This window comes from Dendrobium catenatum, unplaced genomic scaffold (genome assembly GCF_001605985.2).
Source record: "Dendrobium catenatum unplaced genomic scaffold, ASM160598v2 fragScaff_scaffold_243, whole genome shotgun sequence".
In the NCBI taxonomy this organism is placed as follows: Eukaryota; Viridiplantae; Streptophyta; class Magnoliopsida; order Asparagales; family Orchidaceae; genus Dendrobium; species Dendrobium catenatum.
The window spans coordinates 1,640,452-1,784,630 of NW_021318705.1; the positions used below are offsets into that span (position 1 = coordinate 1,640,452).

A 144,179-nucleotide genomic window follows, 5' to 3' on the forward strand; every position below is an offset into this window, starting at 1 on the left:
AGAAAGTATGGGACATGGTTTATTGAGGGAGAATAATATATGTTTTTTTTTTTTGGGTAATGGAAATAAGGTGATAGTTAACCATCTAACATGGCGAGGTTGCAAGAGACATGGAATTAGATAGCTAAGAAATGAGAGATATGATTGAGATGTAGATAGAGAAACTAGGTTGCAAGCCAAAGATTAAGATCTTGATACACAATGACTTGCGAGATAAGGTACAGAAATTTGTGAAGAAATGAAATTTAATTATGGTGGAAAAATAAATATCTCATCGTGCTTCCAAATTTAACCATGCTTATTACATGATATAGAATTACTATTCATACTATAGTTAGCAACGGTGAACTAAATTAATTTAATAATTCAATGCATCTAAATATTAATCTTCTATATACTGATATTTATTAACACTGATCATCCTGGACGATCCAAATTTCGTCCTGGTACGATGGGTTCTCTGGACAAATTTCGTACAGACGAAATCCAAATTCGTCCCGGGCGACTTGCTCTCTGGACAGATTTCGTACAGACGGATCGTCCCGACTGCTCCAGGTTCGTACAGACGAAAATGGCAGATTTCTTCACAAATTTCTTCAGTTCGTCCAGTACTAAATCCAGTTCGTACAGACGAACTGCACTAAAAAAATCAGCTTTTTGAAGGGTTTTACAGGTTCTCTGGCTTCTCGAAGAATGGATCATCAGCGAGAATACGCTCGACCGCGGGAGTGTGCCGATAGTCTGGGCGGTGCTCGCATTCCCAGTAGAATTTCTCAAGCATCTGTGAAGACATACCAGGCTTGTCCTTATTGGAAGTATCAACGTCGGTAATTCCTTCAGTAGAGGAGGAGGTAGGATTAGGATTTTCATGATTATCTGCTTTCTGGATAGCGAGGTTTCTGCTACTGATGCAGGAGAAACTGGGAGGTAATGCGAGCAATGAAACCGAACAGGAAGATGATGCGAACTTGCGAGCTCCCGTCGTCGTCGCAACTTCAGATCGGACAGACAAAGGGTCGTCGCGTCGAAGGAGCGAAGTCTAACAAGAAGGAAGAAGCCGAAGAAGCCACTCGTGCAATCTTACACCTCCTTCGAAGCAATGAAGCCGAAGTTCGCTGTCGAACAGCAACGACGCGTCGTCGAGCGTATTTAAAATCCGCTCAAAATGAGCGTGTTTCTAATTCACGCAAAACAGTCCTATAATACACCACTTTCGAGGATTTTCTTTTCTTCCGCTCAAAATTAACCAAACAACCAAATTTAATAAATACATATATTTGTTTTACTTTACACTCCTAATTCAGGCAACCAAACAGCCCCTACACCTTTCTTAATTGTTTATATTTTTATTTTGAGAGATTTACATACATGCCATAAATTCTTATATATTTTTATATCTAACATATAAATATTTATGTTTATTTATACATAAAAATATGACTAATATTACTTTATTCAAAGTAAAATCTATATATTTTTATGTATATTTTTTATGTGATTTATAAACTAAGCTGATATATAAATTAATAAAAAATAGGTGTTTTATATGTAAGTACTTAAGAATTTTATGATTGATATATAAATCATTTGTTTATTTTATATGATCTTTGTGTTTTATATTAGTGTTGTTGCATCCTAGAATATTAGGCCTATATAGGTCTGACGTAGGACTGACATCAATGGTTGGGTAGATGGTCAGTTGCAACACCTCAAACTCTTAACTATCAAGTATTATCCACTTTGATCTAAGGGCCTAACATTTTTATTATGTTTGTATAACGTCCCAAGAGGTCACCCATCCCAAGATTTTTCCATGATGAGCATGTTTAACTACAAAATTTCTTAATAAAATTTCAACTTGTAACAACCAAACTCTAAACTATCTGATTTTTATATGTTTTGGCTTACTATAAGATTCTAGAGGTGGTCCCTACAAGTTCAAGTGGTGATTCCCACCATGTAGCACTTTGTCTCATATAGAGTTTAAGAGGTGACTCCCGTAGCATAACACTTTGTCTTGTAGGGCACTTAGTTTTCATCTTCTAACTAGTGTATTACTCTGATACCATTTGGTATCCTGTTGGTGTAACTTCCTAGGAGGTACCCTATGATTTCTCTAAGAGGGGTATGTTTAACTACGGAATTTCTTAATAAAATTCTAATCATTACACTAAAATGCACCTCGATTTTTAAGCATTTAGCTTCTTTTATTAAAAGTTTTTCACACTAGCAGTGGTAGTTGGACGTCAATGGTTCGTCGGCGATGGTGCCGGGGTAGAGCTCTGAGATTCTTTAAGACTAATAACTCTCTTGAGTCTCTAGTCCACAGTCCTAGCCTCCTTAAAGGTTAAGCCTCCTTTAATGTGGGAAGTAAGGGTTTATTTATAGATTTTTAAGAATGGCATGCTCCGTAAATATGTAAAAGATCAATTATAAATTCATAGTGCTCCATTGGATGGCTCATATTGATTCCTTCAATCATAGAGCGTTCATGCAATATTTAAGTACATTAATGATGTCCAAGTTAAGCGATCTTAGGCTCATTGAACTCATCTCGTCGAGCTTCTTGATTCGACTATAAGCATTCTATATTTGGATATCATTTAGTCATCCAATTAATATTTTAAAGCTTTAAGCCCTTGATTTTTTAGCCCATTTTGGGCTCGAAATTGGACACATTCTGGTATTGTTGGGTTTGCCTTACCGATGTGTTTGATTTTACTAAAAGTTTATTGAAATTGGTGTTTGGATTATCCCAAATTTATTTTTTGAAGTTTTCAACTAAGACATTCCTCGAGATTCATACTAGATCAAGGCGATTTTTTGTTGCACATTTGTTGCCCACCTATTTTTTAATGTCGAAAATATGTGTCTAAGCATTCTTTAAAGTTTTGATATAAAATAATAATTTTAGAATAATTATGAGGCATGATCGCTCCCTGAAGGTCCCCTCGGTGCTACAAACTAAGTAAAAGATCCTAAATTATAATTTAAGCATTTCATGAAGTCGTTATGTCAATTGGAGCAAAAAATATTTAAAAATTTTTCTTTAGAACTTTAAAATTTGCTTGGAATTGACTATGGAGGTTTTGTTTCACCCTAAAAGTACCAAATTTGAGTTTAAAACATCCAAAAATAGTCACGAAGACCCCAAAAACATTTGAATCAAACAGTTGAATCTAAAAATTCGGTACAGATGCAACGTAGCGGTTGAATGGGCCGACTGCCGCACACCGCCGATCGACAACGATTGTGCCCCAAAATTGCATGTATAGTGCCCCAATTGTTTGGATTTTATTTTCCCTAATTATTTCCTTTTAAAAAATTAATTAAAATTGGGAAAAAAAATCAAAATGTTTACAAATTTTTTTGGGGAAATAAATGAATATATATTTTTCTGCATATATGTTTTAAATTTTAATATAATATTTTTCATTTTTTAAATTTATTTAAAAAGAAGTATTCTAATTTTGTAATTTAATAAATCCAAAAAGTCTAAAAAACTAGAAAAATCAAAGAAAAATATTTTCAATAATTAATTCCCCCTCTTAGATTTATAAATAACCCTTGAGGGGTGGTAGAAGAGGCACAATTCTTCCAAGCGGTTCAAATTTTTCTTGTAAATTGAGAGAAAAACGATCAAATAAAAATTTAGAGGTCGTCGACACAAGAAATACTATGGTCCTCTGTTGTAGACTCCAATCTTCTTTTACAAAATGATCTTCTTTTACCAAAGGGGTAAAGACTATCCTATGAGGGTCATAAGACCGTCAATAGCAATAAAGGCCTGATCCTTCAACACATACTCTAGTTTTCCTCCAAAAAAGGGGCAAAACTATAATGTAGGAGTCACAAGACTATCAATAGCGATAAAGGTCTGATCCTCCGACTTAAGCTCCAGTCCTCTCTAAAAAAGGGTTGAAGACTATCCTGTAAAAGTTGCTAGATAGTTAGTAATGATAAAGGCCTGATCCTAGGACGTAGGCTCTAGTTTTCCTCTAAAAAAAGGGTGAAGATTGTCTTGTAGGAGTCATCAATAGTGATAAAGCCTCAATCCTCTAATGTAGACTCCAGACTTCCTATGACAAAGATCGTTAATAGTGATAAAGGCTCAGTCCTCCGATGTAAGCTTTAATCTTCTTCTATTCTAGGTTATTTGGCAAAATACTACTTGATTGTGTTAACCTATATAAAAGAGATCGATAGGAGGAATCCAAATAGAATGTTTGAGTAACCCAAGATTATTTACTAAAATATTACTTTTGATGCCATTAACATGTATGAAAGAGATTAAAAAAAATCCACTGATAATATTACCTATCTGAGATTGTATGTCATAGTATTACTCGATGGCGTCAACCTATGTGTGGGAGATATAGAGGAATTTATAAGGGATATTTGACCTATCCAAGATTGTTTGTCATAATATTATTTGATGATGTTAATATATATAAAAGAGGTCGAGGGAATACACTAAGAATGTTTGACTTATTCGGTTTGTTTATCAAAGTACTACTCAATGATATTAACATGTATGTAAGAGGTCGAGATAAATCCACTGAGGATGTTTAACCTATCTGATGTTATTTTTCAAAGCATTGCTTGATGGAATTAACCTATGCAAAAGAACTCGAGGGAATTCATAAATGATGTTTAACTTATTCAAGGTTGTTTATTAGAGTGTTGCTCTATGACATTAATCTATATAAAAGATTATACTTTGATTCGAAGAAGGCGAATGCCGCGTGTATCCCAAATTAAAGGTGAAGATTGGTCTGTCATTATATCATTACTATCTTTTTGAGGTCGAGACTATGAACTTGCCTAAGAAATATAAGTTTAATTGGAGACTGTGTAGAGTTTGCAATTCACTTTAAATTTTCTTACATTTGTTATAATATTTATAAAAGATGGTTACCAACAATATTATCTTAGATGTCAAAAATATTGGAGGAACTTGCTTGACCATATTCGTATTTGAGATTGCAGCTAAGGTGGCCCCTCAGTCCAAATCCTCTTTCTATAAAATTGATGTTGTAATGATTGATAATTGATTGAGATAAAATAATGCATGTTTTCTATTACAGTGAGGTTGCTCTCAATATTAAATTACTTCTTTTGTGCTTGATAATAGATCATGGTGAAGAGACTACCTTGATTTAGTCGTGCTTAGGATGTTGACTCGAACAAGCTTTTAAGGTTACAACAAAGGTTATCCCCCAGCCAAGGATTGTTTCCCACAAATGATGCAAAACTATTACGTCCTAGAACAATAATTCACGGTAGTTGAGAGATATAAAATTTAGCATCCTAGCTTTAAAAGAAGATCTAGCACACAAACAGATGAGAGAGAGGTGCAAGAGTCATAAGAAGCACCAAAAAATTTATGTGATGAACCCTATAAAGGAAAACAATCATGGGGGGCATGAACCAACTAAAATGATTATACTAGTAGTTGCAGTTGATTACAAATGACACTCTTCATCGAGGGAATGCCTTAGCTCAATGTATCAAATATACATCATATAGAGTACATTATAAAATGGAATTTGGAAGAATCCAATGATATGAGAGTTATTTTTAAAAGAATGGTACCTTGCTTGTTTGGGTTGTAGGACAGATAGTTGGGCGACGGAGGTTGGGGGAGCTGTAGTCAAGTAACTAAGGTAGAGGGGACTATTGTCATATGATATACATAAAGATCATATTCATGCGATAATGGTTAGATGGACCATAGTTGAGCGATTGTGGTTGGAGAGACCGTAGTTGTCGGACGATGAAGGTTGGAATGGTCGTAATCGTGTGACGATGGTCAGAGGGATTGTAGTTAACTGATAACAAAGGTCAGAAAAGTCTGTAGTTGGCGGGTGATAGATGCTGAAAAGATTGTCGGACGAAGGTGGATGGTAGTACCGTGGTTAGCAGGCGACAGAGATCAAAGGGCCCATAATTGGCTGGTGACGGTGGTTAGAGGGAGAGCCAGCAATGGATGTTGAATGTAGGTCCGATGGCGAGGGTTGGGCGGAGGTATAGCAGTGGCGATCGGGCATCGAGAGTTCGTCAGTGGTGGTGATGAGGTAGATGTCCTAGATTTTTCAAGACTCAAAGCTCTGTTGATCCTAGCCTCCTCAAAGTCCAAGCCCCTTTCATGTGAAAAGTGATGGTCTATTAATAGATATTTTAGAGTGGCATGCTCCATAAGTATGGAGAATATCAAGACAAATTCCGAGTGCTGGACGACCCATATCGATTCCTTCCATCATAGAGCATTCATGTAGCATTAAGTGCCTTAATGATATCCAAGTTAAGCAATCTTGGGATCATTGGATTTGTCTCTTCAAGTTGCTTGATTCGACTAAAAGTAAACAATATGTGGATATCATTTGGTCATCCAAATAATTATCCAAAGTTTCCTAATATACTTTAAGCCCTTGATTTGAGCCCACTTGAGCTCAGATTTGACCATTTTTGATACTTTTTTTTTGTTTGTGTTACTGAGACGTTCAATTTTATTATAAGTTCACTAAAATTGGTATTCAAATTATCTTGAATTTAATTCTGGAAGTTGCCAACTACGTTATGCCTCCAGATTCATGCTGGATTAAGATGATTTTTTATGACGTATCAAGTATTAATTATGATTTGTGCTATAAAAAATTATTGAATTTCATTAATTTTTATAAGTATTAATTAAATATCAAACATATAAAAAAAACTAGGAAACATGTAAAAATTAAATTAAAAACCTAATTCCACACATATTTTCCCCCTCAAATAATAAGAAATACTCAAAATATTACTAATAATTTGAGTACTTAATTTAAATTGTGCTATCAAGTAATGATAATTGCCCAATAATTTTTTCTATGCGTGTGATTTATTGTCATGAAAATTTTAAATTATGTTTAAAGATGTTGAATAAAATGTGCAATTTTGATTCAATATTTTGAAGATAAATTACTGCATAAAAAAACCTTTTAAACTATATAACCATCTCATGCGTGTCTAGTCAGCTCTATATATGAAATTAGTATTATCATTTAATAAAATGTTTTAAAAATTAATATAGTAAAATTTGGATTGGATTAGCATGTTTGACCCAAAGTTTCCCCATGAAGATGGGGGCCCTGACCTTCCCCACGTGGACCGTACGGCACTTCCATTGAAATTTGTTTCGTTTCGGGGTCCACAGCTTTCACGGTGGAGATGGATTCACGAAGGCAAGAGACAGCTAATAATTGCAAACGCCGCAATGTCTTGCGGAAATAAAATTGGATTAGAAGAGCCTTTTATATATAAATAATTAATAATAAAATATTTAAATACACATTAAAGTTTGAGAAATGCGAAAATAAATATTAATGTTAAACAATTTCTCTTCTATTAATCTATGCGATAATATATTTTAAAATATTTTTGCATAAATACTAATCTTAATTAGTAACGACAATATTTTTTTCAACTTATTAATTGACTTTGTTGGATTTAGAGAGAAATTTTATTCAAAATAAATTAACTGTTACTCAACAAAAAATTGACTTGAGTAAAGAGTTAAATTTTTTATGCATCATCATAAAATTCACTCTAACAAATATTTAATTATATATTTTTTTTAAACTTTCAAAATTAACTAAGGATCATTCAAACTTAGATTTCAGTAAATTTATAACTGAACCGAAACTATTGATAAGACGACTCATCTACACAAAAAATTATTCAATCTGACTCTAACTAAACTTTCAAAATTAACTAAGGATCATTCAAACTTAGATTTCAGTAAATTTATAACTGAACCGAAACTATTGATAAGACGACTCATCTACACAAAAAATTATTCAATCTGACTCTAACTGTGCCCAAGCGCTTGAGATGCAGTTAAATTTTTATCTGACATTATTTAGATGATCAAATAATCTTCAATTCTTGCATATTTGTAGTCAGATCAAATATCTCAATAAGACAGAGCTAATGAGACTAATATCACTTAATTCCTACATCACTAAGGCACTCAAATTTCAATAAAATATCATATCATCAATGGAATAAAAAATTAATAACCTAGAAATATGTAAAAATGATTTTTAAATAAAAATTTGAAAATTTTGGAACATTTGAGCTAGAGCAATGTGGCGCTTTTCTTGTCAGTGCAGTGGTGCCTATAAATTGTAGTCTCAGCACTAGGCTTTTTAGAATTTTTGAAAATAATTTGGCACATTGACGCTAAGCTGGCACCGTGGCACAGTGCTATTTTACATGCAAAACAGCGGTGTTGGAGAATAGGAGCTATTATAATAACACTAATTAAGCCTCCCCCTCCCCCATTCTCGTTGGCTTGCTCTGTCCGCCATTTTTATTATGAGATTTCTTTCAATCATAGTAGGTAACCTGATTCCTACTCTGATTTTCAAAGTTTTTGAGTTTGATTAATTTAATCTTCTCAAATTAATAGAAATATATTTTCTCATGATTTATTGCATTTTTAACGTATTATTTTTTGTATATGATAAATATGGATTGTATGAGCATTTTCACTGTAATATTATTGAATTTCACTATGTGAATCAATAATTTTAAATTTATGAAATAAATAAATAGTGTTTAGATTTCCTCCATTTCATAGATTAATACATTTTATACATGATATTGACTTACACTGTATAGAGAAAATGATATCACGAATATGAAATAAATGTGACATTTATATGTAAATAAAATGGCTGGCTTTTAACATAATAATTAATACGACTGGGCTCTTAAATCATAATAACATGTGCAGGAGGATGAGCCAACGGGTTTTTCCTAAAACTATTATTTCATGCTAGGGAAGGGGTCATAATCATGTGGAATGAGGCTGTCAGGATTATCAGGTTTCTCTTTTGATTTCTATTTTTTGCTTTATTTTTTTATAGTCAAGAGTTTAATGAGATAAATGAATATTATAAGTTATCTCCTTACTATTGTAAATCATATTTTGATAAATGAATATACTTAAGGATTTTGTTGTATATGATTTATAGATTTGCTTCTGCTGAACTAATCTATATTGATAATTTTATACAAGTCCTCGTAGATTAAATAGGAGATAAAAGATATAATTCTTTTGATTTAGATTATGGAGTGTCACATAATACGTAATGTTCAATGGAGTATTCTAAATTAATTTTGGCATATTATAGAGAATGTCATTCTTAAAAAAAATTATAAATAAACCACAATTTTTCATTTTAAGTGGAGTGAAAGCTTGAACTTTAACTTCAATTTAGAGAGACATTTGTCGTTGGATTGCCGCAATCGGATCATCATCATTTAACAACCACTGTCTAATTATTGTCATTTAACCATTATAATGTGAATATCATCGCCACACCATCATCATTTGACTATCGCTGTCTCCTAACTGTGATCTCAAGACCACCATTGCATTATAATCTCCAAACTATCACAATCTTACTATAACATCCTAAGTAGATATAATAACTCATATTTTAACTCAGTCAACTAACTTTTTAAGAGTCATTATAAGTCTATTTTGTAAATCGTCTTTGCCATAATATAGATATTATTATGTTTTAATTTTAATAAATTTCTTCTAATTTTAGGGGTTATGTAGAAAATTGATACATGCCAGTATAAGTAAAGTTTTAGGATCGTTAAGTACTCATTTTGAAAACTGATTTCATTGAAATTTTCTTTAGATATGTTTAACTAATTTAGAATTTTTTTTAAAATTTATAGTCCCAAATTTGGAGATATAAAAGAATTTATATAAATTTTATCCTAAAAAATGAATAATTGATATAATTATCAATATACCCTATAGGTATTTTATTATAAAAATGTAAAACAACTTTATAGATTTTATTCAAAAAGCCATTATTTCATTCCTTTTTAGTTTTCACTAAGCCACAGAAGGGAAAAGAGTGATTGTGGGAAAAAGTGAGGAGAGATAAAATAGAACTTATGATTTGAATGTCGTAGAGCGATTTTTTCCAGGCAATTCTTTTGAAAAAGATTATTCATCTCATGATAGGCTATCATTATCGTACATTTGATTTCAATAACTTTGTGTATTTTATATTTTATAAATTTTAATTTGATTAGAATGTACACAAACTTCGATATTTTGATTTTTAACAAACTTTTACTGCATAACATTAGGTGTGATAAATGTTGTCAATATGAATATTTTGATTGAACATATTAAATTTTTACTATTTGTATATTTTGAGAGAAATATCTTAATTTGAGTCATTTGGATAACTTTAAAAATTTGAGAAATATTAGTTTTTTTATATACGTATATGACATATATATTAGTTATAATATAGCTACTGTGGATACATATATATGTAACATTATATATATATTTTTTTTATAAATTTCACTAATGTTAGTTTATATGTAACTTTAACATGCATTAAGATGATATAGTTAACTGAGCATGGAGTGTATTATTAGATATTTATTATATTATATATATGATGTGAAATTTGTGCATGTAAGAAATGCTAGCTAGGTAGAAATGATTGACTAGTTCAGGTTAGTCAGAGACCCATTATTCTATAAAGGAGGGTAGTCCAACAGGCTTTTATTTAAAATTAAAATAAAGTTTGTGGTATAATCCAAAATGAAATGAAAAGGTCTGTGTAATTTCTCCCAATTTGATGGTGGATTTCTTGATAAGGCGTGGCTTTGTGATTTTTTCTATTTTTTGAATTTTCTCTAGAGTTCTTTCTCAACTATTTTTATCTTATTTGTTTTGATTTGTTCACTCCTAAGACTATGCTCTTACTTTCAACCTTTAAATTGAGTAGGGACAAATTGCAATAGAGTACAAAATTAATGACAAATTTATTTCAATTTAATTATTGTGTAATATTAAATTATCATTCTTAACGCAATTATGCTAATAAAGTATTCATTTAAGTTAACATCAACTAAATAGAGTGGTAATTTAGTAATTATCAAAAGGATAAGAGTAATTATAAAGAGTTGCATAACATACTGTAAATTTGATGTAATATCAAAATAAAAATCTCAAATTTAAATCATATTAGCAAGAAATATTATTTAGATATTATATTAAATATTTTGATGGTATCTATAAATTTTATTAGAGAATTGACATATTTTCGAAAGAAAAAAAAAAGATAAATATTTAAATTATATTTTTATAAGTGAGTTAAAAAATTCGAAAAAAGGTCACAGATTTTTTTTACTGATTTGTCTCACTAAATAATATTATAAATTTATAATATGGCTTTTGATGTAATTTTATTTTCTTTTGAGTTTTTGTGTAATTACAGAAAAAATTACCTTTAAAAATTTGGAGGAGCCATTTTTCTTTCATTGAAAAACCGACGCTGACGACTATTTAAAAAATCCTTCGGCGATTTCTCCAACTAAATTCATTTTCCATCCTGCAGAAGAGCGAGCGAGCGAGGGAGAGAGAGAGAGAGACTCCGGAGAAGAAAGAGTGGAGATAGCGAGTAGGTTTAGGGGTTGTTGAGTATGATGATGCCCGGTGGGAATGGGGATGCCCTCGGCGGCAGGATGGCTGTTATGCCACTGCAGCTGAAAACGGTTGCGGCGGAGATGTCGGCGATGACCGGCCGGGCAGGAAACGAAGGGGGAGGCGTAGGGGGGCAGAGAACGAAGGAAGATAAGGTGTCCCAGTCGCAGTGGGGGCAGCAGGAGACGAGGGAACTGATAGCAATTCGTGCAGATTTTGAGCAGGATTTCACGGTGGTGCGGCGGAATAAGACTTTGTGGGAGGCGGTTTCTTTGCGGATGAGGGATAAGGGCTACCAACGGAGCCCGGATCAATGCAAGTGCAAGTGGAAGAACCTCATCAATCGATACAAGGTTGACTTTCCCTCTTTCTTTTTCTTCATATGTGAATGATGATTGCTTCTTTTTTGGTTAGAGAACAGAAATCGCCGCGGCTACACGTTATGGAATGAGTTTTTTTTTTTTGGCTTGGATCAAGCATATGATTCAGTAACCTTTTCTGATTAGTTATTATGATTTTAGTTAGAGCTTAATGGGAATCATATGTTCGATTGGAATATCTGAGTTTTGGCATGGTCGTGAAAGGTTCAATGTCGATAGTTTCGATAATTTCATCAGGATTTCAGTGTCAATTTCTTGGCTATATGTTTAAGGCACGAAAAATTATCTAATTGAGGTTCAATTTAAAATACACATGAACTTTAGTGAGATCTTAGTGGTAGAATTCAAGTAGAATATTGATTAATGCTGAAGACTCAAACCCTGTGAGTTTCAAGTCAAACAACTTTGTTTTTCGTGAAAATTCAATTCATCAAATCTCTCAAAGTTTCATCCAAAACTTTAAACCAACTAAAACGGTAAATATTAACTAGTTCATTTAGACGTCAACCAAAATCAATCCAAAATTACTAAAATCATTTTGAAACTATAAAAACTAGAAGTCATGGTGGCACCTTTTGCTGAAAATGTTGACAAACTTCACACCATAAAGCCCTAAAAAGATGCTACCACAAGTTCATAAACATATGCTATCACAAAATTTTAAATATAGGTTTCTATAAAAATTGCCACAAAATTTTAAAGGATGCTATAAAAGTCTTCAATGATGATTAATTATTAAGGTTAAGGGATAAACTCTTCCTTATATAAACTCTTGTAATCTTCACTTATAAATCTTCCCACAAATATTTCAAGCTTGTAATAACTTATGCATATATGAAAGAAGTTCATAGTATTTTTTTTCTCTAAATTATAATGAGTTTGCTGCCTACCATGAATATTGGCTAATTATTGAACCACATTAAACTCTTTTGTGCTCTCGTGTGAATTTTATTTTTTTCCCTTCTTGAACTTTGGAGCTTCTGCACAACAACTTTGTATCAGTAGCTTAATTAGAGAGTCATTTTTGTAACATGGTTTGCCTCCTGCACACATACATTAAAGTGAGAGGTCAAAATTGCCCCGAGATTGTTGGCTTCATAGATTGTGATGCTTAAGCTTTGGTCTGGAGCGAGCATTATTCAATAATATTCTCGATTAGTTACGCCAATTATAGTTTGTTTAATGAGTTTACGCATAGGTTTGATTGGATTATTTGAAAACCATGGGGGTTGCATAAAGCCCATTGGTTGAGTTATTGAGGGAAGTTCTATAGTTTACACAAACTCTTTTATATTTACATTCAACAAAGATTGTCGACCCCGAGAGAGGTCACTTTGATGCTTAAAACAACATTTTTGTTAGTTGAAGGAGCTCGTAGGTTCATAGGAAGAATTCTATGCAGAAAAGCTTATCCTTGTGAGTTTTTTGTATGACTAAAACTGTGTTATCTATGCGGCAAAAGTCATTCATGAGAACTCGGTTGATTTTTGGAAGAGTTGGAGAAGCTGTGGATGCACCTTTGATGCTCGCCAAATAGCCACTAGGGGATGGTGCAGTATGGGCAAGCTACAATGTTTACCCTCCGTTCTAGTTGTTGTTGGTTCTGTGTCATCCTAGCTCCTAGATGTTTGTTGGAAATGATGATCTTGATTAGCATTCATGATTTATGCTGCTGCTTATCATGCTATGGTGAGCATAACTTGTCAATGTTGGCTATTGATGCAAATATTGAGAAAGAAAAAACAAATGTTATAGTTTTTAAGGAATGAACATATAAAAGCTGGGCAGTTCGGGCAGAACTGGTTTGGAAATAGGCATGTTCGGAGGAGTGCTCGGGCACTTGGTGTTTTGGAAGGTGGATGGGGTTATCTGTTAGCCACACCCTTTGCTTGGAGATTATGGAAAGCTCAACCTCATTTTTGGCATATTTATTGAGAGGACAGTGGCAAGTCGGCCTTACGACAAAAGTTGGGCAGTCTGAGCTCCCATAGATGACGTAGAACAGCAGTCATTAGTCCTCATTAGGGGGACGGTCCTATCCAAATGTTAAAGAAGATAACTTATAGAGATAGATGAACGTTTAGCTTTACTAAATGTTGGTGTCCTGGTCTGGGAATCCCACTGATTGGTCTTAATGAGTTTGACAGATCACGGCTATTTTTAGGCATCTAGCAGTAACTATTAGTCGAAGAATACAATAATATGCTAATGAACTTTATTAAGCCAGGAGCAAAGATTTGTGAAACAAATTTACAGATTGATATTTCACAAGTTTTAACATTTGTTTGTTGAATGGTTCTTTAATTCATGTTTAGTGTCAATTATGTGTAAACTTGTTCGTTTCCAAGGTTAGGACATGTAATTAACTTTATGGAATGCAGGTATTGGGTCTTTTTTCTTAAAGTCTATGCTTCCGTATGCAGAAGAGTCCCTTTGGTTGTTTTCAAGAAGTTGGTGTGGGAATTTTTGGGTCAGTAGGAATTAATGTAGTCAATGGAAATGATGGTAAGAGAAGCTTGTAAGATAGAATAGGAGTCTCCTTCAAGTCTTGAAAGACTATTCTAAAGTTTAGGTGATTCATCACCACACATTAATCATGGCATATATCTGTATGGGTTTGTTTTGAACGACAATTTATTCTCGTTTCTTTCTGAGTCTTCATCTTTCCACTTTCTTAATTTCTTTACGGTACTGAGTCTGCAAAGCAATTTCCTTTAGATAGGTTGACCGGCAAAACATTTGCTGTAGATGGAAGGGGTAGATACATGAATTTTTAACGCTTGGCAGCCTATCTTGAAACCTACGGAAGCTGAATTTTTTGTGAAAACATTGCTTTTTTGCATTCCATTTCTGAATTGAGATGGTTATAAATTTATCATAGGAGTTGATACGTCATCTTGAAATTATCTTGATCGGGCACGAATCTCGAGGCAAAAAGCTAGCCGGAAACTTCAAAAATTAAATCCGGGATCACATGAACTCTGGTTTTTCCCCCTTTTTAGAGGTTTTCCACATAAAAACTTTGGTGTCTCTTATGAATGCTACACCCTCTCATTTATCTGTTTGTGTGCTGGATCTTCGTACAATGCTAAGACGTTAAACTAAATATTTCTCTACCGTCGCGAATACTCCAGGACGCAACAGGAGTAATTTGCAAAGGGTCATTCCATATCAAGTTTATCTTGTATGGAGGGTTCATCTTTTGGGTTCAATTGCTGGAAGATGGAAAATTGGTCTGACAGTGCAATCTGTAGAAGGTTTGCGTGATGCTGCAGGGGATCACTTCAATTTAGGAGCTCTTTGATTGGAAGCATTAGGAGTGTATGGCTTTATACAAGAAATTGCTTAAGTAAACATTTTGAGTGATTTGAAAAACTCCGCACTCCCTATTTTTCAGTTTATCTTTCGAAACTTAGTTATCGGATTTCTTGCTTCTAATGAAAGTATTTTTTTTCCTAGGATAACTAATCAGGTCATTGATTCCATAGTTTTATTAACGTTTTTTTTTTCATATTTTTTTTACGATGAAGCATCTATACTAACAGAAATTCAAGCACATGCAAATTCAATGCTTATAGCTTCCACCTTAGAAGTGCTTTTCATCACCGTGTCCTTATTTATCTTTTTGCCGCATCCCAATTATTCGGATGAAATCCTTTCCATTCCAGGCTATCAGTAAATTCAGTCTTCTCAAGTTATGGGTGTTCCCACTGAAAAAATGCTTATTTTTCCCATCTGTTTTCTGTTCTTGAAAATTTGCAGTGCTACGGGCAACATTCATTAGTCTAAATGTTGTAATTACTAAGAATCAATCTTCAAGTTTTTTAGCTGAAAACAATCTTCATTTTACCCATTGCCGAAGGTAGAACATTGATTGATTGGATTATTTAAATGTTTAGATTTTCCGCCATTGTCAGGTAGAACATTGAGAACCATTAAACATTTGGGTGAGAAAACTATCAGAGTTTGTTCTAAACTAAAGGCTAATGACTAAGGTTCTGAATTTTGTCAGAGTACAGAGACTGGTGAAGCTGAAAATGGTAGACATTGCCCGTTCTTCGAAGAAATACACTCTGTGTTAACAGAACATCCTAGTATGCAGCGTCTTCTCTTGGAATCAGAAGCGGGAACTCCCAGATCAAAGAAGAACCCAAAGAGACTTATCAGTGAGAGATTATATGATGAGCTTTCAGATGACGACGATGATGAAGATGAAGAGAGTGATCAAGAACGGCCCAGTCAAGGCAAAAAGAGGAAGGCGGAGAAGAGTGTTCAGCATCAGCAGCAAAGCAGAGCTGCTGCTGCTGCTGCCGATAAGTCAAGAGCAGCCAATTCTGTTCATGAGCTACTGCAGGACTTCATGCAGAAACAGCAGCAGATAGAGTCCCATTGGTGGGAGATGATGGAGCGAAGAGCTTTCGAGAGACAGAGATTTGAGCAAGAATGGAGGCAGTCAATGGAGAAGCTGGAGAGGGAGAGATTGATGCTCGAAAGGGCATGGAGGGAGAGGGAGGAGCAGAGGAGAGTGAGGGAAGAGTGTAGAGCTGAGAAGAGAGATGCTCTGTTGACTGCACTCTTAAATAAGCTTATTCAGAATGATCTATGAGAAGAGTGTGATGCTCTGAAGCCTCCAGATGGGGATCAATTCCACAATCCAGGCCTCTGCAGGACTATAGGTATAGTTTCAATTATATCATAGAATATAGAAAATATTTAATCACAGTTTCTTTTTTAAAATTTTTTTTGGAATTCTTCAACTTGTCTTAAGAGTTGCAGAAAGTTGTTTTATAGTCGGCGTGCCATTTCGATATGTATTTAGGAGCAGAGGATATAATTAATGTGTTATCAGAAATACTAACTTCACTGATAAATCTGTTATAACTTATAAATAATATAATTGCTTGCTTGTTTTTCTGTAGTGTTATATCTCATAATCTTATCATGTGGAATTTTTTATTTTGTATAGAAAGCATCTTGAGCTGATTATAGACAATGTTGTAGATTGATTTAAAGTATTATAGTAATTTAATTAACAAAATTTTAATGAAATATTCAACAATTAGGAGTAAATTAACTGATTAATGATAAAGTATTTTGATTCAAGTGTTTAGAAATGGAGGAGATCTTAAAATGATACATAAACTGAATATCCCATCAATCTGTTTCTTTCTAGTCTAGGCTGATGTTTTGATCTGTTGATTAAGAGTTTTGGTTATCAATCAAGAGATCTTGAGTTTGAAGCTTGTGTATTTGATATGCTTATGAGATTTTGCCTTAATTGGCTAAAATATCTCCCCCCTCCCCCCCAAAAAAAGAGTCAGGGGCAATGTCATTATATCTATACTTTGTAAATGTTGGTATTGCATATGTATACAAAAGTCAACAATTAAAATATAATGTTGGAAGATCATGTTCATGGAGCTACCCTAATTTAGGGCTATCAATTTCAAGTCACGGGTCAGGTTTGGGTCGAACCCGAAATTGACCTGACACTATTTCAAATCGTAAGAACGAGCATAGTTACAATCAACTTATAAGTGTTGGCCTCACAAGTTGTTCAGATAAAAAAAATAATGTGGGCCAAAAGGTACTCATTCTCCCTCTCTCGAAGATTGAGGAGAGTCCGAGTTGACTTGAAGGGGCGCTTGGAAGCGACACATTTGATGTTGAGTTGTTGTCAAAGCCAGATATTACGTTGAGAGATGGCTCATAAACCACCTATGATCATCATCTTTGAGCATTGTTGTGAACGTCAGACACCATAAGCTCTTTGTGGTCAAAATCAAAGTCATAATATCACTAAGATGGGTGGGGGAAGATTCCACTAAGAATAAATGTGTTACACTTCACATCTCTCATATAGTAACCTCAATGGTTATAATCTAACGTAGTTTTGAAAAGGCTTGAGTTGTCTTGCTACGTGGTGTGGGCGAAGGTCTCATGATGGAATATTTATGAGCTGGGCCAACTTAAGGTGGTTCAAAGGTGGATATCAATGTGGGGGAGCCAATGACAATGTAGTGAGCCATGTGATACATTATGGAGAAATTAGGTGTTAAGTAATGGAGAGATTATTCCGTGTGGGCCCCAGACGTAACTTACCGTCCATAGGCGAATTAGGTGCAACCAAGTCTTACAGTACCGAGCAGTATCGAGCCACGATACCGAGTAGGGGATGAAGTGACGCATTTTCATTGAGCTCTGGACGGCATTCAGTATCCGCGCATAATAATTCACGTAAGTGTGACCAGCATTAGATGGTTTTCTAGGCGAAACGGGGCAATCCAAAATGCCTCTTCCCATTCAATTAACAAAGAAACGTAACTGGTTAACACTCCATATTGCTCGATTCATAAGGAATACTCCACCATCATCTTTTCTTTTTCGCATCTTTATTATCCAAATATAGTATTAATAGTACATCATATATTTCTTTCTGCTTTATCTTTTTTAGTATGAAAAGATATGCCATAGGAAAAGGAGTATACATGCACTTCTCTGTAACAAAAAAAGTTTTTTTTTTTGGGGGAAATTTGGGGCAAAAGCCCATCTATTACTATAAAAAGATTACAAGTAAGAGAAGAAAAACCAACATAAGAACAACAAAACTCCATCATATATTTCTTTCTGCTTTATCTTTTTTAGTATGAAAAGATATGCCATAGGAAAAGGAGTATACATGCACTTCTCTGTAACAAAAAAAGTTAGTTGATTATTATCCCTTTTGATGCTACTACTGTTTTTTGTTTTTTCTTTTTGGGATATTTAGCCCAATTAAGGCTTCATTTAGGGAGCGATTATATTGTGCGGACACTGAACAGGAGAACCATCCTGTTTTGAGCTCGATACCGAGCACAATACATTATTTGGGGCGACGTGGTGCATTTTTTATTAGTCTCCGAATGAATCCAAACCCGCAGGTAATAATTTTTCTCATTTGGGACGGCTTGCTTACTGCTTCTTAAAGCAGTTTTTTAGAATAAAAATTTTTAATTTTTAAACTAAAAAACTGTATTAAGAAGCAATAAAAAAGCCATCCCAAACAAAGCCTAAGTCAGACTCAACACATACATCGTATATACAAGACTCAAATTCAAGATCTCTTGATTGATAGCCTAAGCTCCCAATCAACAGACCAAGATGAGCTGTGTGATATTATTACTTTTAGTTTTATACCATGCCTGAATGGTTCTGCTGAAGGATAAGAACTGTGTTAAAACAAAAAAAATAGTCTCTAATGTAGTTTTTTCATTACTTTCCGGTTTATCTCATTGATGGCTAATAACAAATCACTATAATTTCAAATTAAGACTGGTGAATATATTATAATTGTACAAGACCTTATATATGAATTTTCATTAAAAAAATTTTATTTTCACTGTAGATTGTTGAACTTCTCTTTATTTGTACGCGTGCAGGATGTTCATACAAGCTAAGAAATATTCTTAAGATATTAAACTTTAGGTTTGAACAAGACCGGAGTTTTTCTTGTTGGAATTCCCTTAGAAAAGTAAACGATGGTTTCCTCTGGGTATGAATAATTGCCCCGTCCTTTGTGTCAATGCCGAACGTCATCTATAGACAAATCAGAATGCGCCACGTCATTCCTTCGCTTGGGATAGCGGCTTGGTATTGCTCGCACCGCTCGGTACTCGGCTTGATACCGCTGACGTGACTGCACCTGATTCATCTTTGGACATAGAGCTACGTCTGGCATCCGCACATAATAATCTTTCCCTGCATGATGGGAACCAAACTGAACGCCTTCTGTTTGACTTGAAAATTTGCTGTTAAAGGTCAAAATCTGTAAATGACTCGAGATGACAAGTACAAACTAAGCGCTTTCATTTCGCAAATATGATTATTATTCAAATTTCGTGCAAGAAAAAGAAATAAATAAAATAAAAAAATACATACACTAATTTTCTTATAAAGTTCAGGAAGAAGATATCCCATAATATTGGATTTCATTTCCTGTAACAATAATAGTTCCTTATAAAATATAATTGCCCAACAAATGAGCCATCTTGTAGCATATAAAACTAAGTTAAACGTGCAATAAGAGAATACTTCTATTAAATAGTCTAGCAAAATATCAACGGGCGTTGGATTTTGGGTTGCAAAACCTGCCAGAAAAAAAAAAAGGTAAAAGAAATTATAAGCACATTAATAGATTTGCAAAACCAGAGAAAACTTAAAAAAGAAGAGGAAATATACAAACCCAACTATATATTAATTTAATATAATGAGCTGAAGTGCACCTTCTGAATACATTTTTGGCTAGATAGATTCTCTCTCTTTTTTTCTTAATCTCAATTTGCTCTTAATATTTTTAAATTATTTATTTATTTTTATGATATTGGTAAATCATTTAGAATTTTTATATGCCCAAATTCTCTTAATCTATTTTATATGACCTCTTCTTCAATAAATGTCATTTCTTTAATCTCTTGTTAGTTTTGTACACTTTCATCATAGGCTTTGTTTGTGATGATTTTTTTATTGCTTCTTAAAATAAATTTTTAGTACAAAATTTATAATTTTTTACTTAAAAGCTGCTTTAAGAAGCAGTATGAAAGCCAACCCAAATGAAGCCTAATATTCATATAGCATGGCTGGCTTTATTATAATTTATAAAACATTTAAGTCTCTATTACACTCTTATTGCCTAGAATTACTAAACCACTTATCCATTTAAAACATTCAACCATTACTCTAAAAGAATTTAGATATCACAAATTATCAATCAATCCAATCACTCACTTCTATAATCTAAAACAAGCAATGGTACCCTACCCATTAGGCATAATTGATAATGAGATGATCATGAATATCCAAACATTTCAGAAAGAATTTAGAAACAAATAATATCAAGGAGAAATCAGGCCTTTCTGGTAATCTAGTTTAGCGGTGGTGGTATTCACCAATTGAACCTGCGGTAGCGCAGGCACATATTGGATCATGATATATTTTGTAGCTTAGAATGGCACAAATGCAAATCATATTTCAGAACTCTTAAATAAGTTCTTTCCAGTTGGTATCAGCTAAGCTAATAAAAAGCCTATTGGAAAAAGCGACCCCAAATCATTATTGCGTTCATTATACTCTCAGAACAGGACCATATGTAGTTCAACATTAGAAAGCAGCGGTAACTATAATTGCTTTGGGGGTAATAACATTTGAAATGGTAAAATGCCTATCAACCAAAAAAAAAAACTTGTTTTGCAGCAGAGAGAGAATAACAGAGAGGTTTAATGGAAATGGAATGAACGTATAATTGCTTTAAAATATTCATGAGCAAGCATAAAATTATGCCTCGTAAGAAAAAAAAAAAATCGGGCTACTTTCTTCCTTGATTTCGAGACCTCATTTCTTGTATGAAGCAAATGATAATAGTCATAAAATAGGAGCAAATTTTTTCTCTTCTCACATGTTTTTTAACACAAAAGTCAAATCTAAGAAAAAACTATTGTCTTCTCTAAAAATCTCCTCTAAAATAAATTAAATCTACATGAAGCTGTAACATCTGTTTGTCGTGCTTTCAAACTAGATATCTGATTCAATTGTTAGAGCACCCTGACTACTGTCAAGGATTAAGCAAAATAAAAAGGTAGAACACCAAACCTAGTAAGCATAAATATTGAAAAAAGAAAAAGAAAAAAAGTATAAAACAGTCAGAGTAGATCCATATCAGCAAAGAACTATTTACCTTATGCCCAGGGATTCAGCTACGACGCTCCATTCGATTTCCGAGTCTGGGAGCAGTGTTCAGTACATTTATGAAAGGGATTTGATGCATTTGGACATGATGGATTCACATCCTTTCTCTCTGCAACTACCAAACCTTTTTTGCTAGACGATCCACCTGAGTCACGATAGCAGCACAATATAAGCATATATATTAAAATACGAAAAAGTAATAAAAACAGTTAAGGCACACACAAACCTGAGTTCCCCCGTTTAACTTGACCTGCGCCTTCACTTCTCTTAGAGCAGTATTCAGCGCACTGATGGAAAGGATTAGATGCATTAGGGCAGCTCGTATTCACCTTTCTATTTTCCGAAATCACCACTTTATCCTTTCTTCCACCTATTTCACCTAAAGAAAGGAAGTAAATAAAAGCACCGCCGCTTAAAACTTTGGAAAGAAACGAAGGGGTTCACCTGTAATAGTCCCTTTTAATGGCGACTTCCCATCGTGTTTTCTCCGTACGCAATTATCGGAACATTGGTGAAACGGATTGGACGCGTTCACACACAACGGATCCACAGTTCTCCGTCTTCCCCCTTCCACCTTCTCGCCGTTCTCCTTGCTACTAAGACCATTAGAAACTGCACCGATTTCAAGAAGAAGAAACATTAGAGCCGAGGACCAATATCGACGGAGAGAAGAGGATAGATGAACCTAAAATCTCTTTATTAGCCGGATTTTTTGATCGAGGAAGAGGTCCATGAGGGCAATACTCAGCGCAGATATGGAAGGGATTTGTAGCATTAGGACAATCTGGGTGCACCCCTCCGTCCCATGCCATACTCTCGCCTTTCTTATGGCTCGAGCAGGGACGGAGATTAGGGTTTTCTGTGAAAGCACCGAGGAGGAAGATATATAGAGATGGACGGTGGGAGGCGAGGAGAAGCAGGCCTAAGCTCAGAAAGAAGAGAAGGGACGAAAGTCGTTCACGTGTCACGAAAAGGTTGTAAAGATTTTGCAAAAATACCAAATTCTTCCGTCCCATTATCAATATTTTTAAAATTTTATAAATAAGAATAATGATATCTCATTTATATATTTAAAATTGTATCACAATACTTAAAAAAATTGTAACTAATAACAAAAATATCACTTACTACCTTTAAAATTACGCACATTTTTTATATTCTATCATGAGTTCTGTGTCGCTGAGTATGGCACAATGCCATTGCTGGCCCTTTTAATATTCTTTTTAGGAGAAATTATTTTATGCAGAGAAATTTTTCGTTCGAACTATGAGTATATAATTTGAACCAAATTGTATACAATAATTATACTCAATGTACACAGTGTGTACATTCACAATATAGACGAGAACTTCTTATCTGGACTCCACATGGAATAATTTCTCCCTTTCTAGATATTGTTTATGAATGATGAGAACGAGAAAGGATGATAGTCAAAATCCATTCGTAATGAGATTTTTCATAACTTCTTTTTCGATGCGATCACCGATCAAGGGTTTCATTAATTTCATTACAAAATGAAAAAAAAAATTTGAGTGCATCTTTAATAGAATAACTAATTCTATATATTTGTTATATTTTTTTATATCTAAATATCATTCTTAAAATATATTATTGATTTAAACATTTTAGTCTAGATATTTTTTATCCATCCGAAATATTTTAACTCTTATATAACTGCTAACTAGTATAAAAGAACAACATCAGTAAAATAAGTCGATAAAAAATAAGTAAAGAATTACAACAAAATAAAAATTTTAATTTATTTTCTCTATTCATTGATTGGAAGAAAGATAATATTTTCAGAAGATAATTATTACGATTACTGAATCTATTACACGATCGAGATATTGTTAAAAATAATAATAATTATCAATTTTCTTTACAAGACCAAAAAGTTATAATTTAAGAAAAGCTTGGGGGTTTTATATAAATTTCCGAGTTGTTTCTATAGGCCGATTCGAGCTTCGTTATCATCGAACAATTAAATGTGTTTAAGAACGTGTATTTCATTATTTTGACGCAGAAGGAAAGGAAGGAAGATGAAGCCAATCTACAGCTTTGACCAAAAGGGTATGGAAGAGGACAAATAAACAGTTGGATTCTGATTAATGTTGTACGCAATTGTAGATGAAAATTTTGCATATAATGTTTTAAATAATTTATAACTATACCTCATCAAAAATCTTCATGATTTAACGTGAAAATTTATGAAATTAATTTCGGATCCTCCGAACTCCGATCTTAGCAAACTTATAGTCAAATTAAACGTCTCGACAAGATGAAACAAACGACGCCAAAATTGGTTCAGGCCCAAATAGGCTCAAATCATGGGCTTGAAGCTTATATTATTAAAGCTTCATATTATTAATTTGATAATAAAATGATATTAAAATATAACATGCTTATAGTCAAATAGAGCGGCTCGACAAGAAGAATCCAACAAACGCATTATCACTTAATTCTGACATTGTTAAGACACTTAAATTGCTAAATAAACACTTTATGATAGAGTAAATCAATATGAGCCAACCAATGGAACGCTCTGGATATGCTCTTGTCTCATATTCACGGGGCCGGGTATGCCCAGAGGCGGAGCCAGAGTGGGGACCCTGGGGGCATGGGCCCCTGAGGGCAACTTCGACAAAGACAAAAGCGCCTCCAAAGTGCATGGAAAAGAGTTGAATCTCGTGGTGGCATGAAAAGCTAAGAGGGGTGAGAAGAAGGGGAAAATGTAGGGGGAGGAGGCGAAGAGGGTGAGAATCTGGTTGTTGAACTTGCAGTAGTTGCTAGTTTTGCTATCTTGTTTCATCTTGGTGTAGATGCCGAGGAAGAATTTCTTGAGAAAAAATCAATGAAAGTAACTCATGCATAACTAAGCATCTTTTTTTCAAAACTTAAAAGAACGGGCAACGAAAGATCTCAAGATAGATAGAAAGCAAACCGAAGATGTCGTGTTCGTAGCCTAATAAGAGTCCACCATTCAAGAGAAGAGGAGCAGTAGAGTAATCCTTGCCTCAATCCTCATAAAAATCAACAAGGATTACGAACCTCTTCACCTAGGAGAAGAGGCCTCATGATTTTTCTCTTTTTGTGTTTTCTACGTAAAAATTTATGGTGTATCTTAACTTTCTCAATTATTCGTTTGTGTGTTGGACATACGTGCATCGCTAAGATAAAAATTTCTGCAGCTCTATTGCCGAGAATCTACCATCCCACAGCATTAATTTTTAGTCAAAAATTAAAACTTGTCAATTGTGCTTAACATTTCAATATTCATAGTGGAGACAAATGGAGGGGTTTATAGTTCAATATTTCATATAGGCCTGATAAAAAAAAAAAATTATAATGTGTGTTTAATAATTATGTATTTAGTAATTAAATCAAAAAATATATATCTTTTTGTCAAAATTCAAATCTCATTGTCATTGATTCGTTGTTATATTATTTAGTCTCATAAAATATTTTATGGTTTTATTTTATTAGGGGGGGTGAAAATAAGTCAAATTTGAGTGAACTAAAATATTGCTCAGTTCGGCCATTATGCAAATAAATTTAAAAATTTATCTTTAATATATATATATATATACACGCGCATTGTTTTTATGATTAAATGTAGTGTGTAGACGAGTCAAGTCAAGCTCAAGTCACCCTTAAGGCCTTAACTTTGCACTTGAGCTTTATTCTACGAGTTCAATTGGTGCAGCGGCTGGAAGAAGCAAACCTGCAAGGAAAATAAGAACACAAGAAGAAGGAGGAAGAAGAACGAAGGAGAAGGGAAGCAATGGAACAGTAATTTGGTATATGATTTTCTGTCTTCTAACGTTCTCAGCTGCAGCTCATAATACCTCTACTCAAAGTGAGGTTAAAACAGTAAAAAGCAAAAGTAACTCTAATTACTGGAAATAAGTAAATGCTATAACAGAAATCTGTTATGAGGTAGTGGGTTTCCTCCCATCACGTGGCCACGTGGATATTCCACATGTGCGCTGCATCAGGTCTCCCCGTCTTCAAAAGAGCTGGTATCCAGCGAAGAACTAACGACGGCGGTATCATCAGGTGGATGGTATTTGAATTTGTCGGAGACATTGAAGGTGTTGGAGGTCTTGAACTCACTCGGTAAATCCACAATATAGGCATTATCATTGATGCGATGAAGAATAGGAAAAGGTCCTATCTTTTTGGGATGTAATTTAGCATAGTTGCCCGACGGGAACCGTTCTTTATGGAAACGAAGCATCACTAGCTCGCCCGGTTGGAAGATTTGCTGCCTTCTATGCTTGTCAGCCTGCTGTTTATAGGTGTCATATGATGATTCCAGTTTCTGCTTTACTTCCTTCAACAACTCAACAGATTGGGTGGCCTGTTTAGTTGCAGATGTGCTATGGCATTTTGGTAAGACTGCAAGATCAAGAAGATGATTAGGCATTTTTGTATACACAATAGCAAAGGGGCAGTGACTTGTGGATCGATTGGGCATCGAATTGTAAGCAAATTCGGCTTGACCGAGAACCTCTTCCCACCGTGAGGGACTTTTCCCAACTAAACAACGGAGCATGTTACCAAGTGTCCTATTGACGACCTCCGTTTGACCATCGGTTTGTGGGTGATAAGCTGAAGACAGTTTAATATCTGTTTTGAATATCTTCCACAGTTCACGCCAGAAATGGCTAATAAACTTCACATCTCGATCGGAAGTAAGACTCCTTGGGATTCCATGTAAACGGACTATCTCTTTGAAGAAGATGCGGGAGATGTTGAGGGCGTCAAACGTCTTTTTACAGGGAACAAAATGAGCCATCTTCGAGAACTGATCGACGACGACCATAATGGCGTCGGAACCGTGCTTAGTGCGAGGCAATCCCAATACGAAATCAAGACTTAAGTCCTCCCATATAGAATCGGGAATGGGTAAAGGTGAATATAGTCCGGTATTTTGTGCCGAGCCTTTATAAACTTGGCAAATGGGGCAACGTTCAATGAAACGTATCACATCTCGGCGAAGATGTGGCCAGTAGAACCGGGACTGTATTTGCTGCAGTGTTTTGTCTCTTCCCACATGAGCTGCCAACCCGCCCGAATGGACTTCCTGGATGATGTGTGGCCTCCACGAGGAATCAGGTATGCAAACGGTATTACCTTTGAAGAGGAATCCGTGCCGAATGCTATAATCGGAAACAGGGTGTCCGCCCATACACTGTTGCCAGATAGTTTTAAAATCGCTGTCTTCTTTATAAAGATCTTGTAAACATTGTAACCCAGTAAGTTCAGTCTGTAATTGTGTGAGGAGGGCAGACCTTCGGCTAAGTGCATCGGCAACGCGATTAAGCTTTCCCGCCTTATGCTTGATTACAAAACTAAATTTTTGTAAAAACACGATCCATCGGGCGTGAAGCCGATTGATAGTCTTTTGACTGTTGATGTATTGTAGTGCTTGATTATCACTACAGAGGACGAAATCTTGATGTAATAAATAGTGTTCCCATTGTTTAAGGGCCCGAACGACGGCGTAGAACTCTTGTTCATATGAAGACCATTTCTGCCTTGCCGAGCTGAGTTTTTCACTAAAGAACTCAATGGGCCGTTCATCTTGAGATAATACTGCTCCTACTCCCGTCGCCGATGCATCAGTATCTACCTGAAATGGTTTGGAGAAGTCCGGCAATGCCAGAACTGGTGCGGTCGTCAAGGCAAGCTTGATAGTTTCAAAGCTAGTTTGTTGAGCTTCTGTCCATAAGAAAGATTTTTGCTTGAGAGCATCAGTAATGGGAGACATAATGATGCTGAATCCTTTGACAAATCGTCTATAGAAATTAGCAAGTCCATGAAAGCTTCGTATGTCAGATATGCTTTGGGGAATCGGCCACTCAGCGATAGCAGAGGTTTTACATGGATCGACATGAACGCCCTCTGCGGAGAGTATAAATCCCAGGAAATGGACTTGACTGACCGCAAATTGACACTTGGTAGTGTTAAGAAATAACTTGCTCTGCCTTAACGCCTCGAAAACTTTTTTGAGATGCTCAACATGGTCGGTAATAGTGGTACTGAACACCAATATATCGTCGAAATACACGACACAACATTTGTCGAGGAACGGTTTTAAGACTTCATTCATAAGTCTCATGAATGTTGAGGGAGCGTTGCATAGCCCGAATGGCATCACTTTCCATTCATATAAACCTTCTTTTGTTTTGAAAGCCGTCTTCTATTCATCACCTTGCCGCACCCTGATTTGATGATATCCGCTCCTAAGGTCTAATTTTGAAAATACAGAAGCACCGGACAGTTTGTCAATTAGATCATTAAATCTTGGCATAGGAAAACGGTATTTTACCATTATTTTGTTAATAGCTCGGCTGTCTATACACATCCGCCATTGGCCATCCTTCTTCGGCACAATAAGAGCTGGGACGGCACACGGGCTCATGCTGGGTTGTATGAGCTGTTTCTGGAGCAGTTCATCAACAATCTCTTGCAGTATTGCATGTTCTTTCGGACTCATACGGTAATGAGGTAAATTTGGCAACGACGCCCCTGGAACAAACTCAATCTGATGCTGGAGCTGACGGAGAGGCGGTAATCCCGTGGGAAGATCGGTTGGCATGACATCTCTATAATCTGTGAGAAGTTCCCGCACCAACGCAGGGATGTTATCAACATTCCCGTTTGCGAACACATTACTGCAGCATTGTTCCGTTACCAACAATCCAATTAACACCTCCCTCTCCGCTTTATTCTGTAATAGTGTAGATCCTGGGGTGATGTACACGACAGATTTGTCACGGGCAGCAGTTGAATTTACGGTTTGGCTTTGAGGTAGCAGCCGGATCTTCCGGTTCTTCCATTCAAAAGTGTAAATATTGGATCGGCAATCATGAGTGGCACCACTATCAAATTGCCATGGTCTCCCTAGAATGAAATGGCAAACATCCATTTCTAATACATCACAGAGCACCTCACATGAATAGTGTTTCCCAATGGTGAAAGTAATGCGGCACATGTCGGAGACTAGAATTTCCATTCCTTTTCGAACCCAGCTGATTTTATAGGGATTGGGATTCTTCGTAGTCTTCAACTGTAAGGCATTAACTGCCACACGGGATATAATGTTCTCGGTGCACCCGTTGTCTATTAGCAATTCACAAATTTTTTCGTTGATAGTGCACCGTGTGCGAAATAGAGAATTTCGCTGTGATTCAGCTGGTAATCTAGGTGCTATCAATAGCTTCTCTAGGACACAAAGCAGAGGTTCACCAACATCTCCTGATAATTCTTCCTCTTCAAATTCGGTGGCTTCCTCAGCAGCAGTAGCTTCAGCTTCTTGTTCCCCGTCAATCAATTGAAGTTGTGGCCTGAAGGACACTCATTGGACCTATGCCCCGGTTGAAAGCAACGAAAACACTTTAGAGTAGTTGGCCTGGTATAGGGATTATCTTTCTTTGCAGGAATGGGGAATTTCGTCGGTGCAGCGGAATTGTTAGCATTGCTCCCGCTGGCTGAGGCCGCGGACTGTGATGCTTTCGGACTCGGGACGGCTGGCCTTCCGCCTTCTGTCCTGGTATCAATTGTTGTTCTACAGTTGCCATAAGATCGAGAATGCCTCTGTAATTGACTTTCGGCTTTCATAGCGAAGTTAACCGCTTGGGATAATGACCATACCGAGTTCAATTCTAATTTATCTTGGAAGATATCACGTAATCCCCCAATGTAACGGGCTACCAATTGATTTTCAGTCTCATGAAGGTTATTCCGAGCGCTAAGCCTGTAGAACTCCTCCGTGTAATCGGCAATTGATCGACTTCCTTGGATGCAATGTTGATATTGTAGGTAGAGCATCTGCTCGTAGTCAGTCGGTAGATAATGACCCCTCAACAATTGTTTCATGCGAGGCCAGTTGCGAACAACTCCTCGCCCTTCGCGTCGCCGAGTTTGCAACACCTGCATCCACCAAGCGCTTGCCCCGCCTCGAAGTCTGCAGGCGACATACTTCACCTGTTTTTCAGGGGGAATCTCCATATAATCAAAAAACGTCTCCACCGCCTGCTCCCAGTCTAAATAGTCTTCGATGTGTAACCTTACATCGAAAAATGGAATGTCCAATTTGACGCGGAAATCACCTGGTCCGCGGTGATGCATTTCCCGTCGATTTCGAATTTCAGTTGGCCTTCCTTGGTCATCTTCAGCTGAATCTGCATTATCATGTGGGAAGTTTTCATCCAACTCTTCTTCCGATCCAGATAAATCGGGAATCACCTGTCGGCCTCTAGGCGGATTCCTGACATTTCTCAAATTGTCTCTGGGTAATCGGAAGGGAATGTTCAGACGGGGATCGGGAACAGGGGTAGGGTAATCAGGCAACAACGGTGGTAATGGTGGTAGTCGATGACGCACTTCCATCGTGAATTTATGGAATGCGTCAATGAGTTCGGTCAGTTGTTTTGCGGTGCTGTGATGAGCAGCCCACAAAGCGTCCAGACTTCGATCTTCGTCGGAAGTCGAGCGTTTACTGCTTTCCGCCATCAATGCCGGACTCGGAATCCCTGCTCTGATACCAAAAATCCTGGTGCAGCGGCTGGAAGAAGCAAACCTGCAAGGAAAATAAGAACACAAGAAGAAGGAGGAAGAAGAACAAAGGAGAAGGGAAGCAATGGAACAGTAATTTGGTATATGATTTTCTGTCTTCTAACGTTCTCAGCTGCAGCTCATAATACCTCTACTCAAAGTGAGGTTAAAACAGTAAAAAGCAAAAGTAATTCTAATTACTGGAAATAAGTAAATGCCATAACAGAAATCTGTTATGAGGTAGTGGGTTTCCTCCCATCACGTGGCCACGTGGATATTCCACATGTGCGCTGCGCTGTTTATTCTACGAGTTCAATCTAGCTTACAAGTCGACTCGTTTATTATGAAAGAGATAATAATAATAATGATTTAATTAATTATTATAATAAAATGGATAAAAAGAATGATAAAGTTTAAGAAAAATAATGAAAAATCATTTAATATATGAAAGTCTGATATAATTCTAAACATTTTTAACAACTTTATGCTTAAAATTATGAATCCTAATATATTTTAAGCATATTTAATATTAATCTTTTGTAAACACGCCAACTCACGAGCTAATGAGTTGAGGCTAGCTCAAACTTGACTCATTAGTTCACCAAGTCCAACTTAAGAGCTATTTATCGAATCGAGTTGGAGTCGACTTGACTCACTACTCTAATTAGTTTTATCAAATTGTAGGATGAGTATGATACTCGAATTAAAGCATGATGAGCTGATGTATAATAATTCGAGAAGAATCTTCTTTGAGGCCAAGATGCAGGAGTTGAGTGCTATGAATGAATGATCCAATTTGGTGGGACACGTGTATGATATGATTAAATCATGACTAGGTTTGAAATTCAATGATGCAATTTAAATTAATAATGCTCAAATCAATATAATATCTCAATTTATGCTGAAGATAATTGTTGATCAAAATGCATTTCACTCAGGAAAAAAAAATGATCATAATAAACTTTAAACTGTGTAATTTAATAATTGATGGATAAGTTATATATGATATAATATCAACATCAATAGAATGGCTATAAAAAATCATCCAAATTAAATTTGGGTCCACGTTTTAATGAGATGATAATGAGATTATGAATCAAATTATTCACACCCTTTATGATTTTCAAAAATGATTTTTTTTGTAACAGTAACATCAATGGCAATTATTAAGGGGCTCTTTGATTGGAGGAAAAAGATATACTGTGTAAAATGAATGCATTACTTTCATACTTTTTGGTATTTGGTTAGACATAATGTAAAGTAAAATCTTAATGTATTAGAAACTTACCGTTATACCTCATTTCACGCATGAACGAAATCCGCAGCGAAAAAGGAATTCACATGGGCACGAGAGAGAAGCCCTCAGTTTGTTTCTTCCTCCATTGTCGCAGTAACCCTTTTGCTTTTCTTCATTGATGTTCGGCTTTGCCTGCTTCGCGTGAGGTAGACTTTTGAATGAATCATTAAAAAGCTCCTTCGCCTCCTTCAATGATGTTTTGTCCTAACCGGATATGCTATTCCGCATCTCTCTGCATGCGGACGAAACCAAAACAAAGCCCCAACTTCTCGACTTCAATGCTTCAGCTCCGACAGGAAGTCATGGCTTGCCGAGTTTTGGAGTAGGTAAGTCACGAATAGGTTTGTTGAGGATGAACGGATGGATGGTAATGCTACTTTAGCTGGAATGGATGACGAAAAAGAAACTGGAAGAAGTTCAAGACTCCTTGCATGAACAACCCGCAAATGCAAACATGCAGGTTTGCGATCCGAACTGAAACATTCCATGTTGATTTTTTTTTTTCTTAGAGCAAATGTGATGGTTTGGACAAAAATTCTAATAAGAATGTGAATGCTAAGGAAGCAAGCAGGTGTGTCCAAATTGAACCATCCAAGACCACATTGCTACAGATTTTTGCACGCAAGTGTTTGTGAGAATGCCCCAGGAGTGTCCCTCCAGCTTAAAACTTTCCTGCTGCCCCTCTAGCAGATGTTATTGGACACACAAATTTTTAAATCTAAAAAAATATACTGATTTTAAATTACTCTGCATACACCCAACCAAACATAAAAAAACATAATGACACTTTGATGTTTTGGCTTCTCTTATATGTGCTTTCATAGAGTTTCTAATTTCTAGTATTCCCTCTCATCTTTTATATTTCATGATCAGAGATTTTGCTTGCATATGGAGACAAAAATGACAAGATAATTCCCCCTCTTGACCTTTTCCCTTCATTATTTAATAAGTATTTTTATAATAAGCCTATGAAGGATGATTTCAATTTAGAGAAACAATTAGTGCAGGCAATAATATCGTATTAATATTGTTTGTACTACGTTTTTGTATATTTATTGCAAAATATATTTTCAAATGCTGGCTTTTTTTATTTATTTTTTTCTTGTACCATTGACAGTTCATAAACATCACTTTATTATTCAAAAACTTTGAATTACTATAATAATTGTTAGATTTATTATTACACTTTTAAAAGAAATAATAACCACGCCTCATTATATGACCTTCATTTTAAAGGCTAATAATCCTAAAGATTATGTTGTCTTCTATAGATTAATCCTAAGATTACATAAATCTTTTTGCTTTCAAAAAGGCTTAAAAGCATAAAACAACTAGTTAAATTGATTTATTAAAATTTAGCAAGATTTTCCGATTGTCATGCCCAACAATTTTAAAGACTTAATGTGAAACCTTTTAAGTAAAATAAAACTAATTCTTAAACATCAAGGCACATTTTGGTATAATGACTAGAATTTTCATAAGAAACTCTGCAGTTAAGTGTGCACATCCTGGAGCAATTCTGGGATGGATGACCTACTGGAAAATTACACCAACATGACAAAACTATGAGGTTCTTAGGCCAACGAGGACAATATCTCTATAGTTAAGAGTTCGGTAAGTTACAAATAAAATCAGAACATTACACCAACCAGAAGATGGGAGTAAGTGTCAAACAAGACAAAGTGCTACGTCATGGGAGACACCTCTTGAATCATGCATGGGACAAAGTGTTACATGACGGGAGCCACCACTTGAGCTTATAGGGGCCACCTGTAGAGTCTTATCTGCCTGGTGGATGATTCTAGGATAAATATGCTGACGAGGACGTAAGTTACTTAAGCGGGGGAGATTGTGAAACCCCTTGAGTAAAAGAAAACTAACTCTTCAACATCGAGGTACCTTTTGGTGTAATGATTGGAATTTCCATAAGAAACTCTGCAATTAAGTGTGCTCATTCCGGAGCAATTATGGGATGGGTGGCCTACTGGGAAGTTACACCAACATGGCAAAACCGTGAGACTCTTAGGCCAAAGTGGATAATATCTCGATAATTAAGAGTTTGAGCTGTTACACTTAACCCTCTTAGAGATTTACTAAATCCAACTTTGTAGCCAGCAAAAATGATACATTTTTTATCCATATAAAATAACTTTTCATTCACAAATTAAAAGAATAAAAAGGTCAATAGACATCAAAGAAGAAAATTAAGGAAAAGAACTGTAACTTTCTATGAGGGCCTATGTTATCAGATGACAGAAGAAATATCCTTACGTGATGAAAAATTCTTCCAGGATGAATAACAGCGTTAGTGGATTTGTCATATAACACCACTAAATGATGTTTAACTCACTATGCGACCTGTTGAGAAAGCTCACGTCAGAAACAAATAACGAAACAATTCAAGAACATACTGAGAGAACAACAAAATAGCAGCTACTTACCACGTCGTTGTTCGAGAGCAATTAAGGCATTCTGTAGGATCTCCCTCGCTTTTCTATCAGGAGTGCAGCCGGCATACTCCATTTGTTTATATATTATTGGCACCTGAATATTACAGCTCATGAGTTGGGATAAAACAAAAGAGATAGTCTATAAGTCCTTTCACATTTCTTTTCCATTTGAATTTGGGCTTGTTTGTGATGTTTTCCTATGCATTTTGCAACATACAACATGCATGATTAAGCCGCACAAAACACCTTAGTGTTCAAGCTGCTTGCAACTGAAGAGAGTGTTATGTGTAGAATCTGATTGTGTTGAATAATCTAATTGTTTTGTTGCCTCGAATCTTAAGTTTCTCGTGCTTGCTAGGGGGTGTGGAGGGTTTACCCCTCCTTGGGCAAGCACCTGAATTTTTTTTATTTTTTTTCGAGCAATTCCTTAGCACTACATACCCGAGCGCCCAACGCTATGTCCTCGGCCTCCCCAGCGTTGAATAACAGAGAGCAGAGCACCGCAACAATATAGATATAATGCCACAGTGGATCAACATAAAGGTTTGAGTGCCGCAAAGCCCCAAACTGGTGTCACAGCGCTGCTAGACGGACTGGACAGTTTTCTTTCTCATTTTTCTAAAGGGTTGCGTCCCTTAGGGTTATTTTACTTGGCTTTCTCTTGTATTTTGTGTGTGTAGACATTGAAAACTATGCATGTGAGAAGATAAGCAAGGAGAGAGTGAGAGAGAGAGGAGAGATTTGTACTTATTTCTCCCAATTTTCATAGTGAATTTCTTGGTGTGGTGTGGCTCCGTGGTTTTTTCCCCCATTTTGAATTTTTTCGCGTTATCCTTTACTTTTCCGATGCTTTTACTTTTATGCTTGTTTCATAATTGTGATGTTTACTCCTCATCTCCCCAACAGAGAGTTAGGAAACACCATAAGTGAAGACAAAGTGAAAAAGACAGAAGACGAGTTGATTGTCTTGTTTGTTCGAAGTGAAGGGTAAGGGCACTTTTATATGGAGAATACATAGGCAACGGAAGAGTAAAAAAAAAAGATCCGCAAACAAAATAAATAATAGCAATTAGCATTCGATGGTAAAGAATTCCATATTTGGATGTCCACACTCCACAGGAATAGCATCTTGCTGTCTTAGCAATGTTCACAGATCCATCAGTTGGCTGCCATTTAATGCTTTCTTAATTGCTAAACCCACAATTATTTGCTTCCACATTAGTGTCCTGAACTTTATCCATCATAATTCCTGCACATGGCAGCCTTCCAGTTCCTTCCTTGCTCAAGGATTTCCATAGAAATGATCGTCTATTCTTAAGCTAAGGCAAAAAAGAAATGGGCATGGCAGTAGGAAAGAACATACATGCTGTGCTAAATAAGGCCTTTGTGTGCAGCATAAATTATATAAATGTGAAAGCTAGTAGACAACAGTTGTTAATTTGCATTTTGGTGTTCTCGACAGAGAAATTCTAGAATTACCAACCCACTAAACATAAATTTAGAAATTATGCCAACCAATCTATGATCTAGTGATTGAGAAGCTTCAGTTCCCCCGTTGTGACTGGGGATTGAGTGTAAAATTGTTGCATGTGAATTGTGATTAAGGCTTCATTTGGAAGAGAGATTATTCTGTGCGGACACCGGACGGGAGAACCGTCCGGTTTACGCTTAGGAACCGAGTAGCACCGAGCAGTATCGCTGCTCGATACTAAGCTTGGTACCATACGTGATGCATTTTATTGGGATCTGGACTCCGCACAGAATAATATTTCCATTTGAGATGGCTTTCTTTTTGCTTCTTAAAGCAGTTTTTTAGCACAATTTTTTTTTTGTACTGAAAAGCAGCTTTGAGAAGTAGAAAGAAAGTCGTCCCAAATGAAGCCTAAATTTGTTCAAAAAATTCCATTAAAAAAAGGAATTTATAAATGAAGACCATTTGATCAAGCTATCCTAAAACTAATTAATCGCCCTTTACACCAGGCCCCACAGTATTTCTAGTAGTAAAGACATTGCCATTTTATAGAAAAACTAATTCGATCGAGTAAATTGTCAAATTACTGACCTGGTCATACTTTCTCGCTCTGATGAAAGCCTTCATGAGTGTGGTGTAGGTTATGACATCTGGACTGATGCCCTTAAGAAAAAAAATAATCATTGTTATATTAATAATTGAAAGAAAATCTGAAAAAAAGAAGCTGAAAGAAGAAAATTATTGAAGCATATATAGCTGTTCATAATTAGTACAAAAATGCATACAGTTTCCTTAATTTGCTCAAAAATAGCAACTGCTTCCTTGTATCTTCCAGTAATACCAAATGCATTTATCAATAAGTTCAACATTATAAGATTTGGCTCAATTCCTTCCTCTTCCATCAACTTAAGTACTTCGATAGTTTGTTCGCATGAACCCTATGGAGAAGAACATTGCATTAAAGACTATAAATCTCGGAAGGATTATACATAACAAAGGGGAAACAGTTTAAATCATGAAAAAAGCCTATCCACAAATGTAGGTAGTGGTGGAACCAGGTAATATTATAGTAAATTGAAAATTTGGTACCTCACCCCTCTCCCTCTCAACAACAACAACAACAACATCAAGCCTTTGTCCCACTAAGTGAGGTTAGCTACATGAATCCTTTTTCTCCACTGTGTAAAGTTAAATGTCAAATTCTTGTTTAATCTAATAAAGAAAGATCATTTCTAATATTTTCTAACCAAGTCTTTTTAAGTCTACATCTACTTTCTTAACATAGGTTAAATCTAATACCTCTACTTTTCTAACCGGGTCATCGGAAGGCCATCGTTTTATGTAACAAAACCATATAAGGCGACTCTCTCTAATTTTATCTTCCACTAAGCTACTCCAACCTTTTCACCCCTCTCCCTCTCAACCAACTAAAAATAAAATGTAAATAATAAATATAATGTAATATCAAAAAAACAAAAAAGATAAAAAATAATACTTTAAAACAATATGTATAAAGGTTATTGCAAAGAGTTTTGAGGTATTGATAACTTTTATGCAATATTGAAGCATCAGACATAATTTAAAATGCCTATTCGTAATAGCTAGATAAAATGAAATTTTGTTTTTAAAACTTTGTAGGTTGTTTTTATTTGCAAATGTTTTATCTGATTATGTTAGTCCAAAAAGTTCTAACTTCTAATTTTGATTTAGAGCAGTTCAATTTTAATTTCACCACCCATGTCTTTAAATCCTAATTTTGTTAAAGGTGCGTAAATTAATCTCCCACACCTATATTAATGGGAGCTCCTTGCATTGATTAAACCCTTTTGAACTAAACAAAGTTAGTCATTTAACTATTGGGATTAACGTTCACAGTTCCACACCATGAACAGGAAAAACTCAAGAGCAAAGCTTTAATAATGGAAATTTGCTAAGACACCCTTTTGAATTAATAATGCTTAGTGTGCGGTGAGGGGAGTGGGTTTGCATAGGAATGAATTGGGAAGCAGTGGGGGCAAAGAACGGCATGTGCATGTGCGTGCATTTGTGTGTGTGAAGTGGGCAAATGTTTTGTGAATTCGCATTAAAAGCGCGAACAACAACATCCATTGATAGTCTGAACAATGAAGAAAAGGAATCTTGTTAAGTGAGATAATATACCTGCTGAGCATAAGCATTTGCTAGTACACAGAAAACACTAGCTGAGAGCTGCAAGCCTTCTGCCTTAAGAGCAGAGATACACTTCCTAGAATCCTGGAAGCTCTTATATTGTCCATATATGTCAACAATGATGGCATAAATAATTCCACTTTTACCAAAACCTCTGCATTTCATGCTCTCAAATATATTTCTTATTTGATCCCACTTGCCTTGCTCTCCTAATCGACTAACAATGTCAAGAAAGATCTTGGGGTCAGGGTATAGTCCCTCTTCTTGCATCTTAGAGAAGAAACCAAGAGCTCGTTTCAAATCTCCAGCCTTACAATGCCATCGAATCAAAGAGTTCCAAGTCATGATGTCAGGCTTCACACCTTGGCTCAACATTTTATCAAACACCTTGAGAGCTTCATCAATCTCGCCATATTTACCAAAAGTATCTATTAAATCATTATAAAACCTTCTATATGGCACAATCCCCTTTTCTTGCATCTCCATGACAAGATTCATTGCCTTCTTCCACATGCCATTATCCCTATATATCCTAACCATTTTGCTATAAACAGAGGAATCCAATCGAAATTTTCTCTTCTTCATCTCTCCAAGAACCCACCAAGTGTCCTCCAACCTGCCACCATGGACATAGGCATCAAGGAGAAGAATGTAAGTCTCTCTGTCCCTCTCAATTCCCCCTTCACTCATCTCCACCAATAACTTATCAGACAGAAGCAACTGTCCCTTCCGCAAGAACCCTTTAAGAAGAAAGTTGTAATCCCTTTGGCTAGGTCGGAGGCCAAGCCACTTCATCTCTTGAAAAATCGCGTCAGCCTCCAGGGTTCTACCATGGCATCCAAGGACATCAATCATGCAGGAATACGAGAGAATACTAGGATACATTCCCTGTGCCTCCATCTGGCCAAGTAGATCAATGGATTTGTCAATGGAGCCACTGGTACAGTGGGCTTGGATCAAATTGTTGTATGATTCCCAGGAAAGTTCCTCTTTTTCTTCATCAAGTTTGGACTTTGAGGTCAAACCAGGTTCTGCGGGTGCTGCAAAGTTGGAAATTTTGCATCGGATTGAGGAAGGTGAAGGGAACCCACTCAATATAGACCTGGGAGGAGAAGAAAGAAGCAGGGGCGGGAATGGTTTGGCGGGCAACGAGATGAGTTTGGCAGCCATTTCCTTTCATTTGAACTCGACCGTTGAACTCTTCTCTGGTTTTGGGGAACTTGTTATCTGCTAATAGTCATAGCCAACGCCAACAAAAATTTAGCTTTAGGAACAAATAACAATCTAGAAAATCCAATCTCCAAGACAAATTTTACCATTGAGAAAATTTTCGCCTTTTATTTAACAGAGGCAAGGGTTTGAAAAGAAATAGCCTTAGGAAGCCCACTCTCCATCAAACTCTGTAGTACCAACCCAGAGGAAGAGTGCCACAAATACCCAACTGAAGAGAGAGATGAGAACGTAAAGGGCAAATTAAGAGGTAGAGAGAGAGAGAGAGAAGCCTGAAAAAACGCAGAGTTGCGAATATGTCAAAATATTTTATTATAATTTATATTGAATTGATTTTTAAAATTATTAAATTGATTTTACAATGATAATATATTTGAATTTATATTTTTTAATATTAAAATAAATATCATTATATTTAAATTTATTATGATACAAATTAAACTTGAATATTCTAACAATTTTCTTAGATATACAATAAATACTGAACCCAAGTCTTCAAAATATGTCAAATTTTAGAGATATCAAATAAAACTCAATAGTTTAATATATAACATTAGGAAATAAATAAAACATGGAATTGATATTTGATAAGTCATCGAAATTCATCTTGATCATACATGAATCTTCATACATATTTGAATTAGAAATTTCTGAAATTAAATTCAAAATCATTTGAACTCCAATTCCAACTAATTTTCATTCAAAAAGAATATCTCGACGAGAGGAATCCAATGATACTAAAAGTGGTTCAATCCGAGTTCGAATGACCCCATATCAAGTACTTGAAAGTGTAATTAAAAACTTTAGGGTATTAGTTAGATGACAAAACTATCTCCAAATCTTACAAGCTCATAGTCAAATTTAGCATACCAAAGAGACAAATTAAACAAGTTTAAGATCATTTAATTTCAACATCATAAAGCACTTAAATGTAGAAAGAATGATTAATGATCGAGAGAATCAATACGAGTCGTTTGATAAATTATTTTATAGTTTATATGCTTATTGGGCACGTCTCTCTAAAAAATATATAAATGGATATGTAATAGCCAGTATTTTGGCTTTGTCAATTTTTTTTTTTGGGAGTCATTATAACTCAAAATTGCAATCCGTCTTCGTCATAGTATTTTGATCGTAGTATTTTACTGCATGATTTTTTTTCATAATTTTTAGACACTAGTGAAAATCCTTATGGAATTTGTACCTGTCGGTACAAGTGAGGATTTGGGGACTTTTATTTGTCCTTTTTACAAACCCATTTAACTAATATTTTTTAAATAAATTGATTTATTTTATAGATATTTTTCTGTAATTTTTAAAGTCATAAAATAATTTATTTGAATTTTAAACTAAAAATAATAATTAAATTAATCATATAATATAAAAAATATTATTTTTAATAAAAATATCTAAAATCATTATTAAACAATTTTAAACCATTTTCTTTCTCCATGAGCATACGGTTAAAACAGAATGGAAAGAGTAAAGTAGGAGGAGAAAGGTAAGAGAGAGAAAAGAGAAAAAAGAAGTTGAGATTTGGAGGTCGCGGAACAATTTTTTTTAGTCTAGCCAATTGAGATATTTGCTCGTCTCACTGTAAGGATTCCATATCTTATTTCTGATTTTAAAGATTTTATATTTTTGACTTTTTATGATCAAAATTGTGTTTTTGTTACTGAAAAAAGTGAATAATTTTATATTGATCAAATTTGTGATTTTTGTGATATGCTGGGCTTTTTAAGCTCATTATATGTGGTTAACTGATTTAAGATCAGGATAGAAGAGCAGGGGTGTGAGGTTGATCAGAATTTTTCAAGTTCTGTTTCTTTTTTTGTTTATGATTTTTGAAAATGAATACATATATGTACATTGATGTTTTGAATTATAGAATATATTTTATTATTTATTATTAATAAATGATATTAACTAGCTTTGGTTGTCGCTTATTTAAATGATAAAAGAATAAATCAGTTAAATGATGCTCCATAGGATCTCTACCCTCTTCATAAGGCAAAAATCTTAAGCTTAGACTTTGGCTTGAGATTCTCATAGGCTCTAAGGATTCCAAAGCTCTACTTGAGCATCATCGACATACAACTATATGACTGTTGTTGTTGTATCAGTTTTAATTACCACCACTCAACTATAGTCCATGGAATTCTATTGCTTGACTAGAATTTGAGAACCTACATTATCCAACTACATTCATTTGACCACCATAGTTGGACTTTGATTTTTTAACCACAGTCACCATGTTATGATCCTCCAACTACAGTTGTTTAACTATGATCCTCTAACAACCATTGCTTGATTACGATCATTCGATAATAGGGTCTAGGCTATGGTCTCTTGACCACCATCACCCAATTACAGTTTGTTGATCATCGTCGCTCAACTACAGGCCGCAAACCAACATCGCTTGACTATAAGTCTCCAATCACTATAACTTGATTACAATCCTCTTATTACTATTATCTAACTACTATCCTCCAATCATCGTCGCCCAATTATGATTTCTCAATCACCAATCGCTCAACTAAAATTCTATGATCATCACCACATGGTTATGGCCTTTCGACCACCATCACTCAAATATGAGCTTTCTACTAATGCCCCCCTCATCACCCAACTATATACTTATGACCACTATTGCTTGACTGAGATCCTTTAACCATTATCGTCTGCTTATGGTCCTACAACCATAATCGATTGACTCTAATCCTATAAGTATTATCACTCGACTACGGTCTACCACCATCATCGTCGAGTACAATCCATCAACTATAGTTGTCTGATTATACTCCTTCAATTGCCATTATTTGACTAAAATCCTCCGAACACCTTTGCTAAGCCAAGGTCCCCCAACAGCCATCTGCAAATCATGTTGCCCCCAACTAAGGTATATCGACAACTAACGTTTAACTACAGTCCACCAAACACCTTTCAAGCATTTACGATCCTCCAACCACTATTGCCCTACTACGATCTTCCGACCATCATTTCCCGCGTCACCCAAATATTATATCTTGATCACATCTCTATTATGATATTCTTACTAACATTGTCCAATTAAGATCTTCCCAACTACTATCGCCCAACTACAATCATTTGACAATTATTGATCCATTAAGATCCTTGATCAAAGTGGCTCAACAACAATCCTTTGACCACATTCGCTCAACTATAATCCCTCGACCTATAATCTTTTGACCATTGTCGCCTAATTACACTAACCATTGTCAACACCATCTTCAATATCAAACATTGGCACTAGGATTTAAACTATGTTTCTTAGTCTTTGATCTCCCCTCCTAAAAAAAGTACAAATAAACATATAGTGACTAACCTCTTGAAGATAACTCCTACACCACTATTTCTTCAACTTCCATAATGTTATTCATTCTATAAAAAATGTGATATACTAAAATCTTCCAACTTTTATTATCCACTAAACCATGAAAAATAATTTAATTCAATCATAATACATCTTTTTGTCACGTCTTTCATTTCATAATGCTTTAGACAAATTATAAATAAAATTTCTTAAAATTTTGATGAGAAATTATTTATTTAATAAAGAGATGAATATTTTAAGAATAACTAAATCATTTTCTTGCTTTATGAGGAGAAGCAATATATAATTATTCCTCTATAATTCAAAAAGCGCCTACTACAAAGCTGAATCAATCCCTAGCAATACTATGATTTAAGTTTTATTTGGAATTATTTTCTTGCTGTTTTTAAAACAACATGTTAGTATAAAAATTTCTTAAAACTAATGAAAAAATTTCTCTCTCTCTCTCTCTACCTCTCATAAATATTTTTTTATAATATTTACACTAGTGAAATTATTTTAATTGAGCCACACCACATTACTTTTGCTTTCATGAATTTTTCATGTAAAAAATTCAGCATCTTTTATAATATTTACACTCGTCTATGATCTATGTGTTTGATGAATGTGAATGTATAAATGCTAACAAAACAAACTATCTAATTTTTTCTACTGTGCATGTAACAATATTATTATTGAATGTAGTGGCATATATACATTACAATATTTCATTTGATGCTCTCAGCATTTGTGTTTAAGTAGCGAGATTGAGCCAAAAACTTGGAATTCTGTTCAAACTTGCAATGAAAACTTCATACTTTGGAAATTAATAAAAATAAACATATACTTAGGCAATTCATACGTATAATTAGAAGATGGCTACACCTCTACAAGTGCTCACATCATATGCTTTGGATGAAACCCCATCTCTTAGAGTGGAGAAAAAAAAGGAAAAGAATAGCTCTCTTATGAGTTTTCAAAAAGTTCTAACCCAAGAGGCATACTCACTGATGCTTAGGCTTTGTTTGGGGTAGCTTTTGATCATTAATTTTTCATTGCTTTTATTGAATTTTTGTGCTTAAAAAATTACTTTTGAAAGCAGTAAGAAAACCGTCCCAAACGAAGCCTTAGTGTACAAGGCATAGGCTTGAAACAAATATGACCACAAAATGCCTTCAATTATCCAGATTTGAAGCATTTAAATATTGTTCTGAAACACTAAATGGATAAATATTCAATAAGAAACAAATAGATCATAGATCTAGCAAAATTTTCATAAGCATATACACCTTAGTTATCATGGTCATCATGGTCAGTACAGCTAAAAGTTCCAACCGAAGAGGCATACTCTATTAATCTTAGCGTAGAAGTCATAGATTTGGGATAGGCTGCTCATAGATAAAAACCAGCCTGTGACATTCTTTCAATTAAATATTCACTAACTCCATGTGAACCACCTTAAATAAAATGAACTACACCTTTAAATATCAAAATTCCTTTTCGAGCAACAATTAAGCATGCTCATATAGAAGCACTTCTGGGATAAGTAATCTCTTAAAACATTACACCAATGGGACAAAATCATGAGGCCATTAGAACAAAGCAGATAATCTCAATATATCAATAGATAAGAATTTGAGTTGTTACATTCCATATGCCAAATCTATTTATAATTAACTTTGTGCCCTTATTCTCTATTATTGGCCTCATGCTTACTTATCTATAACTATTTTCATATCGGACTTCCAACTAACAAAATATGTCATAGATCTATACACTTACCTATAACTATTTTCATGTTTACTTATAAAACCTCACTTTTCATTGTTACATTCAATTTTGTTTTCAAAAAATGAAAGAAGCTACAATGAAAATGCATTCATTCATAGATGATATACTCACTTGGAAGAATATGCATCCACTCCCCATATGGTGGCGATCGCAAGATGCAACCCGGTCAAACCATACATTCTAATTTGGCATCTTGATTGAGTCCAACAAACCAAACCGATTTTGTAAAAAACTTTAAAGTGAAAGGAATGGTTGAGATTAAGACGATTGCAACATGCAATTATCATGTAATCCAAAATAATCCATGTATAAATTTAACTTATACGAAGTTCTTATATACATACTTAAAAACAAAAAGTAAAAACCTCCAAATATCTAACCTAAACATGAATATTTATACTCAATGATGGAAAGACTAGAAAATGCACCATTCTCTCTATTATCATGTATCTATTTTATTAAGTGGTTGTTTGGTTTGTTGACAATTGCTATGTGATGCTATATTTTTTGTTCATGCCACATCTGTCTAAATCTATATGCTACTTAATGTATTATAAAATAACAACAAAAAAAGATCATAGCTATAGTTAAGCTTCTAGATAACATTGCAAATTAAAGTAAGTTAACCAAACACACTATATTTAATAGATAACAGCATTGCCTGAATGCTATTTTCACCTAGATAGTGCTGCTATCTACATAACATATAACCAAACAGACCCTAAGTTCATACAGCCAATCAATATTAATTTCCTTCATAATCACTTTCCCAAGATGTTTTCTACAAAATCATTATTTTTCCTGAAAAAGAAAGATCATCAGGTAAAGAGGAATTAACAGCTACAAAAAATAGAACACAGGGCATAAAAATATACTCTCTATACCAAAACACATCTTCATATAAATAAATCAAGGAGTGAAAGTAACCATTTAAAATTACTTCATTAAATACCCTAAATCAGATCAAACAAGCCGCAGTACCTTCTTCAAATTATGACGTTATGCATCGTGCATATTCAGTCAAAACTTAAATAGAAACATTGAGTAGTTCTGTAAACTCGAACTAAGATCAGAAATTCAAAAGCTCGCAACTTTTACTTTAAAAGGAAAATCTTGATGACGAAGTGAAAAAGCAAATCAAGGCCCAAAAAACCATCTCTATAAAAAAAAAGCTAACTTCAACGGATCCAAGAAATTCTATATCACTTGCTGAATAAATTCAAGGAATCGAATAAAAAACCGATCTTGCAAAAGAAAAACGCATCATTTCCCAGATCAGGATCACCAAATCTTCGCTCTCCGCAGCCGATTCAGTTGATGCAAGGCAGGATCCAGTTCCGATCCCGAAGGATTCTGCCCGGTCCCGACCTGCACCAAGCGAATCAGCTGCGGCGGCGACAGGCGGCCACCAAAAAAGAAAGCCCTTGACTTTGCCGGAATCTCCAGATCTCTGGTCTTCTTACCCTAAACTTAATCGGTGGAAAGGGGATCTCACTCGCTTCACAAGAGAATCGTCTTTCTAGATAGCGACAGTGGATGGTAGGCTATGAAAGGTTAGGTTTAGGCTGTGGACTCCTCACAGCGTAGTTGAGCATTGATTTCAAATTTGTGAAATATTTATTTCGTCCATCAGATAAATAAAAAATAAAAATTTCTTCTTTTGATGGAGTACGCATTGTCATAAAATACAGGCATCAGATAACATATAAAATTATTGTGATGAACAGTAATATTCTGTATTTTATTTCATGTCATATCAATATCTTTTAGATTTTATTTTATGTAAATTTCTTTGAATAAAATACGATTATCCCTATAAAATAAAGAGGGCCATCTTAGCATATGTAGATTATGCAAACATATATGACCTTATTGAGCTTAAAAAGTATTTTATCTGAACTTACTTTGGGGCCAATAGGAGATTATTAGGAATTTATTTAGCTCCATTTATTCACTGTTTTTTTTTTAAATTAATTTTGCAATTGATATTTGAATATCTTATATAACTTTATTAGTATATTGATTTCAGTTATGAAACACCTCACCTTTCAATTCATATTAATCAGAAATGATTATATAACAGTAAAATATTAATGCAATCATATGAAATGCGAGGTAATGAAAATTGGACCAGACAACGAATACGAAGAAGGAGAGGTTCAAGGTTCGACCGGTTCGAACTGGGGTCGAACCGGATAATGTAATAAATAATAATATTATTAAAAATTAATAACATTAATAGAATAATTACGGAAATCTAACTTAAAACTATATAATTCTAAGAATTTGAACTATATAATTTTAATAGATTATCTCTCAATATAATTGATACGGACTCAGAAAATTATCTTGATCGAGCACGAATCTCGAGGCAAAAACTAGTTGGAAACTTCAAAATTTAATTTTGGGAGCTCCCGAACTCCGATTTCAGCAAGCTTATAGTCAAACTGAGCGTCTCGGAAATACGAACCCAACTACACCAAGATCAACCCAATCCGAGCCCAAATGAGTATGAATCAAGGGCTCAAAGCGCTGTAGGAAGGTTCAAACCGCAATTTGAATTACCAAACAGTCTCCGATTTTGACGAGCTTATACTCGAATCTAACGGCTCGACGAGACGAATCCAACGAGCTCAAGATCGCCAAATTCCGACATCATTAAGGCCTTCAAATGCCCAATGAACGGTGCATGATCAAAGGATTCGATATCGGCCGTCCATTTAAAACACTCCCAATTCGCCCCTGATCTCATGCCTATTTGCGGGCTATGCCACTCCAGAAAAATTATAAATAGAGCCCTCATTCTACACCAAAGGGACTCAAGGAAAGAGAGAAGAAGAAGAGGAGAAAGGGGAAAAAGAAAATCCTCACCTCCTCGACCACCGCCAAAGCTCTTTCTGCCGCCTGAAGATGCCGGAACTCTGCCGGATTTTCGGGAAACGCCGGGAATTTGCATAACTTTGTAACTTTGTGAGAAGTTGATTGTAAATTGATCGTTTTGATTTGTAAGACGAATCAACCTTTGTACTTCAAACAAATACTAGTGAAATTTTGCAACTGGGCGATGCCCCGTGATTTTTTCCCTCTTTCGAGTTTTCCACGTAAAAATCTTGGTGTTCATTTCTCTTTTCTGTTTGTGTGCGGAATACTCGTGCAACGCTAAGACGAATATTTTCTAACTCTACTGCCGCGTATATTCTAGCACGCAACAATAATTAAATTAAATTGAAATTATGAATATAGTTTAATTATATTATATTTATGAATATCTAATAATTTAATTATAATTATAATAAATGAGATTCTTATAATATACATTATAACAAATTAAAAATTTTAATATAATATATAAATTTATAATATTAAATTTATAAATGTGTAATAAGAATAATATTTAATATAATATATAAATTTATATGAAGCCGCTGCCAGGAGTTAATAAAACCGGGATTAAAAAAAATTGGCATATAATGAAATAAGTAAAAAAAAAAAATTAGGTTTACGGTAAAGTCCTATTCTCGTTCATTCGCTCTTTCACGCAGGTTGCAGCCGCTTCTTTCAGTCCCGTTCCTTTCGCGTTTCAACGGGCGACCGACGCTGCAGCTCTTTCACACTAATGAACTATCACAAGCTTTACAGAGAGGAGAACAATATATTGTTAATGCTATGTCGTTGGTTCATATATGTAAAAAAAGACTAAAGGATATGAGAGATAACAAGTGGACTGACTTCATCAGTAATGTAACATCATTCTGTCAGCAACAGAAAATCAATGTTCCACATATGGATGACAAGTGGGTTGCTCGTGGTCGGTCACGCCGTAGAGCTCAAGATATAACAAATTTATATCATTTTCGGGTTGAAATTTTTTACACAGTGCTTGATATGCAGCTTCAGGAGTTGAACAATCAATTCACAAAAGTAAATACCGAACTGCTATTGTGCATTGCATGTTTGAATCATAATGATGGATTTCATGCATTCAACAAAGACAAGTTGATTCAAATGACACAATTTTATCCAACTGATTTTAGTCTTGTTGATCGGGTGGTTCTTGAAAATCAATTGGATACTTATATCATGGATATGCGATCTGATGATCAGTTCACCTCATTAAAAGATGTTGGAAGCCTTACTGATAAAATGATCCAAAGTAGAAAGGATATAATATATCCTATTGTTTTTAAACTACTGAAATTAGCATTGGTATTACCTGTTGCTACAGCCGGCGTTGAAAGAGCATTGTCTGCCATGAATATTATAAAAAATTGACTGCGAAATAGGATTGGCGATCAATGGATGAATGATTTATTACTTGGTTATGTTGAAAAAGAAATTTTGGATTCTATTGATAACGAAGTTATCATTCAACTCTTTCAGAATATGAAGAGTAGACATTATAAATTGTAAGTTGTTTACTATCTTGTATTTAATATTATATGTTTTGAGATAATTATTAATAAAAAAATTTTAAAACTGCCTATGCTGGTCCCAAGCCCGGATGAAAAAAGTTGAGGAAAAATTTTACTAAATTAATTTAGGCCCCCCTTTGATAAAATTCATGGCTCCGCCACTGGACCCAACCAACCGTTTATCATCAATCTTTTAGAATTTTAACACTAATATTATTGGTTTGGATGATTAGCAAGCTAATTATTTCCTACTTTAAAATTTTATTGGCAGGAAGTTAAGAATAAGGAGATTATAACTTATTTTAGCCTCAACAACAAAATCTCCCTTAAGAAGCTAGAAATTTTTATTTTGGGAGATACAAATATAGTGATGGACCTAAAAAGATTTGATTACAAAATACTGAATTGACATTTCTTTATTAGATTTAAACGAGAAATTAACTTTTATAACATAACACAACGGAGAAAAAGGATTCAAATAGCCGACCCCACATAGTGGGATAAATGCTTGATGTTATTATTGTTGGATACACAAATTAATCATTTTTAAAATATTTCAAAATTTTTTGAATGATTTTCTTTTGTCATTCGATTTAGTAGTTCATAGAGAAATAATATATTGATCAATCAAGAATATACATATTTATTTTTAATAAATTATTAATATTATATTATATTCATTGTATAAATCTACAATTATCTTATTTCACTTTAAACATTGAGGTATTAGTTTTATAAAAAAGAAATGTATAACATACACATAAATTTATACATCTAAATATATATGTGATTTTTAGTGATGCAAATTTTAGATTTTTTTAACATATTAATTTTGAATAGAATTATCAATTGCAAACTTATGTTATATGCAAAAAGTTCACCAAAGTTTTGGATTTTGATTTTTATAGAATTTAATGATAATTTTAAGTAAAATATAATTAAATTGAGTCCTTAACAGATTATGTGGCCTAATAGATGAGGGCGCAACCTATAAAATCTGAGGTTTTCAATTTGGGGTTATTATATGCGTAAATTGATTTGGGCTTCTCTTTCGGGACAAAATAAAATTGGGCTTAAAATTAATGGGCCTTTGAGTTTTATAAACAAACTTTAAGTTTTGATATAAATGGGCCACTCACTGTAAATCTGCTAGTCTATCGTTTGCTCCCAATCTCTTCAACATATAAATAGTTAAGGAGATTTACATAGACTAATTCCTATATATTTACACAAATAACATAAAAAAATTTGTATTTATTTCTATAATACTCTAGTTTCAAAATATTATCAAAGATATGCATAAAAAATATACATTTCATTTTGATATTTTCTATGTGATTTAAAAATTTAGATATATGAATACCTAAGAAATCAAAGTTACATCAATCATCTAGCCTGATAAGACTCCTACTTGTTCAGACTCCATGGCTCGATCTCAGCTCCTCTGCCTATCCATCCGCCGACGCCAGATCGAGTCGAACCCGCCTGACCTTCATCCCTCAAGCATCTCTAGCCCATTCAGACTCCACAACAGATTGATGTATTGTTGTTCTTTGAAGGATAATATGAAAACAAAAAAATTTAGCTATATGTATCAGATGTGAACAGTAACACAGCTAACTTTAAGCAATGGTTGCTGGTTCAATTAAAATTCAGTTGGAAAAAGAGTCCAATATGGTAAGTATGAAGAGCCACTTTAACTATATACAAAGCATTTTATGCTTGCTTGGTATCATCATTTATTGAACTTTTTATTTGTTCTGAAAAAAGCTGTTCTCAGTTTTAGTACCCTAAATCCACTGAGCTAGAGTTTTAACTATATACCCTAAACCCTAGACCATTCTCCCCTGAGCTAGAGTTCAGCTATTTGATATAATAATGTTTCATTTGAGACAATTTTTCTAATGTTTCTTAAAGCAGGTTTTCAGTACCCAAAAAAATAAAAAAAGTGCTATAATAAGTAGTAAAAAAATCATTCCAAACAAAAAATATATTTGACTCTCCACATCTTATTGATCGAATCATATTCGAGCCGAGTAGATACAAGTGTTGGGTAGCTCGGTGAAGCCCAATTTAGCTATTTTCTGGAAAAAAACAAAGCAAAACAGAGCATCTTAGATTTCGTTTGGAGCAGCTTTCTTATTGCTTCTTAAAACAACTTTCTAGTAAAAAATTTTTTTTTTACTAAAAAATTATCCCAAACAAAATCCTAATTCAGAGCAACTCTGTTCTCGTGTAATAAGCGTTTATCAGCTCATTAAAATTCATCTAATAGGTGTTATGTGCAATCACGAAGACTTGCTGTCGTCACGAGTCTGTCTGCTTTGGGAGGACTGTAACTATTTATAAAAATAAGTTTTTGAAAAGTTGTTGTGATATGATAAGGTTTTTTTTTTCTTTTGAATAACCTGGAAGAAAGCTTTCTCATATCTACTACAGTAAAACACAGTAAAGCTACCGCAAAACAACACGGCTCATCAGACCCCTTATTTCAATCTTGGAATAACAGTTCTTCTACTGAACTTTATTCCCTTAAATATTCATTAAAATAAAAAAAAAAACTGATTAAGAATTATTTTAAATATTTTTATTTTTAAGCATGATTATAATTGAAAATTTTAGTAGTATAATGAAGGCTTGTTTGTGAATTATAGAAGAATTTAGTTAATGTGTCATTCATTAAAACTATGGGAGAGAGTAATTGAGCATATATAGGTTCCGAAGTGATACCAATGGTTCTCAAAATCAATTTGGGTTCATGCTAGGTAGGTCTACTATAAAAGCTATACCTTTATTGACGGATTTGATGGAGAAGTATAGAGAGAATAAGGAGGGTCAACATATAATATTTATTACTTTAGAGAAAATATATGACAAAGTTTCAAAAGAAGTGCTCTATAGAGTTCTATAAAAGAAATGAGTTAATAATATTTATATTCACTAGGAGGGTGAAAGGATTCCAAGTTCTCTGCCTCATAAGGAGGGTGAAAAGGATTTTAGATTATCTGTATCACTAGGAGTGTGAAAATGATTCAAGTTCTCAGCCGCATTGTGGAAGGACGGAAGTAATTTTGTAATGGTTTCTTCGCCTTATTGTGGGGGCTAAATGATAGCCAATAAAGATTTAGTGAAATACATGAAGAGAACTTTTATTTTTCACATTTTAATTTTTACAATATTATCTTCTTAGAAATATGTTATAAACGTATTTTGATTATTTTGGATGGATTTTTGTAAGCAAGGAAAAAATAAAAACAAAAAAGGAAATAAAAATATTTTTATATATGTTCATTTTGGTTCATTAATATTTGCTTTCGCTTATGTTTTTGTTTAACATCATTCATAAAAAGAACTTAAAGGTTTGATAAAGAAAATTTTGAAATAAAAAAGGAAATAAAAATATTTTTATATATGTTCATTTTGGTTCAATAATATTTGCTTTCGTTTGTGTTTTTGTTTAACATCATTCATAAAAAGAACTTAAAGGTTTGATAAATAAAATTTTTAAATAACGACTTTACCTCCCCCCCAACGCTCTTGTTGTGCCTAGGATAGTTCAACAAGATTTAATACTCTTTTGAAGTTTCACTCCAATGATAGTTGGAGTTGATGTGCAACACAATGAATATAAAATACATAAGAATTATCTTTTAATATGAGTGCTTTCAAATCATTAAACTCTCATTGCATATTAGATGCTTCATCATAACCTTGACTACATATTCCATATTTGCTTAATCACTTAATGAATATTTTGCAAGAAAAGCTTCAAGTGATGCCTTGAGTGTCGTTGTATTTGTTTAAGAAACATGACTAATACATATAAATCTCTCAATTACTTGGCTTAATTTTTCTACAAATCTCACCGCAACAACAAATTGCTCTTTTGTGGACACATCGCAGGACTCATCAACTAGAGTAGTAAAGTAAGAATCACAAATATTATTCATGATTGCAGCCATAGTCTTAGTAGCCATGGAACTACAAATCTCCTTATGTACATTTGGTGCAATCAATTTTAACTTAGCACATGCATTTTCAATTTTACTTTTTTTATTTATTCGTTATTATTTGCAAGAAAATGAATTAGTGTTATATGATTTTCTTAATTATCTGAGTCAGATGATTTACATTCCCACATAATGATAGCCCTTAGTGGATAAGAAATCGAATACACTATAATTAACATGATACGGTATTCTTTTTAATTTCTCTCATCCTTGCTCAACCATAAAGGTTGAATATTATGCTCTTGATATTTCATTAAAGCCTCATATTTCAATCTTGCCTTGTTATGTGCACTTTTATACTCTTCTAAATGGCCTAAAAACTTCTTCTTTTTTTCTTTTCTCTTCAACCTTGCCTTGTACGCTGTGTTCTATCTCAAATAAAAATTAATACATGCCTCTAAAATACTAATGAAACCAAATTTCTACAAATTAACATGAAAAATTAAAAGATTCCTATGACAAAGAATCAAAAGAAATGTCCCCCAATTCTTTCTCCTGGCAGGTAAATGAAAGTTATTGATTGACTGATTGTTCTGTCTGTTGCCTTTATAAATGTGTTTTGTGAATTTTAATATCAGCCGACAGAGGCATTTTGTGGATGGACCATGATTCAGTAAGACTTAATCGTTTCTGCTCAGATCTCTGTGAAATGCTAAGCTGATTTTGGCCTTCCAGTAGAGTTGATTTTTGTGTAATTACAGCTAGCTTCAAAAGTTATAGATTCAAAGTTCTGCTAACATTCTGTTTCTCTGTTATCCTTCTTCTTCAGTATTTGATAAGGTTTCCACATAACGGTTTGAAGATTCCTTCATAAAAAAACAAAGAAAGCTCTAATAATTATGATATAACAAAAAGCCAAAGCCAACAGGCAAGCTCCAAAAGAGATGCTTTGGAATACAGTGTGAAAGAAACGCTTTGAAATTATTTAGATGAATAAAAATTAAATGCAGATGAATGTTTTTTTTTTGTTAAAAGTAATGAATGTTGAGTAAAGTGATAAATGGCGACGGTCGACAACGGCAGCATGTGATGGTGGTTGACGGTGGTGGCGGACGACGGGCTACAGTGGCCGTCGACGGTGGAGGGGAATCTGGCTGGGGGCAACTGTGGCCGACGACGATGGTTGTGGAAGGTTGGAGGCGGCGGTGGCCAATAGCGGCGGCCGGCTGTGGTGGTGGCGCTGGCAGGCGGAGGAGGGTGGGAAGCAGCCGACAGTAGCTAAAAGTGGCCGACGACTGGTGGCGATCAAGCAAGCTAGTTGTTAAATAAATTTCACTTAAAATTGGAGAAGTTTAGTTCGCACTCAAAATGAACTACTTCAATTTATATTATATTTACTATATAGATCATTTTGAATTTCAAACAAACATACAAATTTATAAACTTTCTTCATTTTTAATACTTTAGACCGTAAAATAATCCAACCAATCAATTCCTTAATTGGTTGAAGCCAACCAGAAGAAATAAATCAACATTTATTTTATCCTAATTAATTAATAAAAATCCTCTTGAACATAATTATCATAATTATGAAATGTGGGGCCACATACCATTATTAATAATGGGAAATGGGGTTAATTGTCGACTCAAGTTAGTTGAGGAGTTGCACGTAGCTCTCAGTCCGCATTAACTATCTAATGCTTCATTTAGCCAGCCAAATTTCCACCTCAGCCAATCATAATGCGCCACATCCATCAATTCATATCGATAGCACTCCAACGATTGAATTCGGGAAATTTTTTTTTTTTTTGGGAAATTTTGGGGAATTCGGGAAATTTCAGTGCATATTAATTTTACTTATAATTATTTGTAATGATTAAGCCTCCACGTAACATATTTATTAAAAAATGGCATTTTATTTTAAAATTACGACTTTGTTAGTGCGCATACATAGTATTGTTAAATAATGTTTTTTTTTTACTAATTTAAGTGTGAGTAAATAGTAATTATAGCTTAAATTTAAAAAAAAATATTTAAAAAACTGTGACAGATATGTTTTAAATCACATTATACCGATTATATTAAAAAAAAGGCTTAAGTGACAATTTTATATTAATAAAAAATACAATATGAAAACTAATTCTCACTTAAAATGAGATAAAATTACTAAAAGAAAATATATCGGATCATCCACAAAACTCAATGCAATATTGGATTCAAAACTAAATTTATGATTAATTGAACACCGATTTTAACGAATTTATAATAATAACACAAGTTTCAATAAGAAGAGTCAAACTTCACCAATAGTATTTTGCTCTAATATGCAAATGAGCTCAAATAAAATACTTAAATTAAAGTTTGAAACTTTGCCACATTAATTAATGTGACAAAACAATCTTTAAATCTCACTGCTTATAATCAAAATGAGTCCCTCGATGAGAGGAATCTAGGGGTGTAAGTGAGCCGAACCCAGCTCGCGAGCTGGCTCGAGCTTAACTCTTTTATGGGCTCACAAGCCGAGCTTATCGAGCTCATGAATTGATCGAGCTTGAGCTCAAATTAAATAATGAAGTATTCAATGTACTGTAGCATTTAACATTTAATGTTAAAAGCTGAATTCAAACTTCGGAAATCAGGAGGTTGAGGCTTGCCTGCGGGAAGCATGACGCTGTCTCGTCGAGGTGCTCGATAAGCTGGCTTATTGTGCGAAGAGTCGAGCTCGGGCTCGTCTTTTGAGCTCAACTCGAGCTCGAGCTCGAGTTCGAATTTATTACCTGTCCGACAAGCCAAGCTCAATAAGAGCAAAGACTCGACTCGTTTACACTTCTAGAAGAATCTAATAAACCTAAAATTATTTAATTTTAATTTCATTTAAAAATGAATTAGGAGAAATCAACATATAAATCTTAAGAGTTGATATATCTTGCAAAAATTATCTTGATCGAGTACGAATCTCGAGGCAAAAATCAAGCCGGAAACTTCAAAAATTAAATCCGGAATCACTTGAACTCCGATTTCAACAAACTTATAGTCAAACTGAGCGTCTCGGAAATACGAACCCAACGACACCAAATTCAACTCAATCCGAGCCCAAATGAGTCCAAATCAAATACCCGAAGCACATTCGCAAGGTTCAAACCACAATTTGAGTTACCAAATGGTCTCCAAACTTGACAAGCTTATGGTCGAATCGAGCAGCTCGACAAGACAAATCCAACGAGCCCAAGATCGATGAATTCCAAAGTCATTAAGACTTTCAAATGTCTTATAAACGGCGCACAATCAAGGGATTCAATATCAGCCGTCCATTCAACCACTCCCTATTTGCCCCCGATCTCTCATCTATTTACGGGACATGCCACTCATGAAAATCTATAAATAGACCTCTCATTTCTCATGAGAGAGGGGCCCAAGCAAGAAGCTAGAAGAAGAAGAGAATGATATGAGGGAAGAAATTCCTCCTCGACCACCGCGCCGCCAGTATTCTGCCCGACGCCAGAGTTCTGCCTGGAGTTCAAGCAACACCTGAATTTTGCCCGGCGTACAAGGAACACTATAATTCTGCTCAACATTCAAGTGACACTAGAGTTTCACCCGAACTCCGTGACGCCGGAATTCTGTCCGACTTCCACAGGACGCTAGAATTCTGCCTGACCTCTAAGTGACGCAAGAATTATGTCTGACTTCCATGAGACGCCGGAATTCTGCCTGATCTCCAAGTGACGCCAAAGTTCTGTTCGATTTCCAAGTGACTCGATCTGGAGTTTTTCCTGAATACCATCCAATGCCAGAATTCTCCCCGGCCTCCAACTTATGTCAGACTTTTACTTGACTCCGGGCCTTCGCTCGTCGTCAAACTTCTATCAGACACTAGCCTTCCGCCTATTGTCGAACTTTCACGGGACATCTATCTGATGTTGAATTTCTGTCCATTACTGGATTTCTACCTGACGCCGTCTTTCTGACCTCTGTCGTCAGATAATATTCCTTCTGACCTCCGTCGCCAGCTGACTACGGTCCTCCTGACTTACGTCACCCACTGACTACAGTCCTTCTGACCTCCGTCGCCAGTAGACCACAGTCCTCCTGACTTACATCGCCAGCTGACTACGATCCTCCTGACTTATGTTGCCTGCCGACTACAGTCCTTCTGACCTCCGTCGCCAGCCGACTTTGGTCCTCCTGACTTACGTCGCCAGCCGACTTTGGTCCTCCTGACTTACGTCGCCCGCCGACTACATTCCTTCGGACCTTCATCGTCGGTCGACTATGATCCTTCTGATATTGTACGTCACCTACTAACTACGGTCCTTCCGACCAAATAAACATATCAACAGTGATGCTTTATATTTCTACCATGTAATGTACTCTACAATATGTACACCAAGCTAAGGCCTACCCCCGAGGACCGTAGTCAGTAATGACCTCATTTGTTATCAACTACAATATTAGTGGATTCATTTATACTGAGCTAGGACCCGTGATTTTTCCCCTTTTTTTCAGGGTTTTTCACGTAAAAATCTTGGTGTCTCATAAATGCTACACATTTTCTCTTATCTAATTGCGTGCCGGATTTTCGTACAACGCTAAGGCGTTAAACTTAATATTTTTCTACCGCCGCGAATACTCCTGGATGCAACAAGAGTGTTCTTTTTTCCGACATATTTTTCTCCTCACCACAAAGCTAAATATATAATATTTATATAGTAACAATATACACATCAATTTTAATCATCCCTTATCATCTTATATCTAAAACCATTTAAATGTAAAATACGATTCAGAATCTCTCTCTAATATTTTCTTTACAATCTCTCTCATTCTCTCCTTTTTTCGTATTATTATTGCTCACAGATCATTGTCTGAAAAAGTTGTATTATATTTTTTAGTTAATTTACCAAAAAAATGATTAAGCTCAGATTCCGCATCTCACCTTATTAATATTATGGTTAAAATTTTTTACTATCAATTAAGAGTTTTTGAATTTAAAAATTATGTATGTATATATTATATGTCTCAATTTGACTTAACTTGCTCAAAAGTAAAAAGAAACCTAAAATTCTCTCTTTCCTCTCTTCTGCTCTAATTATTATGTGCGGACACCGAACGATGTCTAGAGACATAAAAATGCACCACATTACTCTTTTACTGTACTGCGGCTCGGTACTACTCGGTACTCAATACCGCTTGATACAACAACATCCGGACATAAAGTAGCATCCGAAGTCCGCACCATATAATTTAATTATAAACTAGAACCACAAATTTAATAAAAATCTAGAAATCCCTCCACCGACAACATAGCATATTTAACAATATATATATGCACACGTAATAATTTGTTAGGAATCACTGTACAGCTCATCTTGGCCAGTTCATTGTGGATTTTGATTATTAATATAGAGATTTTGATTATAATATATGTATATATATAACGTGCAAGAATTCAATTTATAGGAAAAAAAAAAAAACACTGTACTTCAAACCGTGCAAACCATAAATTGCTGAAAAGCACCAGTGCTATACTGCTATGTAGTATGTACGACTTTCATGAATACACATAACCCACTTTTTCTTCACAAAAAAAAAACTCAATTTATTACAAACCTACCCTATCCATCTTTCTGGTTAATTAATTAATTTCTTTGCTCAACATATACCCCTGCGAGCTTCTGAGCTTGCAAACCAATCACCTAATTAGCAGCTTCAGCTAACGACATGGTCTCATCAAAGGTCAGTAGTAACGTGTCACTTGCCACGCCGTCGCCGCCGTCGTCTCCGGCCGCTGCGAACAAGAAACAAAGCCTATGGGAGGAGCCACCGAGGCATCAGAATTATCTTTCGAAGAGGCAGATGGAGTCGCTCGTCGCCATCTGTGACACTTTACTTCCTTCAATGGATCCTCCTCCTCGTGATTCTCATGACTCAGGAGATGTAGACGGCGTCGCCACCTTCTACCGGACTTCTGCCTCCATGGCCGGAATTACTGAACGAGTTAGTTATAAATTCATTCGGATTTTTTCTTCCTTATATTAATTTTTTTTAACAAAATTGGCTTTTACTTTCCTTTTATATCCAGATTCCTTTTAGTTTTTAAAAAGTTATAATTATTGTTTCAACGTCTTAAAAAAAACTATCAAAATTTTGACATTATATGATTCGATTTCTTAAACTATTAATATTACTATCAAAATTGTCTATCCCTGATATATAATTGATTAAATTATTGCCTTTATCTTAAAAATATTGAAATCACTATCCTTTTTTATTTTTAAAATAAATTAAAATTACAGAAAGATTTATATAATTTTTTTTTTTAATTCTATAGGGTGATCTATACTCAGATAAGGTATGTGAAAGCTAGAGAACAACATTTTATTAAATTTATTTTAAAATCATTATGATATAAACTTCAAGCAATTAAATGTATTTTACATTCCTTTCAAAATAAATTTAATAATTATAAATTTATCTTAATTATATTTAAGTTAGGATATTGTCAATATATTTTCACTTTTTATAGGTTGGAGGAATTATATCAGGTGGTATGATACACCCGCAAATGGCATTATTACGATGGGCTCTTCTTCTATTGTCGACGTGGTTTGGAACGCTTGTATTGTGCGGTCGACACAGCCTCTCGCCAAGATTCCCATTCGTTAGGCGGTTTGCGATGCTAGAACAGGATAAGCGGGAGGAGATAGTTTTTTCATGGTCCTCCAGCAGTTTTCGTCACTTGAGAATGATGTATACATGTGTCAAATGCCTCACTATGCGCTTCTATTTCTCCCAGGTTTTCTTTTTTGCTCAATTACCAAATTATATATATTTCACTGCATATCAAATTTTTTAGACAAATAATATTATAGAATATATTGTCGAATTCATAGTTATATTGACATTAAAGGAAAAAAAAAGAAGTTTATTTTTTTTTGGAACGGGGTATATCTACCCGCCCCCGAAAGAGCGCTCGACGGCGTGGCTAATCGTCGGCTGACATAGAAGAGCACGCACCCAAAAATTTTTTGGCCCGAAATTAACTGTCTCACTTAAGACGCGCTGCCGCTTGACGGGAATCAAATACGGGCTGAGAGTTCCCAACCATACTCGCCCGGCCACCAAGCTGAGCAATGGCGGGTGAAGAAGCTATTTTTAAGACCTTATAGAATTTTGGTCACGCAAGATGAAGAAGAAAAAGGCTTATACATATAAAATAGAAGCTATTTTAACATTTTTATTTTTCCAAAGTTGATATTTGATTTGATAGGGTTGACAGGTCAACGAGAAGGAGGAGAACCCGTCCTGGCAAGCAATTGGCTACTGTGGACCCGATCCATCACTCGTTGATAAAAGTCAACCCGCCATAAGCCACCACGAATCTCCCCTCAAGTCGACTCTTCTCCACCTAAACAGCCCACCGGAGATCATCGCCGGCAAACTCCATCAAGCTGGTTTCACTTCCCCCACTTTCACAATCAACTCCATGCTCACCCTCCACTGCGACGCCGTCATCATCGGCTCTGGCTCCGGTGGCAGCGTTGCCGCCGGCGTCCTCGCGGCCGCAGGCCACAAGATCCTCGTCATTGAAAAAGGCGACTATTACTCCCCTTCCGAACTCTCCCTTCTCGAGGGCCCCACCTGCTCCGCCATGTATGAGGGAGGTGGCTTTGCCGCCACCGACGACGTATCGATGTTCGTTGTCGCCGGCGCCACAGTCGGCGGCGGCTCGACCATCAACTGGTCGGCTTCTATTCCCACTCCCCAAAGCGTCCGGCGAGAATGGTGCGACGAGAGGCGGCTCGAGCTGTTCGGAAGCAAGGCTTACGATATCGCGCTGGAAGCGGTTTGTCGGCGCCTGGGCGTACAGTCGCGGGTAAACGAGGAGGGTTTTAACAGCGCTGTTCTCCGGCGGGGGTGTGAAGCTGCGGGGTATGACGTGGCGGACGTGCCGTGTAATGCGCCGCCCGATCATTATTGCGGGTGGTGTCAATTTGGGTGTAAGGAGAGGAAGAAGAAGAGCGCGTTGGTGACGTGGCTGGATGATATGGCGAGTTCGGGAAACGGGTTCATTCTTCCCGGTTGCCGGGCGGTTAAAGTTGTAAAGGTATCGGGGAAAAAGCGCCCGGTCGCCGCCGGCGTCGTCGTCGAATCTTCCGCCGGATCCCAATTCACGATCACGTCGAAGGTAATTTCGAAATATGAAGTATTGGCTACTTAATATTTTAATTAGACAAATATTTACAAAAATTTAATATTTTTAAGAAAAATAATAATGATTATTCGTCAAATATGAGTAGGTGACGATAGTGGCATGTGGCGCCCTAAATACCCCCCGTCTTCTGAAGCGAAGCGGGTTGCGAAACCGACACATTGGGAAAAACCTACATCTTCATCCTACTGTAATGGCCTGGGGCTACTTCCCCGAAAGCTCCGGCTGGCCGGAGAAAACCAAAAGAAGCTACGAAGGCGGAATACTCACCTCAATGTCACGGCCAAATGGCTCCAACAATGTAATACTCCAAACACCTGCCCTACACCCAGGAATATACGCCGCTCTAGTCCCATGGGTCTCGGCCTCCGATTTCCGTCTCCGAATGCGTCGATTCGCAAGAACCGCTCACATATTCGCATTGGTAAGAGATCAAGGCAGCGGCGCAGTCGATTACCCTGGAAATTTAACGCACCAGCTAACTGAAGACGACGAGAAGGGGCTAAAGGAAGGGTTGGAAGCGGCGGTTAGGGTTTTGGAGGCGGCGGGAGCGGAGGAGGTGGGGACGCAGTGGGTGGGAGGGGACAAGGGAAAAGGAAGGGAAGGGGTGGAGAGGGTTGTGAATGGGGTGAGGAAGAGGAGAATTGGGGATGTGAGGACGCCGATGTCTTCGGCGCATCAAATGGGGAGCTGTAGGATGGGTGTGACAGAGAAGGTGGGAGCGGTGAGGCCGGACGGCGAGGCTTGGGAGGTCGAGGGTTTGTTTGTGGCAGATACTAGTATTTTTCCGACGGCGCTCGGAGTGAATCCGATGGTGACAGTGCAGGCTGTGGCGTATTGCATTGCGCAGAATGTCGATGAGGTGCTGCGGAGGAAGACGGTAGATTCGTCGGGGGCTTTGTATCTTTAATATTAGCCATATAACAAAATTTGAGCGGTGAGACAGACTCTCTCTCATTTTTATTATTATTTTGTTTTGGGAGAAATCAATTTTATCTTTGTTGGGAATATTTTCCCCTTTCTTACAAAATTTGTAAATCTATGGAATAAGAGAGGATATCATTTTAAAACGGCTCCACTTATGCTTTTAAAAGAGTTTTTTTAATCATAATTTTAAACATGTTTTCTAAAAAATATTTTTTGTCAAAGATTAAAAAAAAAAACTATCATCCAAAATATATATATTATTTTTTATTGACTATTTTCTAAAGAAAAAACAGTGGAAACTTTCATTTGCTATATAACAAAAAAAAAACTTTTATTTTGTTTGTAAAATTTTAAAAATCAAACTAACAAACTATTTTACAAATCAAATTAAACTTTAATTTGGGCAATTTGAATCAATTTTGGATGGACTAAAATTTGATTAGTTTTAAAAATATGCCCAATAATCTTCAGTCTAATACTATATATTAAGAAGAATACTAAATAATGTTCATTAAAATTTATAATTTTTTAATGTGAATTAAATAATATATATACTGTTTTTTCTCTCACTTATTTGTCTACAGTTCACGAGCTTTGTTGACTTACTATTTGAAGAAAGTAACATAATTCATTTTTAGAAGTAAAAGCTGAACAAAGAACAAAAAATCAACGAAAGCCAAAATTACATCAAAGAATGAAATTGATATTCTAACAACTGAACAAAAAAAAAGCTGACACGCAACCATTGCTTGAAGAGTACCAATGCAGCAACAATGAATGATTTTCTCTTATTAATGAATGATGATGCGCTACATCATCTTTCATTTGTTTTTTTTTTTTTTTGTAACGTGATAAACGTGATCACACATAACTTATCTTAGGCTTTATTTGAGGCCGACTTTTTTACTTCTTAAAGCTGCTTTATGACAAAAAACTAAATTTTTTGTACTTAGAAGTTGCTCTAAAAAGCATTAAGAAAGCTATACTGTTTTTTTGCTGCTTAAGCCATCAACTAAGAGGTGTTAGATTCGAATCTCGTATATGAATTTTTCTTAATTGATCTAAATGTTCAAAAAATATATATGAAAGATTAATTTTTATGACATATAAAGTGGGTCCAATAGAAGTTTTCAGTTAGTAAAACAGATAACTAGTTCTGGCAACGACAAGAAAAAACAAAAATCTTGATTCCTAAACCCTAAACAAATTATCATAACTCTAAAGCTATGAAAAAGCTTGTAAATGATGCCAAAACAATTAATTTATAATCATTAGGATGACAAGGTTTCACCTACCTCTACAGTGACAACTAATCTACTCATTAGAGGAACTACAGATATAATGGATTTTTAGTACAAAGGCTATTGTTTTATGTGCAGTGATTGTTGAAATGGCTGCAACACCTACAATTAATTGTAATATTATAGTAGAAAAAAAAAATTAAAACTATATTGAAGCATGTCAGAGACATTCTTTCTTTCCAAGATACAACAATCAGAGAACAATATTTAAAACTTCTACAAAAGTTAGCAGTTAGAAATCCACAAAAAATATTATAAACAAATAAAAGACAACGAAGTAAAAAAGATCTATTCAGAAAACGGATGTGCTACTACACTTTGAATAATAATATACACGAACTTGTTGGCTACAATTTTGCTAATACAAAAAGCTGCCATCGAACGCAACAAAACCTGCTTAACCACAATCTCATTGATACCAATACATGTACTAAAAACTTGCTAATCAGATGTACAATTATGCTTATGGTGCCGCTGTCTTCTTCTGCGGCGATGTCCAGAATCTGAATAATCAGATGTTTCAGAATCACTTGATACTGAATGGTGCCTCTTCAGTTTCCTCTGCCCCCTGTTTGATCTCCTCTTTACTCCACCAATTTCAGAGTCGGTCGAACTGTTATGTTTGTCTCTTAAAACATTTCTTGTCCTGTGCTTGCTTTTTAATGATTTCTTCTTCTGCCTATCAACCTCAGAGTCTGAAGAACTTTTGTCATGCTTGTTGTTCGACCGTCGCCTTCTTTCTCTCTTTCTAGGCCTTACCCTCTTCTCCTTGTTCCTAGAAATCTTCTTCACGTCAATTTCAGAATCTGATACTTCATCACTCTTATTCTTCCATCTCTCACTCTCCCTCACATAATAATCCGAGTCAGAGGATGAGTGCTGGTCTTCATATTGAAGGTTAGATTCGCTACGAGAGACTGAAGACTTGTGCTTATGTTTGCTTTTATTCTTGGAATGCTTCTTGGATTTGCCAGTGGCAAAGTTCGAGAGTAAGGTGAGTGGAATGTCACCGCCACTGAGGAATCCTACGAGAAGAAATATAAACAAACATTAGAAATATAATAATAATAAGGAGAAAAAGATCGTGATATTGTTGATGGATATATATATATTTTTTTGCCATATTTACCTCCATATTCATCAAATATTTCATCTGCAACAATCTGCTGGTTTGGATCATCATGTTTAAAGCCACCACGAGGTGGGCTCATTCCAGGTTTCTGCTTCAGTTCCCACTTCACAGGCTAGAAACAAACGCATATATTAAGGTTAAACATAAGAAGACGCAGCTGGCATCACTACCTCTTAGTAGGATTTAGTAAAAACAACAGATTCAAATTTAGTAACTTTGATTCGGGTCAGATCATACAAATTACTTGAGATGAGAGATATTAAATTCAAATAACTAATTGAATATTTATTTTAGGATTTAAGAAGTTATGTGATTGTGACAATTTCTTATATTAACTTTCTCCTATCTAAATTTTAATTACTATAATTAGCATAAGATAACAAGTTCAGTTAATCAATAATTAATAATTTATTAAACTAATTAGACAATAACTTTTATTTCATCAAATAAAATAAATACAAAATCAATCTACTTAATTTATTATCTTTTAATTAGCTAATATTAATCATTAATGCAGATTTATGTTTATTAATTAAATCATCTATATCTGATTTGTTTGATTGAATTTTACCATGTCACTAATTAAACATAAGAATTTTCTGCCCTACACTCCCGCAATTCAACAAGAAGTTTCTCTTTTTGGGTTTATATCAAGATTAAAATAAGTAATTTGACAATAAATAAAAGAGATTCACCTCAGCAGAGCTTGTCTGTGCCATTATAGTTGTTAAGGGATCATCCCTCTTCAACCTGCTTTCTTCATTTGGCATGATTGCATCTTTCAATGGGCACTCACGGTCACCACTTTGGTGTCCAAATGTCCCACATCTCACACATCTAACATTACGAATCTCAATTCCAAATGGCTTCACCCTTGCTGGCATACCTGTCTCTAACCTGTATAGAAAAAGAGAAAGGTCAAAAGAGATCGAATCACCTTAAAAAAATCAGAGATTTATTTTTTATTATTCAATAAGGAGATAAAGGTTCAATACACCTCAATCCAAAATAATTGTGCATCTATGAGCATGCTTAAAAGTACCAAAAGACAGCATCTACAAATCTGTCAGACTTATTCAATACCATTTCATTAGCATGTGGAGCATATTGACACATCTACTAGCAAGAATAAGCCCAAAAGTTTCTAGTTCAAAATAAATCGAATTGACTTCTGTCATGAACAAGTACCAAGGGATTTTTCCCAGTAGATATCAAAAAGCTATAAAAGGTCAGATACACAAGCACTTGCAGATTGCTATAAAAAAAGAAAATAGCGAAACCAGCAGATATTTTTATGAATTAAATGTAATGGCAAATTTTATAACCCCAAGATATAATTGCGGCCCACCATATTAATCTATGCCCTCTTGACTTCCATGTTGATCGAATGATTGATTATCTAAACAAATAACTTGAAAAAAAAAATTTGGAGATTAGGTCCTTCATTTAAAATGACAACCCAACTCGAATGATTGGACTTTTTTTTTTTTTTTCGTGCGTTCTCCATTTAAAAACAGTAAATTTATTTCTTCTTTACTATTTGGTAGACACACTTCCCTCAAACAACGTTCCCAATAACACCATTTTGGATGAAAAATCGACCACCATTCCCCTCTTGCTTTTTCCTAAACTCCATTTTTCTAAAAATCTATTTCTAAAAATCTGTTTTAGATAAGCACCAACTCAACTAAACGAGGCCTTATTGTATCAAAGCATCTAAGTGAAGAGAGGAAAATGGTTATTGACAGATCTTTAAGTTTCCTCCTTTGATGGATTTCTTCGAACCCCATAAAGAAGGAGAGTGGTTCCATATTCTTGTCTTTATGTTAATAGGTATCTTCCTTTATTGCCCCATCTCTTGAAGTAAATAATCAATAACAAAATTTGCTTCTTATGACCAATAATAATGAATATAAATATATAATTATTTCTATTTTTAATCATGACTACTTCTTTCCGTAGATGCATGATGGTGATGATGAGTGAATTCTCTCCATATCTACTCCTTGATGAAGATGGCACTTAATCTCTTATATGATGATACTCAACTTTCAAGAAATTTTCATAAATGTACAAGGTTCCATACTTTCACTAAAATAGTATTTCTGCATCACTAACCCTAAAGTTTGGTCTACTCTATGAGCTTGGATCGGCCCTTACTAAGGTTGAATTAAGTCAAAAACTTGGTTTAAAACAATCAAAGTTAGTCCATAATAAAAAGCAATTTCAGTCTTAATGGAGTCAAAAGACGGGTCTGCCAGGCTAGCAAACAATCTCTATGTGCATTAAGATAGATTTGGTCCATTTGGAGTAGCTTATGATTAAAATTAACCAAAATTTACATTAGGTCAATCAGTCAAATAGTAATTGACCATACAAGTCACAAAATTTGAGATGGCCTAGATATATGTGATGGTAGGCTAAATAGGCCAAAAATGGGTTCCTGCAGTCTAGGGTTAGTTTAGCATAGTTTAATACGAGATTAGGATGAGACTTAGCTCAATAAAGGGTGATCCTACTAGGGTGATTAAGGGTTGAACCTACACATCAAGCCTATGTGCTAGGTTGTGGAATTAGAATAGGTCATGACGAGGCCACCTCGGGCTAAGCCAAGGATGTCTAAACCTAGAATAGTCTTCTAAACTCTCTTAAAGATTAAGCATGTGAGGTCATTATCACAGGTAAAACTTACAAGAATCAGGGGTCCCTTGAGAATAGACCAGCTTAACCTCATGTGAAAACTCAAATTCATGCCGGCAAACCTCGTAGTGTCATACGAGATGCCAAAAAATAATCACAAGGTTCAACAATTGTTAGGATGTACGGCCATGATTAATATTCATACATACCGAGAATTGTTAATTTTTTAATTTCTTTCCAATGTTCTCAGACATGAGAACTACTTTTTACCATGATAAAGGCCCCAAGTAAAAGATATTGGGCAACCTGGTGCATGCTATTTAACTTGTGCCATCACGTGTGCAAATCAGATGAAAAAAAGAGTTTTTTCCTACTAAATCTGTAGGAAATAACAAACCATCACATCAAATTCAAATCACAAACAAAAAAAAACCTTAATTAAGGATGTTTTATAAAGATAATTAAGACGATAATCATGAGAAAAAAATGAAGCATGTGATGAGATTCACTATAGTTTTCCCAACTCAAAGAGTATTACTTCCTAGTAGAAAATTTAAAATAATAGTCCAAAATTTTAAAATTCTTTTGAACAGCCATCAATTATTTTGGGTATTAAAGGGATTCAGAAGCAGCATAAGCTATTCTAGTAATCTAGTCTTGTACTAAACACCACTTAAGATAATTGTCGCTATGAAAAAACATTTCAAAAATAAATCTTTACCTTGGAGCATTTTTCAACACTTCAAATTCATTCTCCGTTGGTAATGGTCGGCCAAAAACATCCCTTGGTCTAGACTTCTTGTCCTCAACAGGATTTTCCTGTTCAGATTTTGAATCATTCCTGCAAAATAACAAATCACACCACGTAAAAAAAATATAGAAAAAAATCCCAACTAAGAATTTAAATGCTACTACAAATTCAGCTAGAAATTTGCGAGTTAACTATGACAATACATTGAACAGTTATTTGTTCCAGTATTAGGGTCTTGAACAGCAGTATTTCCATCTGATCTTTTCTTCTCATCTAAAACTTCAGCAGCTTTTGCACTTTCAGCATTATATCCAGGTGGACGAACATACATGAAACTCACAGCTTTCATTATTTCCATCTGAAGATGTAATTGATATAAAAAATAGGATACACAAGAGGTTAATATGATAAAAAACAAGTCAAATGGACATTATCAAATAATACAAATAAAAGAATATCACACGAAGCACATAGAGCATATCATAATAGAATGAAGTTAAACAAGTCCAAAAAAAAAATTTCTTTCAGTGAGAAGTAGATAATCCACTCCTATGTCATCAATATTCAGGGGAAAAAAAGAAACAACAGTTCAAAAGTTTTTCATTTTTTCCCAAAATGCTTGCTGACTATGTGATATAAAAAAATATAGCAAAAAAAATAGCTAATGAGTACCATCAAGCTCAAATTGAAAAAAACAAGCAAACACATGGCCCACAGAAACTACTAAATATAGTGAAATGTATTAGATAGGAGCATCATCCAAGTTTTATTCAGGGAAATCATGGAATTGCATGATTTTTAAAGAAAAATCCCAAATGTTTGCCACTAGGAAAGGAATCTTTGTTAAAGATTAGCTTGGTTCTGGTTCAAGTAGTCAAAAATTTAAAAAATTTCCTATATTAGTTTACCCAAGATGTAAAACAGCAAGGTTCGAGGTGCTTAACATGCTAGTATCAGCATTTTAAAATCTCTATTAAATAAAAAAAATATGAAGCTCACAGAGCAACAATTCATTCAAATGAATTACCCCCACATTTCAATGGACTCACTTAAGTAGAGATATGCCTTATGAAACTTTCTGATAACCTGAAAAAAACATTTTCAAGTGAATACTTTTATTTCTCACAATCTAAACTTGAATGGCCAAAATATCCTTAAGACTGCTCAGAAAATTTAACTTTCCAACATTAATCTCTAAAATGAACTACTTGCTATGTTATATATGAAAATATTTCCAAATGGAATGATTTTAATTTTATTTGTATTTTATCAAGACAAACTCGCATCTATTATATTTAAAAGGTAGTTAGGATGAGCTTCAAGTTTGGCAGAGCATTTTCCATATCTTATACTGATTGGAGCATTATTAGCCATCAACAATGCAACTCTAAATAGGGATCCGATCCACCTACTGTAGTTTTGATAAAAAACAGAACCAAGCCAATAAAACTGATGCTCGCCGACATAACTATCAAAAAGCCCTTAATTTTTATTTTTCATTCTTGCGGTGTACATAAAGTCGAAAGAAATAAAGAAAAATAATCTTTAAATATCCCATTTTATTTTTCTTTAGATTGTTCCAGCAGGTTTTATGAATTTTTGAGAAAGTCAGATACCTTCTCCTTCTCTTTCTTAGAGAAGAGCGCGGTCTGGCGAAAAAACTCCTGCTCCTGGGAGAACTGAAATACCGAAGAATCGTCAATTGCAAAAGAAAAAGAGAAACCCTAGGTAATATTTAAAGCCAAAAAAGAAAAATCAAAACATAAAGTAAAGGGGAAGACCTCCCGAGAAATTTCCTCGGATCTACGCTGATGGTTGGCGTGGGTCTGCTCGGCGATCCACTTCCGGCGTTGGTTAGGGTAAGATAGGGGATGCCATGGCTTCTGGTTGAGATAAGAGTGGCTCCACGCCGTCCCGGCCTTCGACTTGTAATCAACCTCGCCCTTCTCTGACTGCCGTTTTCCCAGGCGGAAGCCGCCGTCACCGCTGCCTCCGGCATCCCAATCGTCCATGATCGCCGATTCTTCTGCAGCTTCCTTCTTCCTTCTGGACAGCTATGATGCGCAACCAATATATTTTTCGTATTTTACTATATTGCACGTATCGACGATTTAGGATTCTTAACTCTTAAATAGCTAAATGTAAAAATTCTCATTTATCTGTCACAAAAATCCACATCACGGTTAAAATTAATTTATATTTTTATTATTTTGACAGAATAAAGATTTATTCTTTTTACTTCAAATCGAATGAAAGAAAATTAATCTAAAAATTTTCAAAGATAAAAATTTAATAAAATTGTATTTATATATATATATATATATATATATATATATATATATATAATTTTCGAGATACCATATGGCTAAACAGACGTTAGTGATAATGCTTTTATTTTTCTTGAACGGCTTTGGCATTGTATTCATTAAGTATAGAAAAGCCTAATTTTATGAACTCATGAAATAGGTTTTAAACTATATTATCTTGAAAAAAAAAGCATTTATATTTAACCATATATATTTTTATACTATCAATAATTGAGATTCCTTCAAGAAGTGTTGCTCTATAGAGATTTATCCATTATATTGGGCAAAATTATTGCAAGCGGTCATCGGACTCCACAATAAGGCCAATCAGAACGTGTCACATCACCAAGCCGCTCTGTATCATTACTGTATACCACTGCGTATCTGATGACATAACACATCCTTTTTTACCTCTGAATAATTCATTGACCACACATAATAATATTAGAGAGTTGCCTTAGATTATTTGATCTTTTAATAAGTTGGCCATTCAATAAGTAGAACATTTAGGAGATTACAATAGCTATAATTTGTAAACGTTAAAATATTTAGTTAGAAAGAATTAAAAATAATATTTTGTATTACATTTGAATAATAGTACAAGGAAGAAAAAAAAAAGATTCATTATGATCTCGACCACATATAGTGAGACAAATGCTTGATGCTTTTATTGATGTAGAAGACTAAATATAATTAGAGATTACATTTAACTCTAATTAAACCTTTACGTATATTAAGCTTATGTTATCAGTTAAATTCAAGATTTTTTGAACGATGAATATGATCTTTAATTATTTTAAAGAGAAATTACAAGACTTAGACGGCAAGATTTCCCCTATTTTCACAATGCAAACCTTCCTAAAGTAAATATAACGGTTCCTCTGACCAAATTTTTTATCAAGATGAGTTTTAAATCTCTTAAATTAATCTTAAGATAATTGTTATTTAGATTTTAATTGATAATCAATAAATTGTAATCATCTTAAAGTAGGTCCAAAAGAGCTTTGAGACTTATATTGATCACTTTTTTGTTTGAATAACCTAATGCAAAATATTTCTAAAGTCATGTAATGCTCAAGAAAAATGTCAAAGTAGCTTCTAGATTATTTGTATGGGGTCATTTTAGTCTTAAACTATTTGATGTGCTGAATTTAAATCCCTTAACCCTTCAAATATGATACAAAACAAGAGGAATTAAATTAGAACAGGAGCTATTATTCATTATATAAGGAGGAGGAATCAAGAGGAATTTGTTTAGAAAGGTTCTTAATCAAGAGGGAGATATTCATGAAAGTTCCTAATTAAGGAGAAATTAGAAAGGTTCATAATCAAGTGGAAGTTATTTAGGAAAGTTTCCTAATTGTATTTATGCTATTTATGAAGTGTTTAATTATTTAGAAAGATTTCTCAAATATGTTTAATTGTTTCGGAAGGTTTCCTAATCATGTTTAATTTTTTAGGAAGATTTCTTAAAATATGTTTATTTAGGAAGGTTTCCTAAAATATGTTTAATTGTTTAGAATGGTTATATTTGTGTTATTGTGGCTATAGGGCTATTTAAGTGGGAGTTTTGATTAAGGTTGGGTATTATGATATTGTTGAGTTTATTTTCCTAGTGTTTGTTCCGAGTTCTTAGCGACGTCTATAATTTGTGGGAAAGCTAATCTACCTCTCAAATAGTAGATCAATTGTATATTTCATTATTTATTGAAGAGAGAACAAAAAAACAGCCCTACCTTTGTGTTCCTACGATGCTCTTCTCTTCCTTCTGTTTTTTGTTTTTTTGTTTTTTTTACCTCAAAGGCGCATCAAATTGGCATCATAGCACTTCTTTAGGACCTATGATAACAAAGAAGGTGGAGGCTTTAAAAAGTACGATGGAGTAAATCAAATCCGCCATGGAGAAGTTCTCAACTATGAAAGGAAGGTTTTCAACAATGGAATATCAATTAGTAAGGGTGGAGGAGATGCTAAGGAAGCTCATAGAGAAGCAATCCAAAACTCTACTAGCTATTCCAATTGCTAAATCTAACCAAGATTTAATAGGGATTCCCTTGGTCGAATCTAATGTAAAGGAAATCAGCGGGAGGAGTTCAATGAGGGAGGATTGGGAGGTTAAAATTTTGAGGGAAGAAGAGGAGATGTCACCTTTGAAGCTACTTTCAAGGACGGGTGAGGGTAAATGAGAGAGATTTTTGGTGAGGCTGCAAAGTTTAGAAGGAGAAGAAGACGAGGACTTCTCACCAACTACAATGGAAGAATGAGATAAAAAATATCTTTAGCTTATATACAGTTTATGTTCAGACTTGAGCAAGTATCATTTGGCACTTTGCCAAGAGGTATTTCAGAAGGTGAAGAGACAATATATGATGGGTCTAAGAGCTAAGGATCCGGGAATTAGACAATGATTCTTCTTTACAACATTTCTTTTCAAAACTATTCATCAAAATTTTAAAGAAGAGTAGGCTTTTTGAGGATGATATCTATAATCCTCTGCGTAGTGGCATTGTCAGGATTTTTTATCAGTCCGGCATTAAAGCTTCTACTGATGAGGTAAGGTATAAAAGGAAGATGTCAAATGAACAGCGAGGACTGAGGACGAGAGAAACCAACCCCGAGTATAGGGCTTTGTTAAGAAAAAACTGATTCAGAAGTGATAGATATGCTTCCTAGATAAGTAAACATTGTACTTGGTGATGTGAATGAACCTTCAACTTTGAAGATTATAGAAGGATGATATATGATCGTTTACCGCGCCACGACTCGCTCTCTTATAATTGCATACCTCTATACATTAGACTACCGAGGAGTATACAATGTCACCAAGGAATTTCAGGATTTTATAACAATAAATTAGCACAACTAAAGGCTGGAATATCTTTCATAAGTTTATGGTGATTTTAATCTTAGCATCCCAATTGCCCAAAGGGAAAACCATGATAACTAATACCCAATCAACGAGAATATTTCTTATAAAAACTTACATCCTCAATTTCATTTCTTTGCAACAAATCTTTATAGTACGGACATCCCCAATAACATTCATGATATATTAAAGATACATGAATGGAGAGATGTCGTACTTGAAGAAATACAGACATTGAAAAATGATGGCACATGAAAGCTATACCTGTTGCATGCAAATGAATTTTCAATATAAAAAATAAGGCCAATGAATTTATAGAATTAGTTATCAAGAAATATTTACACCAATTACAAAGATTAATTTAGTATGGGATACATATACTCTCTTGTTGCAAACTTGGATTGTCCTATTTATCAGCTAGATATAAAAAATGCCTTCTAAAATAGAGACAATGAAGATAAAGTCAATATGACTACACCTATTTTTTAGACCATTAACAATCAAAATAAAGTGCAGAATAAAAAAATCTATATATGGGGTGGTCTAAAGCAACCGCCAAGAGCGTAGTTTGATAAATTCACTACTATAATTAAAAGGTATGTGTATTCTCAAGAACAAGATGATCATAGTGTATTAGCCAAGGAATCAGAAGTTAAAATCATGATTCTCATTATCAATGTTGATGATATTATCTTAACTAGTAACCATGAGGAAGAGATTAGAAGACTAAAAAATTTCTGGCAAAAGAATTTGAATTTAAAGAATATAGAGCATTAAAATATTTTCCTGTTATCGGAACAACAGTAATTTTCTCAATAAAAATATACTCTAAAAAATTTGGCAAGACAAGATGCAAACCTTCTACCACCTAATCAGAACCCTATCAATAAAATTTGGTCCAAATTTTAGTTTCCACAGATGAACAAGTAAAGTAACCAACACTTGAATGGAAAACTCATCTACATTTCCAACACTTGACCAAGCATTTGTTTCTCAGTTAGTTTAGTTAGTTGATATATGAATTACCCCACAGAGGAATATCAAAAGTTATTTACATGAAGGTATCTTAAAAGGTCACGAGGAAAAGGTCTATTCTTCAACAAATAAGCTAATAGGAGTATTGAAAATTTTATGGATGTTGATTGAGTGGGATATATAATTGATACTAAATGCACATTTGAATATTGCTCATTTGTTTAGGGAAATGTCACCAAGTTAAATCAGAAGAAGATAGTAAGTGGTAAAAGCAGCAGTGACGCTGACTTCAGGGTTATGGCCTATGGAATTTGTGAAAGAAACCCTCATCATGTAGGTGATTAAATGCTGGTGATGATTCTCAAGGTTCTGATATGAAAACCCTCAATATGAAGGCTTCAATTCCCCTGCTAATAATGACTTCTTTTTGGCCCAGACCTGTAATTTTTCTCATCCAGTTGTCCATATAAGAAAGCCTCAAACCCTTGGCGTATATGGAGCATGTTTTCCTATTTTTACATTCATTTGATTCAATAGGAAGAAAGAAGAATAGTTTTTATTCACTTCACAATATTTGTACTTAATATCAGTCGTTTTCATTCTCTTTGATAGTCAATACTTGGCCCTCTATTGTCAAATGTATAGCTTGCTCATTGGAATAAGAAAATTAAATCTCTCTCTTCCATTTTTTAATAATAACTGAATCAAGCCAAGGCAAACACTACTTGTTTTAAGCTTATTAATTTCATTATTTATCGAGTCATTACAAAACTTGAACATGACTTAATTTTAAAATCATTTTTAAACTTTTTTATAGAGTTTGGGCCCGAACTAATTATATTAGCAAGTCAAATTTAAACATTTAAACTCATTACAAAATTTATATGATTCACTTGTTTGGGACATTATGGCCATCCATTTGGAGAAAATCAATGGGTTCATTAGAGACAAAGTGGTTCGATGGATATGATGGAACTGCCCAAGCTAAACTTTTATTTAGGTCAAGTATAGACGTTAGTATATAGACTAAAATAATGCCACCTAAAATAGTACATAAAAATAAATGCAACTGATTACAAGTTCAACAGAACCCCTTATCACATAGATTATTCTCTCTTAACCCAAACATATAGCAGGAGGAATGACGAGAAAGAACCTGAAACTATTAGTTGCTACCTTCTGTTTACTTCCATCGATTGGTTTTAAGGTGGTGGATGAAATGGAAAGAAAGTGGGGCCTCCATCCTAATGCCATTCGAGACAAATGGATGGGAAATGCTCTTAACACGTTTCAAACTTCTCTACTAATCCTTATCTGCAAATGCTTCCAACAGTAGCTTCCAAACTGTTTCCATTAGCAAATCATTTTGTAATTGGGCTCAGCATTAGACAGTGCTTTTGATATTAATGATACCCTTCTCTGAAGCTAAAAGCCTCATGGTATACAAACTGCTAAATGATTGATCATGAAAAAAAAAATCCATCTTTAATGCAAATGCCTGATAAACTACATGTAAATTTTTAATGACAACAATAATCAAGTACATGCATGCTTAGGTGCCAAGTAGCCCGGTTGACAAGGGCCTTATAAATTATTGTAAAATCAGATTTCGAACCTCATTTTGTCATAATAAATCCCGTTCTGATAACTTTAGAGTGGGTGATTAAAAATACACATACAGGGAGGCTCCTTAAGACTGCAAATAATCAGCACACCAGTATGTGCATCAAATACATTGAACAATATAAGCAAGCTTAAAAAAACTTAGCCTACAAAAGGCAGCATGGCATGCTAAGCACATAACTGACCTACTGTTTAGATGTTTCATAGAATCATGTTACGATTTCAGTCAGTATTAGTACATCCTTCCGACTACAATTCTAGTTAATGTTTCCCATCAATAATGAAAATCATGTACAACTAAAGCAATTACATACGTGCTGATTTCCTCATGTTCGTAGATAGTGATTACTGATTCATAACTTATTTGCATAAAATCTAACCAATTAATTCAATTTCATAAGAAAGAAGGGTTATAAATTGAGATGGTAGAAAAAAAAAAACAAAGCATTCGTCAGCTTACCCATTCATCATGATGCAAGTATGACTGCCGAGTCATAAACAGCAAGTTGCAACTTGCACTGCAAAAAAGAGGAATTTCGAACATCCAGATCATTTGATAAAATTTTCAAATAGAAATAAAATACCAGCTCCCATTGTTAGATATAAACTACCAACTACATAAAATATCAAGGGCAAAGTTTCTGAGTCTGAAACTGGAAATTTAAACGTTTTTTTAATAAAATCTAACAGATGTTTCTTATGGTTACACAACTTATATGTAGTCCATGCTTTCTCTTAACTAGATTTTGCTCCATAAAATTTGCTTGAACACTGCTAAGCAGTTGAATTAAAAAAAATGAAAAAAAGAAACCATTCAACTTCGTTTACCTGAATGATTCTTCTAGAGATACAGACCATGAGGTATACCAATCTCATAAAATGAATTCAGTAATGAAATATGCAGACTAAACAGACAGCCGTCTATTGTAGATTATTTTTCAATATATATACTATATTGAGCATGGCGGAAGATATAATTCTTTAAAATAAAACGAACAAAAGACACGTCAGATAAGACATTAATGTTTAAATAAAATCATTAAATGAAAAACAGAAAAATCTCATCTTTCACGAGAAATGGATTGGTAAATTATGGTTATAATTATGTCATACAACTTCTAGATCATATAAAACAAATCAAAGTTGTTAAAATTCCAGTCTCATAATTTGAGCAATATATGGCCAACTAGCATTCACAATTGTCGTGTATAAGATGACTGTACTAAATGTCCAACTCTTTGGAGAAATTACCTAAAAAATGAGACATATCATAATGGTCTGACTGAGATGGTGTCCAATGATGTTAAACTGCGGAGTGTTGAAACGTCTAAATGTCTGACAAAGTACAGTTACATCTAAAAGTCTAATCTTATAACTTGGAAAGCTCTAAAACAGCGAGCCAACCAACCGACGTGCATGAACACAGCTTAAAACAACAACAACAACAACAACAACAAAACAGGAATTGTTAAGACAGACTTGCTAAGCATCTTTTTTCATAAGATATTTAGTGCTTCTCTATTAAAGATCCCAAACCAAAATGATTAAAAACATAAACACAAACCGATACCTGACATCATGCTGCAGAAAGCAACAGACAATAAAATTCGAGCATGAGAGAGATCCGATAAATAAGGGATGAGAGAAAAAAAGAAGACTCAATCTTCAATTAATCATCCAACTGATCGAATACAAATCGTGGATATCCTATTTATAGAAATAGGGTTTACAAAGGTAAAATCAAACCAACTTGAACTAAAATTCAATCCTATCAAAATCCTAAATAATTTAAATTTAAAATCAAATGAACATAGATAACAAAATCTAAAGAGTAACACATTTCCATTTTTGGAAAGTTCACTGACCATGATTATGGAGCTATGATGTACCAACACCACTCCTCAAAGAGGTATGCAGTGTCTAACATGTATCAACATGCAATCTCCATATGTTAAGCAACAATAGTGATTGGAGATCTTTCAAGTTTAATAACAATCTCTAGCAGAGTCTCTTGATCAAGCTCTAGCATATCAGAGTTGGTGTAGCTTTAGAAAGAAACGAGGTTGGAAAATCATGTTAAATGATTTCATGACGTCGTTCATTTAATAAATATATAATTAAGGTAGGTCTGAATAAACTGTAGAATTGTAAGATTGTGGATACATGCCTAAAATTTGCATAACCCTTATAAGATCAATAATCATAATCAAATGTATCCTCAAATTTAACCATTGGGTATTGACTTAGTCGTTCATCTCTCATCACTCAACCATGAGGTCATACGCGATATGCCGACTTCACACAGCATTCCTCATCTTAGAAAATCAAACATGCATTCATTTGGCTCTTTATCAAAAGTTTAATCCCTTGAATGACTTTTATTAAAAATCTACGACTAGCATTGAGCCCAATATAAAAATAGATATATGAGATATTTCTCTTTCTTTATAACTTAAAAAAAAAAAATGCATCCTCAACTTTATCTTATAGAACATTCAAATCTAATTCATGTCCAAAAAAATCTTCTCCTATACTAAGGAGATTCAGATGACCCTAAATGAAACATGCTGAAAAAACAATAATGTTGTTTCCAGAATTAATATCAACAATTTTAGAACTCCACAAGGGCTCTTCTATATTTTTCATACATCTTGTCCACATAAATTATATATCTTAAATAATTCAATTATTTTGGTACCAAAGTCACGATAATACATGAAACCAAAACAACTTGAAATTAAATACCAATCCAATGCATTTGAAGTCAACAAATTGATGACAGAAAAAGAAGAGTTGAGTAATCTTAGAGTTATTTGATTAACAAACCTTTTTAATAGATATTGAAATCAAATTATTAGGAAAAATAGTATTTAAACAACAACACTAAAAAACAAAACAAATGTTCACAGTTATGATAATTATAAGACAATTAAACCTCCGAGTCAAAATATGAAGCATGATGAAACATGGACTTAAATGAACGATAGAAAAAATAGTGATATAATTTAGAGTAACACCAAAAAAATCCACCACTATACAAAACAACAACAACAACATCAAGCCTTTATCCCACTACGTGGGGTCGGCTACATGAATCCTTTTTCTCCATTGTGTCCTATTAAAAGTCAAATTCTCGTTTAAATCTAATAAAGAAAGGTCATTCCTAATATTTTCTAACCAAGTCTTTTTAGGTCTACTCCTACCTTTCTTAACATAAGTCAAATCTAATACCTCTACTCTCCTAACCGGGTCATCGCAAGGCCGCCGTTTTATGTGACCAAACCATCTAAGGCGACTTTCTCTAATCTTATCTTCTACTGGAGCTACTCCAACCTTTTCACGTATATGCTCATTTCGTATCCTATCTCTAAGGGTAAAGCCACTCATCCACCTGAGCATCCTCATCTCTGCCACACTTAACTTAGTATTATGCTTCTCTTTTAAAGGCCAACATTCGGCACCATAAAGCATTGCAGGCCTCATTACCATCTTATAGAATTTTCTCTTAAGTTTGAGGGGTACATTTCTATCACATAACAAGCCCGATGCATTCCTCCACTTCAACCATCCAACTTGAATTCTGCTGATAATATCCCCTATCTATTTCACCATCACTCTGAACAATAGATCCAAGATATCTAAAACGTGTACTCTTATTAATGACTTGATCGCCCAAAGTCACAATCCCCTCACTAGGTCTATTACTACTAAAATTACACTCCATATATTTTGTTTTAGATCTACTCAAGCGAAAACCTTTAGACTCTAAGGTTGAACTCCATAATTCAAGTTTACCTTCAACTCCCTCTCTAGTCTTGTCAACAAGAAAAAAAATCCACCACTATGAATGAGATTTTTTGCTTGATGCAATTAATGAAAAAAGAATACAGTAGAAAAAAAGATCTTCAGACAAATATTCCTAATTATAATAGGTTATATGATCAAACACTATAATAATTGATTTGTTGTGCATAAAAGAAAACTAAAGCGTGTCAAAAAAAAAAAAACAAGCAGTACTGACTAGTATTAGAATTAGTTGTGGAGTGACCATCAACATAGACTTAATTCATGGATCAATATTAACTTTTGTACTGATTCTAGAAGGGCATAAAATAAATTCAACAATGATCTAAAATATTATATGCAATATTAAATGACAAAGTGACAACTAAATGTGCTTTATATTACATTTTTGGATATATCATATAGAAGAATGTTGATATAAATAAAAATACAAGTTCTAAAGATAAGATTAGATGGCTAATTAGAAAATTGCAACAGGAGACCTATGTGAAGTAAATACCATGAAAACTTATAGATAAATTAAATATAACCATAACTACGCCAATCATATATTGTATGAATTCAAGTGCTAGAAAGAAATCCATTGATATCCAGGTTGAATTTGCGAGAAATGAAAAATGTTAACCTGAATGTAAAAGATAATATGATGAAGGATAGAAATGATTATTATAGAGGCGATCTACTAAAGATCAGTAGAAGGAAAATACACTTAATTTTTATGGAAATGTACAGAAGTGCGAAAGATGAATTGAGAAAATACAAAGATGACTTAAAAAATTAAATTTAATGAATTGGGAATAAAAGGATTAGACGAAATATACAAAAAAGCAGAAGATGAATTTTGAAAATACGATGATGAATTAAAAAAAAATTAACGAATTAAGAATAAAAGGATTAAATTTAAAAAAAAAATTGAATAGAAACTTTACCCAAAATAAATGCACAAAATAAGTTGATGTGAAACATAATTGCATGGATGAGTTGCTTAAAGGAAATTTGCACGCTTAATATTCCAAAGGGAAAGACAAATACGGAGCTCCAGCGTAGTCACTTTGGTGTTGGGGAAGAAGTGGACAGCAGTTGGAGTCTTTCGGATGAAAGATACGGTGTTGGGAAGCCTGCAGAAATCAGCGAACAGTAGTCCAGTTTTCTTGGACAGCAGTTTTTGACCTTGGAAACTCCTCAGGACAGCAAGGGTTGGGCCTAAACAATTGGACAGCAGGTTGTGAGAGAGCAGCCCACAGTTTGGAGATTTTAGGTGGCCGGAATCAAGATTTTCCTTGACTGGAATTCTGAGATTGCAGGGAAAAACTAGACCTTTTGACAAATGGATGCTCCGTGGAGGAAGGGAAGAGATAGGGGAAACGGGCGGCGAGTCCAAGGCAGGAAGGAGGGATTAATTGATGCTTAGGTGGAGAGTGGAGAGAGAGAGAATTTGAATTTGATTTCAAATTCAAATGGGAGTTGGGCTTAAGAGGGAAATCCAAGGTGGAGCCCAATCATGGGGCCGGCGGCATTAAGAGAGGGAGGAGGATTTTGTGGAGGGATTTAAGAGCTTCCAAAATAACTCATGGGAATTAGAAAAGCTATCATGAAATCCAATTTAATTTGAATTTCAAATAGACTTGAATTTATGCACTTTCCTAATTAAGATTTGCAAATAAGGAAGGTTTTTGAAATTTGAATTTCAAATTTCATATTGAGGTAATTACTTTCCTTTTCTCTTGGAGTTAATTTAGGAAGGGAGTTATGATAATTGAAATCATCATAATGGAATGGGGGCAAGAGGGAGGTGATTAAGGAGTCTTAATTGGGAGCATTTAATGACAAAGGAGAGAAAAAGGGGTTAGGCATTTAGGAGGTGAGCCCAAGCAATTAAGGTGATTGATGACATAAATCTGAAAATTAATTTTAGATTTATGTTGATTGAGAACCTCTCCTAAATTAGAGGGGGATCATTTAAGAGAGGATTTAAATTCAAATCTTTGAATTTTAAATATCCTCCTAAATTGATGGGCTAAATTAGGAAAGATTTTATGATGGAATTGAATTCAGATTTTGGGAGCTATGGACGGAAAGGGGCCAGTGATTGTCGTGGTGCCTAGGGGACGGCGGGTGGGGAAGTTTGGGTGCCGGCAGGTGTAAGGAGATGGGGAAGTGGAAAACAAATGCCAGGAGAAATAAGAGAATTTTTTTGAAAAATCTAGGGAGCTACAAACCTCAAGTGTTTTCTCCTCAAGAACTCACAAAGAGATCTTGGGAAACTCAAAACTCACAAAAAGATCACTTCCTCCTAAAGAACTCACTAAGAGAGAGATCTTGGGAATCTCGGAACTCACAAAGAGATCACTTCCTCCTCAAGAACTCACTAAGAGATCTTGGGAATCTCGAAACTCACAAAGAGATCTTTCTCCTCTCATGAACTCACTAAGAGATCACACAAGTAAAATAAACTTTTCCTTCAATAATTCATCATCCCATTACATAAGAAAGGACCTCTATATATAGGCCTAAGAAACTAAAACAATACACATATGCCCCTATAGCTTACATAGGACGACCCTCTTAAGTGAGGGTAAAAACGAAAAATTTATAATAAAATTTTAAAAATTACAAATAAAATATAAGATAACGTGGGACGATGACAGCCGTTGATCTTCAGCTCCTCGGATAGACATGGACGGTTGGATGTCCGCATCATAAGTTCAACACCCATGCAGTACTTAATAAGGCAAATGAAGAATGAGAATTCGTAAATACGACACCAAATAGTTGGGACAAGTCGGATGAAGTCACTAGATACTGGTTCTACAAAATTAACACCATTAATTAACTGAAAGCAATTAATATAGACCTGGAAACCAATTATAAATTAAATATTACTTTACAATCATGTATTCCATTATAAATATAACTAGGCAATTTGTGATGCTAGGGCAAGATAAGAAAATATTTTATATGAAGAGGCAAAGGAAGAGTTCAAAAAGAAATCTTAAATTTATTCCATATTCAATAAAAGGTTTTAAAATTTAAAATCAGTATTACAAGGAAAAATAAAAATAATAAAGTAAGAACAAACTATAATTTACAAACCACGCCTGAACTCATTCAGATTCACCTCACCTGATGCCATGATGGTTTCTTCCAACGTAATTATCAAGCAATATCAACTGATAAGTTTAAGAAACTTCTGCTAAAAACTGAAAAAATGCCTCATTAAATCTAACACAACGAAAACAGTAAAATAAGAAATTCCAAAATAGCATCTAAGCCCAGACATTAATCATTAATGAATTTACACTAGTTATATGCAAAAAAAAAAAAGCAAACAAACACTAATGCTTATTCACCAAATAGAGAAAAAAAGGCAAACAAACACTAATGCTTATTCACCAAATGGAGACATCATAATAAATGATATCCTCAGAATAAATGAGAATGACATGGAAACAAAAAAAAAAAAAAAAAAAACAAGTGAAAGAGGTTCAAAAAAAACAGTACAAAAGATCGAAGCTCAATCAAAGAGAGAAGCTGCCTAGGGTAAATACTGTCTGCAATAACTAGAAAGGCCTTTAAGCTATAAGTCTATACATTAAAGACAATACCAAATATAATTAAATGATGAAGTCTGTAAGGTGAACCTAGCGAATTTCTCCATCCTCTCCAAGCTCACCATCTTCAAGCTCCTCATAGGCACCATTTCTGCGGGATCCATCTCTATCTTTCTTATGTCTCTTGTGCCGGTTTTCACTGTCGGAATCAGTGCCGTATCCATGCTGCAATAGATGAAGATAAATTTCCAGATTCTTCTGAGCGATATAAGAGAAAATCAACAGAGACCAGATATATTCAAGATATTTATCACCTTTCTAGATTTTTTCTTCTCACTACTATGCCTTCTTGACTTCTTGGACTCTTCTTTCTCATCTTTCTCAGAGCTTATATCATCTCCCGCATTGTGATGATGTTTTCTATGCTTCCTATCCTTGTCTTTTTCACGCTTCCTATCCTTCATTCCATGGTTATTGGAGGCATCAACATTTTCACTATCTACATCATCCCTTTTTGACCGTTCCTTCAATTTGTCCTTTTCACGTTCTCTCTCTTTTTCCTTTCTTTCTTTCTCCCTCCTTTTTTCCTTCTCTTCTCTTTCCCTCTCTTTTTTAACCTACGAACAAGATAAGATGGGATGCATTAATTCACCTGAATATTACAAAATCTCAAGAGTTGAACTTGTAATATCGATATGTTAGTTGTGCTGTATGTACCAGAATTTCAAACCAAAAGATTTCAAACAAATTGAATCTTACAGACAAAAAAATTACTAAGATCATTAGGATGTGCGGCAGGTGCAAATGCAACCAAGGTCTTCAATAGCATGGGAACAAGAAAAGCTCGTCAACATAGGTGCAATAATTAGTGGAATGAGCTTAAAGCTTACAAAACATGGTTTCCCATCTAATGTGCTTAAATGATTAGATTATGTGTTTAGTTAGATGTCAGCCATATTGTCTGTCTGTTATACTTGTATAATACAAATCCGGATGAATTAATTAAAAAAAATTATTTTCCATATTTGTTTGAAGCGTGCGGAAAATGCCATATACTACAAGAATTCAATGTGTGGCACCCCTATTCATGCAAAAGACTCCTTAAAATATCTCATTTTGACATGTAAATTATAGGTTTTAACAAATCATTTCTATATTTCAAATTTTACGTAGGAAATCCAAAGTTTATTCAAAATTATAAACGTAATCCATATACTACATGCATGGACAAATGCATATTTAGTACCCATTCTGCGTTTTATAAACTCCAGTTAGATACTCATGTCAACCACATACAGCTAGTTAGGTTTACTTCAAAAAATGAATAAAAATTGGCTACTTGAAATAAAGCTAGAAAAAAATTTCAAAATTTTTCTTGGGGAAACAGTTAACAAGAGTAAAGAATAAGTATGCTACAAAAAAGATGTAATTTTTGCCCAACAAGCCAACAATCCACCTTCCCCACGTTTCAAGCCCGGTAAGCAACTTCATATCCTCCACCCTCACTTTCCTTGTTGCTAACAAAACAAAAGTCAAAAGGATCCCAGGATTATTTGAGGGGCCACTTTAATTCCAGACTATTAAATGTACCCAATTTATCCCATTGACTACTCAAATTTAGTCTAAAATAATCTCTTCGCTGCTCAAATCTAATTCAAAGAATTCAACAAATCGAATATTTGGATCATATTTGAAAACTCAAGGGATTAAATTGAACACATTTATAGTATAGGACAAAAATAGTACCATAAATTGAACACATTTATAGTATAGGACAAAAATAATACCATAAAACCATGTTCGCCTCTTCCCTCCAAGAGAATAATCAATATATTAGCTCATTACAACATGAGCTACAACATGCCTCCAATAACAGGTGAAAACATATTGTAATATAAGGAGGACATATAACTATTCATATGCGTCTATCAATACGTGATACATAGAGGAAGAATGGAGTTAATATATAAATGGAAAGACTCACAAAGATCTTTTTGGAATGTGATAAAATCGTGATTAAATCAATTCAATCTACTCTTTTATCACAACACTTTTTTTCCCAAAATAAAGCAATCTCGCATTAAAGTTCAATCCAGCAAGAATTTAAAGCACCCCTTACATCACTATATTATTAGCTGATTTAGTCAGGAGATCAAGAAGTTCAACTTACATGATATTAAGGGCACATTTAAGGAAGCTTTTTCACTGCTTTGATTTTTACAAAGCTAGCATAGTTATGTTTAACTACAATTTTCTTGTCACTTTTCATATAGTGTTATTATGAGAAGCAACTTTTTACAGTCAGATCAACTAAAAGGTAGTAGATACAAAAGTTATTGCCCGATTTTTTTCAAAATAAAAATTAAAATACTAGCAACAAGTTTAAAAAAAAATTGTTGTAACCACAATAATTCTATAGCTGCTTACAGAATCAGCTACAACGACCTCAAAGAGATCCTATATATACCAAAGGTAAGAAAGCCCAATCCCCCATTGCTCAAAGACTAGTTTACTGACCTATGAAGTTATCCCACTTCCAAAGAAACAAGCCAATTTCAAAAGATAATGAAATTCTCTTCCCCAGTTGTGATCCATATAAAGGTTTAAGAAATTTTATGTTTTATAGAGAGCAAGTGATGAGAACATCAGATTTCGACACATGTACCATCGTCGAAGACGCAGATCGACGGCTACGATCCAGAGCATTTATTTCTGATTTATGTTATATTTTATTTATTATTGCATTTTATTTTCCTAGTTTACCGCTGTGGGTATTGAGTCGCTTGTGTAGCCCAAAGGGCATTTGTGTCATGTAGCTTTGTTTCTATTTCGGCTTATTTAAAGAAGACCTCATGTATTTTAAGAGTTAGTGGAAAAAATTCTCTCATTGTTGTTCTCTTTGTGAGTTCGTTAAAGTTTATCAAAGATCTCTTTGTGAGTTCTTGGTGAGGTAGATCGTGGATCTCTTGGTGAGTTCTAGATTTCCTCTCCCCCTACCACTCTCTCCCTCTTCTCCTCCATAAAGAAAATCCTCACCTATCAAACCGCCTTGGTTACCCAAGACCCGCACCTTGCCGCCGGCCTTCTTGGTACGGCCAAGCCGCCGGCCTTCTTGGTACGGCCAAGCCGCCGGCCCCCAACCATCCACCCGTCGGCCCTCTCTCCACCAATCCATCATACTTGAAATTCAAATTTCGAATTTCAAATTCTTTCCATATTGGGAATCCAAAATTAGGAAAGTTTCTTTCATGAATCCAATTTCAAATTAAATTAGAGTTATTAGTTTTTCTTTCCTAATACTCACCACCTATTTGGAAACTCCCTTACCCCCTCCTCAATCCCCTCCCTCATTCTTGATGCCGTCGGCCCCTTATTGGGCTTCCCCATTGAATGCTCAATTAATCCTCCCTCTTATTTGAAATTCAAATTTAATTTCAAATATTCTCCCACCACTTTCACTTGAGCTGAAATTAATTTCAGTTTTTATTCTCTTTCCCTAATCCCTCTCCCTCTAATTAAGCCGCCGGCCCCTAGGGGGGGTTCAAAGCTTAATTGCCCCCTTAATTTCCCATCCCCACTTGGTATTCAAATTTCAAATTCATTTAATCTCCCTCCAATTTTCTTAAAACTGAAATTAACTTCAGTTTTTTTCCTAAATCCCTCAAACCTAAGTGGATCTAGCCGCCCCTCTCCCTACTCTTCTCTCCCTCTACCTGAGCCCACTCCCTCCCCTCTTTGTTTGGCCAAGCTCCACCAAGAAAAGACTCTTCTACCGCCAAATTCATCCACACCGCAAGAACTTCTCATAGTCATGAATGGCCGATCCGGAGCGTGATTACGACATTGCATACGATCATCAAGGCGACATTGGCGTCATCCGATTGCCATTCTTTGACGTTGGATTCGGCTTTGACCACATCGTTGAGGATTACTTGAATCGGATTCTTCCCCACCTTGTGGACATCCTCGACGAGCAACTTCCGGCGGACGAGTGGATCATGAACGGCCGAACACCTTCTCCAAATCTGACTTCATCCCCGGCGGCTAGCCCCCTCGGCATTACTTGTTTAATAGTGGCATCGTTGAGTTTGTGCGCCATCCTCTTCCGCTAACTGAGTGAATCCAAGAGTGAAAGTGAGGGACTTCGAGGTGAAGGATCTATATTTTAAGCCTTGGAAAAGTTAAGAGCCATTTGCTTTATTACTTATTTATTGGATTAATTTGTTTGTTTCATGTCGCTTCTAAATGTAATTGATTGACATTGCTTAGTTCTTCCATGGAAATTTCTTACGATCTATCTTGGAATGCATTTTTTTTAAATTAGCAACGCAAGTTCACAATTATTAATTTCTAACAAGCAATTCTTGCATCGTATCACATCAGCAAGATAAAACTGAGAAGAGCCAAAATCTGAAAAAACTGCATTGACTAGACTACCTTCTCTTCATCTCTTTTGCGCTCCTTTTCTTTTGCCTTTTCTTGCAAAAGAGAAACATAATCCTCAAAAATCTCCCTTGCAGAGCTCTCTTCTCCAATTGATCTGCAAGCATTTGAAAGATAAAGTCAAAATAATACAAACCTTGTGCAGCTTGTACAATAATTATTAAGTAAAATCCGACATGCTCCTAATAGGCAAATTAGAAAGCAACAAAAGCGCCAAGATGACGGGAAAGGATTAATATGAAAAGGCTAGGAACCATAAGTCACCGCTTGGTCAGGAGTTGATTAAGAAAAAACAGCCTGAGCCCCAACAAAATTTATAACAATGCTTCTACAATGAATACCATGGAGACAATAATCCAATACATCAGGATAAGTTCTGGACAAGATACCTATATTCTTGACTGTCTTCAAAAAATGACCTAGATTCCTCCCATTTTGAAGATGCATTTATATCCTAAAATTAGAGAACAAGAATTCAAACAACTAAGTTAACATGCTTCTCCAAATTCATGCAGGTGAAATAACAGAACAATATTAAAATCACACCTTGATTGAATAAAGCAGGTCGGAAAAATTATCTACAAGTCGTTGGCGCTTTTTGGCTTCTTTCTCATCTTTTTCTTTCTGACGCTCCAAGAGTTCATCAAAGACGAGCTTCAGTCAAGTACAAAAAGGGTTAGAAAATCAAGCAAAAAAGAAAATGGATCTTCCAACATAACAACTTTTACAAAGAAATCCAAATTCATGTAACCTATTAATACACCAATAACAAGATTAACGTAAAGTATATTAGAAAACTTTAAGTCGTATCCTTTGTTATCATTTCAAAATAAGAGGATCACTAGGTCCTCCAACTATAGAAACAATTTAAGAATATACATGAAGGAAAACTGTTCCAAGAAGTTGCATGACAATAAAGGCACCATAAGGTCTGCAAAAGTTACATGCCAGAAAAGTATGAATTAGATGGAAAAGAAAGACAGCAGCAGAAAAAAAATATGACGAACAAAATATTTTAAACCTTTAAAAGTAGCTAATACAAACATGGGGGTGTATAGGGTTTATTCGGTGTGGGAGTGGGTGCATGAATGTGTGTGCAGGCGGGTGTGCACATGCTAGTGGGCGAGAGTATATGCCAGTGTATGCGTGCCCCAAGTGGTCTTTCACTTCTTTAGAGGGTGGTGGGGTTAGAGAAAGCTGATGAAGGCTCTTCCGCTGTAAACATTCAGATCCCACATAGTTCAACCCAAAAAAATATACTTTTAATAAGAGATGGAAGGATGGTATAAAATTTTCATATAGTAGAAAGCAATCAAGGAAATGTCACATTGCTCACATGCAAACAACTAAGAGCTGAAAATGCGAGATGCGCCAAGAGGGGGGTGAATTGATATTTTTCGAAATAAAGAACAAAGCTTAATCAGGAGTTCTTTTTTTTTTTTTTTTTCAAAAATAACTTAACTAATTTGAAGCGGGAGCTAGTGATTAAAACACAATTGCAACAACGGTGATGAAATTTTAAATCACACAACAAAGTACTGAAATTAGATTCTCACCAAGCAATTATAGCAATTGTAAAATGCAAAAAATAAAATATTGTAAATGGAAAAAGCACACGGTTGCTCCAAGCCTACTGCACGCTTGCTCCTCCTGTGGCCCGGGTAAATCTTGTTGGAGCTCTCTATGGGGAGAGCCTTGAAGGTCAACGTCCGCAATGGTCCTCTGTCTTCTCAAGAGGGAAAAAAACTAGAAGGTCCGCTGCCATCACCGGGAGGGCGACATAGCATCTGGCACTCCACCACACCGGGGAAGGTGAAAGTGAGTTTGTGTAAAGGCTTTTCCGCCTTATTGTGGAGTGGACGTAGGTCAAGTGACCGAACTACAATAAATCTTCTGGTATACTTTTTCCATTTACCGCATTTTATTTGTTGCATTTTAAAATTGCTATAACTGCTTGGTGAGAATCTAATTTTAGTACTTCATTGTGTGATTTAAATTTTCATCACCGCTGTTGCAATTGTGTTTTAATCACCAGCTTCCGCTTCAAATTAGTTAAGTTATTTTTGAAATTCAAAAAAAAATTAGAACTCCTATTTTAGGCTTTATTCAGTTAAACGAGTCATATTTGAGTTAATTGGATCGTGTTGCATATAAAAATGACATGATCCATTTAATAAATCTGCTAGACAAGATGGATTATGATTATCGGGTTCGGGTCGACCTAGGTTCATGATAAATATTTTAACCCATAATAAACGGGTCAGGTTCAGGTTATGCCGATTATGGTTGGGTCAGCTTCCAATCAAAATCAAATCCAACTTATCAACCCAAATTGATACCACTAACTAAAAAAATTAAAAAAGAGAAGTATTAAAAAAATAGGAAGGGATATGTAATGTGTAGAATATGCACTCCCACGCACACAATGAAACCAAAAGTTGATGAATGCACCCACACAATTGTTGACTGAAAATTACGTCGGCATATGCATGCCTAGTCCCTCACACACAAGCACACATACATAAATAGAATAGATGTACAGCTGCGCGCACCTTCACATAAAACATAAAAAGAGACAACGAGCCAAATATGCATGAAAAAAACATACAAACTAAAAATTTTGTTGTAGGCTTGCAAGCATACATGCATAAAAACTTAATTGTTATAGAAGAGATTTTACAAAAGTATAAGTAATTATTAACAATTCTTAACATTGTTTCATAATATGTTTTCTTAATTGAAGATAGTCTCCATAATATATTTTTTTCAATTCAACATATTGTATTTGCCTATATAAAAACACTAGAAATATGGTGAAAATATCAAGTTATTTTCAATTACATTAACATGTAATAAGAGTGCACCTAAAGCTTAGCCATCATCCTCCACATGCCTCCACATGCCCCTACCCTCACCCTCACCCCCACCCCCTCTCCCCATCCCATTGAGCTCATGTACAATGCTTAAGAGCGAACTCACATGTACTTGCATGTCATACACATGTGCTTCATTCGCATGCCTCTGGCATCACTACTTCATATATAAGCCTACTCCTGCGGCCACCCACGCATGCCCTAAAACCTTCGTGCCCGTGTGCACCCTTACACAAGTTTTCATACATGCACGGCTAATCGCACATGCATCTGTTAAATGCCCTCATCTTGCGCTTGCTCCTTTGCAAACTCATCTAAAAACAGCCCTTCAATCTTATGATTAATTGACTCATCATTGTACTCTTCGTTTCCTTGAACTCATTGATTACTACTTGTGCTCCTCTCTCAAAAATAAAACCCTCTTCAAATAGTGGTACCATGAATTTACATAATCATCTCTCACACATCAATTTACAAGAGCTTTTCCTTTCTTTCATTTCGGCCAACAGAGAGAATTTAGGGAAATAAGAGAAAATTTGAGAAAATAAATCTAGGATAAGGAGATCGCGGAGCAATTTTCATCAGTCGTCTAGTTGGTAGATTTGTTCGTCTCGCTGTAAAGAACTTTTATTATATTTTTTATTTCAATAATTTTGTGTTTTTTGTATTTTTTAATCAAATTTGTATTTATGTTACCAAAAAATGTTGTTATAAACCCAAAAATGTTGTTATATTAAAATAAATCAAAATTTATTTTGACACTAAAAAATATTGTTATAGTTTAATTAAAGCTTCAAAATGTTGTTATATACGATCTCTAGTAATTTGTTAAATTTTTTTAAAATATGAATTTTTGGTCAGTAGAATTTTTTGTTGTCTACCATTAGGATATTTTGGCACTTTCTTAATTCAGTCTAATTATGTTTTATTTATTACAATGCATTGAAATGAGCGTGGATATGTGATTAAGAAATAGTTGGTCGTTATATTACTATTATAGTATTGTGATAATAATGTGTGGAGAAAAACAAGTAAAGACTGGTTATTCACTGGCATTGGCTGGAGACTAATTGACTTGTACATGATTGTGGGCCGACAGACTTTTCTTTAAATATGTGATTTGTTGTTATCATTGACTGCTTCACATAATACACTAATTGGGAGTTAAAAGGAGATGATTATTGTTCTGAAAGTCAAAGCGTAACGACTCTGTTTACTGAACCAATAATTACCAACTATTGATTACTAATTAAGGAAAAAAACACCAATTAAGCCATAACTTCTTGCTTGTTTAGTGTAACATATTGAGCATATGATTAAGATACTGATTTGATATTAATATAGAATAATTTAATAACATGTATATAAAGTTATATGATTTAACTACATTGATATACTTTTAATAATCTTTATCGATGTTTTGATTTTACTACTTTATACAATTTTTTTACGAATTGATAGTACTAATATAATGATTATTTTATCGATTTGACACCCATACTGATTTACTAGCTTTCGTACCATACTATTTTACTATTTATAGATTCTATTGCTACTACATGTGATTTTTACTATTTATGCACAAATTTATGATCATTTGTCTTATGTTTGAGCAATATTACTATTATGATTTGATTATTGACATGCATATAGCTCATTTGTCTTATGTTCAGTTCAGTTCCAGGATTTGGTTAATTGTTGAGTTTTTTTTTTTTGTTTATTATATGTAGTTAAATGATTTCAAGTCAGGACAAGAAAACATGAGTATGAGACTAATCAGAATTCCTTCAGATTCAAGTTCTTTTTATTTTAGTTATTCTTTTGTACTCGTGATAGTAGGTGTGATATGATTGTATAGATCCTGAGTAGTGTCTATGATTTTTGAGAAAATGAATACAAATGTATATATAGATTTTTTGAATTTTAGAATTATTTTTGTTGTTTATTTATGATAAAAAAAGTTAAATAACTATGATATTGTTTATTAAAAGATAAAAGAATAATTTTTTCAAATTAAATTCTAGGGCGCCACATTAATATTGTACATTTTGATATTTGGGGTGGTCCAAGTCAAGTGTCCACTCATTAGAGCTTTTATAATTTTATTTCATTAATTAGGCTATATGGGTATGCTAATTTGGCTATGTGGGTATGCTAATTAAAGAGCTTATCTAAACTCTTTGTTGTATTCAAATAATTTTATCAAAAAATAAAAGTTTAATTTTTCAACACTAACAAAATTTTTTGTTATAATAATTCCCTGAAATATATATAATCCACTTTTCACCCATCTATGAACATAATGATATTATACATTTGTCATCCTACCTTATTATTACTAACAAAATAATGTGGATAAGAGTAACACCTCCTTAATATTGCTCAAACCTTAATGTTTCACATAAACATTTCCCGGTAATTTTGAGATGTCACTTTAAAAGCATACTTCTTTAATCAACCGTGCATACTCTACTGCTATGAGTGGAGGTAATCTCTTTTCCCTACTTTATACACAAAAATACATTTTCCTCTAACTGCTCAAGTTATGAACTCTATTTGATTTGTGACATTTGTCCACTCTCTTTATCCTGGATTTGATATATTATCTCTTGGTGCCATTAAATGTATCAACTTGGATAACTATCATACTCATAAATTGTATTGTTTTTATCATACATTTATTGATCTCCATTATGTATCCATTGAGATCACCTTTATATAAAATATCCCTCTACTACCCTCCTGTCCCATTACAAAATTTCCTTAAGGTATTTCACTTCCACCATTTGCTCAATTGTCTATCCCTTCACTATTGGTTTATACAAATCAGTCTTATTTGCCTCCTGCTGCACCTCTTATCATCTCCTATAATATGACTAATCATCCATCTAGACCAGCAATCTCAAATCTTCATCTCTCAATTGCCCTCTTGAAAAGTATATGACATTGTATCAACCACCTGATATAATCTTTATATCCTTTGGTTATTTAACCTCTTCATTTAATTGTTTTGTCTTGCCTCTCCCACTTGTCACTATTCCCAAGATTTATCAAGAAGCACTGCCAATCCTAACAAAAAACATATAATGCATATTAAAATGGGGACTCTACTTAATCGTTAACAAAGACCTTGTCAACATTTCCCGGTGGAAAATCTATTTCAAGCTGTTGGGTTTTCACAATTAAATTCCATACCACTTGAACTATTGATCACTAAAAAATTTTGGGTCTATTTGGGTACCTGCAACTTTTTCTAAGGATAATCACAAGGATGTTGGGAAACTAACATTTTTAAAAGATGTTACATATCATAAATATTTCCTTTTTTGAAATAGCAAAACAGCAACTTTCTTGCGGTCACCACACACAAGATAATTTGATTTTTAAAGATGGTTCTCAACCTAAAAATTTCTAAAAAATTTCAAAACCCTTTTCTCAATCTCTCTCCTAAACGCCGTCCACCTCGTTCACTCTACGACCAATAATCAAGGATGAACCTAAATACAAACTAAATAAATTAATATTTTCTTAGTGCAGAAATATGCAAAGCAGCTTATCTAGACAACCTCATGGATACCTTAATCAAGGAAGATCAACAACAACAACATCAAGCATTTATCCCACTATGTGTGGTCGACTACATGAATCCTTCATTTCCCACTGTGTCCTGTTAAGACTCAAATTCTCATTTAGATCTAATAAAGAAAGGTCATTTCTAATATTTTCTAAGTCTATTTAGGTCTACCTCTACCTTTCTTATATGTCAAATCTAATGCATCTACTCTCCTAACCGGGTCATTGAAAGGCCGCGGTTTTATGTGACCAAACCATCTAAGGCGACTCTCTCAAATCTGATCTGCCACTGGAGCTACTCCAACCCTTTCACGAATATGCTCACTATGTATCCTATCTCTAAGAGTAAAGCCACTCATCCACTGAGAATCCTCATCTCTGCAACATTTAACTTAATATTATGCTTATCTTTTAATGGCCAATAATCTACGCCATAAAACATTGCAGGTCTAACCAAGGTTTTAAAAGGCGAAATCGGGAATCGAGGATTTTTTTCTAAGTGAGGCGAGGCGTAAGCCTCAAAACGATTAAAATAAATTAATTTAAAATTATAAATAATGACAAAAAATAACAAAATATTATGTCACTTATGAATTTAAAGATTTGTTTTAACAATTATTTGTACTACCAATAATAAAACAACATGAATACAATAATATACCGATCTGCCGGGGGTCCAAGGGGGCGCTTCCCCCTGACGGGGTTCGACCTGCCTTTGTTCCGAGTGGTATCGAGCATGCACCGCTCGGTAACGAGCGGTACTGGCTCGATACCGAGTATTTACCTAGTGGTGAGACATGCAATGATTTTAAGACGCTGAATTTTAGCCATTAAAAGAGAAGCATAAAAATAATTCTTGTTTTAAACTCCATGAGTAAATGAAGAAAGCCCATTACCTGCAGTTGTCGAAGCCAAAGTATACAAAAGAGGAAGCAGGTAAATTTTAAACAGTGGTCGAACAGGTAGTGTTACCTTCGGTTCGAGCTCCAACTTCACACGAAACGTGACGAACTCAAACCAGCGGTTGAACAGGAAGAAAGGTCGTTCCCAAGCAGTCCTGCCGGATTGAAGAACTCACTTGTGGTCGAACACGAAGTAGCTCTCAAAAGGGACGAAGCGGAAGCAGCGCGCTCGAAAGATAAGGAATTTGTTCTTCGTTGTGAGCTCCGTCGAATCCTAATGAGGTGTCACCTCACGTTGCCTCAAGGCGTTACGCCTCGACACATACGCTTGCTGAAAAAAATCGCACGCCTCGTCAAATACATTGAGGCTTAAGCCTCAAGGCGCTGGGTTAGCGCCTCGAACTGAGTCGCGCCTCTGTTCGGACGCCTCGATCGCTTTTTTAATCGATGGGTCTAACCACCATCTTAAATAATTTTCCTATAAGATTGGGTGGTAGTCTCGATGCATTCCTCCACTTCAACCATCCAACAAATTCTACTAATAAAATCCCCATCTATTTCAACATCCCTCTGAACAATAGACCCAAGATATCTAAAACATATACTGATGCAATCAAGGATTATCATTCTATCTTTTATTTTTTTCATTTTTTTTTATTTTTCTATGTTTTGGATTCTATGTTTTTTTTAGTTACCCTATGATGGAAGGACTCTAATGATCATGCTAGGTTGGTGCTCGTAGGTATGTCTCTCCCTATACTTCAGCTTGTTTCTTTGGTTTTTCCTTTGGTGGGCTGCAGGTTTGTCCCCTCATGGGCCTTGTTTTCCTCGATTTTTCCCCTTGACAGTTGTCCCTTCGGTTTGGGCAGTTGTCCCTTCGGTTTTGTGACCATTAGCTATTATATTAATGCCTCGTTTTCCCCCTAGCTGATGTTACTTTAGTTTGGGCAGCTTCCCCTTCAATGTTTTTGCCCAATAGATGTTGCATTAATGCCTCATTTTCCCCTAGCTATTGTCCCTTCGGTTTGGGCAGTTGTCCCTTCGATTTTTGTGCCCATTAGATGTTGTATTAATGCCTTGTTGATGCAATCATAATTTCTGTATTTTCATTACCGAATATTGAACATTAGTTTTTAATTTAGTTTTATATTTTTTTTAGCTATCCAATGATGGGAAAGCATCCAATAATCATGGTAGGTTGTGCTTTGGTAGACCTTTGGTTTGCTAGCTTGATGGGTCCTTTGGGCTGCTGCTGGTTCTCGGGTTGGCTTATGGTTCTCGGTTTGAGCTGAAAATGATGATAGGAGGTAGTGGTTTATTGAAGTTGAGCTTTTTTTTTTAGTTGATAGCTCATTAATGTTGAGCTGAAGTTTAGTTCATTTATTGAGGGATTTATTGATATACCTAGCTCATTAATCTAAAAAGGCATGCTCTTAAATCTTGGGTTCAATTTGGAGTGGACTTGTCTCTTCTCCTACCCTTTTTCTTCTCACTTCCCTGTGCTGGGTAAAATCCCGTGCCTTTGTCCCTTGGGTTCCCGTGGCTGGCTGTGTTGGGCGATTTCCCGTGCCTTTGCCTCTTTGGTTCCAATGGTCGGCTGTTCGATTCTGCGGCTGGTTGCTTGGTTCCGTGCTGTGCTGCTCGGTTCTGCGGTCCTCGCCTTGGTTCCCGTGAGTTCTCTTCTCTGTTTTGCTGAGCTGTTTGGGAATTGTTATTGTGGTTGTTGGCCTTTCATTTCCCTAAATCTAATTGGCTTATTTGGTGGTGCTATGACTGTTGAGTTCCACTCTCTTGCCTATATATTGAAGATGTATTTTGAGAGGAAAGGTTGTTGAAAATTGTTGAGCATTGTCTCTTTAAAAACCTGAGGGTTTTCTTCTTCATGGAAAAGCTTGAGAGCTTTGTCCACTTCTTCTTCTCCTTCATTTCGTCTAGGCTTCTTACCTCTTTCTTCTCTACGCAAGTTCCACTCCATTTGTATCCTTCTTCTTGAGCTTTGGAGGTGTTTGTTGGCTGATTTGGGAGCATTTGCTGGAGGAGTTTGGTTGGACATTTGAACCTTCTTGTTGTGGTGGACCATCGGTTTGCTAACCCTAAGCACATACTTTACTTAACCAACATTTCGATGCATGTGAGAAAACCGTTCTGTCGGTTGTTCTGAGGATAGCGATTTTTTTTTTTCTTTTGATCTCTCTTCTAGTTTTTATCCGTCGGTTTTTGTGCTAACAGATGATTGCTACTATTTGAATCGAGTTTGGTTATAGTTTTGCCCATCGTTCTCCTTATTTGGCTTTTCTAACTAGTGTGCTTGCATCACTTGTTTTCCCCTAGCTATTGTCCCCTCGGTTTGGGCAGTTGTCCTTTCGGTTTTTGTGCCCATTAAATATTGTATTAATGCGTTTTCCCCCTAGCTACTGTCCCTTTGGTCCCTATTTGTTGTGGTTTTCAAGGGAATTTTAGCGGTTGTTTGGATGGTGCTTTAATTAGCTTGCATTAAATGCTTTTTTTTTCTTTTTCCCCCTATATATAGTGGTTGTTTTCTTGCAGTTAGAGGAGTTTTGGAAAAGAATTAGCATAAAAATATGTGGATTTTTTAGCTTGCGAGCTAGCCTCCTTTCCCCTTCCCCTCTATTACTTCATCTTAGTCTTCTACCTCTTCTTCTCTATCCACGGTTCTCGCCCCATTTGTATCCTTCTTCTCTTGTGAGCTTGGTGGTGTTTGCTGCCATATTTTGGTTGGTATTTGCTGGAGTGTGGACTTGTGCTGGATCATTTAAGTGGTAGATTACGGGTTAGATCTATCCTTTGAGCGCCTATCCTTTATATTTCAAGCTTTGCATGCGAGGTGATCGCTTGTCGGTTGTTATGAGGGTAGCCTTATTGTTGTTTCTTTATGTTTACGGATTTTATAAGCTGTTTCAAGAACTTATTTCTATTTTTAGAATGTTTCTGCTTTACTACAAGGAAGAAGTTTTCTAATTGATTTCCTAAATGTTCTCCATCAAATATTTAGAAACAGGTTGCATCATATACTCTTATTAATGACTTGATCGCACAAAGTCACAAAACATCCACTAGATCTATTATTATTAAAATTATACTCCATGTATTCGGTTTTAGATCTACCCAAAAGAAAATATTTACACTCTAAGGTTGACCTCCATAGTTCAAGTTTAACTTCAACTCTCTCTTTAGTCTTATCAACAAGAAGAATATCATCAACAAAAAGCATACACCAAGGAACATCTTCTTGCAAATCCCCAGTAAGAACATCCATAACTAAAGCAAAAAGATATGGGCTTAAGGCGGTTCCTTGATGTAATCCAACTGAAATTGCAAAAGACTTGGTCAAACCATCTTGTGTTTAAACACAACTAAAAGCTCCAGCATACATATCCCTAATGACTTGGATATAAGCATTATTAACCCCATTCGTTTTTAGAACTCTCCATAGCACTTCTCTTAGAACTTTATCATATGCTTTCTCTAAATCAATAAATATCATATGTAGATCCTTCTTATTCTCTCTATACTTCTCCATCAAACCTCACAATAAATGTATGACTTCCATAGTAGACCTACCTGGCATGAATCCATAGTAGACCCCCCCACCTATGTATGACTTCCATAGGTGGGGGGCGTGTTTACTTGTATTTGCTGAATTTAGATTTTCTTAAGTTGTGAGGGCTCCGGTCGATGGCTAGAGATTTGGGAGAATTGGATCTTCCTCTCCAATTAAAGATCCAACTGTATCTTGCTATTTCTTTCATATTTCTTATAATAAAAAATTTTGTGGTATGTTCTTCTTCCCAAATTCATTTTGCAAATCACTGATTTGGAGAAATTACATCTACTTCCTATCACATTCCTCATGTCCCGAACGAAGAACAATTGTGAGGGCTCTGGTCGATGGCTAGAGATTTGGGAGAATTGGATCTTCCTCTCCAATTAAAGATCCAACTGTATCTTGCTATTTTCTTTCATATTTCTTATAATAAAAAATTTTGTGGTATGTTCTTCTTCCCAAATTAATCTTGCGATTCATTGATTTGGAGAAATTACATCTACTTCCTATCACATTCCTCATGTCCTGAACGAAGAACAATTGAGAGGAATTTTTGCAAAATCTTTGGGAACAATTCATTTCTCCAACTTTTGCAACAAATTGAATCTTCATAATATATGTGCTTAGATTGAAGGGGGAACTTGAATTTGCTGAATTTAGGTCTTCTTAGGTTGTGAGGGCTCTAGCAGGCAGCTAGGGATTAGGGAGAGTTAGATCTTCCTCTTCAATTGAAGATCCAACTGTATCTTGCTATTTTCTTTCAATAAATAATTTGTGGTGTATTCTTCTTTCCAAATTCATCTTGCGGTTTGGTGATTTGGAGAAATTACATCTACTTCCTATCACATTCCTCATATCTCCAACGAAGAGCAATTGAGAGAAATTTTTGCAAAATCTTTGAGACCAATTCATTTCTCCAACTTTTGCAACAAATTGAATCTTCAAAATATATGAACTCAGTTTGAGGGGATGTTAATATAAAGGTTTTATTGAAAGTTATACTTATTAAATATGCTATCATTATTCTATAATATAATCTCTTAAATTAGGATATTTTTCCTCCTATTTTTTATCACTTGCATTTTCTTATATGTAAGCACCAATTTATTTTCAATTACCTTAATACAATTATACACCGTACATAGACACATAATGCATATAATCTTAATACAGTCATCATAAATAAGAAAGAAATAAGTCTACATAGGTAACATTGTCAGTTGTAGCGTAAGGTCCACATGTGAGGCCCAAACCATGATGGCAAAAAATGGACCAGGTGAAACTGTGGTAGCGTCTTGGCATTTCTAGACATTACTGCTAATATCCACCTCTCCACACCAAAGTCCGTATTTTAATATTATGAATATTTATTTCAATTTTTGATGCCTCTACTTCATAAAACTAACAAAAGGTATGAAAATGAATCCATCGTAGTAGAAGTTCGACAATATCCTAGCAAGAAAGAATATGAAAGGCGTGCAAAGCAACGCTAGACACAAGTAAAGCAATGCAAGACACAAGCATCCTCATTCAGTGGCATGTCTCAAACATAACAGAAAAGTACATGGTAACTAAGCTAATTGCATGCCAAAGGTATAAAAGAGAAAAAAGGAATGCAGAGTAACCTTTAAGTTGATCTCAGATAATCCTTTCAACATATCGTTCTCAGATATTGAAGCCTTCAGCTTATCAAATGTCCATGCTGATGTCAAAGTAATCTGCATAATTTGAAGGTTATCACCATTATAACCTTCTCCAATTAAAGCCGAAATTAATAAAAAAACCGACTGTCACAACGTTACTTTTCCAGTCTTCATAGCCTCTTTGATTAGTGCCTTGTCATCATGAAACTGTCAATATAACAAAAAGGAAGTAACAAGGTAGTTAATTCATTAGATTGAACATCTAACCTTTTAATATTGCCAGTGCACCATAAAAACCGTAAGAGAAATCAAGACATAAAACCCACGTTATTAGAGAAAATATATAAATTATTGTGAAAACAGGATGAATTAAAAAGATAGTGCCCAGTGGGAGGGCTTTTCGGGGTGAAGTACAGTGCCGACTCATAATTTGATATCTACACTACATCAATCACTGGTTCGGGTTTATCTAATTGAAGTACAAACTAATTGAAGTATCTAAAATAAAAGAAAGCAAGTGCTCAAAATACAAAATGTGGTTTGTGGGAAGTAAAATGTGAATGAATGGTTGATTTCTCTAAAAAAGTGCAGCTATAATGCCCAGATTTGCTTGACACATACAAACAAAATAATTCATTGGAGCAAATTTTACCAAGTCGAGCAAATTGAAGCAGATCCTCCATCATGACTTCATATCAATGCCTCGCCTACAAATTCCTCAGCGGCTTCCTCATATGGCTCTTTATGGTCCATAGATTTTGTGACCTCCTTCGTTCCTTTTGTGGCCCCTATTATGATCGTTGGTTCTGTAGTGACCTCTCTTTAAGATAGTCGGGTTGGTATAGTATCCATTTGATTATTGGTTCATATCTTCCTATACTAATGTAGATTGTAGACCTTCCATATCTTACATCTTTAATGAGTTGTTGCTGTTATTTTGTCACTATTTGCAGGACTCAGCAATCTTATTGGCAATACCTATGATTGATTGCCTACTTCCTTCATTTGCATGATGCTAGTAATCTATTTTGCATTTTTTTTTCCTTAGAATTGGCTGTTAAGGAAAAAAATATAGGAAGATATGAACCAATAATTTTCAATTAGACTTATTAATTATAAACATTGGCCTTAAGCATGTATAAAACTCAATAAATTTAATTTTCAACAAAATTCCATTAGATGCAAATATTTCTACTTTTGGGAGACAGCTATATGATCAAGTGAGAAAATTTTTAAGAGGTTATTACCTTGTACAAGTATGAAAATTAAATTTGGTAAACTGTTACCTTTTTTTTAACTTTTGTTATTGGACTGATAGAGTGATTAATTTTACTTAAAATTCATACAATTTGATCTTAAACTTCTTTCATGGCTTCCTTAATTATGAATTTACAAGCATTATTTTTAGTACAAATAGCAACAACAATAACATCAAACCTTTATTCCACTTTGTGCGGTCAACTATATGAATCTTTTTTCTCTATTATATCATGTTTAGAGTCAAATTCTCCATTATTTCTAGTACAAAGACATGATATTTTTGTTTGAATTGATTTTTATAATATCTTTTATTGTTATCAAAAGTAACAAATAACAGTTAAAGCACTGTTAAAGCTACACAATTTGTGACCGGTAAAATAAATGTGCACATTGCATAATCTTTTGCATCTCATAATAGATTTGCATTAGAACTAGGGTGTCAATTTTGGTTCACGGGTCGGGTTCAGGTAAAACCCGAAATTGACCCGACACTATTCGGGTCAACCCGAACCCGACTCGTTTTGGCAAACGGGTCGATTTTTCGGGCCCAAACTCTACCCGCTTCGGGTCCGGGTCAACCAGACACAACTCGAATGACCTGGGCCCTGAAAAAATTGCTAGTTTGGGGTCAAAATATGGGTCAAACTCCATTTTTCGGGTCAAAACAGGTTGAAAACTGATCAATCTCAGGTTTATGGGTCAAAACGGGTTTTCGGGTCAAAATAGTGTCAATTTCGGGTCAAAGGGTTAACCCGAACATGACCCAATTTTTTAAACGGGTCAAATTGTTGAACCCGAACCCGACCTGTTTCAGGTTTGGGTTGACCCTAACACAAATTTTCTGGTCGGTTCGAGTCGGTTTTCGGGTTATGTCAAATATTGACACTCCTAATTAAAACCCCTGAACTAAAACATCCAACAATATTACTAGCAAGACACAACAATTGAATTGCAATTATCAAGTGCCTGAGTAAACATGAAACCTTCTATGCCAAACATGTCATGATAAATAAGAAAATATCATGAATTTATATTACAAAAAACATTGCAAAAAATATACCATTTAGGGTTTATCCCAACTAATGTTGACAATGAACATTTTGATACTCGTTTGAATATAACATGCTCATTGTCACATACATAGCAATTTGCACAAACTACATAATCTCTGAAGCTTAATAAATTGATAAACAGGCTCAACAGAAACCAGCTTACTTATCAAAACAAAATGCTTTTCTTTTTTTCTTGTTTAACAAGTAGCTCAATAAAGATTTAATATTTTTTCTTCTAATAACCTTTTTTAAAGAATCACTTAATAATTTTGCATAAAGTTGGTTACATTTCGGGGAGCATATTAATAGAAAGCAGATGAACTTAATTAAGCCAACATAACTGAAAAACATAATTAAGCCAGAATTAGACTGTCAGGATGCCAAAAGTAATCTAGTGTCTCAATTAAAGCTGCACTTACGCTCAACAAATTTGGGCTTTCAACAAGAGAATACTTAATGAGTTAACCCAAAATGAACAGGTAATTAAGTCTCCATCTTCCTATATAAGCAATTCTTGTTAATCTTTTTAATTGAATATCTCAGAATTTTAGGATGTAAAATTCAATAATTTGCAATCAATACGCACTAAAGTCCTCATGAAAATAATACTACATAGTTTTTAAAACTAGAAGCACCCTCTCTACCAAGTGGCAAATTATTGGGTCAGGTGACCGGACGCGAAAAATAAGTTCGGACATCCAATAAAAATTTGCCGCGTCACCTGCGCTTTTGACTGCGCTTTTGACTTGCGCTTTATTTGCGCTTTTTTAGTTGCGTTTTACCTGTGCTTTACTTGCGCTTTACATGCGCTTAATTTAAAATAATATTTTATTAATATCCGAACCTATCTCCGCGTCCGGTCACCTGACCCAATAATTTGCCCTATCAAGCAGGGGCAAGTTGCGTGCCATAAACCTTACAACAATAAATTGGCAGAAAACTCGTGCACAATCCACTCCATTTAAGAAAAAAGAAAATAAAGTAATGTTTCCCAGTAAAATGCAAAACATTACCTGCTTGTCAAGCTCCTCTGCAACATCTTCAAATAGATCTTTTGGTGTTGAGCCAGCAGTGTTTGATGCTACTGCCAGGTATGATGAGGAATCCTTGACCTTAATGCAAAGAAAAGGCATCAAAAAAATAATTAAACAGCCTAAAATAACAATAATACATTTAAAAATAAACCAAAATACCTTCATACAATAATCACGCCAGTGTGTCTTAGCTGTAAGAATGCCAGCAGCAATGTCACCTTCCATCAACTTGCGGAATGCATCACGATTTTTTCGCTCTTGGCGCCGTAATTGCTCCTATAAATACTATTGTAAGACTTTTTATATCATAGAAAAACATATAAATTATGGTGACAAGAGATCGAAAGAACCCTATGTATCTTCTTTTGCTCCTCTTCTTCCTTCTCTAGATCTTGAATGTACTCCTGCAACGCAATACTGTTAAGTGAAGAACCCAAAAAGCAGAAAAATAAGGTGAGGGTGACTCACCTGAAAAATCTCAAGACGGTCAATTTTTTCTAGTCGAGAACATCTTTCATCATCCTCCAACCGATCCTGCACTTTCCTCCATTGGGTAGTTGCCTAAATATATAGGAAAAAAAGGTAAAACATTATCTAACGTTATCACGATTAACAAAGTAAGCGAGAAAAGTTATTTGCAAAACCTTGATAAAGTCACAAGATTCCAGAAAAGCTCTATATTCAATTATATTATGTTTATGATCATCAGCTGCCTTTGCTCTTTCCTGTATCGTACACCAGAAAAGCCATCAAATTAGATATTATAGCATATGAAAAATATGTAGCAGAAAAGAAAGAGGTAGAAAATTGATACAACGTATTAGAGTCGGCGGTTACCATTGCTCTGAATAAGATTAAATGTTTAGAAGAGCTATCTTAACGTTATAAAGTCTCAGGAGAAGCATGGATAAAATTCTTGGAATGAAATTTACTCAAACAACTATGGGACAAGGATAAATAATTGGGTGGAACAAAGAATCTTAATTTAGCAGTAAAAGCAATCTCAGATTATAAGTTTATAAAGTACACAAAAACATCAATAAAAAATATTATATTGAGGTTACTTGGAGGTCCGCCCAACCGCGTGAGATATGGCAGACTAGTAGATAGTTCTAATGCGAGTATGCGTAGCAAGCAATCACATATGATTGCTCTCAAATATAAAATAATAACAAACATATGACACATCAAGTAATTCCCTAGAAAAAACACACAAAAAACAAAGAAAGAATGCTGTACAAAAATGGAACTGGTGAAAATATGGGAAAGATCAAAAGAGTGAGCCATATCTAATTCAAATCGTCAGTTAAGTCTCAAGAGGTTAAAAATAAGGTTACAGACATAAGAATGGAAAATGCATATATAGTTGAGAAACTATTATAAATAAAGGACTAAGCCGTGCAATAAGTCTTGCCCTTCTTTGTCTTCATCCCATATTCCCATTTGTTCAATTCCCCTTCCAATCTCTAAGACCCACATTCCCTGCAGCCGCTTTGAATTTTGTTAAGCCACCATAAAATAGCACAGCTTTAGTCAACGGATAGTGACCAATATGGTACAGAACATGAGAATGCAGAGGACCTGCAACAAAACTACAATTGACTGCTGCGCCTAACCCAGAAACACAAGCCACATGCTGCATAATTCTAGACTAGTGCAATTTCTAACCACACATTACAGAAGCTACTTCAAGAATAATTAGATGGGAATTCAAAATTTTACATCAACAATGGCATAACTCCAAAAATATACTGACAGAATTAAGGTACCCCCATACCAGAAGATATTCAACACGACTGGAAAGAACAAAACAATAACATAGCATAAGAAACAATGCAAAATGCTTATATAAAATGTATGCCGCCAAAATTACAAGGTATTATGATTTGCAACAAAAAATATTATTTCAAAGGGCAATGAAATACAAGTCTCTCGGTGGCAACAAAAAAATTCATCATAATTAAAAAAAAAAAGAGAGAGAGAATAGAATATAAAAACATTTTGCTTATGCAGACATCTAAACTAATAAAACTAAACCTTCTTCTGAAGTTCAACGAGGTAGATCTCAAAAAGATCTTCACGATCTCTAGGCCGGTCAACAGCGCTGAACCGCTCATCATTTTCAAACATGGTTATAGCTTTGCTGCATTAAGGGTCAACATAAAAGATGAATTCAATCAAATAGGTTAATAAAATCAAAGTGACACATACAAAGGAGAGCTTTTAGCAAGAAGAGAATTGAAGTTATGGCAAGATTTACTGTAGAATCCTTAAATAGGCAAAGAATTATCATTCATACCTCCATTTCATGGATGAAGTGAGTTCATTGCATTCCTAAAAACAAAATTAACTTAGCATAGAAACAGCAAATAGTTCAGTCTCTCTAAGCATAAATTACTGTACCTCTAACATTTTTGTAAAATCCTCGCGAACTTTTTTCTGCCTATTACGCTTCTCCTCAGCATCTTGTTTCTTCCTTTGGCCCAAATACTTGCATAAATTAAAAAAAAAAGGATTAAATCCAAGATGGCACAGAAATCAAGATAAGTTATTTTCAGTAACTAATCAAGAAACTAACAAATTCCCAAGTACTATAACAAATCAAAACAATGTCATAAAACACACCTCATTAAACGCTTGTTTCCTCTCCCCCAGGGTCTTTAGAGCACCGTATCTTTTGTCATTTATGATGACTCTCATAGCCTATAATTCACTTAAAATATTTGCATCAACACAACTGGCGATACAAAAATTACAATAAATATTGCTGATAGAAAAAAACCTGTTCCCAAGTCCAATCAGATTCAACATTGGCAGATTCAAGCAGTGATTTAAAGGCATTTTTAGCCTCCTGCAACAATATGCTGTTGTGAATTAATATTGATCATAATATGAGGGAAGCCCATGAAAACGGATCAAGACAAAACGCCACACCTGCTTATTAGCATAAACCAAAGGCTCCTCATCAACTGATTTTTCTTCCAAGGGAGTAATATTTATTTTCCCAGCAGTAGGCATGCCCCTTTTTGCTTCCTAACAAAGGCAAATCAAATTATGATTAAAACAAAAATATATTCTTGGTAGGAAAACAATTGATTCTTAAACCTTCCCAACAAGAGTAATGATACAAAATCAAAGAGAACAAACAGCACGCATAACCAACTCCTAAGACTAGTTCCAGAACTTACCTAGTTTATTCTTAAAACCAAATTTATGAGAGCAGATATTTAATAATAAAAATGCTACAGCGGGCTCAAAACAACATCACAAAAAAATATGGCAATCTCGTCACCAATTATAAATTCCTTCAGAATCTTGGGATGAAGAAGTCTATAGAAAACTAAGAATCGATGACATTGATTTTTTGATAATACAAAATTACATGAATGTAGTCCTTTCAGGGCAATTTTCCAATTTCACTACTTCAGTAAACCCATATCCCTATTATAAGGATTAGAAATCATAAATGAAAAAGATTTCTTCTACGGCAGCCCATTTTCTGCATGCATTGCTACAAACCCAAATACTCTTTTAGCTACCAAATGAACACCCCCCCACCCCCCACCCCCCATCCCACACCAGTAACATAGCACATAACACTCTTTTAAACGTTCAGGTATCAGAAAAGAAATTCCCAGAGTAGAACACACAACACATCACTCAATTAAAAGTGGAACTCTAAGCAATAAATAAAATCTGTTAAATGTGAGCCATGGAAGTAAAAATATATATAATTCTGAAAATAAAGTACATTCATATGAGCAGCGTTTATCAAACGAAATAAAAAATATGTACAAGAAAGCAGGACATTTATTCATCTTTTATTAACAGCTACTTAAATGGTGAGAAGTGACAAAAACAATAACAATAACCACGCATCTATATGAATGTACAATTAAAATTATATGACACAATCCATTGAGAGGCATTCTGAACTCCATACACAAGAGCCAAGCTTCAGTCTGAAAGACTAAAAACTCAGATAGCCCATTGTCCCTTCAGTTGCATGTTTTTAATCCAATGTAACTTCCATGTTTCTTTTTTGCATATCCAACATACTCAGAAATTGCTTGGTTAAAAACCAATACGCTTATAAAACAAAAAAAAACATACAATTCACCTATGGGATTAACATATTCTAAGTAAATTGACATAAATATAAAAATATATAATTATTATATTTTAGAGTAACTTATCCAATTGAGGTCATTAAAGCTGACTGGATTGAGGCTAAACATATTCAACATAAAAAAGCAAACAAATGTTATCAATTTTATTTTAAAGCAACAAAAAGTAAATAACTAGTTTTCAGTATAAATTTTTTAAAATGTTTAGGTACCTATGATACAGCTTCACTTCGATCAATCCTTATGATCCACTGAACAGGGATTACATGAACTATGTTTATAAATTATGATCAAATTACGTCTCCAAGAAAACAACTTCCTAACTCAATCTTGACCATGCAGCACGGCAAAATATTAATTTGAATAAAGATCCAGATTGTCAATCAAAATTCAAATCCAAACAGTTGTTTGCATGGATGTAGTGGCAGCAGTAGAGGCAATCCAACAATGAAAGTCCAAAATATGCAAGCAACTGAAATTCATTGAGCAAGCACCAAAAAAGGAGAAAGCAGTTGAAATTAGCATCCAACACGATTACACTCTTACATAAGGATACCAAAACATGGTACGTAGTCATATCTTGAACAAAGGTGATGCGGACATCGATACAAAGATTTGGCGCATCTATCACAGGCGGCGTCGTAAATCGACGGGCATTATTTAAATTTTCATTTATGTATTATTTTCTGAATTTTAGCTCTTGTTTTATGTATTTTCCTATTTTACCCCTAGGATAGTTTATGTGAGTGTCTTGGCCCAAGGGGCATTTTTGTAATTTTGATTTTCTCATGTTATGGCCTATATATAAGGCCTTAATCTATTGTAATGGGGGGTTAATGAATATGAAATTTTTGTGTTTTTCCACACTTGTGCTCTTCTTGTGAGAGAGCGTTTGTGAGATTCCTATGGGTGGAATCGAAGTTGTCACCATCCGCAGGATGGGTCCGGGCTCGTGATTTGAAGTCCCTTGGAGAAGGGCAATCGGATCACCCGTCAGTCTTCGGAAGAGTCCGAGGCTCGCGGTTTTTATTTTCTCTTTATCGTTTGTTTCAATCTTTGTTTTTGTTTTATCTCTTTTTTAATTGTTTTTTCATCGTCTTCCTCCTCCCCATCTTCGTTTGACCACTGGATTCACCTCCACCCGAAATTCCACAAATTTTTCCCATAGCTGCCGACCACCTTCCCCGATCCCACCCCCTCTTGGCCGCCGGCCACCTTTCCCCATTTGCTCCTCCACCGCCGGCCACCCTTGTTTGTCTCCATGAATGAGGAGTCAATGTCATCTTAAAGCTTACCTAAATAGTTCAAATAATTTAGGAAATTATTTTCATCCTTTGAAATTCAAATTTTGAATTTCAAATAGTTTCCTAAATTAGAAAGCCATTTTAGGAAAGTATTGAATCTTATTCATGATGTAATTCAAATTTAATTTGGGTGATTTAATTTTGGGCGGTTTTCAAAATTCAAATCCAACTAATTGAAATTTGAAATCTTTCCTAATTTGCCATTCCATTTTTGGAAAGTTTTAAATGACTTCTTATTGAATTTCAAATTCAAATAGAGTTACTTAAATAATTTCCTAAGTTTAAAACCATTTTAAGCAAGTTTGGACACATGGCACCCAAAACCCCATCCACCTGATAATGCCGCCGGCCCCTCTTCCCTAGCCCATCAATGCTCAATTAAGTATTGCCTAAATCTAAACCCAGCCTTTACGAAAGAATTTCAAATCCTTATGTCCCTATTGGCTGAAATTTTTCCTAATAACTAAGCTCTAATTTATGTCCAGAAATCAGAGCTTGAATTTAGGAAATAGATCCCACGCCTCCTCAATCCCGCCGGCCTTCCCCCTCTGCCCCCCATATCTTCCCTCCCTCTCATACCTCCTCTCCACCTTGGTTTCACATGTGGATTACTTCCATAACGTGTGCTACCTCTAATCCCTTTTCCCAGCACAGGGAGAGAAATTTCTTCTCATATTTCTGAGAGAAAAGCTGAAATCTTTCAGATTTTCTGAAGGACCATCCAGATTTTGGTTAGAAGGTACTTGGAGTTTCTTCCATCTTCCATACAAGAGAAACTTCTTCCTCTTCGACGCGTTCGAGACCTTTAGCGAGACAGCCGGAGAGTTCTTTCTTCATCCCCATGAAATTCCCAACCACTAAAATCTGAGAATTCTCTCTCAGATTTTCTGGAAATCTGAGATTCTTTTCAGGTTTTGGGCAAAGAAGACCAAATTTCCTTCAGATTTTGGAGAGGTGGTCCTCTTCCTAGCAAAGCCGTTTTTCGTTCTACATCAAAAGGACAGCTAAAGAACCAAAAAAAATAAAAAACCAAAACAAAATCATTCTATCCAATTAATCAGCCAGGAGCATTCACCAAGCAAGTAAATTATTTGTCTTCACCTTCCTATTTTTTTGGTAAGGCCGAGATTTTATAAATAACAACCTAAGTACGTAAGTTAGAGTGTAGCAAGCTACAAATAATTTAAGGCTCATAGAGATTATGCATCAAGTAAAATTACCTCCAGGTCCTGAGCAGATGCTCCATCAGTTGTATTTACAACATTTGGTAGAGATGAATCCTCATTACTACTCCTGTAAATATGAAAATTTCAAAATTACCCAGCCTGCAAGTAAAATCTTATAAAAGAAGCATCATACAAAGTGTTGCATAAGAACATTTGGCAGAGATGAATCCAAACAAACCATGTCAAACACACATATGTATACAGCACAATGTCAAGACTTGTTGCATTTTCAAACCCATGAATCACTTCCCACTCCAACACCCCCACCCCCAAAAAAAGCAAATATGCAAATGCACACACTAGAAACACAAGAACAGACACCTTTTCCAGAAAGAATATTCAAATGGATAGAACAAACTGACACCCATAAATGTACCTAAATGGTCGTAAAAACAAAGCCAGCAAATGGGCATGATACATACTAATATATACAATAAGAATGACGTGACGCATTATAACAGGCAGCCCCAACATACAGATGGAGAGAATGCAACGAAATAGTATGACTAGCAGATGCATAATTACATAAATACTCATATGCATGGACAAATAGAAGTAGAGTGCTACAAGAACAAGCATATCAAAATAGATAAATGCATAAAATGCATGTTAAGAAAAGAGTTCTGCCCAAGATATTAAACAAAGTCTTCAATAATCATTTAGAACTTCTTATACATCCACTTTACGTCTACCCCTTCTTCTTTTATAATCCCCATACCCTAAATGTGGTTGTACTTTCTATCATTTATTATACACAACAGTGGAAATCTCATGCATAAACATGAGAATATTTAATGGCATATATTACCAAATAATTGTGCGGATAGCTCCTCCAGTCAAGTTACGCATATAGTCAGGCATGTGAATCTAAGCACATTTATATTTATATATAGGCATGTGAAAATTTAAGAGAAAAAGGCATAGCATCAAAAGCATATCAAAGTGTTCTTACTTTGTACTCCCAAGTATGATGTCTGCTGCCGCAGTAACAATCTCTGAGCTTCCAGAAACAGAAGCCATCACTGAGGCAGCAGGGATGTTAAGGTCTGAAACAGACACAGGAACTGCAATTCCCACGGAAGAACTGGAAGCTATTCCAGCAGGTGCATCAACAACAGATGATGATCCTGAAGCCAATGAAGCAGCCTGATTTGAAACTGGGGCTGAAACTGGACTTGCCACTGCACTTGTTGCTGGGGGAGTTGAATCATTTAGAGCTGTTGAAGAAGGAATCTCAACAACAGCACTCTGAGCTGCTGGGGCAATAGAAGCAACTACAGGTTCAGCAGAGGCTGGCTGATTCCCTGCCTTCTCAGCCTGCTCACGGGCTAACTGCAAGTTTACAGAAAAAACTACATAATAAATTAATAAACAATAATCACATCACAATAGCATATAAGAGCCGCTTCACTACTGCTTCAGCTTTCTAAACCCTTCCATAAAAGCCTCCCTATAAACTCCAAATATGGTTGATTTAGCCAACTTTTATACTTGCAATGGCCATCCTCGCTACACTACCCTCTTTGCAAGTAAATCATCATTTAAATTCCAAGTTCCATTTCCTTAACCATAGTACATGCCCTCTTTGCCAGACAAATTGCAGGTATGCCATCACCAAAACTATCAGTTTAATTACCTTAAACATGATTGGGATAATAGCCTACACCTTTGTTAATGCAAATGGTAAATTTATTTTTACTATCTAATTATAAACATTCTGGCCATTTAAAAAGAATACAAAAGTTGAAAATAATCTTTACAAAAAAAACACCTTGAGCTCTTCAGGAATTGACCATTTTGATTGCTTTGTCACTTTGTTATAGTAATATCTGCAAAGCATTGACAAGGTGAAACAGATTATAGACATTTAACAGAAAGTAAAGCATGTTACTAAAAAATAAACATTTCTTCACTGAATGGAATATAAAAGGATAAACAAGAAAAAGCATATCCATACTTCCGACCGTCTGGAGTCTGGAATTCTTTCCACTCAGTCGACGCATCTGCCCTCTAAAAACAGATAATGGAATCAGATGAGCCTCAAAGTTAGAGCAAATATTCAGTATGAAAAGAAAATGAGCAACAGAACTTGGTTACGCTCAAGAGAGGTGGGGAATAACAAGATCAAATGGTATTGCTTAAAAAAATTTTGAGAATGAGAACCAGAAACAATAAAAACATTCTGCAGTTTAATATTTTTAGTGATAGAGCACATGAAGCTCAGTAACATATCCGCAGAAATGCAAGACTGCCCATGTAATCAAGATTAACTGCATATTCTAGCACATAAATGTGACACTGAAGCCTGTCATACAACACAATATTTTACATTAAAAAGAAAAACTGATGAATCTTCAAGCACGAGCATAGCCAGCAATAGCTAAGTATTTCATTATTCTGACATAGAATATCTAGCAGCTTCATATGTTGTGGATGCTAGGATCAAAAGGAATTCATTTTCATATTATAATAGATATTATTCAAACAATAGTATCAGTCTGCACGCTCGGTTAGAACAGTCATTAAAATTTTAAAGTTTAAGGTAATATAAACAAAGCACAACAATAAAGATCAGAACAAATTAACTTGTATTAGGAAAAGCAAATCAAACAATTAGTACAATAGTAAGAAAAACAGCAACAATTACACCTCTTTAATCATAAAATCTGTATTTAATAAGATATAGAAAAAGCTCACTAGAAAGCAACGTAATATCATCAGCAAACAAATTTTTTAGCAAGCTTGAAATCAAGGATTAACCACTATTTTTATATATTTCCTAGCATTCCTGCATTGTAGTTATCTTTAGATTGCTTGGTAAAACAAAAAAAAAATCGTTAGCATCTAAAGACGAGACATCCAATACCATACTACACATAACAGACCAGCGAGTACTGAATACTAGGTTGAAAAGAAACTAAAATTAACATCACATAAATCATTCAGCAAGAATGAATGACAAAGAAGGATTCATCAACCAACCAAAAATAGTTAAGATAATGTTTGACATGAAGACTATAACACATCCTATCACTAGACACTCATTAATCATAAATATTACATTCTATAATTTTTTTAAGTTGACATAATATATAAGACACTTTTAACCAAGGAAAGCTCAACTTGATTATTTTTTTTGCACTAAAGATATGCAAAAGAAAATTTCAAGAATACGCTCTACAAAGCAAATATTTCATTCAACTTTTTTCTGAAAAATCTATATTACTATTAAAAGGGCCTTCATATATTGTTGTCTTAAAATCTCCAACATTCATTTCATTCGTTCATGTCAAATAAAAGCAAAAATTTTGAAGAGGCATCCTTCCATGATGATGATGGCAAAAGCCACTCCTCTAAAGTGATCCTTTCTTTTTCTCCATCACCACAACCCCCATTTCCCACACGAGTACAACACCTAAGGTCCTTTGATATATTTTTATGCCTTACAATCAGTAAACTTACACTCCAAATTCCAAACACTTCTTTTAAACCACTCAAGAACCTCCCTCAATGCATGTTAATCTACAACACAGCCCCATCCTTGAACCTCCCTTTGATGCTTTATCCCTCCTCTTAGTTTGAGCCTTCCATCAATAAAATCTATCAAGATTATGGAAGGAAAGCCATGTAATAATTTGACATGGCTATAGCTAATGACCACAGAATGGCCAACGGTTCTTTGGTTTTGATTGAACTTAATTATCTTTGTAAGAATGTAAACTGTTTGAATTAGCATTATATTGGAATTTGTATTTTGTAATACTTAGTCAATCACTTGTAGTGGGGTTATATATGATGCTTTCTTGCTTTTAATTTAGTGCATAAGTTTTTTTTTTTTTAATTCCATTCCACAATTTTCAATCTTGCATATACATCATATTGTAATTTGTATTTTGTAGTACTCTGCCATCATGGGTAGTGGGATAATAAGTCATGCTTTCTTGCTTTTGATTTAGTGCATAAGTTTTTTAATGTCATTCCATACTTTTCAATCCTACAGACGCATTTATAATGTATAAACATTTTGGCCAGTTTGAGGCCAGACTGAACGCTATAGCTCGAACAACAAAACATAAATATTGGCTTCGCTTCTCATAATACAGCTATTTGATATAGACATTAATTTATTCCTGGTTGTTTAATTCAGGTAGTAGAGCCTTAGAATGTGTCGTGCACTTGTTTCTTTCAGTTGGCCGATAGATTTTGACTCATTATATTCTTTCTTAAATTAATCTAGCAACGTACACTTCATGTAATTGTATTCATACTATTTTACTAATAACAATAAATATTTTTTCCACTCAATCTATATACTATCCCTCAAAACTAATTTTTATTCCACTTAATATGTACATTACCTCTTAAAACATCGCATTCACTAATCTAGATAACCTATATTTAAAAATAAATAGTAGACATAACTTCATAAATAGTAAGATTAACCTCATATATCTTCTGGTTTTAGTTAGCAATTTGGGATGGACAAAAGAAATATGTAGATGAAATAAAATAAGTTTTATGGTTACCAAATTGCTAACTACAAAGCCAGATTAAAGACCATCATGATGAAATAAAAGAAAATAACTGTCTTGAGAAAAGTGAGATACCACCTTCAAAACGATCATATAGAACAGTCGTTTTTCTCTCCAGATAGGCCAAAAGACATCTACTTGACAGTGGGCGAACATGCAAAGAAACAGAGGATCCGCATAAAACAATATTAAACGGCATGACTTGATCATAGAAAAATGGTGATTCACTTAAATTCAGCTACAATACTCAACATCAACAGAAAATACTCATAAAACAGTTTGTTTTCCTCAAGCTGAACTGAGTTGTATGGAAGCAAAATGAAGAAAACAATAAAGAGTTTCAATGCAATAATTCCAAAATATAACTCACCTCAGTAGGCGTCATGAGTTCAAAAGGTTTCGCCCAACTAGACTGCCTGGTCTTTTTGTTATAATAATATCTGGACAGAAGAATTAATAAAACAAAACAGTAAAAACTAAATGAAGACGTTCAAGAGAAAGGCAGGAATCAAAGGTGGACATATTATGAATCATTAAAAAAAAGGTTAATTAAAGGAATAACAAAGTTAACGTAGTTTAGGGTGCCTCAAGTTCAAATGAAAAACTAAAAAAATCTGTCACAAAGAACCTTTTTCCATCTGCAGCAGTATGTTCTTGCCAATCAGAAGCTACCTGCTCGGCCGTACCGGGTTGTACATTTGTACCCTGTGTTATTTGTAAAAAAAATATTAACATTACAGTATAAATTGCATGATATGGCCTAGAAAAAATTCATATTTAACATTTAGGACTTGGTTGGGATCACTTCTTGCTTTTATTTTTTGTTTTTAATAAACAACTAAAAAATAAGAGAACTTCGTTTAAGTAGTTTTTCTTCTTTTAGATAATTTTATTGGTTAATTGAAACAGTATAAAAAGATCTTTCTGCTTTTTATAATTTAAAACTATTTTTTTCTAAAAGACTCCCGCCTTCCCCTACTCCCAGCTCGCCCCTTCCTCAAGGCTACTCCCAGCTCGCCCCTTCCTCCCATCCATGCCTCTGATTGCCACTCAACATAATAAATCCACCACTACCCAATTAACTAATCCTTTGCTACTCCAAACCAGAGCAGTTTTGTAGTTTCGAAATTTCTCTCTCTCTTGTCATTAGGCAAAACATGTGGCTTCATGGGACAAGAAATAAATGGGCTTCTAGTATTTAAAACAATAAAAGAATAAGAATATCAAACATTTTTTTACTTCAAGTAAGAACATAAACAAAAATAAGGTAAAATAAAATGATCCCAAGTAAACATCTTATTTTCTAGGAACACGCAAAAGCTGAAAAACAATCTCACCGCTACAGAACCAATGATTATAGGTTGTTGTGTGGCGTGCATCAAGGGCGTTAAAGGAGATAAGCTTTGAGTCCCTGATGTACCCCAAGATGGTCCACTAGTAGGTGCAACAGGTGCATGCACGTGGATCGTTGGCTGATACTGTGAAGAGGCATTCATGGTATTCAGCGGTTGGCCATAAGATGTTGCAAACTAAACAATAAAAATGTAATCATTCAAAACAAAATAACAAAAGAATGTTCTCTGATTAAACATAAAATGAGGTAAAATATGTAAAATTACCGTGTACGAGGAAGAAAGAGGCATCCCGACACCACCTATATTAGGCACAATATTATTTGGCAACTGCATGCTTTGCGCACCAGCTGTGATGGATCTATTTTGTTGAATGTAGGGCATAGGAATCGCCTGCAACGAAGGTGCACCTTGAACTGATAGGTCAAAATTTTCATCAGGGTTAAGAAAAGTGGGATACCTGAGTTTGACCAGAAATTCCAACATTTGGTCCAGTCATGCCTTGCACAGTTGGCCTGAATTGTTGGGTAGCTACCGGATTGAACTGATGAGCTTGTTGAGGTGGAGCAACAGTTCTAAACTGCATTATCAAAAAATCAGATTTTAGAAAAAATCATTGATATTAATATAAACAAGGTACCTGAAACTCCACAGAAAAAGCCTAACCTGCATAGGCATGGGAGGACCAAAATTTGGAGGGGGACCAGCAGATCCTACGACAGAAGGCCTTATAGGCTTCAAATAAAAATTTTAAACATATGAGAAACTTACCAAGGCACCTCAGCTCATATTCTTATACATATTTCGGTATCTATAATAAACAAGAATTATGAGAGTAGGTAATCCAAATATGCAAATGGCAAACCAACCTGTGGCCCAGAAGATTGTGGATTGCTGGCCATCACACTAGATACTCAAGCAGCGACAGGAAGAAGTAACTGCAAAACCAATATGTTAAATTTAGAAGGCGAAGCATAATCTTTTTCCCAAAAAATTAACAATGAAATACATCTCTTCCTTAACACTCAAAATAATATTCAAGAGCTTTTTGTAATTTAAAAGTATGGGTATTTAAGCAATTTACTAAAAGGAAAACATATAGCATCACATCTCATACCCTTTCATAGTTGGCATATAGTTACCAGTCCAATCATCCTTAGACAAATCATACTTAATCTTTACCCAACCTCTCTCTTTCTCCATTGATAAATCCGGTCACACACCAACCCCCTTTTGCCTTCCTCCTTTCCTCCCCATCCCCTTCAGTAAGCCTCTCTTCGGCTTCTTCCCATGCATGTCAACAGCACACATACGAAGCTATATGCTTGGTGCGGCATGGCACATCAAACTAGCGTGTGCTATCTGCGCTATTTGATCCCTACATTGGCAATGGCGCATTGTGCAATGCGCAAAAAAATGCACGTGATTTTATTAATATGTTAAATTTTAAATTATAATTAACTTTTTTTAGATTTAAATACTAATATCACAATTAACTATTAATTAATTTAATGATTTAATTTTTTGACAGATTTAAAACTGTCATTTTTACTATTTGGCATGATTTAGGCTAAATTATGTTTAAATCTATTGATTTAAGTTTTTTGTAGAATTTAAACTTGTCGTTTTTCTTGTTTGGAAGGATATTTATGATTAAATTTTGTTCAAATTAACCTATTGTTTGATATTTAATTGTATTTTATATTAATATTATTTTTAAATTATTTTATATTGTGCGCCATGTTTTAAATGGCACGCCCATGCCATGCCCTATGCGTCATAGCTGGACGGAGAACTTTGCATCATGGTGTGTCATTCTATGTTCACAAATATGCGCCTTCCCTCCCCCCCCCCACCCTTTCTCTCTTCCACATACTCAATCAATACCCCGTCTCTCTCCCCCCTACTCCTATTCACCCAAACCCCTCTATCCCTCTCCTCGCTCCACTCTCTCTCTCCCTCTCTCTTTCAATCAAAATATTTGCCTAATCCCTCCTCTCCCTCCACTCATCAATCCCCTCCTCTGCCCCTACACATTCTCCATCATTCTCACTACATCTTCCAACTTAGCTAACTCCATCCCTTATTCCCATCTCGCTTTCACATCACATAATCTTATCCCTTCTCTCTCCCCTACTTTTGTCTCATGTCATGTATAATCACTCTCCCCACCATTTTAGTATGAATGTATGCAGACATAATTTTATGATTTCAAACCACACCCCCTTCCCCCACCATCACCAAAACTATAAAATCAAATGATCTTTAAGGTCCTCATCATCATTTATCTTCTTTTTTCCTTGCCTCCCTTTTGAGTTATTGAGCATGGGTAACAATTTAATTCTAATGTTTCTAAAAATCAATTTGGATTCATGTCAGGTAGGTCTACTATGGAAGTTATACATTTATTGAGAGGTTTGATGGAGAAGTATAGAGAGAATAAAGATGATCTACATGTGATATTTATCGATTTAAAGATAGCATATAATAAAGTTCCAAGAGAAGTGCTCTAGAGATTCTACAAAAGAAAGGAGTTAATAATGCTAATATTCAGGTCATTAAGGATATGTCTGCAATATTTGTTTTATTTTTGTTTAAAAACAAGGTGGTTTGACCAAGTATTTTCCTATTTCAGTTGGATTATATCAAAGATTAGTTTTAAGCCCATATATTTTTCTTTCAGTCATGCATGTTCTTACTAGACATTTATAAGAAGATATACCCTGGTGTATGTATTTTGCTGATGATATTCTTCTTGTTGATAAGACTAGTGAGGGAATTGAAGGAAAACTTGAATTATGGAGGTTAACTTTAGAGTCTAAAGGTTTTTGTTTGATTATATCTAAAGCCGAATACATAGAGTGTAATTTTAGTAGTAATAGATCTACAAGGGGGGTTGTGATTTTGGAGGATCAAGTCATTAATAATAGTACATGTTTTAGATATCTTGGGTTTATTATTCAAAGTGATGGTGAAATAAATGGGGATATTATTAGTAGAGTTCAAGTTGGATGGTTAAAGTTGAGGAATTCATCGGACATGTTGTGTGATAGAGAAGTACCCCTCAAACTTAAGGGAAATTTCTATAAGATGGTGGTGAGACCTACAATGCTTTATGGAACAAAATGATGGCAATTAAAAGAGAAGCATAAAATTAAGTGTTGTTGAGCTGAGGGCTCAGGCGGATGAGTGGCTTCACTCTTAGAGACAGAATGCAAAACAAGTATATACGTGAAAAGGTTGGAGTAGCTCTAGTGTAGACAAGATTAGAGAGAGTCGCATTAGATGGTATGGACGGATAAAACATTGGCATTTCGATGACCCAGTTAGGAGAGTAGATGTATTAGATTTGGCCTTTGTTAAGAAAGGAAGAGAAGAGTTAAAAAAGACATGGCAAGAAAATATTATAAATGAAATTTTTTATTAAATTAAAATGAGAATTCAACTCTTAACATGATCAATGGAGAAAAAGGATTCATATAGTTGACTCCACATTGTTGATGTTGTTGCCTTGCCTCCCTTTCTAGCTCTAGTAAACCCCTCGAAAATAAAAATAATAATAAATTAATAATAAATAGGACTATTAATCAGATCTTCACTTAGTAAAATGGTCTATGCATCATTAATTCTCTCTGACCATAGCAACTTAGCCAACCCATTTAATATAAATGAAAAGGTCTGGCTAAATTTAGCTAAAAATTCGTTTGGTAGACAAAGAGGGAAGCTCATTTCACCAGGATGAACGTGGCAAAGTTTGAATAAATGATGATCACCATCATGGTTATGTGAAGCATTGAAACATAAAACTCATCTTTGAGAAGCCACTGCTTAATTAACATGCCAAAAAGAACTTTTTCATGCCAACTTCATTCAACTTTTTCAATAGAAATTGCATTCATTTAAACAAAACCTTTTTATTTGTCAAATCTTAATAAATTATTTACTAATGCTATCATGAGAATTTATAAATAGTATAACTTTTTTTTACAGCCCCACTTACATCATTATTTTGAGCACCAACGATTATCATATTTTTAAGGAACAATGTTTCTTCTTAAGATAAATCAAACTTTAAACGTCACTATTATTTTACATAAACTATCCAATGCATGAGGCTTCTACCAATGAGGGTTTGACGTAATAACCTTACCATTGCATTGAAAAAAAAAATTAGCAGGTCACTTCTCTGATTGAAAACAACGACTTCAATGTCATAATCGATGGAGCATAATCTTTTTTGCAAAAAAAAAAAAAACATTAAAAGGCCGCTTCTCTGATAGAAACCAATGGCTTCAAAGTCCTAACTGATGAAGCATAACCTTTTTTGCAAAATTAAAAAAAAAAAATCTAACGTACATATTAAATATCCAAGAGTGGCACAACTAAATTCTCAATCAACAAGAACAAGTTAAATCAACATTAAAAAACCTTGTAAGCATTTTCAGTATCCCTTAAAAATTCTCACCCAACACAAACCACATCCCACCCTCCCAAACACACACAATTACATCATCAATGTCCCTCCTAAACTAACTAAAATCTCATTCAAATCCCATTTTACATTACTTCTATCCAGATTTTCTTTAAACCCTAAATAGGGAAGCATTTTTAGTATCTCTTAAAGAGTCTCGTTTTCCAACAACTTGTTCCAATATACCAATAAAAAAGCTTTATAACAACAAATGGCATGAAAAAGGGTCTACTAACTCTTTAATCATTAATGTGAATGCTTAATTATAAGGTTGCATCTCTTTTCCATAGGAAATGTACATTAAGCCTGTGAGATAATGTTCCTACTATCAAATACTAATGCAGGAATCAGTTATAACAAATTCATTCTGTGAATCCCTTGCCCGAGTTATTTCCTTTCATGTTAACAACCGATCCTTGCATTTCAACTTCAATGGGCTGTTTGGTTAACTGAGATCTAAGGTGTAAACTACTCTTAATAAAAGACTCCTCTTGTTAGGTTCATCAGACAACGTAAGATTTTGTTGTTAGGGTTCCAAGATCTTGGGTTATAAGTTGTTCCAATATCAGCTGTCACTTCTCTAGTTAATTGGCATCCTGAGTTTCCAATACCAAATTTAAGTCAACTCAAGAATGTTGTAATTTATATATCAGCCAAATTTTCTAACGCCTACATACAATGATATCTTGGTTGGTTACCCAATTGAGAAAATAGAAATCCTAGGATCATCCATCATTCTAGATCTTCAAAACTATAACAATGAACCAAAATTTATTGCACCTTGTACATTAAAGTGCCGCCCAAAAAACACTAAAATTAAGGTAATATTGAACCAAAGAATCATTAAGATAGCTCTTATCTAGATTGGCCAAACCTATATAGAAGCTATGTTGATGGAAAAATAAATAAATAAGAAACAGAAAAAATAGATTAGAGCCCCTTATTATCATTAGACAGCATTTGCAACCATTCCAGAAAATAGGAGATGCCCCTTTTCACTATGAGATAAAACATCCCTTCTTTTGCTTATTGATTACTTCCTACACAAGACTCGGAGCCAGTCCTGACTATAGCACCACAATCCAGATAACATTGTACTCCAAAAAAAAGTGAATAAAACAGTCCCCTAACTATCATCCAGGCATTTTTCCAACTATAGGTTTATATTTATAATACTACTAATGCATACAAAAAGGGTAAAGAATTATAAGCATATCTTAGGTTGTTAAACCAAAATTCAAATTTGACACAGTTCCACTAGGGTACATCAAAAGCTAATCTCTGCAAAGAACCAAATTCAGAACAATCCATTTTATCACTTTTTCTTAATGGATCAAAATATGAAACCAATCCTAGTAAGCTCAACTTGATAACTACAACCTAAAAATTAAACCTAGAGAACACAGATAAAAGCGAAGCTGGGACTTTTTGTCTAATAAATCTATCATATATCCTAAACAAAATATACCCATGATAAGCAAATCACGAGCTTTTTGAACGCCCATTATAAATTCCAATGTTTTATCAGGGATGTCATATCACAACTCAATAAAACTAAATAAGAGGCGCGAAGCATAGAACGGAATCCCCCAGCCCTAACCCTAACTCGTCGGACAGATAAAAAAGTGCGCAAACAATAGATCGAGAGATAGATAGAATGCCGCACCCTAACTCATGCGAAGGCGCGTCGGTCGTATAGTTGCTGCAAACGATCGTCAGACAAAAATTGAACGTCCACTGTCGCTCTATTGTCGTGCAAAGAACCCGGGGCTAGGGTTTTTGAAGAAGGGAGAAAAGAGAAAATTAATATTTAGAGTTCTGGTTCGCTCACCTTGAGCCGTGTTTGCTTCTCAAGCGGGGAAAATAGGCTTTACCGGCTTTGCAATTATATATATGATTTTTTTCATTCATACAACCACTGAATTTTAGTATAAATTTATATTTATTAGATCTTAAAATTCAGTGGTTGTATGAATGAAAAAAATCATATATATAACTGCAAAGCCGGTAGCGTTGTACGAAAATCCGGCACTCAATCAGATAAAGAAAGAGGGTCTAACATTTATGAGACACCAAAATTTTTACGTGAAAAACCCCTGAAAAGGGGGAAAAAACCACGGGCCTAGCCCAGTTTGAATGAATCCACTAGTATTGTAGTTGATTACAAATGAGGTCCTTTCTTGGTGGAAGGTCTTAGCTTGATGTACATCTTATGGAGTACATTACATGATGTTGATACAAAGAGTCATTATTGACATGTTCGTTTGGTCGGAAGGACCGTAGTCCGAGAGCGACGGAGGTCGAAAGTCCGAGAGCGACGGAGGTCGAAAGACTTGTAGTCGGTAAGCGACGTATGTCAAGAGGACCGTAATCGGTTGGCAACGGAGGTCGGAAGGACCTCATTTGTAATCAACTACAATACTAGTGGATGTAAGTTAGGAGGATCGTAGTCGGCGGGCGACAAAGGTTGGAAATACTGTAGTCGGCGGGCGACGTGAGTTAGGAGGACCGTAGTCGACGGGGGACGGGGGTTGGACAGAATGCAGTCGGCGGGCGACATAAGTCAGGAGGACCGTAGTCGGCGGGCTACGGAGGTCAGAAAGACTGTAGTCGGCGGGCGACGTAAGTCAGGAGGACCGTGGTCAGCTGGCGACGGAGGTCGGAAGGACTGTAGTCTGACGACGAATATCAGAAGGACATCATCAGGTAAAGTCCAACAATGGAAAGAAATCCATCTTCGTGTAGACGTCCAGCGAAGTCTGATAACCGGTAGAAGTCTGGCGTCACTTAAAAACTTGGCGAAGAGTGATGGTTCGACGTCGGGTAGAAGTTCGACGTCTGTTGGTGGCAGAGGATAACTCTGGCTTCACTTGGGCTGAGTTTCGGCGTCATGAGAGAACTCTGTTGTAAATTGGGAAGAATTTCAGCATCACGTGGAAGTTGGGCAGAATTCTGACGTTCTCCCGAATATCACGCAGAATCCCGGCGTGTTCGGGCGGCAGGAAGAACTCTGTTGGTGGTCGAGGAGGAGTTGATTCTCCTTCCCCTTCTCTTCTTCTTCACTTCTTCTTCTTGCTCCGGTCCCCTCTTATGAGGAATGAGGGGTCTATTTATAGTTTTTCTGGAGTGGCATGACCCATAAATAGGCAAGAGATCAAGGGCAAATGGGGAGTGGTCAAATGGACGGTCGATATTGAATCATATGATCATGCACCGTTCATTAGACATTTGAAGGCCTTAGTGATGTCGGAATTCGGAGATCTTGGGCTCGTTGGATTTGTCTCGTCGAGCCGCTTGATTCGAGTATAAGCTCGTTAAAATCGGAGACTGTTTGGTAACTCAAATTGTGGTATGAACTTTCCAACAGCACTTCGGGCGCTTGATTTGGACCAATTTGGGCTCGGATTGAGTCAAATTTGGTGTCGTTGGATTTGTATTTCCGAGACGCTCAGTTTGACTGTAAGCTTGCTAAAATCGGAGTTTGGGTGTACCCGGATTTAATTTCTGAAGTTTCCAACTTGATTTTTACGTCGAGATTCGTGCCCGATCAAGATAATTTCATTATGACGTGTGTGTGTATATATATATATATATATTAATGCAAAAATACATTAGATTGACTTTTAATTCTGGAATTTATGTTAAAATTAATTTTAATTGATGATTCGATTTGTTCTGATTTTTTTTTTTCTTCATAACTAACATATTAAATATCAAATATTAGTATATATGATATGGTATTTGAAGTCATTAAAATTTTACATATAGATTAAATAAATTAGACAAATTCAAGCATATTTGTGCTTAAAATTAATCAAATCTATCCAATTAGTATTCAAATTAAGAAAATGTTATGAATAATAGTTCTAATAATTATAAAGATGCTAATGTAAAGTGTGATCATATAAAGTATTTCTTATTAGAGTTCATAGCAAATATAGAAATTTCTAATTCTATTAAATATTCCTAATATTCCTATACTTTTAACTGCAGTTATCTCTACAAGAATTCTTTATAAGAAAGGAAATGAATTCATGGGTGGGTCTAGCAAAATTTATTATTCATTAATTTGCTTGGAGTTAGGGGCCCATATACTATTTTAGTGATTGTTAGCATTCCATTAATGATAACTATTCCAATAAGTATCCATTTAAATGAGGGACACTTTCAGCAAAGAGAAAAATGATAAGTATGGATAATTTGGTGGAACCAGTATTGCTAGAGTTGTAAACGAAACCGAGCTGAGCCATGCTTTGGCATGTTCGAGCTCGAGCTTGTTTGCCAAGATCGTGTTTGAGCTCGGCTTGATAAAATTTGAGCTTCGTTGGTACTTGTTCGAGCTCAAGCTCATTTAAAACTCACTTGTTGGAGCTCAGCTTGTGTTCATGTTCAAGCTTAGTTCATTTTTGACTTATCGAGCCTCTTATCGAGCAGCTCATTTAACGAACACAGCATGGCCACTCACAAAACAATAATAATAAAAAATCGAGCAACTTACCAACCGACAGCCCGAATTGTTACGCCCATCTGTCAGGGGTGGAAGATTTCTTAATAAGCCCAACCCACCCCATCGCCAACTTTTAAACGCACTCCCACTATATTTTGTTATATAGAGCAAAATCATGTTGATTATCATGGAGTGGGACTAAACCAACTGTTGTCAACCCCGCCCCGCATCCCCCCATGTTGAGACAATGGGAGAGGGAAAATGGAGCAGAAATTTTCAATATATATATATATATATATTAGTAAAATTAATTTAATAACATTTATTTAAAAAATTGTAATCAAGCTTCTTAACAATCTTATTTGAGAGCTTTAAATGATAATGTTCATGAACATAAATGAGCCGAACGCCAAGTTGCTCAAGCTCGTTTATTTAGCTATCGAGAATTTATCAAAAGTGTTCAAGCTAGTTCGTTTATTTTATCAAACGAACATGAATGAGCTCTTATCAAGCCAAGCCACGAGCAACTCATCGAACGCTTCATTCATTTACAGCCCTAAACATGGTTAGATATGAATTCATGTCACATGAAATCAAACAAGATGTCTCACATTTTAATAAATTCTAAGAAACATTTTACCATTTTTTTTACTACTTAATGGCAATATAATATATGTACATTACTATCAAAACTTAATATTTGATGATATTTTTGAAAATTTTAAACTCTCTTCCATCAAACTATTCAACATCATAAATATTTGAGTTAAATTAATTTAATGATAAGAGTCTTACGATAATATTATTGCATGCCAAAACATTTAATGTGACTAAAAGATGAGGAGCTTAATGTTTTAGCTTTGTATAAAGATTTAGGGCGCATACATATACAAGAAAGAAGTGCAATAATCATAAGAGACACCATAATTTTCATATGAAAAATTCCAATATGGGAAAAAATCAGGGAGTCTTGCATAGTTAAAATGACTTCACTAGTATTGGTTGTTGATTACAAATGATGTCTTTCCTTCGGGAAATGTGTTGGCTAAATGTAACAAATATACATTGTATAGAACGTATTGCATAGTTGGAGTTAGGATAATCCAATGAAATGAGAGCTATTCTCAAAAGAATATTGTTCAGTTCATTTAGTCAGTAGGACTATATTTGGATGGCAAATGTCAGAAGGAACTTAGTCAACGAGTGACAGAGTGCGGAAGGATTGTAGTCGGGTGACGATGGAGGGAGGGGCCATAGTCGGGAGTTGACAGAGCTCGGAAGGACCGTAGTAGGGCTATCGTGGTCTAGGGGTTGTAGTCAAGGGATTGTGGTCAGAGGGATTGTAGTTGGACTATGGTGGTCAAAGAGATCGTTGTCAACAGGCAACAATGCAGGGGTAAGAGTCCGCAATGGTGGTCAGAATGAGGTCCAACAAAAATGATTGTGCAGAGGTCTAGTAATGGCGCCTGAGCATTGAGGGTTTGCTGGCAGTGGTGCCGGGGTGGAACTTCAAGATTTTTCAAGCCTCGGAGCTCAAAATATTTTGAGTCTCGAGCTCATGGTCCAAGCCTCCTCATCCTCTTGTAAAGAGTGAGGGTTTATTTATAAATTTTGAGAGTGACATGATCCATAAATTTGAAAAAGAAACAGGGCAAATTTCGAAGTACTCCATCAGACAACCCATATTGATTTCCTCGATCATGGAGCGGTGATCAAGCATTTAAGTGCCTTAATGATGTTAAAATTAAGAAATCTTGTGCTCGTTGGATACGTCTCGTCGAGTCCCTCGATTTGACTATAAGCATGTTTAAGTTGGAGATCATTTGATAATCCATTTAATGTTATGAGGCTTCCAAATATGCTTTAACTCCTTGATTTGAGCCCTTTTAGACTCGGATTGGATTAATTTCAGTGTCGTTGGGCTCATTTCGCCTGGACGTTTAGTTTGATTATAAATTTGTTGAAATTGGAGTTTGGAAATTCAAACTTGATGTGTCTCAATATTCATGCTTGATTCCAATTATATTTATATTTACGAATATCATTAGACATATATGTTAAATATATTTTATTAATAAATTATTTATTTATTTATATATATTGGTCCACTTAATTTTCTCAAGAGATAAATCAATAGAATTCATTTTAATGCACAGACTTTATGACCACACAATGCATATCATAGTCATAATATAAAAGAAATAAAAAGTTTCGCGTTTTTTTTTTATTATAAAGGAATATATTAAGACCAAGAAAAAGGATTACAATAAGCAAAGAAGCAAAATGTCCAAAAAACAAAGAGAATACCTGAAAGTTCAATTTGAAGGGCTCAATAACAGGCCAAGGCTACTAGCACCCCCAAAGTTACGCTCAGACCATCCAATTGGTGAAGAGTACAGTGTAGCAACCAACCCAAGCGACCATCCAACCAACCGAGCAAAAAGACCCCCACCAAAGGTTGCCACGAGCTAACGACAGAGGAACAAGCCCCAGCCACATCATCGCCCGGCAAAACCCATGGTCAACCGAAATAAAAATAGATGATTCAGCAAAAAGACTCATCCAACAAGAGCCAAAATGAAGAAAATAAGTCTAAGGGACCCAGCCATAGCCCAAAAATTCCAACCCCAAGCTCAACAACTGAGAAGGTTACCTCCCCGGTCTGCCCCTCCCACGTGCCCTCCCACGAGAGGCGACATAAACCATCGGACGGTCATGGAGCAAGGCAAGATCCTTACAATAAACATCTTCCTCAAGAGACTCCGATGAAGAATCAGAGTCGGACTCGTAATTAGACGAACCTTGAAGCCAATCAATGGAACCCTCACATCCATCCCAGAGTTGTCGCCAACATGATACACTAAAGCCTGAGGTTCAATGAGATTAACTGGCACCTCAACAAGAGAATTAGGAACTAAAGGGTTGAGTGAAGAGGGAGAGACAACCGCAGTAGTATAACCCTCACACTCTACACCCAAAGGTGTAAAAGAGCAATCCACTCCTAAAATAGCAGGGACAAAATTAGACTCATCTGAGCAAACCACATCCACGGCACGATTAGGGGAAGGAGAAGGCTCAATATTACTCATTATAGACCTACCCTCACAAAGCACAGTAGGTATCAAATTAATACCGTTGTGGCATCATCATTGACACCGCCGACGCAATACGAATACGAGGCAAAGCATTTAATCTATACCTAACATTTTAATCACGACTCTCTGTACTTTTTGCATTTTTTTAATTAATAATGTAAGCAAATATATAAATGATAAGTGTAAATAATGAGATATTTTATGTTTTAATTTTTTAGTGAAAATGTATTATTTTAATTTTCTTTGTGCAGAAAAGTACAAGAAATAGAAAAAAATTTCTAGTATATCGCCGCGACGTCTGACATAATACCGTTGTGGCATCATCATTGACACTGCCGATGCCCAATCTCTGTTTAACAACACCGTGACATCAGAGAAGTCAATGTTGTAAAGCCTAATTTCTGTCTACACAACATTGTGACATCAAATTTCAACGTCGTCAAGTCAAGGGAGTGTCATGTGGACATTGTAGTGCTCAACCGTTAACAGCGCCACGACGCTACATTTGTAATCATTCAGACCATGATATATCAGTGAAGCGATGTGTCGATTCATTAAACACTAGGTCAATGTCAGCAAGCGTCACAACGGAGGAAACCGTTCAACGCTGTGACATTAATTCATTTTATGGGTGTCGTGGCGCAAGTGTTTCGAGTGCCATGGCCCTAGAATTCATTTTCTATATTTTTCTATAAATAGTCTATTCATAATGTTAGTAGGAGAGTTCTATTACTAGTTTAATTTTATTCTCTAATTCTTTTTTAGGGGATTCAATGAAGTATTATATAAATCTTGTAGTGTAATACTCATCTCCTCCGCTACAAGATGAAACGTATTGGCCTGTGGAGATGATCTCTCAACCAATGCTATCAGAAGGTGATGATCAAGCTTGATGTACATCCACTACCTAACACAGTGCAAGCTAGTCGTCCTGCTATGAATCTTGGACTTTGAACAAGTCAATCTAGAATCATGAACATGTGCAATACTCTTTCAAGAATAGTAACTTGCAAAAATTAATTTGCATTAGATATAAGATATTACATTGAAGAAGTAAATTACTAAGAATAATATTTATACTTTTTGTACCTAGTCAAGAAGTAAATTAATATGCTTGAATTTGTTTAATTTATTTAATATATATGTAAATTTTTAATGACTTCAAATACCATATCATATATACTAATATTTGATATTTAATATGTTAATTATGAATAAGAAAAATTCAGAACAAATCGAATCAACAATTAAAATTAATTTTAACATAAATTCCAGAATTAGAAGGCAATCTGACAAATATGAAAATAAAATTAAACTATTTACTAATTTTTTTAATTAAAAAAACTTACTTAACAGCATAAGTACGAAAATAAAACTAAACTATTTATTAAATTTTTTAAGTTAAAAAAACTTAACAACCTAAGTAAGAAAATAAAATTAAACTATTTACTAATTATTTTAAGTTTTTTTAAAAAAATTAAACAGCTTACTTAAAAGCATAAGTACGGAAATAAAATTAAATTATATAAAGAAAGCTTTAGATGTGAAAGTTAACTTAAACATAATAAAAAATGCACAGTTAATAAAACTTTAGTAGTTCATCACTTCCTAATATATTAATGTCAAAATCATATAGAACATGAGAACATCACCATTAGATACATCAATGCCTTATAGAATAAAATTTCAATTAATTACGATGAGGGCAGTTGATTCTGTTATGATCATGTGTTTTACATAAATCACAAAGCCGCCTAAATGAAGAAATGCTCTCATCCGCGGGCGAGCGACGCGGTCGCGGGCAGCGATGCGGGCGCGCTGTGCGATGCGGGCGATGTCGAGGGCGAGTGACGCGGTTGCGGGGCGAGCGAGGCAATCGCGGGCAGCGACGTGGGCAGGGCTTCAAACAAGTTTTCGGGCCGGGTCAACCCAAACCCGACCCGTTTTTTAAACGGGTCGAACCCGGGAACCCTAAACCCGTTTTGAAAACGGGTCGGGTATAACCCAAAAATTCCGGGTTGGGTTTTCGTGTCGTGTCAAATATTGACACCCCTAGTCACAGTCCTAGGGAATACGATAAAGTAAGGGTAATCAACAACTGCACATACAAGTAGACTAATGATAAATTTTCCCGTCAACAGTCTCTTTTCATGTCATTCACCTGACATATGATAAAATTTCACCTAATATGATTTTTCGGACATGTCATTCACCTGAAACTCTGCCAAGTTGATTTTTGTAGGATTTGGCATTCTCCTTGCGTGTAGTTCGCTCATGTGCAATGACTCTTCAGTTCACTGTGTGAAGAGACTATTGCTCTCCAACTCATCCGTTAGTGAACACTCCAATTAATGCATGATTATACTAATGAAATTGTAGTATATTGAAGTAATCAAATCCTGAATAGACAATCCAAGAGCTCTTTTAAGTGCACCATTAAATAATTCATATTTATAGTCATGACTCCATATTTAAGCTCGTTGTCATGTGTTAGCGTCCAATGTGCCACATCACGATCTACCAGCCATTATATATTTCTTATTTAATACTTTGTAAATCAACCATGGTTCAATTAAATACACTAAGATCATCAATACTACAAGCTGGGTACATTTTGTGGCATAGCAAATCAACATCTGCAATACTCATTTTGTGAACTACTTTCTTAAAGTTCTCTCAAAGATGCCAAAGGCAGTGACAACGAGCCACATTTAGGAATGCATCTTGGCACCCACTGGCTAAACTTACATGTCTGTCTGAAATAATGCAAAATATATTATCTATTCCTAACCATTGGTAAAGTTTCTTGCAAATAAATAAGAAACCATAATCATGACTCATTATATTCTGACTCAATAATTGTGAAAGCCAAGGGGAATAATCCATTTTCACATCCATACCAATTGTGGTGAGTAGAGTTCCCCTATATTTATCAAGCAAAAATGTTCCATCAAGGCTTAGAACTGGTAGACAATACCTCTAACAAGCAATTGAGGCCCAAAAGCCCTTAAAATTCTCAAAAATTGATGAGTGTTATTAGGGATTTGGTATATTGTTTATGACATGACGGAGACAACAACTTTTATAAATAAATTCACTGTCATATAGGACTCCTCCCAACTTCTAAATACAACTTTAATGGCCTTTATCCTAGCATCCCAAGCCTTCATGTAGGAAACCTTATTGTTGAATTTAGCTTCAATATGACTAATTAATTATCTGGGTTTTCAGTCCATTTATTATCTAATAGCTTGTACAATAAAGAAAGTGATAAATATATAAGTGTATTGTCAATGATATGTGGATAGAGTTGGAGTAGTGCATGTGTGATTATTCCCTAATTTGAAAATTCTCCACGAACCTCCTAGACACTTATTTGCATAGGCATGCAAACGTCATAAACACGGTCAATAAGGGCGATATGGTGTACACATAATAATGTCAACTTTTGCTTATTTGATGCTAACATTATAAATTATACATTGTTTAATATTGACCAACAACATAATGCAAATTGTAGGTCTGTCTTAATTGCAAGGACATCCCTTCCACTAACTCTTGTGGAATTTGTAATTCTTCTCCTACTCTATTACTCATGCTATCAACTTCAATGTCAAGCTCTGCAAAGTTATTGTTGCAAACCATCTATATTTCTGCATTTATAGATCTTAGACAATTATTTATAATCAAATTTTGCAAGACGCCATGATCTATTGTGTTAGGCAAATTTAACTTAGATGAATAGTCTTTTACATTTTCATCAAGCTCATCATCAGAACCACTACTCATTGTCTCATAGACTTTAAGAATTGTTGGCATATGACCCTCATGTCACGACCCAACCCGACCGGGACGGATCCCGCTCGCATTGGGTCGCGACTGAACTATTGAAAATCCAGGATCTAGCTTTGGAATTTGCTTCAGAATTTTCTTCCAAATATTAAATAGACAGAATAACACAGAGCTACTATAAACATCCAAATACATAACAATTCATCTATCTTTTCTTTCATAAAAACAATCATATACAATACAATTCATGGCTTCAGACAGAAATAACAGAACAGAACAGAAAAACCAAGACTGTACCAAAAATCAAAAGTACAAAATACCTAATCTCAGATCAGACACAGAACTTCTAGTCCAAGACCTACTTCCCTTTCCCAAAACCTAAAAACCACGCAGAAAATAAGGATGAGCTAACAGCTCAACAAGATATCACTCACCAATCAAAATAGTCAGAAATTTACTTCAGAAAAAATACATCAGAAAATAGCCGTACGAAAATCATAGAACCGACAGAACAGATACTTGATAAACATAAATCAAACAACTGATACAGAAAACTGAAGTCATTTCAAATCGGATATCATAAGGCTTTCAATTCACAGAGCAGACAGAATCATACAATTCATAAAACAGACTAGATAAATCACAGAACAAATTATTATATATCAAACATCAGATTCCCTAACCCTGACAGAACCTCAACGGATTCTGACCCCTTATGCCTCCCTTCCCTGACATAGATAGAATCTCGACGGATTCTGGCCCCTTATGTCTCCCGTTGTACTTATAGCACCAGAATAAAACAAATATTCGGAATTCCGAAACAAACAGATTTCAGAGCTCATTTTAGATTTTCAGATTTCCAGGACCCAGACATCGGAATCACAAAGGATTTCGGCCCCTTATAACTCCTTTCTGATAGCATACAGATAATCAATTCATTCAATGTATCAATTCAGGAAAAATCAAAATTCGTACAAAAAATCAGCGGCATAACGGCAGTTTACAGAATTTATACAGAAATCACAATTTCAAAAATTTACCAAATTATCACAGAATATCCACAACAATATTATAAGACTTTCATTGTAGTGACATAACATTTTTCAAATTCCTAATAACTTACAATTCAATTAAAACGCCGCAGAAGTCAAAATATCCGGTAAAAATCTTCCAAAAAATACTCAAAACGTGCACAATTATCATCTCAAAAACATACCAAAAGTTACGCGGTAAAATATTTATAAGTGCGAAATAAAATCAATTATTCGCTAACGGAAACAAAATTCGAGACAGAAAAGTCGTCAAAATTCTCGTTTCTGAAAATTGAGAAAGGTGAAGTGTGCCTTACCTCGAGTCCATCAACTTTTCCAACTACGATGACGGGCGAAAACGAGTCGAAGTCGCTCAAAAATCCACTTTTCTTCTTCTTTCCACGGTTTTCTCTCTCCTCGGCTTGCGTTTCCTTCAAAAACGACACTATTTAGATATTTATTAAGCAGGATCTCCGGAACGATGTCTCGATTCGTCCCGGGATGATCTTCTCTGGACTCAAATCATCCAGACAAAAATAAATTCCAATTTCTTCGTCCCTGGACAAAACTCTCTGTTTGGTTCGTCCTGACGGTTCGTCTCGACCCTTTCAGGTTCAGATGAACCATACAGATTTCTTGACAATTTCTTCAGTTCGTCCCGTACTAAGGCCAGTTCGTCCGGGACTAACAGCACTAAAAAAAAAGCTTTAGAGGGGTTTTACAATCTATCCACCTTAAGAAAAATGTCGTCCTCGATATTCCCAAAGTAAACTGAGTCAAAATAAATACGGATATGACTGCCTCATGTCCGACTCCTTCTCCCAAGTCGCTTCCCGTGCTGTTCTGTGTTTCCATTGCACGTTAACCATTGGAAGTTGTTTACTTCTTAACTTGCGTACATTATAGGCCAAAATTTTCTCAGATTCTTCTTTGTACTGTAGATTCTCCTGAATCTCAACCTCATTAGTAGACACTTTCTTGTAAAAATCAGATATTCACTTTCTCAAAGAGGATATGTGAAAAACATTATGCACATCAGACATCCGATCGGATAACAATAATCTATAAGCAGACCTTCCAATCCTTTCAATAATCTCAAAAGGTCCGACATACCTTGGACCGAGTTTACTCATTCTACCAAATATGCTCACACCTTTCATCGGACTGACTTTGACATACACAAAGTCACCAACCTGAAATTCCATAAATTTGTGCTTCTGATTGTAATACTTCTATTGTATATCTTGTGCAGCTTTAAATCTTTGTATTAATCTTCATAACAGTTTCATCCACAAAAGTTGAACCCATCACTTATCTATCTTCCACCTCAGTCAGAGTCAAAGTAGTTCTACACTTCGAGCTAATACAAAGCTTCATAAGGTGCCATACCAATACTGGACTAGAAACTGTTATTATAAGCAAATTCGATCAAAGGGAGATGATATTCCTAGCTTCCTCCAAAATACAAAACACATAACCTCATAAGATCTTCCAATACTTGAATAGTCCTCTCAGAAATGCAACTTCGTACCCAAGCCTTATTGAATACCCTTCCAAAGTCTGGAAGTAAACCGTCCATCTCGATCAGATACAATCACTTTAGGCACACCATGTAATCTAACAATTTCCTTCACATATACCTGTGCCAACTTATCCACCGGATCCATCTACCTGATCGAAAGAAAGTGTGCAGACTTCGTCAATCGATCCACAATCACCCAGATGGCATCATACCCTTGCCTAGATCGAGTGAAACTCATAACAAAGTCCTTCGTTACCTCCTCCCACTTCCACTCAGGGATAGGCAACGACTGCAAAAGACCTCCTGGTCGCTGATGTTCTACCTTCACTAACTGATAGGCTTCGTATTTCACAACAAAATCTGCTACATCCTTTTTCATTTCAGGCCACCAGAATAAACTCTTCATATCTTCGTACATCTTACCACTTCCCGGATGTATCGTATAGCCTGAATGCTGAGATTCGTATAGAATCTCTTTCCTCAAATCTCCAAACACAGGAATCCATAGTCTATTCTTGTAGAAGATAACACCAGAATCAGAAACTCGTAGTTTAGGTTTTTTACCAGATTCAATCTGAGCAATCAACTTCAAATAGTTAGGATATGACTTTTGAGCTTTATGAATCCTTTCTTCCTAAGAAGACTGAACGTTCATCTGAGTCAAAACACCAGAATTCGAACCAGTAGAGGAAATCACCTCAAACTGTAATCTTTCCATATCTCGTATCAGATAGTCATCAGAAGTGAGCTGAATACATGATAATCCAGAAGACTTCCTGCTCAAAGCGTATACTACCACATTAGTCTTACCAGGCTGATACTGAATCATCAGGTCGTAGTCCTTGATCAACTCAAGCCATCTTTTTTGCCTCAAATTTAGATCCTTCTGAGTGAATATGTACTTCAAGCTCTTATGATTCGTAAAGATCTTACATCTGACGCCATAAAAGTAAGGACGCCAAATCTTCAAAGCAAAAATAACTGCAGCCAATTCCAAATCATGGGTCAGGTAATTCTTTTCATGTGGTTTCAACTGTCTCAAAGCATAGGCTATTACCCGACCATACTGCATCAGAACACAGCCCAAACCTTTCAGTGAAGCATCACTGAACACCTGAAATCCTTCCGTACTTGACGGAAGTGCTAACACCAGAGCAGATGTCAAACAATCCTTCAACCTTTGAAAACTAGCTTCACATTCCGGTGTCCAAACAAAACCTACTGACTTCTGAGTTAGTCTCGTCAGAGGCATAGAAATTTGAAAAAAATTCCTTCACAAATTTCCTATAATATCCAGCCATACCTAAGAAATTACATACCTCTAATACCGTTGTTGACCTCCTTTTTGACATCGGCCATTTGCACATTCTTAGTTTTTTTTTTTGTATTTCGTAGCTCGATTCATCTACTTGTATGTTGCACCACTGTGTTGATGAAAGGTCACCTTGCGTATGCTACACCGGCTCGTCGTCAGAGGCGTAGAAATCTGAGAAAATTCCTTCACAAATTTTCTATAATATCCAGCCATGCCTAAGAAACTACGTACCTCAAATACCGTAGTAGGCCTTGGACAATCAGCAACAGTTTGAATCTTCTGGGGATCAACAGAAATACCTTCACCGCTCACCACATGCCCCCAAAAAGAAATCTTCTTCAGCCAGAATTCACACTTGGAAAATTTAGCATATAACTTATACTGCCTCAAAGTCTCCAACAGAATGCTCAAGTGTATAGCATGATCTTCCTCAGAAGCAGAATACACCAGAATATCATCGATGAAGACGATCACAAACTGATCTAGATACTCCTTGAACCACTCTGTTCATCAGATTCATGAAAACAGCAGGTGCATTGGTTACCCTAAAATGTATAACTAAAAACTCGTAGTGCCCGTACCGAGTACTGAAAGCTATCTTCAATACATCAGCTTCCTTCACCTTCACCAGATAGTATTCAGATCTCAAATCAATCTTTGAAAATATAGAAGAACCAGAAAGCTGATCAAACAAGTCATCAATCAGTGGTAATGGATACTTGTTCTTGATTGTAACTTTATTCAAATCTCTGTAATCAACACACATACGGAGTATTCCGTCCTTCTTCTTCATAAACAGTACAGGTGCTCCCCAAGGAGAAATACTAGGACGAATAAATCCTCTATCCACCAACTCTTGAAGCTGAACTTTCAACTCAGAAAGTTCTTTTGGTACCATCATGTACAGAGCTTTTGATATTGGAGCTGTACCCGGAAAAATATCAATAGAGAACTCAACATCTCGATTCAGAGGTAAACCAACCAACTCCTCAGGAAATACATCATAAAACTCCTGTACAACCGGTATATCAGAAATAGAACCCATATCTATGTTCATATCCCGTTTAGAAGCCAAAAATACCTGGCAACCCTTCTTCCACATTCTTCTGACTTCCAACATAGAAATCAAATAGGATAGAACACCTCGTAATCCTTGAAATACACATCTCTCACCATCCATAAGCAAGCTCACTTGCTTCTTCAAATAGTCAATCTGAGCCTCATATAGACTCAGCCAATCCATACCCAAGATCACGTCGTAAGAAGAAATCAGCAACAAAATCAAACTCGATATCCATTTCTTGCCAGAAATATCAATCTCACAAAAACAAAACTTCCGGGCGATCAAATTGCTTACAACCGGCAAAATAACAAAAAGCAAAACCGGTAAAGTTATAGAATCCAAATGCAAAATGTCGAAGCAACCCTCAGAAATAAAGGAATGACTCGCTCCAGAATCAAACAAAACACGACAGGGGTGTTCAGAAACATAAATCATACATATCACCACATATGGAGCATCTCGAGCCTTCCGCTGACTCAAACTGTACACACGTGACTGAACTGGCGCTGAAGCTACTGAACTACTAGGCTCCCTATGACTACCAGTAGGTGGTCTCCGTGCCACGGAACTCGAACTACCACCTCTACCAGAGGATCCTTCAGTCACAGTGCGTGGAGGAACAGTCCTCAGCCTTCCTGCTAAATTGATAGGTCTAACAAAGCTATCAGATCGAAACTCAAATCGTTGATCAAATCCAGCCTATGGACACTATGCAATCCGATGTCCTGGCTGACCACATCTGAAGCACTGACCAGTCATCTTGTAGCACTGGCCAAAATGTTTTCGTCCACAACTTTGACACACTGGTGCCACACTGACAAATCCAGAACTGGTCGTACTGTCACTACAAAAAACTGTAGTGGATCCCGACTGTCCACTCCTCCTAGAGTCTCCAGAAACAAATCTCCTCTTGCTAGAGGAACCACTACTAGAAGCATCACACCCGAACCTCTTCCTACTCGCAGTTCACTGCTGTTGTGTTGTCATCAAATCGTTCTCTATCAGACGAGCTCTCTTTACAAGCTCAGAGAAATCAGAAATATGAAACGGTGCTAGGGGCTGCCTCAGACTATCTCGTAGTCCCCTCAGAAATATATAGCACTTCTCAGCAGAAGTACTTACTAACTGCGAAGCATATCGGGCTAAAGCAGCAAAATCTGCCTCGTACTGCATCACAGTCCTGCTCCCCTGAACTAGCCTTAGAAAAGTCTCCTGCATCTGTTGTCTTGTAGAAGGAGGTACAAACCACGATCGAAATACCTCAAAAAACTCTTCCCAAGAAATCAGAGAGTTTAGCTTTCCTTGGAACTTTTCCTCCTGCTGGCCCATCCACCAGCGCTTAGCCTCGTCATCCAACAGAAAAACTGCTAACGGTACCTTCCTGTCCGATGAACACTGCATACTATCAAAAGTCTTCTCTAATCTTCTCAGCCACTCTTCTGCTGCTCTGGGCTTAACAGTGCCCTCAAACCTCGGAGGTTTCAATCTCAAAAACATCTGTATATGTCTATCCACATCCTCAGATCGAATTGTAGAGACTCTACTCTGAGTCTCGCACATCATCTGAGCAACCAATGTAGCAAACTGAGAAAGTGTATCAGAACCAACCACTGGGGCAGTACTACTCATCGGAGATGCCTGACTAGCACTCTGCCCATCAGTCATATCTGGGTCTGGCAGATTCATAATCACACAAAAAACTAGGCATAAAACAACACAATAAAAATCCAGACAAACCAGAACTACCCCGACAGACTTACAGATCAATTCCTATAGCTCTGTCATATAATCTAAATTCCAAAACCATTGCTCTGATATCACTAAAGTTTGTCACGACCCAACCCGACCGGGACGGATCCCGCTCGCATCGGGTCGCGATGGAACTGTTAAAAATCCAGGATCTAGCTTTGAAATTTGCTTCAGAATTTTCTTCCAAATATTAAATAGACAGAAAAACACAGAGCTACTATAAATATCCAAATATAGAACAGTTCATCTATCTTTTCTTTAATCAAAACAATTATATGCAATACAATTCATGGCTTCGGACAGAAATAGCAGAACAGAACAGAAAAGCTATGACTGCACCAAAAATCAAAAGTACAAAATATCTAATCTCAGATCAGACAAAAAACTTTTAGTCCAATACCTCCTTCCCTTTTTCCCAGAACCTGAAAACTACGCAGAAAATAAGGATGAGCTAACAGCTCAGCAAGACATCACTCACCAATCAAAATAGTCAGAAATTAACATCAGAAAATATATCAGAAAATAGCCGTACGGAAATCATAGAACCGACAGAACAGATACTTGATTAACATAAATCAAACAACTGATACAAAAAACTGAAGCCATTTCAAATCAGATATCATAAGGCTTTCAATTCACAGAGCAGAAAAAATCATACAATTCATAAAACAGATCAGATAAATCACATAACAGATTATCAGATATCAAACATCAGATTCCCTGACCCTAACAGAATCTCAACGAATTCTGACCCCTTATGCCTTCCTTCCCTGACACAGACATAATCTCGACGTATTCTGGCCCCTTATGTCTCCCGTTGTGCTTATAGCACCAGAATAGAATATATATTCGAAATTCCAGAACAGACAGATTTCAGAGCTCATTTCATATTTTCAAATTTCCCGGACCCAGACATCGGAATCACAAAGGATTCCGGCCTCTTATAACTCCCTTTTGATAGCATACAAATAATCAATTCATTTAATGTATCAATTTAGGAAAAATCAAAATTTGTACAAAAAATCAACGGCATAACGGCAATATACAGAATTTATATAGAAATCATAATTTCAGAAATTTACCAAATTATCACAGAATATCCACAACAACATTATAAGACTTTCATTATACTTACATAACATTTTTCAAGATCCTGATAACTTGTAATTCAATTAAAACATCGCAGAAGTCAAAATATCCGATAAAAATCTTCCAGAAAATACTCAAAACGTACACAATTATCATCTCAGAAACATACCAAAAGTTATGCGGTAAAACATTTATCAGTGCGAAATAAAATCAATTATTCGCTAACGGAAACAAAATTCGAGACAGAAAAGTCATCAAAATTCTCATTTCTGAAAATTGAGAAAGGCAGAATGTGCCTTACCTTGAGTCGATCAACTTTTTTGACTACGGTGACGGATGAAAATTTGTCGAAGTCACTCAAAAATCCAATTTTCTTCTTTTTTCCGGCTTGCATTTCCTTCAAAAATGACACTATTCAGATATTTATTAAGCAGGATCGTCCCGGACGATGTCCCGATTCGTCCCGGGATGATCTTCTCTGGACTCAAATCGTCCAGACGAAAATAAATTTCACTTTCTTCGTCCCTAAACGTTTGGTTCGTCCCGACCCTTCCAGGTTCGTCCAGACGAACCATACAGATTTCTTCACAATTTCTTCAGTTCGTCCCGTACTAAGGCCAGTTCGTCCGGGACTAACAGCACTAAAAAAAACAGCTTTAGAGGGGTTTTACAGTCATACCTTCCTCTTCATCAATGTTATGATGAGATGATTTGCAGAGATGCAATGTTTAGATCAACTTCATCCCTCATGAAACTATTGAACATCCAATCACTCAGCATTATAATTATAACATATAAAGCATGATAAACATGATAAATGAAAGAAATGTAGGGACACTTACTGCATATGTCCATTGATATCTTAAATATCAGTATGACTGATTAGGCAACCTTCAGGCATATCAAGTAAGTTATGGGATTGCATCATTCAGACGTTTATATTTTCAACAATCCTCATATCAGTGTTTGATGTCTCAACTTCAATACACAAAAAAAGCATTTCTCTAAATGAATGATCCAATATATACAACTATTTACCCGTAACCGACAAAATAAAAAAAATCTCACCTTCCCTCATCCCGCACGTCGTGGCCACATCGTCTTGCACGTCGAAGCCATTCCAACGCCGTTTCATCGCACGACTCCTCACGATCCTACTTCAGCCTCTCATGATCTCTCTCTCTCTCTCTCTCTCTCTCTCTCTCTCTTGATATCCAAGTGCGACGAGGCGGGTAAGCCCTATACACCCTCTTGTAGCATGGTGGGGACAGTCCTCGACCTCGCCATCGACATTGCTGACGACTGCTACACAAGGTATGATGTTCTAAAATCCCATTCTCGACGTTTGCGACGGATCGGGGAACCACCTATTTGTGCTCTAGTAGCACGGTAGGAGGAAACCTGGTGTGACACATACTATGAGGTGGGTAAGCCCTATACACGCTCTTGTAGCGTGGTGGGGAGAGTCACTGGTGTTCTGGTACGGGTACTGTTGAAGGCCCCATACACGCTCTTGTAGCGTGGTGGGATGAAAAGTGTACGGCCGTGGTGTCCAAGGACACCTACCATACACGCTCGGTAGCATGGTGGGAAGGCCCAGCTACTCTACTTTCCCCCAAATGGGGGATATGCCGGGGTGCTGCCAAAATTTTCATTGAAGTACACAAAGGCTGAACAATAAGAAGACCTCATTATTGACATCATTATTCGAGGTCGATTTCCCCAGAATCAACTCTAGCACCTAAGTCTTCGTAGCCTAGAATAGACGTCACCCGCAGGATTTCCCTTAGGTGGATACCTAATGACGTAGCATGGACTCGATCTTTTAATTCGGCCTAAATCAGTTCGCATGACTAAATCAAATTCAAATCATTGTAAATGAGATAATTAATATTTCAAAGTTATTTCTATTTTAAAATTAACTCAAAATATATATTTTAAATTATCAATTATTTTATAATTAGTCTCTAAATTAATTTGAATTATTAACTAACTCTTGATTTCATTTTAAGTTATGATTAATCTAAGCCATCAAATTATTTTGAAATAAGATTTAGGTGCATTTTAGGGCCCGACCAACCCAGCCCGTCTCTTTACTCTTCTTGGCAAGAACCGAACCTCCTCCTAGACCCATCTCTCATGAAATCGAAAACCCATGATCCCTTTCTCATTCGCAAACTGCTCCCTCTCCCTCACGATTTTCTCGGTAGTTCAAAAAGGATCCCGCTCGTTTCTCTCTTCCAGTTCATGAACGAAGCCCAGGTCTCCCACGATTCTCTCCATTTTTGCAAAAGTCGAACACCCAACCCTTCCATTTCTTTTCAGTTTTTCGGAAATCCCCCAGACGGAACCGTCGCCAACAATTCACGAACTGCCCCGATTCTGTATCTTTAAGTTCTGAACTGCTCCCATTCTCTCATTAGGAGATACAACACAAAACTCACATTCCCTCACCGTCACTCTCTCCCTCCAAGGCGGAAGAAATCCCCAGCCCGTTTCTTCTCTGTAATTCATACAGCCCGTCGCCCTCTCTCTGATTCGTAGAAACGAAGCCCCTTTGCCTCTATCTCCTTCCAGTTCGAGAAGTCCCCCATCTCGTCGCCTCTCTGCTTCGCACAGGACCAGACCGAATCTCCTCCCTATCGCTTGCCCTAGTCCCTTCCCTGCGCTTGTTTCTCTCGCTCTCTCGTGACGAACCCAGGCTCCAATTGGTGAAATTCCCCTTTCTTCCCAGGCTCCAAATTCACAAGAAGCCTAAAGCCGATCCCCCATATATCTACGACGACAGCCGGATCGCGATCTCCTACGGCGTGCGGGATTTTAACTAGGCCAGTTCGCAGTAATTGATATAAAGTCGAAATATTCTCTTTTATTTTACTGTTTCCATAGAAATATAGAATGACAAAGGTTTATCATTGATTTCTTTACCTCTTTCATGAAATTATTGCTTTGTCCCAATTGCGATTAAGTTCAAATGACTGCCATTCATTCTTATTTCTAGGACTCTAATGTATTTTGTATAAAAATCTGAAGTTTTCTATGGGATGATGACATACATTGCTTCCCCAATGATGGTGCATTGTAGATTCGTTCATTTGTAGATACTTTTGTTCTTAATACAAATAACCTTGAGTTTATAAGTTTAGTGGATGCATTGTTCTATTTGAATTACTTTAGTAGTCATATTGAAAAGCTTGTATGCGTAAAAATGATTCAATTATTTTATATATTTGTGATGGTGAAGGGTTAGAGAAGTTTTTTTAGATGGGTTATAGGCATTGAAGTATAAAAATCACTACATGGCAAGCATTCTCGTATCATTTTTGAAGTGTTTTGAAGAAGAGTTGGAGAATTTTCAAGTGCTTCAAATATAAGTTTTATTATAGACCCAAACATGATATTACTTTGTAATTGTCAGAATACTTGCTTGAATTTTAAAAAGAGTAAAGTTTTATCAGATCTTCTATTTCTTTTAAATTACATATAGTGAAAATTTTGAGTTGGAAAGGTGAACTTTGCATTGTTTTGCTTAAATAAAATGGGTGTTTTTGAAATGTAAAACGTCTTGAAAAGAGTATATATTGAATGGCGAAATGTATGAGCTTTGAATAGTGAAAAGTATAATTTTGGAGAGGTGACATATGGAAACTTTGGGAAAATGAAATGTGTATGAGAAGAGTAAAATGTATGGTTTTGTAGGAAGTGTGTGTAGTTTGAGAAGTGATTTTTGTGGTTTTAAAAAGTGAAAAGTGAAATGAGTTTTATATTCAAGTTTGAAAAATGAAAGTGGGATAAGATGTGTGTGAAATAGCTTGTAGATTTTTGAAAGATTAAGAGGTGGGTGTTTTGAAAGGTGATGTGTAAGAGAAAAGAAGAATGATTTGTGATGTTTGTGTTTTGAGAGTTGGGAAATACAAAATGTAGGAAAGCAAGGTGTATGTTAGAAAAGTGAGAAGGGTATGTTTGGAAGTTTGAAGTTGTGGGTTAAAAGTAAATTATATTTGTATCAAGAAATATTTTGTATGTGAGTAAAGTGTACATGGGTTGAAAGTGAAAAGTAAAATGTGTGTTTTGGGAGATGAGATATTTTGGAAAGTGTGTTAGAAAATGTTAACATTTGAGATTCATAAGGGTTGAAAAGTGAAATTTGTGGGTAATTTGAAAAGTTAAAGCTTATTAATTGAGATGATGAAAGGTGGAAGTGTAGGTAAAAAAAAGTATTTGTATCTGAATAGTGAAAAGTAAAAATGTTTGAATTTTGAAAATAAATTTGTTTGCTTTGAAAAGTGAGAAACATATATCTAAAAAGTGAAACTATGTGAATTAAAAAAAAAAAAAAAGAGAGGTGAAAAGTGGAATTGTTGGAAAGTGATTTGCTTATATATTTGTTAAAAAGCAAAATTTATCTTTATCTTTCCCTCTCTCTATCTCTCTCTCACCCTTTCTTGTGCCTCGAGGTGAATGCCATAAAATATAAAATGTGCTTTCAAAAGTGAAAGGTTTCAAAAGCAAAGTCACCGAATCGGTGTTCAAGCCCGAAGAAAGGTACGTCTTTATTTTTAGTAAATTTCAATTATTTCATTATTATTTATTAAATGTGCTTTATAATCCATGTTTTTCCCTATTTTCTTTTCTTTATTGGCATGAACTGCGATGAATGGTACAGGTCGACGGAATAAAAGTACAATGAGCTAAAGGCGTCAGTCACCTCTATCTAGCCGGGTAGAGGTGCTACGGGCGGAACCACCGGGTCGTAGCCCCTGGTGACTATGAGTATTCTAAACTTAGAAAACCTTTAGGGACCCCTTGATGTGGTTTGTGCGAACCCTTCCCTTTCAGTTCCTTGTATTAACTTCAATTTTATTAGGATTATTTTTGTTTTATTTTAGATCCCCAAACTCCTTTTACACACGCGCAAAGTTCTAAGGGTTAGTAATAACAAATTTTTCACCCATATAATATTAGTGACATTTAAGGAATATAATTAAAAATTGAGTCTTAGAAAACCTAGACTTAAGATGCATGCACACTTTAGGATAGAAATATATAACATAGAAAACTTAGTGACACCTCACCTTAGGATTAGTGAATTTTTTTTAATTAAAATTCAATCAATTAGAAAACTTTAGCCAATAATTGACCTAGGAACCTCACAGCTTACTAGACACACTTAGATTTGTTTGCTATGACAACCGACCCTAGTTTTAGGTTAGGCCGATGTTTACTTTCTTACTGCTGTGTGACGGGCTTTCTCGGCTTTCATTACATGTTGGATGTAAAACTGTTGATGTGTTTGTTTATTTATTTTTACAGCACTCTATGATATGATTTGATTGACAATTAGATTACCCAT

At 35.2% G+C, this 144,179-nt stretch overlaps 7 protein-coding genes and 1 long non-coding RNA gene across 18 annotated transcripts; 2 read left to right on the top strand and 6 right to left on the bottom strand.

Moving 5' to 3' along the window:
• Positions 1–11,395: 11,395 nt before the first annotated feature.
• Positions 11,396–16,810, top strand: LOC110102101 (trihelix transcription factor GT-3b). The gene is made up of 2 exons (XM_020830277.2): positions 11,396–11,865; positions 15,905–16,810. The coding sequence occupies exons 1-2, from the start codon at positions 11,512–11,514 to the stop codon at positions 16,496–16,498; spliced, it is 948 nt and encodes a 315-aa protein (XP_020685936.1). The 5' UTR covers positions 11,396–11,511; the 3' UTR covers positions 16,499–16,810.
• Positions 16,811–19,244: 2,434 nt separating this feature from the next.
• LOC110102095 lies at positions 19,245–22,643 on the bottom strand. 4 transcript variants are annotated; one of them, XR_003700147.1, is made up of 6 exons: positions 22,298–22,643; positions 22,057–22,224; positions 21,839–21,991; positions 21,602–21,757; positions 19,810–20,018; positions 19,278–19,679 (listed from the first exon to the last, which is right to left on the bottom strand). XR_003700147.1 is itself a non-coding variant. In XM_028693244.1 (5 exons), the coding sequence occupies exons 1-4, from the start codon at positions 22,626–22,628 to the stop codon at positions 21,621–21,623; spliced, it is 789 nt and encodes a 262-aa protein (XP_028549077.1). In that variant the 5' UTR covers positions 22,629–22,643; the 3' UTR covers positions 19,245–19,679; positions 21,602–21,620. The 4 variants fall into 4 exon arrangements, 3 of the variants coding, with proteins under 3 accessions (XP_028549077.1, XP_028549078.1, XP_020685928.1); XM_028693244.1 differs by lacking the exon at positions 19,810–20,018 and having other exon boundaries at positions 19,245–19,679; XM_028693245.1 differs by lacking the exon at positions 19,278–19,679 and having other exon boundaries at positions 19,719–20,018; positions 21,839–21,982.
• A 10,262-nt stretch (positions 22,644–32,905) lies between these two features.
• LOC110102114 (pentatricopeptide repeat-containing protein At5g42310, chloroplastic) lies at positions 32,906–39,078 on the bottom strand. Of its 2 annotated transcripts, XR_003700148.1 has the most exons (7): positions 38,878–39,078; positions 37,553–38,788; positions 36,178–36,330; positions 35,984–36,055; positions 33,913–34,015; positions 33,743–33,829; positions 32,906–33,455 (listed from the first exon to the last, which is right to left on the bottom strand). XR_003700148.1 is itself a non-coding variant. In XM_020830295.2 (6 exons), exons 2-6 carry the CDS (start codon positions 38,729–38,731, stop codon positions 33,813–33,815), a joined length of 1,524 nt encoding a protein of 507 aa, XP_020685954.1. In that variant the 5' UTR covers positions 38,732–38,788; positions 38,878–39,078; the 3' UTR covers positions 33,567–33,812. The 2 variants fall into 2 exon arrangements, 1 of the variants encoding a protein (XP_020685954.1); XM_020830295.2 differs by lacking the exon at positions 32,906–33,455 and having other exon boundaries at positions 33,567–33,829.
• A 4,510-nt stretch (positions 39,079–43,588) lies between these two features.
• Positions 43,589–45,492, bottom strand: LOC114579243. Its single transcript, XR_003700149.1, has 2 exons — positions 45,380–45,492; positions 43,589–44,717 (listed from the first exon to the last, which is right to left on the bottom strand). It is a non-coding gene; the product is annotated as an uncharacterized LOC114579243 (long non-coding RNA).
• An 11,684-nt stretch (positions 45,493–57,176) lies between these two features.
• On the top strand, positions 57,177–61,568 carry LOC110102117 (long-chain-alcohol oxidase FAO4A). Of its 3 annotated transcripts, none has more exons than XM_020830299.2 (4): positions 57,177–58,275; positions 58,805–59,074; positions 59,558–60,466; positions 60,579–61,568. In XM_020830299.2, exons 1-4 carry the CDS (start codon positions 58,000–58,002, stop codon positions 61,398–61,400), a joined length of 2,277 nt encoding a protein of 758 aa, XP_020685958.1. In that variant the 5' UTR covers positions 57,177–57,999; the 3' UTR covers positions 61,401–61,568. The 3 variants fall into 3 exon arrangements, with proteins under 3 accessions (XP_020685958.1, XP_028549079.1, XP_028549080.1); XM_028693247.1 differs by having other exon boundaries at positions 58,140–58,275; positions 58,824–59,074; XM_028693246.1 differs by lacking the exon at positions 58,805–59,074.
• Positions 61,569–62,981: 1,413 nt separating this feature from the next.
• LOC110102115 (uncharacterized zinc finger CCHC domain-containing protein At4g19190) lies at positions 62,982–69,362 on the bottom strand. Its single transcript, XM_020830296.2, has 7 exons — positions 69,023–69,362; positions 68,858–68,920; positions 67,445–67,599; positions 67,212–67,331; positions 64,546–64,747; positions 63,848–63,962; positions 62,982–63,743 (listed from the first exon to the last, which is right to left on the bottom strand). Exons 1-7 carry the CDS (start codon positions 69,251–69,253, stop codon positions 63,160–63,162), a joined length of 1,470 nt encoding a protein of 489 aa, XP_020685955.1. The 5' UTR covers positions 69,254–69,362; the 3' UTR covers positions 62,982–63,159.
• A 3,129-nt stretch (positions 69,363–72,491) lies between these two features.
• LOC110102089 (pre-mRNA-processing protein 40A) lies at positions 72,492–121,588 on the bottom strand. 5 transcript variants are annotated; one of them, XR_003700150.1, is made up of 32 exons: positions 121,390–121,588; positions 116,122–116,190; positions 115,919–115,987; positions 115,713–115,832; positions 115,520–115,645; positions 115,238–115,429; positions 114,529–114,605; positions 114,271–114,340; positions 111,326–111,378; positions 111,140–111,197; positions 110,321–110,700; positions 109,363–109,435; positions 105,646–105,744; positions 105,494–105,562; positions 105,337–105,414; positions 105,115–105,201; positions 105,011–105,045; positions 104,749–104,854; positions 103,356–103,436; positions 103,180–103,272; positions 103,062–103,115; positions 102,871–102,987; positions 102,691–102,789; positions 99,525–99,572; positions 99,348–99,440; positions 87,356–87,463; positions 87,199–87,263; positions 86,804–86,906; positions 82,681–82,983; positions 82,457–82,591; positions 75,472–75,529; positions 72,492–72,677 (listed from the first exon to the last, which is right to left on the bottom strand). XR_003700150.1 is itself a non-coding variant. In XM_020830262.2 (31 exons), the coding sequence occupies exons 2-30, from the start codon at positions 116,152–116,154 to the stop codon at positions 82,457–82,459; spliced, it is 3,024 nt and encodes a 1,007-aa protein (XP_020685921.1). In that variant the 5' UTR covers positions 116,155–116,190; positions 121,390–121,588; the 3' UTR covers positions 75,153–75,529. The 5 variants fall into 5 exon arrangements, 2 of the variants coding, with proteins under 2 accessions (XP_020685921.1, XP_020685922.1); XR_003700151.1 differs by lacking the exon at positions 72,492–72,677 and adding an exon at positions 74,356–74,732; XR_002303772.2 differs by lacking the exon at positions 72,492–72,677 and adding an exon at positions 74,356–74,836.
• A 15,366-nt stretch (positions 121,589–136,954) lies between these two features.
• On the bottom strand, positions 136,955–137,653 carry LOC114579240. Its single transcript, XM_028693217.1, has one exon. It carries the CDS (start codon positions 137,651–137,653, stop codon positions 136,955–136,957), a length of 699 nt encoding a protein of 232 aa, XP_028549050.1.
• Positions 137,654–144,179: the final 6,526 nt, after the last annotated feature.

What these genes read in the sequence shown, in the direction of transcription:
- LOC110102101 (XM_020830277.2), top strand. Translation starts at nt 11,512, where the DNA reads ATGATGATGCCCGGTGGGAATGGGGATGCCCTCGGCGGCAGGATGGCT. An exon ending in ACCTCATCAATCGATACAAG is followed by an intron (nt 11,866 to 15,904) that starts GTTGACTTTCCC and finishes GAATTTTGTCAG; the next exon opens with AGTACAGAGACTGGTGAAGC.
- LOC110102095 (XM_028693244.1), bottom strand. Translation starts at nt 22,628, where the DNA reads ATGGGACGGAAGAATTTGGTATTTTTGCAAAATCTTTACAACCTTTTC. An exon ending in ATTAAAAGGGACTATTACAG is followed by an intron (nt 21,992 to 22,056) that starts GTGAACCCCTTC and finishes TCCTTTCTTTAG; the next exon opens with GTGAAATAGGTGGAAGAAAG. An exon ending in AGTTAAACGGGGGAACTCAG is followed by an intron (nt 21,758 to 21,838) that starts GTTTGTGTGTGC and finishes ATCGTGACTCAG; the next exon opens with GTGGATCGTCTAGCAAAAAA.
- LOC110102114 (XM_020830295.2), bottom strand. Translation starts at nt 38,731, where the DNA reads ATGGCTGCCAAACTCATCTCGTTGCCCGCCAAACCATTCCCGCCCCTG. An exon ending in CAAATGCTTATGCTCAGCAG is followed by an intron (nt 36,331 to 37,552) that starts GTATATTATCTC and finishes TCTTCTCCATAG; the next exon opens with GGTTCATGCGAACAAACTAT. An exon ending in GAGCGAGAAAGTATGACCAG is followed by an intron (nt 34,016 to 35,983) that starts GTCAGTAATTTG and finishes TGTAATATTCAG; the next exon opens with GTGCCAATAATATATAAACA.
- LOC110102117 (XM_020830299.2), top strand. Translation starts at nt 58,000, where the DNA reads ATGGTCTCATCAAAGGTCAGTAGTAACGTGTCACTTGCCACGCCGTCG. An exon ending in TGGCCGGAATTACTGAACGA is followed by an intron (nt 58,276 to 58,804) that starts GTTAGTTATAAA and finishes CACTTTTTATAG; the next exon opens with GTTGGAGGAATTATATCAGG. An exon ending in TGCGCTTCTATTTCTCCCAG is followed by an intron (nt 59,075 to 59,557) that starts GTTTTCTTTTTT and finishes TAGGGTTGACAG; the next exon opens with GTCAACGAGAAGGAGGAGAA.
- LOC110102115 (XM_020830296.2), bottom strand. Translation starts at nt 69,253, where the DNA reads ATGGACGATTGGGATGCCGGAGGCAGCGGTGACGGCGGCTTCCGCCTG. An exon ending in CCGAGGAAATTTCTCGGGAG is followed by an intron (nt 68,921 to 69,022) that starts GTCTTCCCCTTT and finishes TCGGTATTTCAG; the next exon opens with TTCTCCCAGGAGCAGGAGTT. An exon ending in GGAACAAATAACTGTTCAAT is followed by an intron (nt 67,332 to 67,444) that starts GTATTGTCATAG and finishes GTTATTTTGCAG; the next exon opens with GAATGATTCAAAATCTGAAC.
- LOC110102089 (XM_020830262.2), bottom strand. Translation starts at nt 116,154, where the DNA reads ATGGCCAGCAATCCACAATCTTCTGGGCCACAG. An exon ending in TATCTGAGATCAACTTAAAG is followed by an intron (nt 87,464 to 99,347) that starts GTTACTCTGCAT and finishes ACTTGACTGAAG; the next exon opens with CTCGTCTTTGATGAACTCTT. An exon ending in GCAAAAGAGATGAAGAGAAG is followed by an intron (nt 82,984 to 86,803) that starts GTAGTCTAGTCA and finishes TCTTGTTCGTAG; the next exon opens with GTTAAAAAAGAGAGGGAAAG.
- LOC114579240 (XM_028693217.1), bottom strand. Translation starts at nt 137,653, where the DNA reads ATGACTGATGGGCAGAGTGCTAGTCAGGCATCTCCGATGAGTAGTACT.